Source organism: Cynocephalus volans, chromosome 2, assembly GCF_027409185.1.
Source record: "Cynocephalus volans isolate mCynVol1 chromosome 2, mCynVol1.pri, whole genome shotgun sequence".
NCBI lineage: Eukaryota > Metazoa > Chordata > Mammalia > Dermoptera > Cynocephalidae > Cynocephalus > Cynocephalus volans.
In genome coordinates this window covers 187,824,154-187,968,332 of record NC_084461.1, presented here as the reverse complement: position 1 = coordinate 187,968,332, position 144,179 = coordinate 187,824,154, and the positions used below count along the sequence as shown (strand labels likewise).

Here is a 144,179-nt window from a genome sequence, read left to right as displayed (position 1 = left end):
GGTACATACATATGCACAAATATATGAGTGCTTTTCAAAACCACTTAAAGGAGATACTCCCCAAATACTACCAATAGTTAAGTTGTAGATTATGGATGATTTTTTTCTCCTTTATACTTTAGTGTATTTTCAAACATTTCTACAATAAGCACTTTATAGTTTTCAAAAAGTAAAAATTTTCAGATGATCCCAAATCTCATGTGGGGAGAACACAGAAGGGGAACTGTGACCTCCAGCTGTGAGTGGCCCCTCTGTTGGTGTCATGCTCCACAGAAAGCCATCACCTCTTTGGGGCCAGAGTGTCCTGTGAAATATATAGAACAGGGTCAGACCAGCTCACGAGGCCCAATGGCCTCGGCAGAACTTTCCAGGGAGTGGGCACTCTGCCACCCTGGTGTGTATCTTAATGAGATAATGTATGTGAAAGCACTTTGCCAAAGAGAAAACGCTATCCAGATAGGTGATTCCAGGGCTTATTCAAGGGAAAGGTGGCTCTCAGAGCACATTCCATTAAGGAATTTCACACTCTTCCTCCTCTTCCTCCAAACTCTTCTTTTCTCCCTCCCCTAAACAGAAATATATTTAGTAACCCTATCTAAATCCTCTTCTTTCCCTTAATTTGATTAAGGAGCTAGGGGAACAAGAGATGAAGTGGGGAGTGAGGAGAGGGGGTGGTTGAGTTGTAGACGAAGATTAGAGGAGCTGGACATATATCTCAGGCTGAGTGGTGACTGAGTGTGGACAGGACAAGGGCCTCCTGGTACTTAGTACAGAGGCACAGAGGACAGTGGGAGGGAACACAGTTTATCATGAAACATGCTTCTGTAGGAGAATGAGAAACAAATCAGTGAGGGTCAAGCTTCAAGGCTTAAGTAAGAGAATGGAGAACATTTCCTAAGGTAGGCACTGGCTTCTTTTCGAGTGTCTTCTGCCTTCCAGGAGCTTTACGGTCTTCAGAGCCTTAAGAAGTTCCAAGAGGCTACATGTGTTGAACTCTTCCTATGTGTTAGGTACTTTCGTATACATCAACTAACTTCTTATGAAGAAAATTATCATTACTTACAAAGTTGATGCTCAGAGAGATTACTTTGCCCAAAAGTATACAGTTGTTAGTGCGAGGGGAACATGGGATTCACAATCCAGTTCTGCCTGATTCCACCATTCTCCCTGGCAAATATTATCCTCAGGAGGAAATAATAGCTAATACTGATTTAGCCTTATGTGCCAGGCACTGTCATGTGCCTTACAAATACATTATTTCCTTTAATCCTTGTGATGTCCCTATGAGACAGATACTATTAGTAACCCCATTTTACAGATGAGGAACCTGAGGCTTAGAGTAGACAATTAATATAAAGTCACAGAGTTGGTAAAAGGTAAGAGGGTATCGACTTGGAGAGCCTGGATGAGTAAAGAGACACTGGGTACGAGACATTCAGAATGAATGGGGTCTGCAGTTTTATGTGTCTCTTCTGATAGTCTGATTGCTCCTCAAGGACAGTGACCTCACCTTGTTTATCCTGTATCGTCAGCCCCGAACACAATGCCTGGGACAAAGGGAATGTTTGCTGCAAGAACTAGTGGTACCTGATAAATTTGGCTAAGCAAGCGTCTCTGCTGGGGGCCAAAGTGGTGAGGATTAAGTGAGACATACTTGTCTAGGGATTTCCAAGCCCAAAATGTCACACTGCCGGGCTTTGTTGGCAAAGGGGATCCCTGCAGGAGGCTTCAAAGGTGACCAGGACCTTGGCAATGGGCAGGCCCAGGGAGAGGGCTCCAGCTCCCCTTGTGGGGTTGGATTCAAACCAAAGTGACCAAGGGAGGAAGGTGTGTGGCACACAATCCCCACTGTTTCCTTCCTTGGGTTGTCTCAAGGACATCTCCAAATCCTGGGGGATAATCATAGTATGGGAGATAGCAGGTAGATGGGTGGGTAGGAAGAGTGCCACCTGGGCAGCTCATAAAGACAGGAGGAGAGGGAAGCGGGAGAGAATGCTTGAATTAACAGGGAGATAGGTTTGAAATAGATTTGAAAGAATAAAGGGCAGAAATTTGGTCTCTTTTAGAAAAGAAGACAAGCACTCCTCCAGGAAGGGACCTCAGCCTTCAGCAAGAGTCTCATTGATTAATAAGTACCTCACTGCCTTATGGTCTATTACAGCTTTAGATTGATTATTCAAGCTTCTCTTACTTTTATAACCCATGAGGAAGGCTACCAAAGGGCAGAGAATAGAAGCAGCCACTGAATTCCTGGGCCAAGTCCAGGGCTTCCTGGCCTGTATTCAGAGAGCTGCAGCCTTTCTGTACCTCTTGCAACAGTTCTTGGTGTCTTTATGTGAGTTGCTTATTAACCAGAGGATATCAGGACACTGGGAGAGAAAGCTGGTGCTGGTTGCCAGTGAGTATAACTGAGAAATGCAAAGTGGGCCAAAGCTGATGTATGCAGCCCATGTGACAGAGGTAGCCTGGCAGGATGAAACCAGACTCTCGGCATCATGCTGGAGCATTAGACTAGAGGGTCCTGTGGCCTGCAGGGGCAGCCAGGAGAGCCAGAGCTCCACTACCAACATGGCAAGCCCAAAGAAGGGTTCCACCCCCATGGCTTGGGCAAAAGGAATGGCTCTGAAGGCAGCTGGAGGCATCCTCTGTGGGTTGGGACAAGGCATTTATTGACACTCCTCTCTCAGAGCAACAAATGGAGCTCTTTCCATTCTGTAGAAACCCCTGTACCATCCTTCTTCTCCAGAAGAGTCCCTGAAGACAATACTCAAATCCCGGTCATCTTCTCTCTTCCAGTAAGCTGCTGCTGACAGTCCCAGTCTATAGAATAAGTGTTGATGTGCTTCACCAGCCAGCTGACCCCTTGGGGTCAAACCAAGGAAGCAGATCACCCCTGGGCCTGAGATGGTTCTTGACACCAGGCATGGAGTGGCTTCCTGCCGTGTCTAAAGAAATATGGCTTAGCCAGGCTTCAGCTGGACTGCAGTGTTACGTGTCTTAGGTTTCAAGTTGGTACCAGCTGCACTGAAGGGAAATGGTTGGGGAAATTCTCCCATTTGGCTTCTTTCCACGTGGAAGATGGCTAAAGGAAGAGAGAGCTTAGAGCTGCTTTGCTGGTACTGGTGCCTCAGAAATAATGATATAAACACAGCCGCAGAAGAAGGGCTGTAGAGTCCCTGATAGGGACCAGAGAAGAAACGTTGTCCTGACTTACCCTTCAACCCACAAACAGAAGTGACCCAGCCCTCATCTATCACCTCAGAAGCTAAACAACTTCCTCAGATAGTCCCACGGAATATAAATCAAGAGGGCTCTAGCTTCTAAGAAACCTGTACACAACTCCAGCCCTCAGAAATACTTGTCCTCACATTCTTTCTTCCTCTCCTTTCAGAATAGGGTGCTAGCAAGTCATAATTGAAGTTGACTGTAGCAGATCACTGCAAGTATGTTACTCAACTTCTCTGAGCCTTGGTCCTCACCTATAAATGGGGATAGTGGTCTATCTACCTCATGGGTTTGAGATGGAAATTAAATAATTCATGCCAAGTGCTGAGTGTAGTGCCTCCGTTAATGTTAGCTGCTATATTGTCTTCATTTCAGTGGCTGAAGGCCATTCTCAGGTACAAAGAAAGAAAAACAACAATGCTGCTGATACTAATCCCTAGCAAGAAGGCTGTGGCCCAGAGCCTCATTGATTCACAATGTCCAAGCCTGCTTTCTCCTGTTCTCTCTCATGCCAGCACTGTGCCAGACCCAGTTACACTTGGCAACCTCAGCCGCCTCCAACTTGTTTGAATTCCCACGGAGAATCCCAATGGTACTTAGGCCTGCTGGAGCAGAGACAAATTCAAACATACTGGGGTGGCAGTGAAATGTAGTATAAGAAATAATCACAAAGAAAGTTTGTTCAAATTCTAAGAGCTGTGGTTTACACAGAGAGCCCCACTTCTTCAGAAAGGCAGAGGAGTGAGCTTAAAAATTCTTTCCTCTCATACATACTTCCACGATAGCATAATAACATGCATAACAAACATGTTTGGCTCCGGACTGAACAGGTAAAGACAAGACAGCTTTTCTGTTTAAAGCTAATGAATGCCAGAGCCTTCGCTGCTGCTCCAGTGTCCTAACCTTCCCTGCCTGGGAATTGGATCTGGGGTAATGGGTGACCCAGCAAAAATTACTGAATAGACAGATTCCTGCCTAATGTAGCAATGCTGGGACAACCCAGTGCATCTGGCATGGCAGGCGGGTGGGCAGGTAGGAGAGGCATTATAAGAACACTGACCTTTGTCCCTATTTGCTCTTAGAGAGGGCAGGTCCTGCCAATGCTGTCTCCTCTCGCGGTGCCTCTGCCTGAGGCTCCCGGCTAGTCAAATGTTCTCAGGGACCTGATGCAACCTGACTCTGGTGGGTGGCAAGCAGAGACCTCTTCAGGCAGTCAGAGGCCCTCTGGAACCTCTGGCATGACATAGCAGGTGTGAGGCTTGGAGGCATGTGTGTGCTCCTGCACCCAAACAAAATTTCTTCCCTCTGGCTCTTCTCCAACTGAATGCTTATCATTAACTAGCCCTCTAGAAAACTATTACCTACCCTGGCACTCCTTCATTCAGCACTAAGGGATCCAAGGGCAAATATAAAAGGAGGGTATCCCCGAATTTGAGCTGAGCAAGGTTGCTTTCTTTCCTCTTTCCAGCCTTTGTCCTCTGGGGCAGGGAAGCACTCCTTTTTTAGCTTTGCTCACTGCCAAATAAGAGGTTGTCTTGAGGAACCTGTGTGTTCTCTCTTCTGGCAAGGTTGCCCGGTTCTCTGGTTCCCCAGGTTGGGCACAAATCAGGTGATAGAGACAAGCGTCTGATGGGGAGGTGGGGCACTCTCTGGCTCTTTCATGGTAAATCCTCCTGCTTTCTTTCTTTCTAAATTTCCCTGAATGACGCTGTTGGGGCTTGAAGCAGGTTGAGCCAGAAAAGTAACTTTTCTTGAGAGAAGTCCGAGGGTTTCCTCTTTTCCGTAGAGCTAGGTCCTGGTTCCCTGTCCCCTTCACCTTATGGAGGGCACCACCTCTGCCAATTCCCTCCCAGTTGGTAGGAGAGCTTGCAAAGGTCAGAGAGAAGCATCCTTCCCTTTCACAAATAAACAAATCCACTCCATGTGCTGGAGGACTTAGGGTATATTAATAGCCAGATATTTTGTTTTCCTATTCTGGTGCTTATCCCCTTCCACTAGTATGAAAGATAAGAGAACACAAAATGTTCTCCATGGGCCACGCTTCTCCCCTCCCCCCACCCCAGGGAGAAGCAAGTCGGGGGTGGGAGCCATTCTGTTTAAAGCCATCACTATCTGTTTAAAGCCATCACTATCTGTTTAAAGCCATCACTGATGTACAAACTCTGAGAAAATAGACTTAAAAGTTTATATTCACTCTCTCTTGGCTACTGTTGCTGCTCAGCAAAGAAACTCTATATTGTTTAAACCCTCCAGGCAAAAGGGTTGCAAGGCAACCTTCAAACAATAGAAAATACCCCAAACTAAAAATAAAGGCATTAAGGGATGGAAAGAGTAGTGGTGCTTTGGTGAAGTGATTCCAAAATCAAAGGAGAGTGCTGTCGACTAGGCTGCTCTTATGTCTCATCAGTCTGTTGGTCTGCTTTCACCCTTATCAGTAGAGTTTCTTATAATCCAGACATACTGGGACCCTCTTCTTTTTATTCCTGGACTCTTAATTTTTTCAGTAGTCTTCAACCCCTTTGGTGCCCAAAAGACTTGTAATGTTGGGTTGCCTCCTGTCCTAAGGAAAGTTCCAAAGACTAATTAATATACTTACCACACTGGCTCCCAGCTCTGACAATGACTGGAACTCTTAGAAACCCAAGAAAAGCAGGATTGGGGCCCAAATTAATCATAACGTCCTTACACGAGGAAGGCAGGACGGTCAGAGACAGGAAGGAGATGTGACGATGGAAACAGGCTGGAGTGATGGGCTTTGAAGATGGAGGAAGGGGCCAGCAGCCAAGGAGGGCAGGTACCTCTAGCAGCTGCAAAAGGCAAGGAGATGAATTCTCCCCTACAGCCTCCAGAAGGAACATGGCTAGGCCAACACCTTGGTTTTAGCCTTGTAAAATCCAGTTTGGACTTCTGACCGCCAGAAATGTAAGATAGTACCTTTGTGTTGTTTTAAGCCACTGAGTTTGTAGTAATTTGTTACAAGAGCAACAGGAGACTAATACAGCAATAAAAAAAACCTGAGTAACTTTCATAAGGACAAGAAACCTATACTTAGTTCTCAGGCACCTAATACTCTAGTACTACAGGCAGATGACTGGGAAGCCAAGGTGTGGCCTTCCCCACTCCTGAAGTACTTTACCACAGATGAGAGGACCAGCAGGGGGCACTGACTCAGCCCTGCTGACTCACTGCCACATATCACAGCTTCCTTTAAACAATCAAACACAATCAATAAAAAGGCTGTTCTGACAGGGCAGCCTGATCAATGTACTATCCAAAAGGCAGACTTGAGCAGCTGGGATGTTTTCTCCCATAACCTGTGACCCATCCAATCCAGTGTCACTCAGAGATCAGACTGGAAAGGGAAACTATCAGAAAGAAAAACAGATCACCTCCACCCCCTACTCCAGGTTGCTGGCCAGAAATTACTGAATATTCTCTTGGACCTCTCTGAAAGGAAACATGTAAGAGACCTCAAGGCTCTCTTCTTTTACGATCAGGCTTGTTTTCTCAGTCCAGTCTCTGATTAAATGTCTTCTAAGGACTTGCAGAAGAGAACGTAGGAAACCCCAAACTATATTAATCAAAAAAGAGAAAACGAAGTATTTCCCTAGTTCCTTGCCTCCTGGAAGCACAAGCACTTGGAGACCATAAGCACTTGAAGACCACTACTCTGTTTTTATGACATTTTTAGGAGACAAGAACCATCAGTCCCATATTATAATTTGGGATCCTGAATTACAGAGAAGGCAAGCAACATGGCATAATCGCACAGCAAGTCAGAGTGATTCCCCCAAAGCAGACCAAAGCTCTCCCAACTCCTGGATTGGCATTACTCTTGGTGTTCCCATGCTTAGTCTCAGCCCTCGCTAGGCAGGTCAGTAGGGCGCGGCTTCTGGGTAGGAGGTCTCAGTGGAATGCAGAGATATAAAACCACTAAACCTATCGTCACACGGCAAGCTACTGACGCCCCAGTGGAAACACTTTCTGGACCGGAGCTTTGAATTTCTGGTGTGTGTGTATATGTGTGTGTGTGCGCGTCCACGTGCGTGTGAGAGAGAGAGAATTTGGAACGTAGTCAGGGGAAGAGGGAAGGTGCTGAACAGCCAGGTGAAGGTTATTTACACTCTGCATAAACCAACCCACAAAGAGCTTTCATTTTTTCTAGCACCAATACAAATCTTTTTCTTCTTTGTCGCTCACTCATCTCCCCTGCTCCCTCTCTCCCCTTATCATTCTTCTGCGAGCTTGGAATGTAACTTAATGAGCAAAGCTAAAAGATTTTCACCACCCCAATTCACTACCGGGGGTCAAGCTGGCTTATACTAGATAGCTATTGAGCCTTCAGGACGAGAACTAAGCACCCACATGTCTGCACAAGTGCCCAGCAGCTCTGTATGCTGTCTGCCCTCTCCACTGCCCTTTCACACAGAGCTGTGGCTCTACAGAGCCACCCTCATTTCTTACCACCCAAATTTTGTGACTCTCAAAGACTATGAAAAGATGGATCTGTTTTATTTAAGGTATAAAGAGAGTGAAATGAAGTGAGTTGATTTCAAATGATGTTGTGGGATCTTAAGAACTTTAAGGGGGCTGACCAGATAGCTCAGTTGATTAGAACATGGACTTGTAATACCTAGGTCAAGGGTTCGGATTCCCGGACTGGCCAGCTACTAAAAAAATACAACAGAAAAAAGAACTTAAAAGTGTAACAGATTCCTAAAGGGGTTGTTGTGTAAAAAAGGATATAGAAATTAAACTGATATTGTTAGGTGCCTCCCTTAAGGGCCCAGAGTGAGCAGGGCTGCACTGTGGACCCTGGGTCTTACCAGGCAGAGGGCAGAAAACAGCAGCTGATAAAGGCAGTCAATGGCCCTCAAAATCTGATGGAGGAAGGTGATAGAAACAGCACTACGGAGATCCGAAGATACCAAGGCAAGGCGAAAAGGACTGATGGGACATGGCACTTGGAAAGACTTGTAAGTGCTTTTTAAAATATGAGCTACCAGTGGACTTAGGTTTGGTTGACTATTGTTAAACCTTATACTAGTCCTAAACGAAAAATAATCTATGCCCTGGAATCCCCTTCCCTTATGTCATATATATGTACACATGGGCAAGATGGATAAGATAGATAAAAGGGTTGTTATTGGTGAGGAGAGGTAGGAAAGGAAGACTGGGAATGAGGGCAAAGGATCAGATGAGAGCGAGCCCCCAGAACCTCTTTATAAGGTTAAATTCTGAGAAAAAAATAACAGAAATAACAAGGCCTGCCACCTAAAGGCAGACACATCATAAAGATGTGTAGCTGAAGGTACTTGAGCTTCTGGTTACTGGGCTACCCTTCTACTCATCCTTTAGGTCTTTTTATACATGATAATTGGTACTCCTGCATTCCCATAGATGGTAAAGTCCCCTCTCCTCCCTCTATCCCCTGTGGGTAACCCAAGAAAACTGCACAGTACTCAACTATCTTCTAATTAGACTAAAGAATGTGTATCAACAAATGGAGTTAATGTCTGTAAGATACTGACAAAAGGAGATCCCCACCCCCCCAGACAAACACAAAGACACAGTCTCCTGGTCAGTTTTCCAGCCATGACAGAACCGTACTTACATGTTTAGAAGTAAAAATATCTTAAGAGTCTGCAGCTACTTTCTAGGTTCCCCATAAGGGCTTCTGATTACCAAACAGGTGTCTTAGATCCTTTGATAACAGAAAAAGAGGTAGCTTGGGGGCCAGACAGAAATATTCCGATCCTGGGTTCCAGTTTCTAGGTCTGTAAATTTTTTTTTTTAATTGTGGTAAAGTATACATAATATACAATTACAATTGTAACCACTTTTAAGCATAAGTTCAGTGACATTAACAATACATTCACACTGTTGTGTAACCATCGCCACCACCTAGACATGCAAAACTTTTAATCAGACTTTGTAATGTGATGATCACAGCAAGGTGATCTTCCTGGCAAGGCCCTGCCTGAACTTCCTTCATGACATCTCTCTTAAATTATAATATCCATAAAAAAAAAAAAGGCACCAAAAATACTTTTGAGCTCAGAGAGTAGTAACAAACCCTGTTGTGTGCCATACCAACTCACCTCCCACTTTCTTTACAGACTCCATCATCCCTACCACTTAGCAATGATTTCCGGGCCAATCCAATTCTGAACCAGCTTCATAAACACCTCTAAGTTTCCAAAGTTCCCCCTGCCCCAAACCTACTTATCCCTTTTAGTTTCCCTGTGTAACTGACCATTGTAATATATAAGTGAAAAGAAACAACTGAAAGGTTGAGGGGTAAAAGTTTTCAACTTTGGCGTGGGCAGGGTCCATAGTGGAGAGGCTTCCAGAGAATGACAATGTAGAGAACTCCCCAGTGTGGATGAAATATGAAGCTGTTAAGGAATAACTTGAGAAAGCCTGTTGGAGGGAAGCCAAGAAAGCAGAGAGGGATGGAGGGGTGGACGGAAAAGGTTGATAAGACCTATCTATATGTCATAAATATGACCTCTCCCTGGAATGCCAGACTCCCAAGTGTAGTTCCTACCTGACAATTTCTCTTGGATGTCCAATAGGTACTTCACACTTAACAGGGACAAAGCAGAGCTCTTCATTTGACCCACTCTACTTAAATCTGCTGTTCCCTTAATCTTTTCTAATTCGGTGCATGACAAAATCTGGAAGTTATCCTTGATATACCTTTCCCTGACCCCCTTACCTGCAGAAAGTCTTATTGACTCTACTTCCAAAACACTTCCTGAATCTGCCCACTTCTCAATTTCCATTGCCATTGTCCTTGTCTAAGCCATCATCGCCTCTCATCTCTCTACATGGCTTCCTCAACTGACATCACTATTTCCATTCTACAACCACTAAACAATCCATTTTCTACCTAATAGTTAGTGATCTTCTAAAATTCAAATCTGGGCTGGCTAGTTAGCTCAGCTGGGTAGAGCGAGGTGCTGATAACACCAAAGTCCAGGGTTCGATCCCTGTGACCAGCCGACCACCAAAAATAAATAAATAAAAATAAAATAAAATTCAAATCTGATCATATCATCTTCCTTGCTTAATAGCTTTCAAGGTCTTCTGAGTACTTTAAGAATAAAAATAATTTCTTTACCCTAGCTTCAAAGCCCCTCATAATCTGGACTCTGCACATTTCTATCTCATTTTATATCACTCTTCTCCGACTCTGCCCTAGCCACACTGGCCATCTTGCTGGTCTTCAAACACAAAGAGCTTCTTCCTACCTTGTAGCCTCTGCACTAGTTGTATATTTTGTCTGAAATGCTCATCCTACATATTTGTCCATAGCTAGCTCCTTCTTATCATTTATATCTCAAGTTAAATGACAGATCTTCAGAGAAAATTTCCTTGTGTATCTCATCTAAAGTGGGCATGAGGTTAATTTAGTACTATGTGATATTCTTCTTGCTTATTTAATTTTTTAGTGTCTCACCCCACTAGAATATAAGCTCTATAAGAGCAGGGGAGTTTGCATTTTCTGTAGGTATTTCTTTGTATTTTCTAAAGTACAAGACCAATAAACAACAACCATTTTTTTTATTTATTAGCAATGAACAATCAGAAAATGAAATTAAGAGAACAATTCTATTTATAATAGCATCAAAAGGAATAAAATACTTAGAAATAAATTTAACAAAAGAAGTATAAGACTTGAACACTGAAAACTACAAAAATTGTTGAAAGAAATGAAAGACCTAAATAAATGGAAAGACATCCCTTGTTAATGGGTTGGAAGACTTAATATTGTTAAGATGGCAACATTCCCCGAACTGATCTTCAGATTCAATGCAGTCCCTATCATATTGGGGAAATTGACAAGCTTATCTTAAAATTCATATGGAAATATACAAGACCTAGAATAGCCAAAAAAAATCTTGAAAAGAAAGTTGGAAGACTCAAACTTCCTGATTTCAAAACTTATTCCAAATCTAAGGTAATTAAGACAGTGTGGTACTGGCATAGGATAGATGTATATACATCAATGAAATAGAACTGAAAGTCCAGAAATATACCTTCACATCTATGGTGAATTGATTTTTGATAAAGGTGCCAAGACAATTCAGTGGGAGAAAGAATAGTCTTTCAGCAAATGGTTCTGAGACAGTGGATATCCAGATGTAAAAAAATAAAGTTGGATCTTTTCCCCATATCATATACAAAAATGAACTCGAAATGGATCATAGACCTAAAATTAAGAGTTAAAACTACTAAAAACTCTTAGAAGAAAACAGGAGTAAATCTTTGTGCCCTTGGGGCAAAGCCTTCTTTGATACAACACCAAAAGCTCAAGTGACAAAAATATACACATGAATAATTTGAACTTCATCAAAATTAAAAACCTTTGTGCTTCAAAGGACACCATCAGGAAAGTGAAAATGCATCTCACAGAAAGTATCTGTAAATTATGTTTGATAAGGAGCTTATATACAGAATATATAAAGAACTCTTACAAAGCAACAATAAAAAGACAACACAATTAAAAAATGGACTCAGGATCTGAACAGACATTTCTCCAAAGATATGTAAATGACCAATAAGCACATGAAAATTAGCTATCAGGAAAATGCAAATAAAACACAATGAGATACTACTTCACACCTACTAGGTTTGCAATAATAAAAAAGAGGAACAATAGCAAGTGTTGGTGATGATGGAGAGAAACTGGAACCTTCATATTTTGCTGATGGGAATATAAAATGGTACAACTGCTTTGAAAAAGTATCTAAAAAAGTTAAACATGGAGTTACCATATGAACCAGTGTAGTGGATTGAATTATGTCCCCCCGAAACTCACTGAAGCTTGAATTATGTCCCCCAAGTTTTATGTATTAGAAACTTAGCCCCCACTGTGACTGGTAAGAGAGTGGGAAATCCTATTATGGTAATTGAAAGGTGGAGCCTTAAAGAGATGATTGGATTGTAGGACCATGCCATAGTGAATGGATTAAAAATGGTGGCAGAGGGTATGGTTCTGAGGGCTTTAAAAGAAGAGAAGAGTCTGTCTTTCATTCTCTCTGCTCTCTCTGCTTCCACCATCTTGCAATGTGAGACCCCTGGGTCACTGTCGCCACCACCAGACGGACTTTGAACTTTCCAGCCTCAGAAACTGTAAGCAATAAATTTCATTTTCTTTATAAATCACCCAGTTTCAGGTATTTTGTTATATGCAACATAAACGGACTAATACACCCAGTAATTCCACCCCTAGGTATATACCAAAGAGAACTGAAAACTTGTACATGAACATTCATAGCAACATTATTCATAAGAGTCAAAAAATGGAAACACCCCAAATGTCTGTCAACTGGTGAATAAACAAAATGTGGTATGTCTATACAATAGAATATTATTCAGTTATAAAAATGAAATAGGAAGGAAATTATGACATATCCTACAACATAGATGACGTGGGTGACAAGGTTCCTGAGGACATTACACTAAGTGAAATAAGCCAGTCACAGAAAGACAAATACAGCATGATTCCACTTATATGAGGTACCTAGTGCAGTCAAATTCATAGAGACAGAAAGTAGAACGATGGTTGTCAGAGGTTGGAGGGAGGGGGGAAATGAGGAATTGTCATTTAATGGACAGAGTTTCAGTTTAGCAAGATAAAAAGAGTTCTGGAGATTGGTTGCACAACGGTATGAATGTACTTAACACTACTGAAATATACACTTATAAATGGTTAAGATGGTAAATTTTATGTTATGTGTATTTTATCTCATTTTTTTAAAAAAGGAATGAAGTAATGATACATGTTATAACATGGATAACCTTGACAACAGTATGCTTAGTGAAAGAAGCCAGACACAAAAGGCTACATAGTATATAGTTCCATTTATATGAAATTTCAGAATAGGCAAATCTAGAGACAGAAAGTAGGTTAGTGGTTGCTTTAGACAAGGAACCTAAAGGAAATGGGTAGTGACTGATAGTAGGTATGGGGTTTCTTTTGGGGAGAGTGAAATGTCCTAAAAGTGAATGTGGTGATGCTTGCACAACGTGAAGAATATAATAAAAACCACTGAATTGTACACTTCTAATGGCTGAATTGTATGTTATGTGAATTATCTCAATAAAGCTGTTAAAAATCAAGGTAGGAAGACTGAAAATAAATGAACTCTGCTTCTTATTTAAAATTACTATTGTTAGGTCCTGTGCCCTAAGCATATTTAAAGGTGGCACTTGCATTCTCTTATGAAAGGTAGAACATGAGTCTGTTGCTATGATAGAATAGCGGAGCAGTGTTATTCACAAATGGGAGTACAACTAACTCAACCTGAAGAGGTTAGAAAGACTGCAGGTTTGAAGAAAAAAACAAAACAAAATAAAACAAAACAAAAAACCCACAGCAGAGATATCTTATAAGATACTTCAAAAGAAGTTGTAATAAGTCAAACATTTCTAGAAAAATAACTAAAAACCTTTAATACAAAGGGTTTGCAAAACACCTTTAAACCTGATTGCTAATTTAGCATCACACAGGTGTTTTTTTGTTTGTTTGTTTTTTCATCTCACGCTGAGGAAATCCTACACTGTTTAATCATTTTATAAACCTCTTTTCTTTTTGGCAGCTGGCTGGTAAGGGGATCAGAACCCTTGACCTTCGTGTTATAACACCACATTCTAACCAACTGAGCTAACTAGCCAGCCCTCTTGATTTCTTGACAAGAGAATTTGGAAAATGAAATGTGCATTTCAACTTGTTTCTCATCATTCTGTATTTCATCATGCTCTGGGACATTAAAATAGACAATATCTTGAAAGATCTTTAAGAGCAGAATAGATTGTACCATAAAAATATTAAAAAGGACAGTGTTCAGCCTAAAAAAGGAAGGAAATCCTATAACATGCTACAATGTGGATGAACCTTGAGGATATAATGCTAAGTGAAATAACCCAGTCACAAAAAAGACAAATACTATATGATTCCACTTATACGAGGTACCTAGAATAGTCAGAATCAGAGACAGAAAGTAGAAAGGTGATTGCCAGGGGTTACAGGGGGAAAGGGAATGGGGCGCTGTTATTTAATGGATATACAGTTTCAGTTTTACCAGATGAAAATGTTCTGGAGATCTATTTTACAACAATGCGCATACAGTTAAAACTACTATACATTTAAAAATGGTTAAGATGTTAAATTTAGTGTTTTACCTCAATTTAAAATTCTAAAAAAAATTTTAAAAAGGACAGCATTCAGTTAAAAGCTTTTAATAAAAATTTCAACTTCATTCTCTTATTAAGGTATGACTGATATGAAAAGGATCCTCAAATTTGGTAAAGAAACTTGCTGGCCGTGTTTAGTTTTTACTCCTACTGGAGTAATGAAAACAGACTACTTAGTTTAATTTTGCAATTATTTTTACTTCCTGGTTCCTGCCTGATTGTGCAATTCTTTAGGTTACAAATAGAAAAAGGGAAAGTTTACATGCCACTCTATTATTTTTATGGTATTATATTAAAGCGAACTAACAAATGTTTCTACTTGTATCAAGTTTTTATAAATATTTATTTTTAAATAAATTTCAATTTTGGGGCCTGGGCAACTAGGTAGGATATCTTCTTTAAGGTCTATGAGCTGGTGATATTTTATATTTCAAATGTATTCTTATTTGAACGGGTTTTACAATATACTAGCTTCCTCTTTCAACAAACTGAAAAGGTCAGAATCTATCTTGAGTGATACACAAAATCTTGCATAGATTTTGAAAATTTCATTGCATTAACTTTATAATTTAACCATTGCTTCAAACTGCCTCTGACAATTTGATACAAGATATTCTAAAAAGGACAGATGTTCATTACAATCATGTGCAAAACATCAAATGTGAGAATAGCTACTATTTCGTACATGTACCATGTGATTTCCTGAGTTATCTTCTCTGCTTTTAAGTAATAATCATACAGATGCATTTTTAAGTGTCTTAAAGACACGATAACATCCATTTTCTACAAACTTTATCCTAAGCCTGGTGGGTACGGTAGTATTAGATTTATGTACTCTTGAATAATGAGAAGGAGGCAGTGACTAAGATGTCAAAGTCCCCAGGACATACTAACAATATCAACTTTTCTCACTACAATCAGGATCCCTTAAATTGTTCTTTAGTAAATTTTGTGACAATATCAATGGCTGCCTCTTTCTGTGTAAGAAGAGAAAAATGTGTTTCCATGTAGAATACACTATAGAGACTGGGGATGATTATTTGTAATTAAAAAGCTACATTATATTTATTTTCTACATGTTTAGCCAAGAAGATGATATACAATAGGACCTCCTTGACCAGGACCTGAATGGGAACTGTATTTTGCTCTGTAAAAATGATGAGACAATCTGCTTGGAGAGGGCTCCCCATCTTGCCCATCACCTTCAAACATTACCTGACTTAATCCTTTCAATAATTCTTTGAAATTGTCAGAGAAATAAACTGAAATCCAAAGTAATTAAGTGATTTACTCAAGGTCACATTCTTTCACTTTCATGCATTCATTCCTCATTTAACTAGTATTTATCGATCAAAGTTGCCTATCTGCCTAAGTAGGCACAGGGAATACAACAGTGAACAGAAACAAATCATGTGTTCCATGCTCTTAAGTCCAAAGGAGAATCAGATAAGGAAACACATGATTACCATACAGGACCGTGTCTTTGAATGACTGACCCTATGTGCTAATCATTTTACTGCTCCCTAGATGTTCACCACACCTTCTACAGGTTTCTGTGTCCTGGCTCACTAATCTCTTCTGTTTTACATATGTATATATGTACATAATTATTATATATATTCATATATGTATACACACACATATATATGTAAATACACACATATATACATAGGGAAATGTGTGTGTTCCTTTTTTAATGTAGAGGATCCCTCTATCTACCATACCATTAGGGGATCATAGAACTCCATCTCCTCCGCTAAGAGACCTACTGGCTCCTAGGAAATCTCATCCAGTTTGAGATCTGGTAGTGACAGGACAGTGCCAAGAAAGGAATGTTAATGATTTTTCCACTAGCTGATCCCAAAAGCTCGGCAGAGGGGAGCTCAGTCCACTGAATATTTATAGAGCACCTTTGTTAAAAGAGCTAAGGCAGAATAAGTAACTTCAATTTATAAACTGAATATTTTAAATTAAAAAAAACAAGCTCCTTTATCAACCTTCAATATGCATTAAAAATAATCACAAGATAAATTTCATATAAAGATGACTAGAAGTGAGTAAAATTGTAAACAGTGATAATCTCTGGGTGAGACTATAGGTGATTTTAATTATCTTTTGTATCATTCAACATTTCTATAACTGTTATGAACTTTATCAGTTAAAGAAAAATGTTACATAAGAAATTAAAAATGGGCCATAAAAGACTCAATCTCACTCAATTTAAAAAAAGTAAGTTGAAATCATTCTTTATTTATTTATTTATTATTTATTTATTTTTTTTAAAAGATGACCATTAAGGGGATCTTAACCCTTGACTTGGTGTTGTCAGCACCACACTCTCCCAAGTGAGCTAATCGGCCATCCCTATACAGGGATCCGAACCTGTGGTCTTGGTGTTATCAGCACCACACTCTCCCAAGTGAGCCACGGGCTGGCCCTTAAAATCATTCTTTAAATCTATCATATTGGCAAGGATATCATAAAGCAAGTATAGGTAAGGGGACAGCAAACTAGGCACTGTCATACCCAACTGGGAGGAGTACAAATTGGCACCAGATTTCTGAAGGGGAATTTGGCAATATCTATTAAAATTTTATTTTAATTTATCTTTTTCTTTATTTTTATGGCAGTTTTAGTTTTATGGAGAAAGTGAGCAGAAAGCACAGATAGTTCCATACCCTCTCCCCATCCATATATAGTTTCTTTTATTACTGACATGTTACACTAGTGTGGTCCATTAGTTATGATGATGAATCAATATTGATATATTATTAACTTAATTTTTTCAATAGGGTTCCCTCTTTGTATTGCACATTTCTATGGGTTTTGCCAAATGCATAATGTCATGTTCATGTGTTCACCATTACAGTATCATACAGAATAGTTTTGCTGTCCTAAAAATCCTCTGTGTAGCACAGAGCTCCACCTATTCATCCCTCCTTCCCTCCCTCATCCTCTGAAACCCTGCCAACCACTGATTTTCTATTAAAATTTTAATTGCACATATTTCTGAACCCAACAATTCTACTTTTAAGGTTTTTTCTTATAGATATACTTGTATAAGAGTACAAAGATATATGTAGAAGAATGTTCAATAAGGAACTTAATTAAATTGTGCTATATCCATATAGTAGAATATGCTGCAACTATTAAGATAATTCTATACGTACACATGATTACAATTTCACTATTTAATTCAAAAAGCAAGTAGCAACAGTGAATATAACCCCTTTTATATAAAATCTAAAAAGGATGTAAATGTATTTATGTGCTTATATATACAATTACAGCATCTGGAAGAATATTCCAAAATCCAACTGTGGAAATACCTCTCAAAAGAGAGAAGACTGGGGTAGGTGAGGGCTTTTTATTTTTTAATCTAATATTCCTTGGTATTATTCAAATTTTGTTGGACTGAGCAAGTATTATTATTTTTAAGTTTTACTGGAACATAATTTACATACCATACATTCCACCCATTTAAAGTGGTTTTTACTGTATTCACACATTCAGCGGGTTTTAGTATATTCAGAGTTGTGCAATCATCACGATAGCATGTATTTTCTTGAATGAAAAAATATTTTTGAAAGATGGTCCAAAAATGAACTTCCTACTGGCAAGAGAATGTGAGAGAGAGGATCAAAAAAAGTTTACATAGTAAGGGTATGACATACATAAACAGGGAGGAAAAAATATATAAGAACAAAAAAAGATGAAGAGGGTCAGAGACACAAAAAAGGAAAGATTTTAAAATAAGTTTTAACTAGGAACATATTAGACCTTTCATTAAATAAACACATCTGGATTTTGTAACAAAAAGATCAAGGTAAGGTATTTGGGTATGATAAAAAAAATAACCTTTGATTTGATATGACTGCAAAATTTGGATATACCAGATTCTACATAAATCTGCAGACAGCTGGATATGAATTCCATCTATGGAAAACACATATAAAAAGAGTTCAGAGAGTGTGTTGCTACAAATCTCTCCTGTTTTAGGAAGGTTGACAGAGAGGTACTTATTCTCAAGCAATGAATACTTACTGAACATCAATAATGCTGATCTGGTTAAGAGTATCTGAAAATATAAGAAGAGCTGGATAGAGAGAACAAGGTTCCTGAAACATACTGACAAACTTAATAAGCACAAAACTATGCAGGAATACCCTGACTCCTCAGCTCAACATTTTGTATATGTTTTCATAAGAGGAATGAGAAAACATTTTGGAAACACATGTTTTATGAAAATATTCAGCAAAACTCATATTTAATCTTCCTAATACTTAAAGTAAAACTATCTTTTCTCTGAGACTTTTTCCTCATTAAACTCTTCCTTGAGCATTATAGATCTTAGGAACATTTTGTAGAACATCACCCTATTTTCCTTTCTCATATCTTTATAAGGCACAGTTCAAAAGTTGTAAAGTTGGAGGAGTCTCTGGCACCAGGAAAAGCAAACTTTACTGCTTATCCTGTAAAATCAACTAGCTTGGGTACTACGAGCTCTTATTTACTTAATTAGGGCAGTGTGGTGACTTTAGCAATTGCTCTAGTTCAACATCAATAAAATAATGGAAATGTACATAGGATAGCCACGCCCATGCAAAAACCTGTTTTTATAAAGGAGTAATTGTCAGATTAAAAATACAAGTTACCAGTTTTTAAGTTAAGAAATCACAGAGTAATACTGGTGCAATAATTTATAACAAAGTTTAAGATCAGTCTGTTATCTGATGGGACAGGTCACATTTAAAACCATCGTTAAGTGGTAACAGTTTTAAAACATGTTGATTATTTGTTCAAAATCACTCACCTTATGGCTAACAACTGATGTAATACTTGATTCCAAATCAAGCAACAAGGAATTCTCGAGAACAAGCTATCCTTTAAAGTATTATGATATGGTGTGTTTATTTCCACACGTGCATGCATGCGTGTGCACATGTGTAACCCAGCATTTTATTGGGAATTAATATATTGTGCATGCTGGAGGCTGTTGCTAACAACACAATAATCTCTATAAATGCTGTGATTGCCTATAACATCTTAGGAAACCATATGAAAATAGAAAATGTCACTATCCTGGTAATATGCCATGTAGGACAATGATCAGACTTTAATTCTTGTTAATTTGCTTAAAAGTAAAACTGCCTCATCAAAAAGGTTACCTAAGTCTTGTCCTGTGACTGTGACAACAAATTAAAAATGGAACTGCTTAAACCTCTAAAATATGCAAAATGGTAACTGAAAGGATGTCACTTTAATGACAGTTGAAACCATCCATCTCCATGGGCTAAATGTAGATACAATTGGAAGCTAACCTTGGCATTCGAATAGGCTTGAGGTTAGACTAGCAGGACTTCTATTGTCATCTAGACAGGTGGCAATAACCTTAGAAGGGGATGACAGGGACTCCAAAGTCTTCTTTTAGATGTTACATCAAGCTACAATGAACGCTGGCTTCAAACCAAATTTTGAATGCCAGTAAGCAAAGGCGAAGGGTTAACTGCTGGTTGTTTTTTATTTCTTAGATACTAAAATATTTTAAAAAGCAAGAACAGCTCAATTTAGAATACAAAAAGGCACTCTGATGAAAAGCCAATGTGCTCCTAAATGCATTTTGAAGTAGATGGTTAAAAAACTAATATAGAGTTTGTGGGATAAATATATCTTTTTTTTAGAGGCAGAACATATTGCTGGGAGAAAAAAGTCCTCTATCATAGGACTTATGGCAAATAGTAACTAAAATGTTTCTCCATCAGCTGAATTTTCAATGTTGGGGAATATTATTATTCAGTAGACCCAGAGAGAAGTCCTAAATTGGAAAAGCAGCTGAGTCCAAGGTCATCTCTCTTGTTTCCAAATATATCTCGAAACAAATGCAAGAAGGGCACTTTGCTTAGTGTTATCTGGACATATATAGTTTCAATCAAATTCTTCAAGAAGTGTCAGAATAAAAGTTGAACATTTGTTTGACACTGCCAACTCACTAGCAAGTGGGTCTCTTCAAGAGCTGAGGCTCTCCTTGTTGACTTGGCAATTATTACAATGAAAAGTTCTTTTCCCTATTCTCAAGAAAAAGAAGTCAAATACAGTGAAACACCAGCTTTGAATTTTTTCTCGCGTTTTTTAAAATAAAGAAATCCTATAAAGTTATAAAAATGTCTCCCAACAAAAATATAACTTTTAAATACTCTGTTTCGGGCCGGCCCCTTGGCTCACTCGGGAGAGTGTGGCACTGATAGTGCCGAGGCCGCGGGTTCCGATCCTATATAGGGATGGCCGGTGAGCTCACTGGCTGAGCGTGGTGCGAACCACACTGTGCGAAGGGTTGCGATCCCCTTACTGGTCACAAAAGGAAAACAAAAACAAAAACAAAAACCTCTGTTTCTCAGCTAAATTCCTTGGAATTATCAAATCTTTTTCACAGACCTGAAAATGTTACATGTAACAAAGAAGTGATGGTATAAATGATATAGAGTTATAAACTAAATAAAATGTAAAAGGAATAAAATGCTGATTCCTTGAATTAGTGTAAAAATAATCCCCCAAAATAAAATGAAACAAATTACTGGCTTACTGCCTATGCTGCTCTTCTCTGTCACAAAAAATGAACCAAATTTAGTTCATGATATCCATCTTCCATGGAGGTGATCATTTGTCATTCTCTACAATGTAGTGAACTTCTCATTTCATCAGTGGTCCAAAAGGAAGGAAAAATACTAAGAACAACTCCGGTTATTATATACCAACAGACAATAATTCACAATTGAACCAACTCGAAACCTTCAGCAGTTTGGTTTCCAACTCCCTTTCCAGCTTCATCTCCCGTATTCTCTCTAGCCTTGTCTGGCTTGTTTTCCCCTCTTGGGCCTTCCTCTTCTCCGTGGAGCTCTTGCTCCTTCTCTGAGCCAAATTCTACTCTGATTCCAGAAGAGTTTTAATTTGTACGTCTCCTCCTTCAGCCTACTCAGATTGCTCCAGCCTAACGTCCTTTGAATTCCATTGGGACTATTAACTCTACCACACATTTGGCCTTTATCTCACCCAAGAAAGCTGAATTGCAATTTTTAGAGACCCCAAACCTCAAAAAGATTATAGAACCTCCACACTACATGCAATGAAAGGACACAAAAACTAAACCATAAAATGAGTGTAAGGAAGTCTAACAGAGTTCTGCTTTTTCTAACAAAAGCTTCTTTGATTTCTGAAATATCAAATACTTTCAGAAAATCTGGGGTGCATCTACTTTGCCTACTTCTGGCTAATCCAGTACTGTATACTGATTCAATCTTGGTTACATTTCTAATCTTGATAACTAGACTTTAAACTCTTTAAATGTGGCAGCCATACCTTTTCCTGCTGGATATGCTTGATGCAGAGCTGGATACAGGACAGTTGGCCAATAAGTACATGCTGGTTTAATCCTGCTGTTCTCTCATGCTCTGCCATTCACCATCCACATCTTTCGCATCCTTCCAGACCCAGATCAATTCCTACCTCTTTGATGAAGGCTCCTTGACTCTTCCTTGACCTTCTGGTCTCCCCCAAGTTTCTGTTTTGATTAAACTTCCGTAGCACCACAAAATTTAGCATTTGGTTATGAGGTTTTGATATGTTTACTGTTGTTTAATGTATTGTTAGTTTTCTTAATGACAGGGACCATATCTTATACTTTCACTGTAGCTTTTCATACAGTCTAGCTGAGTGCCAGCACATTAAATTACACAGTACAAGAGCTTGGCACATAATAGGAACTCCTTCTCTTCCCCCATGCAACTGTGTAACTTACTGAGCCATTCTAGACTTCTTGTCATTTCCTGAAAATGCTATACCCTTACATGCCTTTATGTCTTCCACCTTTTCCATGCCTATCAAAATCTTATCTCATCCTTACAAATCCACCTCTTCCATTAATCTTTCTTCAATCCCACATGTCAGAATTAATTGCTTTTTCCTTTGTGCTCCCTGTTCTCTGTATACATAGAACATATTCATTTTTGCTGCATAATATAGTTTTCTAGATTGTGGGGTCTTTGAGAGCAAAAACCAGGTCATGTTCATTTTATTTCAGTATTTCAGCAGATAGCAAAGTGTTAGGCACAAACGAGATAATAAATATTTGTATATAAATAAGTGGACTTTTAATTTCATTCTCCAATTAATCAGGTAATATCTTACTAATTTCTTAGGTTTAGAAAGAAATTGCTTCTTGACATTTTCATCGAGAAAAGCAAGAATTGTCTATAAAACTGACAGATTCTGGATTTAACAAAATTAAATAAATTTTGTGGTTTTGCTTAATATTTTATTACATTTTAATCTTTAAGATTCATTGCTGTATTGATCATAAAGTGAAAAACAGGACTCAGTCCAGCAATAGGAGACATGCATGATATTAACACTTTCACAGAAAGAGATTTAAATTATAACCTATAAAGCTTCAGTTTGCTCTGTATCTAAAACCATTACTCATTTCTTCCATGCATTTACTTGACATTCATTTTTAGCATAATTCCCTCATCTGGTTGGTAGAGCTTACTTTTAATCACGCAGTAAAGTTTGTTCTTCAGGTACAATAAGTAAACACATTTTTTAAAAAGGTACTATAAGTTTATAATAAGCACTAAAAATAATTGCATGCCATATTATAGTTCATATAGTTCATATATACACAACCAGTATATACATGGATTATACTGCAATATGGTGCTGTGGTTAAGAGCACCGGTTTTGGATCCTGGCTCCACCACAATCATTAGGTGTGTCATATTGTGGAAGTCTTTTTGTGTTTCAGTTTCCTCACCTATTAAGTGGGGATAACAGTACCTACCTCATTGGGTTATTGTGAGAGTTACATTAGTTCATACATATAAAGCACTGAGGACAGTGCCTGGTACACACTGAGTGCTCAGTAATGGGCCAGTTGCTTGAATCATCATCATCATCATCATCATCATCAACATGATTATAGAGCTTCAGGGAATAAAATTTGTTAAATCTTGCTTTGCATAAATGATACTTTAAAAAAAGTCCTTACTCTGTAAGTTTGCTTCATTTTCATAACCAAACATTAATCAGGCTGTGCTCTTTAACATTGAATGGAACAGGCTCCCTCATGAGGAGTGAGCCATTTTGTAGTTACTCTACTGAGACTGGAAAGCAATTTGCTACTAGCGCTACAGATCTGATTTCTGCACTGGAGAGAGGTTGAAACAGATCCCTCAGAGGTCCCAATCTAACAAATGATTACATGAATCATTCTAAGGTTCCTTTCAAACTCCAAAATTCTATGACTATTTGACAGGTTATCATGTGCAGCCTTAAGAAGTAGCTTTGCCAGGAACCTGCTGTTGCACTCTGAACTGAGGTGGAAATTCTTACTTTCATTGAAAAACAGAAAACTTTAATTTCTTCCTGTGCTCTGAATAGTAAATTTCCATAGCAGTAAATTGAATTTGATGACTCAAGTCTCTCAGCAATTCTAGAAAGGAAATTGTGAAATTATTGGTGTTTGCCGAGAAAGTACTTCCAGTTTGCCAAAAGAGGGAGCATGGGAGCAGAAAGCATAGGTTTGACTGAGTCTCTAAAAAAATACTTATTAGGATTCTGTTTTACTTTTTGTTTTTTTTTTGCAAAGATTGGGTAGTACTAAGCAATAGTTGCAGTCAACTTTCTCTTTTTAAGATTGTCTTAAGACAGGAGGGTCAAAGATAAAAAATACACAGATAACTTTTAATGATCCCTCTCTGTCCTCCCCAGACAAAATGCTCACCTCGTGCCTGGCTGCCACACTCCAAACAGCTCCAATTAAATCTCACTAAAAGGTAAGGGAGGAGGTGCTAAGCTGGTATGAATAGAGAAATAAGTACATATTTAATAAAGGTACAACTTTATTTCTCTCCTGGCTGCCATGAATTGTCTAAAAAAGATGGATAATCCAGATTTCACCTCACTACAACAATGGAGAAGTTATTGATATAACCAAGTTTAAGGAAAGTTAATCATCAGGGTGCTATCTTACCCACTCCCTAGGGCTAACCACTCCTTAATGCCAAGCAAGAGGAATGATGTTAAGTACCTAGAACCCTTTGTAGAAACAAGTCTTTTACTCATACTTATTAGTCACTAACGTCAGGTGAATGCCTGTGTAGAACAAGGTTTCTATAAGACACACACCTCCATATAAAGTCATTTTTGAATACAAACTTTGACTTTATCTTTGTAAAGGCAGCTTTGGCAAATTACCCATTTGTGCATGTTCTCAAATTCAATTCAGAAGAATTCTGCAAATTTATATATTTTTAGTTTGAGCAACATATTTAGCCTCTTATTTTACTGAAATTGCCAAAAAGCGCTCTGTATCTTCTTAGCTTAAAAACTTAAGAGACATACTTTGGAAAATGCAGAGAGCTTAAAAATTTCCAAAAAATTTATAAATGTTATATATACTGATAATTAGGCAGACTAATACATTTGTATTTATTTGGTAGTTTAATGAAATTGCTTTTTTTTATTATTGTGGCCTGCTGAATTAAAGCAAAATGATAGAAAGTATTAACTTAAAGAAAAAGGTAGATATTCTGCAATTTCTGGTTTGATTTCCATATGCCTTTGAACAATGTTCTAACATCCTTCTGGTACACTCTCCAGACCTGGAAGATATATGGTCTTGGATTTAGTTTTTAATAGATTTATAACAGAAAACACATTATCCTATATAAGATTCTTCTTAAAGAACAACCTTTAAAGTTGGATTGTTTCCTGAACTAATAAAGCAAGATAGGCAGTTGGCCTTTTGACATTTACAGTTTATACAGTAAGTCCCATGCAACAGTTGGCAACACCAAGTCCTAAGAGAAGGAAATCTGTGAACGCAGAGTCAGATTTCGTAGGCTACATTTTTCTCTTTTATTTGGGCCATCACATGAAAGACAAATTAGTTTCCAACATGATTAAGTACTCTCATCAATTAGCCAGTATCAATCCTGAAGGAAAAATGTAATAAAGCTCTTCTTCCATAAGTGCCTGATGTCAAAAACTGTCAAGCTTTTTAATGTTCCAATCAAATCATGACAAATGAGTGGAAAGCCACTGCACAAAACCTATTAAGCTGCATTACTAAATGTCCAATGTTACATAAAAACTATAAATAACTTTGTACTTTTAGGGATTTTTTTCAATTTTCTTTTCTTAAAGTAATTAATGATGCTCTGCTTCAGTTAATAAAGAGCTGCCTTTGTGTTTAATCCACATACATTTTCTGTGTGGAATAAAGATGGCAAGCAATAAGCAAGTCAGTAGAATTATAAGCATTCTGTGGAATATCTGTTACTAATAATTTTAAAAATTAAGAGGAGCACCAAAGACAGTGGAGGGCTAAAAAAAGTAAATCACTAGGCTTACCAATCTTGTGAGTGACTCTCCTTTGGGGGAATAAAATGCTATTTCTATAAAGGGCATCTAGTCTTTTTCAAATACTTGCAAAGGAATTCATATTCTGGTTAAAGGAGCATAACTTACTACTGGCTTAAAAATGACAAGCTAGTAGTTACCACTGCACAAATATATCTACCTCAATGTCCAAAAAATGATTATTAAATTAAGAAGGGTTTGTTTCTGCACAATGAAACACAGCCTTTCTTCTTTTAGTGTATGGTTGATCTAAAGATACAAATGAGAATGCTGGTAGCTGATATTTGCCCAAAGAAGAGGATAAAATAAGCAGACAACCAGATTCAAATAACTTACAAATGCTGAAATTCTTCTTTTTTTCTTAAAAAAAACTTCAAAGAAGTTTCTTTCTACACTTTTATAGTAATTCCAGTTCTTCCTTGGTCTGATAGGTTCCATCTCTTCTTACTATGGCTCCTAGAATTACCAATAATCTTTACACTGTGAGGTTCGCTGATTACCAATAAAGAAGCTTTCTTTTTTTTTTTTTTTTTTTGTCTTTTTCATGACTGACACTCAGCCAGTGAGTGCACCGGCCATTCCTATATAGGATCCGAACCCACAGCGAGAGCGTCACCGCGCTCCCAGCGCTGCACTCTCCCGAGTGTGCCACGGGCTCGGCCCTAAAGAAGCTTTCTGACAAAAATTAAGAGTAAAACATACTTGGGAGCAAAGAGATCCAATTTTATACTTTTTGCACAGGGTGGAAAAAACTTTCTTCATTAAAAAAATTTTTTACGATAGCTAAAAAGAATTAGCCTAAGATGGACATGCTAACAATTTGAAATTTGAGTTTTCAAATCGAAAGGCATGATATCTTGAAAAATATACTGAAACTTAAATGAAGTGAAGCACGGCATATAAATTTATCTTCCTTTAGGGAAAACCAAAGAAACTTTCAAGTACCTTATCCAGATGAAGCAGAGACTGGAATCTCTTTTAAGTCTTAAATTTCAGCTGGAATCTTGTAAAAACTTTTAAGCACATGATAGCATTTATACTCTATGACAATTTTTTATATTTAAAAAAATAGTCCCTAATACTATCAGATTATGTTATTAAATCTATAATAGATTTTTGGTAAAAATGAGTAATAATCCCTCAACTTAATACACCAGAATGTGAATACTTACTTAAAAAGAATAAATATGACACAAGATAACAATGCAATTTTTAAATAAATAGCCACGATATATGCACTAAGTTTTATTTGTCTTTAAATTATACAAATAGAACAAACATGTTATTCAAAATATTAAATATTCTTGCACTTTACAGAAGAAAAAGAAACTGAAGTGAAACTGTAGGATTTGCTGAACTTCAGATAAATGTTTCTTCAAAACAAGAGATATTAGTTCCTAAAAGATCCCTCTAAAGTTAAAAAAAGATTAAGAAAAACATTAAGCCATCAGGTTATTATATTTTTTTAAAACTATGTTTTTTAATGACATATGTTTACATTTTTTTGATCGTAAACTTAGTCTCCTGTCTCATAAAACTCAGAAGACACCACTGATGTTTAAACTAAGCAAAATGATAAAAGCATCTTTTTCTTATTAAAAAACTTTAAAACTTAAATGTACCTTAACATTATTTTCCAAGAAAACTTAATAAAGAATAGCTAATCTGAAAGTAGAATGTTGCACAAATCACTTTAAAGAAAAGAAATACATAAAGGGATTATACTTACAGCTAGTAGTACCAATTAAAACCCCAAACAATGATACATAAATTCAGAGAATCAGCCGGTCCTCTCCTCCCTCCTGAATTACCTGACCAATGGAAGTTTGGCTTTGTTGTTTCAGAAAGCACTGTTTCTTACATTCCATCAGTTGTTCAAAATCGTGCCACATTTTTGCTTGTTTCATATTTGGACCATGACTTTCTCGTACAGCTTTTTGTTTTTCCCGGAGTTTCTGTCATAAAAAAAAATCAAGAATAATTAAATCTCAGTTACAGGGATTTACTTCTATTTCTATGGTCTGAGGAATATGGTACATTTTGTACATCTGATGAGTAACAGTTAACTAAACCAGGTTCTATTATGATATATCAAAACTCCAGATCATAAAAGTTAATTAAATTTACTGTAGATGTAGGACAACCTGATGTTAAAAAGAACAGAAAAATATGAAAGGAAGGAAGGGAAATACATAAAGGGAATCAGGAAAGTGGAACAGTATCACAATGTAGAAAAAAGAATGAATATTTTGGAAGTCAGAAGACGAGTTTCAATCTTGGCTAGTCACTAGCTGTAAGCAAGGCACCTAATTTCTCTGGACCTTAGTTTTCTCAATTGTCAATGAAGGTTAATAATAGGAGACAATAAAAGTAACCGCTCTATAAGATTATTTTTTTTCACATGGCAGAACAGATACATAAATAGTTGATAAACTATCATGTGCTCTGTATATTATTATTATTAAATACCGTATTCTATACTGAAACAGTGTATGCTCTATATATGTCCAAACGGATCAAATCATATGCTTATATTCCTCAGGGAGAAGGCCCAATGATTTAAAAAATGTACACTGTTAAATAGCCCCAAATCCTTATCAGAACTGTTTTTGTTATTAACAGTTTAGATGGTTCCTTCTGCCAAAACTGTTTTAGCCTTAGACACTAAAATTATAAACATGAATAAAAACATTGTCAATAAACTGAAAAAATATACTTGGTCCTATATCATGACAAATTTAGGAAGGGCAGGCACAAAGTCAGAGACAATGAGAAACACAATAGAAAGAAAGAGAGAAAGAGAGAGAGAGAAAGAAAGGAAGGATGGATGGAAGGAAGGAAGAAAAGGGATACAGAGAGAAGATGAGAGTACACATATAAGTGTGACAGAAATACCCACGCTGACACTGAGCATGAGAAAATCACCAGGAGGGACAGAAAAACAAGCAAAGACACAGAAGCAGATTACATAGGAACATCCTCATTTCCTCTATTAGTATATGGCTGACCTACTATTTGATCTAAGGACACAAGTAAGAATGGTGGTAGTTGGTACTCGCCTAAATAAAAGGATAAACTAAGCTGAGGACCAGATTCAAATCACTTATTAAATACTGCCCACCCCACCTATGGATAATAAAAGCAAAGTTAATAGCAACATCAACAGAAAACAAAACAGCATTTAAAAAATATAACAAATATAATGAGCAAATTTTGATACATATCTAGCATATAAATACATCTATTTAAGTTTATGTTACAAATAACATGCCTTACCACAAACATTTTTATCCTCATAAACTAAAACAAAAGTATTTAGAAAGGCTAAGAAGGCAGACCAAGAATTTTAATAGGTCTAAGCATGATTTTAAATTAAGGCACTACTTAAACTGTAACTTTTCTTATATTATTGGAATAATTTCCTTGTCAACAATCCTAACAATATATAAATGTTAAAGAATCAAAGACAGGATGTGGGCAATGTCTATGTCAAAAATACTAAGCTTAATTTGCTTCATAACCAAATGTGTTTTTTTGTCTGTTTGAAACCTTTAACTATATGAATACAAACTGACTTTAGTACATAATTTATTTTAAACTTCATTGAAATTCAATACAGACTTATTTTGTTTATAGTTGTAATGTACAAAAAATATTCATACTTATCACAGATTTCATTGTTCTTTAAAGCAGAAGGTGATATAGTAAGGGAAAAACTCAGTTGGCCTGAGGAGGTCTGTGGATGTCTAGTCTATGTTGGTTTGGAGGGGTTAGACTATCATTCCTTTGAAAGGCAAGGTTTGTTCTGTGTTTGCCTTGAAAATTTAGATCTACCATAGAAGTAAGAGGATCAAAGAGCTTTGTTTCTGAAATTATACAGCCCAACAATTGCAGAATGAGTTAGTCACTGGCTCTTTTGCCCAAATGTGCTTGATGTCAGACTGCTGCTATAGCCTTTCCCAAAGATCCTGCAGTAAAACATTACATTGGAAAGAGGAAAGAATAATTTTTAATCAAAATTAGCAATTAAGTCTTTGAAAGGATTCAAGGTTTGATAAATATTTCTGTACTCACAGCATCCATCTAGATACTTTAGAAAACAAAACAAACAGAGGAAAGTTTTCATGTAAGAAAGCACATTACTTAAACATGAAATTTTGGGATGAAAGTCAATTATTGACAATCATACTAAATCCTATAAACCCAAAAATCTCTAGTTAAAATACTGTACAAATGAATGTTTTCAACTTGATTCAAATACACGTTTTCAAACATGAAAATTATTTATTTTTTCCTTTTGAGCATGATATGCCATCACATAAATAGAACAAGGCACACAGAATTCACAACTTCTCTGATAAATGGAGGAATCAGCTTTGAGAAGGTTTCCTTTTACTTTTTAAACTTATTTTCATTAACATAATGGCCAGTTATTCACAAATCACAAAGAAAGAACAGATAAACAAATTTTAAGAGAAATGGCTGGTTCCAGGTTTGGGACAGGTAAGGTAGCTGGAACATTTTGTCACACCAAAGAATAAAGAAGCCATCAAAGTCTAGTAGGGTTGTTTCAAAAGGATTTAGGAGCTGACTTCAAAAGGTTTCCACTGACCAAAGATGGAACAATCTGAGCACTGATAGGAATAATAATTGCAATAAATAGAAACATATCAAGTATGTTCAATCCAGGACTCATAAAGACACTTTTGAAGAATGATAAGGAACCAACACATCATTTTAAAAAACAGTAAATCAAGTAGTTATTCTGCCTTTCTTAAATGAACTGTGTACCTCAGGGTAACTAAATAGCTGATAATGAGAAACTGCTCTTTATAGAATTATTCCAACCAATAAATGAAGAAAGAACAACATAATTAGAATGTCACCAATTTGCAACCTCTACTGAATTACGGATCTAGGAAATGATTATCATTGGCTGCCTACATTGCAAAAAAGAAAGCCTCCTGACAGAGGCACATACCACCATCTATAAAGTATTCTTGCCAAATATCAAAATATATTTAATCAAGGCCCTACCAATTCACAGGATATACTGGGGACAGAACAACATTCTAATTTACACTACAGGGATGCCATTAGCACAGTTCAGAATGCTGGAAACCCATCAGGTTTTTTTTCTTTCAACAAATGAATTGTAAGGAAAAAAGATGGAGGAGTAATCTAGAGAAAAAGAGACTTAAGAGATCTGTCAACTAACAGCAATGTATAAACTCTTATGAGGATCCTGATTTAAACAAATAAACCATTAAAAATTATGAGACAATTGGTGAAGTTTGAACATTGACTAGGTATTGGATATTATGCAATTATTTTAAAATTATTTTAGGTATGACAATAGTATTGTGGTTATGTTCAAAAAGAGCCTTTTTGATACATACTAAAATATAACCAGATGAAGTAATAAGATGTCTGAGATATTCTTAAAAAAATTATTTTGGTAAGGGTGGGACTATAGATAAAACAAGATTGGCCACAAGATTTCACTGAAGTTGGATGATGGATAACTTTGAAATTTTCCATGATAAAGTTTTTTTCTTTTCTTTTTTTTTTTTAAGTGGAGAAATATCTATTCTATTTAGCAATTACTCCATTGTTTTCTACACCATTTGTTTTTCTGAAGTTCAACATCAGAACATTACTTATAGGTTTCTAGGAGCTAATTCAGCTTTTTTGTAAAAGCATAGATACATGTATGCATTTAATGATGATTCAAACCAGAAAATGTAAATAGGAATGAATAGTTTTGCTATCATCAATTTACTGAGTCAGACCAATAGCTAAATTGTATAAATTCATTAAGACAGAAACAAAGCCATATTTTTTCTCTTGTACTTTAAGGATGGACAAGCTTAAATGTATATATAAAATCACTTCCATGTTGCAGAATATTTGAACAGTGAAATGAGCCATTCATAGATACTCAATATTTTAAAAGAAAAATTGCAGCTAAACTATCCCTACCTATGTTGCTACAAACTTGACATTCCCATTAGAAAACCTGATAATAAAACTCAATTTTCAATGGTGAAACTAAATAAACAGAAAAGATGGTGTGTAGTGAAGCATAGTTAGCCTTCACTTCTCAACATAGGCTTAAAATCACTGAAGATGATCTTAGAACTCATCTAGATAATTTAATTTTTACATTTCTTATCTACCTATTTCAGTTTAAATACAAGGAAATGAACTCTAAAGTAGTTAAAGGGCTTGTCCAGAACCACAAGCCTAGGACTGCAGCTAGGCTACTTGATGACTGGGCATCTTTCCTCAGAACTATTGATAAATATAGGTCTTTATTTCCCCTAAAAATGACAGAGCTGGTGACTTTAAAATGACTATCAAAATGTGTTGCTTTATGAAGTCAATTAGTATAACCCGATTGGTTGGTCATTTAAGTCCTGACCTTAAAAGCCCTTATTATCTACCACGTCTTGTACTAGGTGTGGCTCAGAGAACTGAGAAAGTAAGACTCTTCTATTGCAGTAGTCCCTATAACTCTGGCAGGGAGCTGAATATCTCAAGTAAGGATTTTCCATTATTTGTATTAAATGAAGCAATGTTGTAAAGGGCTTAGAGCAGTACCTGGATCATAGTAGGAGCTTTGTGTTTATTAAATACAACAAATGAATAAATTTATGCACATCTCATACCTGAGAAAAATCTGAAAACTGTACTTCAGAAAAGTATCATGAACTCTTTGTTATTTAAAGCTAGATGATTTTTTTTCTTTCAAAAATCCACTACGACTTCACTTCTATAAAACTAAATTCCCAAGGATGGGCCTTCATCTTTGAAAAGAACTAATAATTTCCCCTCACAAACTATACTATAGCCTTTTAAAAAGAATGACAATGTCATAACCAGGTACTGAAAACCTGCATTAGTTAGACACATTAAAAAAAATAAATAATAATTCTTACCTTTCCAAGATTTTCTTGTTCAGCAATATTTTTAGTATACTGTTCCCTAGGGAGTCAACATAATGATTTAGTTCCAATTTATTTCAACTGATTTGATAATACAACTAAATTATAAATTAACATATCTATCTAAAAATATTAGGCAATATAATTTAGGGTAGTGGAGTCAGAATGAAACCCATTATCAAATACTTTGTCTTTTCCAATCTTTAGTCAGTTCTTCTAATAAATAGTAATTTAAGAAAAAAAAAAAGGTGACAAAACATTATATAGGAAATTATGCTAAGAGAATTAAAATGTTAAATACTATTTGTGGTTAATCTACCTTTAAAACAATGGCAACACATTTGCTTAAATTATACTGTTTTGAAGAGGTTTGCAGAAAGGAGAAAAGATACACATATTAAATAAACATTAAAGAGCATCTTACCCTGCAATTCCAGTTCTAGGAACTAATCCTATAGAAAAACTTCTGTAACTTAGTAAACATAAAAGCAAATACACCAATGCTTATTATAGTGAAAATGTGCAAACAAACTAAATGTCTATAGATAGGAAAATATTTAAGTAAATTATAGTATATCCATTCAAAGGAATAATATAGAGTTGTAAAAAAGAATGAGGTAGATCTATGAGTACAGAATTCTGTGGAAATAATTCTAGATAAATTATTAAGAGAAAAACTGTACATATAGTTTAATCTTATTTTTGTACACACATTCACATATAAAAATTTCCCATGCATTTAATAACACACACACACACATACTGTACAAGTACATATACAGACATATTAGCAAATGCATGGGAAAAGAATACGGTGTAATGTACACCAAAGTATTAAAAGTAGACATTTCTGAGGCATAGCAATGTGAACAGCATTCATTTTCTGTGCACACTACTTCATAATGATTATTTTATGTTTTTACAAGTATTTCTTTTGAAAGCTAAAAAACACAAAAAAATTTAATGTAAAAATAAAAACACAAATAACATTGTATTTTAGTTTTAAACAAAAGTATAATTTTACAGGCATACCTCAGAGATATTGTGAATACAGTTCCATACTACCACAATTAAATGAATATCACATTAAAGCAAGTCACACAAATTTTTTGCTTTCGCAGTGCATATAAAAGTTATATCTACACTATACTAGAGTCTATTAAGTTGTACAACAGCGTTATGTCTAAAAAAATTGTACATTCCTTAATTTAAAAATACTTTATTGCTAAAAAATGCTAATGATCATCTGAGCTTTCAAAGAATTGTGATTTTTTTTTTTTTTTTTTTGGTCTTTTTTGTGACCGGCACTCAGCCAGTGAGTGCACCGGCCAGTCCTATACCGCGGAGCGTCGCTGCGCTCCCAGCGCCACACTCTCCTGAGTGCGCCACGGGCTCGGCCCAAGAATTGTGATATTTTTGATAGCTGCTGATTGATCAGGTTGGTGGTTCCTGAAGGTTGTCATAACTGTGGCAATTTCTTAAAACAAGACAACAATGAAGTTTGCCGCATCCATCGATGCTTCCTTTCATGAAATACTTCTCTGGAGCATGCAATGCTGATTGATAGCATTTTACTCACCAGAGAACTTCTTTCAAAATTGGAGTCCATCCTCTCAAACCCTGAAGTTGCTTTATCAACTAAGTTTATGTAATATTCTGAATCCTTTGGTGTATTTCAATAATATTCACAGCTTCTTCACCAGGAGTAGATTCCATCTCAAGAAACCACTTTCTTTGCTCACCCATAATAAGCAACTCCTCATCTGTTAGATCATAGCAATTCAGTCACATCTTTGGGCTCCACTTCTAATACTAGTTCTCTTGCTGTTTCCACCACATCTGCTCTTACTTCCTCCACTGAAGTCTTGAACTCCTCAATGTCATTCATGAGGGTTGGAATCAATTTCTTTCAAACTCCTGTTAATGTTGACATTTTGACTTCCTCCCATGAATCACAAATGTTCTCAATGGCATCTAGAATGGTGAATCCATTCCTGAAGGTTTTCAATTTACTTTACCCAGATCCATCAGAGGCGTCACTATTTATCGCAGCTATAGCCTCACAAAATGTATTCCCCAAATAATAAGACTTGAAAGTAGAAATTATTCCTTGATCCATGGGCTGCAGAATGGATGTTGTGTTAGCAGGCAAGAAAACAACATTAATCTCCTTGTACATCTCCATCAGAGCTCTTGGGTGACCAGATGCATTGTCAATGAGCAGTATTATTTTGAAAGGAATCTTTTTTTGTGAGCCCCAGGTCTCAACAATGGGCTTAAAATATTCCGTAAACCATGATGTAAACAAATGTGCCGTCATCCAGGCTTCAATGATCCATTTATAGAGCACAGGCAGAATAGATCTAGCAAAATTCTTAAGGGCCCTAGGATTTTCAAAATGGTAAAGAATGACTGGCTTCAATTTACAGTCACCAGCTGCATTAGCCCCCACAAGACAGTCAGCTTGTCCTTTGAAGCTTTGAAGCTAGGTATTGACTTCTCTCTAGCTATGAAAATCCTAGATGGCAGCATCTTCTTCCAGTAGATGGCTGTTTTGTCTACACTGAAAATCTGTTGTTTAGTGTAGCCACCTTCATCAATTATCTTAGCTAGATCTTCTGGATAACTTGTTGCAGCTTCTATCTGAGCAGTTGCTGCTTTATCTTGCACTTTTATGTTATGGAGACTACTTTTGTCCTTAAGCCTCATGAACCAACTTCTGCTAGCTTCAAACTTTTCTTCTGCAGCTTCTTCACCTCTCTCAGCCTTCATAGAATTGAAGAGGGTTAGGGCCTTGCTCTGGATTAAGCTTTGGTTTAAGAGAATGTTGTGACTGGTTTGATCTTCTATCCAGACCACTAAACTTTCGCCATATCAGCAATAAGGCTGTTTCGCTTTCTTATCATCCACGTGCACTAAAAAGTACTTTTAATTTCCTTCAAGAACTTTTACTTTGCATTGACAACTTGGCTAACTATGTGGTGCAAGTGGCCTAGCTTTTTGTCTATGTTGGCTTTCAACATGCCTTCCTGCCTAAGCTTAAACATTACTAGCTTTTGATTTAAAGTGACAGACGTGAAGCTCTTCCTTTCACTTGAACACTAAGAGGTCATTGTAGGATTATTAATTGGCCTAATTTCAATATTGTGACTCAGGGAATAAGGAGGCCTGAGGAGAGGGAGAGAGATGGAGGAATGGTAAGCCAGTGGAGCAGTAACAACACATAAAACAATTATCGATTAAGTTTGCCATCTTATATGGGTACAGTTTGTGGCATCCCAAAACACCTGAAATATACTGATCACAGATCACTACAACAGATATAACAATAATGAAAAAGTGTGAAATATTGTGAGAATGACCAAAATGTGACAGAGAAACACGAAGTCAGCACATGCTGTTGGAAAAATGGCACCAATAAACTTGCTAGATGCAGGGTTGTCACAAACCTTCAATTTTTAAAAAAACATTTCCATGAAGCACATAAAGTAAAGTGCAATAAAACAAGATATGCCTATATTTTAATACCAAACAAGACAAAAAGTGAGATTTAATGTGGCTGACATGTTAAAGGCAAAGACTGAAGGATGAGTATGAAGGAACGAACAACAAAGAAGATGAGAGATTTTAGATCTTATATTTAAATGGAAATAGATTGTGTTTTTGTTTTTCTGCATAAAGTTACATTGTAGTATTTAATAAATTAATAATACAAAACTGGGAATCCTACAAATCATAAACCACAAAAAGAGAAAATCTTCCTTTACTTCTGAAGTGAAGGAAGATTATGCATTTATTCAAAAAGGGGGGTAAAAGTGATTAGAGTAGAGAGAAGGGCAATCCAAAGTACTGGAATTCCTTATAGAGCTGAAGTAAAGGTTGAATCTGTGCACAGGAATGAGAGTGAAGGAAAATAAATACAATCCTGATGAACCTTCATTTTGTCTTTAAAATTAATGAGACTAAGTCAAACTGCATGCCTCTCTAATTCTCCAACGAAAAACATCTAGGAGGATGTAAATGATTTTTACTCAAGAAGAATGTATGGTTATAGGTCAGATATCTTTAAACAACTCATTTATTACCCTAGGCCTGAGAGGTGTTCAAATTTTTAGAATTTCCATTTATATAAAAATTTCTCAAGAAACCAATAGGCTCAGTATATTATATATGCTAAAAGCCAATTTTTATTTATTCAACGGATTTATTCAATAAATAATTATGCAGCACCTATTATGTGCCAAGTATGGCCTGGGGTTTCAAGGGGAAAACAGGACAGAAAGGGCCTTTGCCTTCCAGAAACTCATGTTATATAATTTACAAAGCACTGCTGCATATTGTGTGTATATGTGTATTTTTTTTTTTTTTGCTGGCTGGTACAGGCATCAGACTTTGGTGTTATCAGACCAAGCTCTAACCAACTGAGCCAGCTTTTCATACATTACATTTAACGTAATTCTCTCTATATATGTTCTCCTTATTTTACAGATGAGGAAATAACCTGACAAAGGTCATACAACTAGGAACTAGAAAAAACAGGTTAGAACAAAGTTTTACGAGTCCTTCTCCAGCCAGTACTCTGAACTAAAACATGGCGTCTCTTTACATAAAATTAAAATTTTCTTTTTCTTTTTTTTTTTTTGTCTTTTTCGTGACTGGCACTCAGCCAGTGAGTGCACCGGCCATTCCTATATAGGATCTGAACCCGCGGCGGGAGCGTCGCAGCGCTCCTAGCGCCGCACTCTACCAAGTGCGCCACGGGCTCGGCCCAAAATTAAAATTTTCAGACAATCTTTCAAAACCAAGGTAATCTCTTTTTTTTTTTGGCAGCTGGCTAATATGGTGTTATCAGCACCATGCTCTCCCAAGGAAGCTAACCAGCCAGCCCAAGCTAATCTCTTATACCTTTGGGCTTACTAGAAAGTACAGTAAAAGTTGGAAAGGGATTAATGATAAAAATATTATGTCCATAATAATATTTTTGGGCTGGCCAGTTTCCTCAGTTGGTTAGAGAGCAGTGTTGTAACACCAAGGTCAACGATTCAGATCCCCTTACTGGCCAGTCTCCGAAGAAAAAATAAAAAAAATAATATTTTAAACACGTATTAGTGAGTTTAGAATGTAATCAACTCCATTTTATTCATAATATTCTTATCACGTACTCCTATAGTCATGGCACAATATTTTTCTACAGGAAAACTATGGAATGATAGAGGTTTATAATGATTTTTAAAATAATGAAGAACAAGTGGCTAGAAAACTGATCAAAAATCAATAGTTAGTTCAGGAGTAATTATTTCCTTCTTTATTATTTATATTGATAACTCTGAGTTTTTTTGTTTGCTTGTTTTTGGTAGCTGGCAGATATGAGGATCTGAACTGTGACCTTGATACTGTAAGGCTGTACTCTAACCAACAGAGCTAACAAGCCAGCCCTTATTTTGATAACTTTGAAAGAAATGGAACTTAATTTCTTTCTTCCTTTTTTTTTTTAAAGAAAATGTAATTGTATTTTTATTTTTTACATTCTAGGATGCTGTTGCGCAGCAGTAGGGAGGGAGGGTGAGAAGGGAAAGGGGAAGGAAAGGGGATGGAAGAAGAAGAAAGGAGGAGTGGCAGGATTGAGGCCTTTGGCACCCCTCTCATTCCAACAGGGGAGACCAGGGGGCTTCCAGCAGTGGCTTGGTCATTGCCGGGCTGGGTGCAGATGTCAGGAGGGTGTGGCAAAAGCCCTCGCCCTCCACCATCCCAGCTTGGGAACCAGGGGCCCTTCTTGTTGAGGCTTGGTGGTTGTCACTGGGATGGCTGCACGTGTCAGGAGGGTGTGACGAAGGCCTGAGGTCCCCCACCATCCCAGTTAGGGAGAGCCCGGGGTGCATCCTGCAGCGGTTCAGTGGTTGGTGGTTGTCACTGGGCTGGCTACATGTGTCAGGCGGGTGTGGCCGAGGCCCGACGCCCCCTACCACCCTGGCTAGGAAGAGCCCAGGGCACTTCCTGTGGCATCTCAGTGGTTGTCACCGGGCTGGCTATGTGTGTTACGGGACTGTGGCCAAGGCCCTCGTCCTGCACTCTTGGGACTGGTTGCAGGTGTCAGGAGGCATGGCTGAGGTCCCCAGCCCTCCACCCTCCTGGCTTGGTAGCCCAGGGGACTTCTGGTTCTTCTAGGTGTTATAGGTGTTCTTTGGTGAAATGAGAGCTTTTCTAGCTACTATCAAACTTTGTCTCTGGCTGCTGGTACTTTTTTTCTTTCAGTTCTGTGTTGGGTTATTTGTTGTTCCCACCATTTAAACTCCTAGTTGGAACTAATTTGTTGTCCTTTGCTTACTTCTAAAATGGGGGGACTTCCTGTGGGGACCAGTACTTGAGCTCTGTGGTTGACGTAAATTGCTGCTTTGCTGCTGATTCCCTAGGGAAGGCTTTTTGTGCAGCTCAAGTTTTAATGGTTGACTTTATAGGTACTTTCAGCTCTTGAGAGATCTGGTGAACCTAGGTTGTGTAGAAACTCTGTTCTGGGCCTGAGTCTTTTCATCAAACTGCACCCCGTTTAATTCTATATTCCTGAACAGTCTCCTCTGAGCGGTCCTTTGTGGACTGCGGTGCAGATCAGCTGTCCTTGCTGTGTCCCAGTGTTCTCCCCCACTGCCAGAGCTGCAAAAACTTCCCACGGGATGGGATGTGCACTGATCCCTTGAGATGACTCACTGGCTTCTAAGTGGCTCCTTTTTTTCAGTTGTTGTGGATCCTCACTCCTATGTGGGTCCACGGGAACCCTATTAGTGGTCTTGCTGGCCTATGGGCTACCAGACCTTCTTCTTCCCTGATGCCTCCAAGCGACTTCATCAGAAGGGCACAGCTGAGGCTTTTGCCAGCTCCTGCTCTGTGCACTCAGCATCTCTAGCTTGGACATGGCTAGGGCTTGAAACAGTCAGAGCAGTTTTTTCTTTCTCTCATCATGGCTTCTCCTGCTTTCATACACTCCATAGGTCTCTCCTCCTCTTCCCCTGAGATCTACTAGCCTAGGCTTGGCTTTCGTTGCTTTTTTATAGTTGTAAATTGGTTGATTTGTGGGAGATAGTGACACTGGCGACCGTCTATTCCACCATCTTGACCAGAAGCTCTCAGAACTTCATTTCTAAAACTTTTTATTTTTCAAGAACAAAATTAACTTTACTCATTTCTTAGCATTGACCATATACATTTCTATAAGCAAAGTTTACATTCAATGAAAGATCTAAATAAGTGCATTTTTAGTTTAATATGTTAGAGTATTAGAAAAAATATTGTCCTACTTATAGGGTATTTTCAGTCTGACTTACATTCCTACATTATATAAAAAAATTCAGACTCTGCAAGACTCTATTTCTTAGATTCCTTTTTGTAACATTAATGTACGTGCCACTCAAAACCTCAACTGCAATAAATGTAAATCTTATTCTTTTTGAGTTCTTACTAATGGTAAAAGCAAAACATTTAAATTTTGAGGAGCTATGAAAATCTGTCTTGTTCAATTTCTGCATTTTATCACAGCTAGCAATTCAACTATAAGTATATTTTTTAAGGCAGGATTTGATTTATTACAGTATGCCACAAGCTAGGATTATAAAAAAAAAAATCACCATATAAGGACTGAGCAGTATTTACACACCCTTTTTGTTTTGAAGGCTGGCACACTGCAATCACATAGTTTCTAGCTAAAATATAGCCATCACATGACACAATTAGCAGGCAGATGACTAGAGTCCAGGACTTGTGGGACTTTAAAAAGAGACCAACCTTAGTGTTTATAAAAAAGCAACTATAAAATTATATGTATTTCGGGGTGGGGAATTATTGTTTAATGGTTACAACAGTTTCTGTTTGGAGTGATAAAAAAGTTTTGGAAACACTTGTATATAGTGGTTATGGTTATGCGACACTGTGAATGTAATCATGCCATTGAATTGTGCACTTAAAACTGGTTAAATGGGCAAATTTTATGTTATATATATCTTACCACAATAAAAATGTAAGCAGGCAAGAAATAAAATTATATGTATTCCTACTTAATTAGCAGGGCTGAAATATACAGAAGAAGTTAAGATTTATTCCTAAAGAGTATCTTAGTATCTGCTTAAATACTCTAAATTTGTTTATTCTATTTTATTTATAAAAATTCTATAGGTGAAAACATTAAGTAACTTAATATAAAAACAAAAGACTTCTGATTAAGATGGTGGAATAAACCCAGCATCACCCTCTCCCACAATCAACCAATTTACAACTATAAAAAAGCAATGACTCCCAAGTTGGGGCCACTAGAGCTCAGGGGAAGAGGAGAAAAGACCTTCGGAGTTCATGAAGGCAGGAGAAGCCACAATGACAGAAAGAAAAGGCCGTTCTGACCATTTCAAGCCCTGACCACTTCAAGGCTGGCCCCTAGTAAGCGCACAGAGCAAGAGCTGGCAAAAGCCGCTGCTGTGTCCTTTGTATGAAGTTGCTTGGATACTGTAGGGAAGAAGAGGGTCTTAGTGGCCCTCAAGGCAGCAAAACCACTAACAGCGTTCCTGCGGAACCACATAGAAAGGAGAGGCCAAAGACAACTGGAAGAAGGAGCCACTCAGACGCCAGTGAGTCATCACAAGAGACCGGTACATGGCCCACCCCATGGGATGTGTTTTGAGTGTGTGCGGTAGGGGAGACAGGCCCACCAGGGGAACATTGGGGCATAGCATGGACATCTGATCTGCCCTCCAATAAGCACAGGACCACTCAATGGAGACTGGTCAGGAATATAGAACTGTAGAGGTTAAGTTTGCTGAAAAGACTCAGGCCCAGACCAGAGTTTCCATACAATCCAAGTGTATTGGACCTCACAAGACCCAGAAGTGCTTATAAGGTCAACAATTAAAACCTGAGCTGCACAAAAAGCCTTCCCCAGGGAGGAAGCAACAATTTAGCTCAACCACAGGGCTCAAGTGCTGGTTCCCACAGGAAGTTCTTCCATTTTAGAAGTAACCAAAGGAAAACAAATTAGTTCCAGTGCAGAGTTTAAGTGGTGGGAATAGCGAATAATCCAACAAAGAACTGTAAGAAAAAACAAAGAACCCACAGATCACAGACAAAGTTCTGATATTAACCAGTAAAGATCTAAAACCACCAAAGAACACCTATAAAACCTAAAAAAACCAGAAGTCCCCCAGGTTCCCAAGCTGGAGTTGGGGTAAGGCCAGCCCAGCAGTGACAACCAGGTGGCTTCTGTAAGTGCCCTGGGCCCCGAGCCTGAGCGTTGGGGAACTGATGGCCTCAGCCATGCCCCCTCAAAGTCTACATCCAGCCCAGCTGACAACCACCAGGCCACTGCTGTAAGTGCCCTGGGCCCCTGAGCCCAGATGGTGAGGGGCCAAGGGCCTCAGCCACGCCTCACCCCCCATATCTGCATCCTGCTCAGCCATGACCATCAGGCTGCTGGCGGAAGTGCCCCAGGCTCCCGAGCCAGGGCAGGGGGGATGCCGAGGGCCTCAGCCAAACCCCTCCAACATCAGCATCCAGCCCAGCAATGACCACTAGGCCACTGCCAGAAGCATCCTGGGCTCCCAAGCCAGGGCCGGGGAGGGGGGCCCTCCCCGAGGGCCTCAGCCATGCCCCTCCAATGTTCACATCCAGCCCAGTGACGACCACCAGGCCACTGCCAGAAGCCCTCTGGGCTCCCCTGCCCACAAGAGGGGTTCCGTGTGCCTCTCCATGCCCCACCCTACCTCTTTTCTCCTCCTCCCACCCTATCTCCACCCCTTTTCCCCTGTCCACCTCCCCCACAACTGCTCTGCAACAATATCTTAGAACGTAAAATAATAATTATAAATAAATAAATTAAAAAGAAAAAAAACCCAATATTACTTGCCTAATTGCCTTTCTTTTTTCTTGCTGATCAGAAGAGACGTATGCCTTCATCTCATCAGTAGCACGACGAAGCTGAACTTCTAGGTTCTAAATGGAAAGATTTAAGTTTTAGGGAAGTCTTTGATCCAGAAAAATCACAGAAAAGTTTTTGACCCACTTTATGTTTGTCTTACCTTAATCATACAGTTTGTATAACGGTATCTACTTTCTTCTTGAAGACATTCTTCACGGAGTCCTCTAACTTCCTACAACATATAGTTTTAAAGTGGCAACATTATTGAAAGAATAAGACAGATGCAGAGAGGATGACTTTAACGTACAACAAAAGAGCTACCATCAGAGTCATTTACTCTTCAGCAATTTAAACCTTGTCTATTCTCTAACAGAAAAGATTGCAACCTTTTCTAGAGACTACCCATATCACTCTAAATCCTGCAGGTTGTTATTCATTTATTAAGTGCCTACTACGTATCCAGCAGTATCCTAAGTGCTGGAGACACAGCAGTGAACAAGACAGACTGGTCCTTTCTCTCATTTGAGGAGAGGAAACGGGCATAAACAAGGAAACACATAAGGAAGGTTGTTTCAGATGGGGATAAGTGCTATGAAGAAAATATATCAGTAGAATGTGATAGAAAGAGTGGGTAGGCCAGGTTGGGGAGGAGAGTTAGAAACATAAGGTAGGGTAATCACAGAAGACCTCTAGGAGGCTGTAACATTTAGGCTGAGACTTGAAGGAGAAGGAGAGAGCTAGTCAAAGAGTTAAGGCACAGTGTCCCAGGCAGAGGAAAGAGTATATGCAAAAGCCCAGAGGTGAAAACAAGTTGGCTTGTTTGAAATTCAGGAAGAAGGCTGGAGGTGTAGCTGGAGCTCCATGGATGAGAAGTAGAGCACACTGATATGAAGTTACTGAGGCAGCTGGAGCCTTGTAGACCATAGTTTGGAGGTTAGATTTTATTTTAAGTGCAACAAGAAGCCAGTGGAGGGTGACCTACATTTTAAACAGGTTTCCTTGGTTTCTCTATGGAGAATAAACTTTAGGAGGGCAAGGGTGGAAGCGGGAGAGCAGGCAGAAGTTTACTTTGGGAGTCTAGGCAAGAGATGATGGGCACTGGATGTTGGTGGTAGTGATACAGATGGAAAATTCAGTGTGTACACATTAATCTTAAAGAAATAAAGATCTTTGGTGCTTAGGAGACAGGTTCAGGAGATAATGTTAAAGATTTGGGAATCTTTTGACATCAGTGTAGTGAAAATGTGCGTATTCAGGCATTTTGTGCTAAATTGTTAAAAATAAAAACTCTCTTCTTACCTGTTCTAATTTGGACCGATTGCTTTCAAGGCCTGCTGCACAGCTATCATACTGGGATTTCTTTTCATCACATTCCTGGGTTAGTTCCTAGTATGAAAAGGGCAAATGATTGAATAAGTGAAAAACAAAGGCCTAAAACGCGGCTCTGAAACAATGCATGTCCTTGTCAGTCTTGTAACTTAACTCTAAGCTTCTTGGCATACTTAAGAGTTATTTATAAAATAATCAGACATTTGAGAATTATGACAGATGAAGGTGCTGATAATAACAATAGCTACCATGCATTCAGCTGTGTGCCAGGCTCTTTTGTTAGAAGCTGGGGATACCATAGTGAACAGCCAAAAATTCTTCTCCTCAAGTAACATTCAGACAAGTAAACAGACTGCTAAGAGCTATGATGGGCAAATGCAAGGTGTTATAAGAGCCCACAGGACTCTTACAGATCTAACCCAGGCTTGGGGATCAGTGGGGACAACTTCCTGGAGAAACTGGTATCTAAGCTGAACATGAAGGATTAGTAAAAACAGGGGGAAGGTGAACAAAGGCAAGAGAGTGTTTTCAAAAAGGAACACTATGTATAAAGGATTGGAAGCAAGAGAGAACAAGAAAACTTAAGGAACATACTTATAAGTAGTTTATTAGGCTGGAGTGTGTCTGAGAAGTGGTGGGAGAGAAGGCTGAAGACCTAGGCAGGGGTCTGATCAGAAGACATTCACAAACCATGCTAGGGCATTTGAACTGTACCCTGGACAATAACTAAATCTCACAACAACTCTTTGAAGGAGGTATTAATTCCCTCATATAAGGATTGGAGGAAGTTTAGGGAGGCAAAGCACCTTGCCAAAGATTATACTGCTATTAAGAGGTGGTGTCAGAATTTAAGTTTAGGCCATGTAAATAGTTTCAAACTTTCTTCTGACATCTTTTGAATGAGATAATCTGAAAATCTTCTGCTACAAACACCTAGAAATGCTATAAGTATCTACAAATGCTTGATAAGTTAGAGAAAATGTCTTTTTTTTCATTTGATTAATATTACTATTTTACATTCTATGATGTTGTTGCAGAGCAGTAGTGGGGGGGGAGGGGAAAGGGGAAGGGAATGGGATGGAAGAAGAAGGAAGGAGGATGGGTGAGACTGAGGCCTGTGGCACCCCCCTCATTCATACAGGGGTGACTGGGGGGCTTCCAATGGTGGCTTGGTCATTGCCGGACTGGGTGCGGATGTCAGGGGTGTGTGGCCTAGGCCCAGGGCCCCAGTGCCCCAGCTCAGGAGAGCCCAGGGTGCTTCCTGCAGCTGCTTGGTGGACATCACTGGGCTGGCTGCGCATGTTAAGGAGGCCTGAGGTCCCCCACTGCCCCCGCTCAAGAGAGCCCAGGGCCCTTCCCGTGGCAGCTCAGTGGTTATTGTTGGGCTGGTTGTGGGTGTCGGGGGCATGTGGCCAGGGCCCAAGGCCCCCCACTGCCCTGGCTTGGGAGAGCCCAGAGTGCTTCCTGCAGCGGCTCGGTGTTCATCACTGTGGTGGTTGCTTGTGTCAGAAGGGTGTGGCTGAGGCACTTGGCTCCCACTCTCATGACTGGTTGCAGTTGTTGGGGGACATGGCTGAGGCCCCAGGCACTCTCCCCTTTCTGTCTTGGTAGCCCAGGGGACTTCCGGTTCTTCTAGGTGTTATAGGTGTTCTTTGGTGAAATGAGACCTCTACTAGTTACTATCAAACTTTGTCTCTGGTTGTGGGTACTTCATTTTTTCTTCCAGTTCTGTGTTGGATCATTTGCTGTTCCCACCACTTAAACTCTGCACTGGAACTAATTTGTTGTCCTTTGGGGATCTTCTAAAATGGGGGAACTTCTTGTGGGGACCAGTACTTGAGCTCTGTGATTGACGTAAATTGCTACTTTGCTGCCCATTCCCTAGTGAAGGCTTTTCATGCAGCTCAGGTTTTAATGGTTGACTTTATAGGTACTTCTGGGTCTAGTGAAATCAGTGCACTTGGGTGGGTGGTGTAGAAATTCTGGTCTGGGCCTGAGTCTTTTCATCAGTCTGCACCCCATGCAATTCTATATTCCTGACCAGTCTCCTCTGAGTGGTGTTATGCTGATTGGGGGGCACATCAGCTGTCCCTGCTGTGCCCCAGTTTTCCCCCAGCCACTGCCCATGCTCCAAACACTTCCCATGAGATGGGCCATGCTCTGGTCCCTTGAGATGACTCACTGGCCTCTGAGTGGCTCCTTTTTTTCAGTTGTTGTGGCTCTTCACTCCTATGTGGGTCCACAGGTACCCTATTAGTGGTCTTGCTAGCCTGGGAGCCACCAAGGCCCTCTTCTCCCCTGCCGTCTTCAAGCAACTTCATCAAAGGGCACAACTAAAACTTTTGCCGGTTCCTGCTCAGTGCGCTCAGTAGCTCCAGCCTGGAAGCGGCTGGGATTTGAAACATTTGGAGTGGTTTTTTCTTTCTCTTATCATGGCTTCTCCTGCCTTCAAGCACTCTGTAGGTCTCTCCTCCTCTTCCCCTGAGCTCTAGTGGCCCCAGCTTGGCTGTTGTTGCTTTTTTATAGTTGTAAATTGGTTGATTTGTGGGAGAGAGTGACACTGTGGAACATCTATTCCACCATCTTGACCGGAATTCTCTTGAGAAAACGTTTTTTTGAAATCCAGAGCTGAACTGAACTCTCAAGTAAGTAAGTAAGAGGAATTACCAGGACCAGAAACAAAGGATGACACTGTGGCTACTCTTGGTGAAAGGAGTTGGGGGCAGTCAGTCTTGATATCATAGTGATTTAAACATCCAGGCAGGGCAAAAGAAATGCTTTAAGCCTCTGCTGAGTGGGAAATTAGAACTAAGGACCCTAGAGTAAATCCAAGCTGTTTTCAACCTGGGAACTTGCAAGTAAAGGGTAAACACCAGCCTGAGAATGACCCTGGTTTCACACAGCACAGTTTCTTTGGATACAGGAGAGTTAACATAGGTGAGTAATGTTGTGTGTGTTGTCTTTGCTGTTGGGGCTGCATCTGGGTTGGGGTGACTAGTATAGCATAAAAAATTGCTGGGAAAAAGGGGCTGTGGCTTTTATGTATCAAAGCGACCTACAGACATCCAAGGCTCTCAAGGATGAGAGTCATACACACCCTAAATGGGAGAAGGAGCAGCAGAGGTGTGTACTTAGGCAGCTGCTGGGCCTCTCAATGAAATGAAGATGCTATAGCTGATGAAAACCTTTTTTTATTTTTTGGCAGCTGGCCAGTACAGGGATCCAAACCCTTGACCTTGGTGTTATCAGCACCACGTCTCCCAAGTGAGCTAACGAGTTAGCCCAGTTGATGAAAGCCTTTTTTGGTCTTTGAGTCTGATGGACAGATCAATCAGTATGTAGCTGGGCTGCTGCAGAGGCAATAGAAAAAAAAAGAGTCCGGTCCTCTGGCAAGTTTGGGGTTTGAATTTACCCCACCTACATGGTCTAGAAACTCCCAAACTAAGACATTAAATAAAAATCAGCTCCAAGCTTGTGATAATTTATAAAACACCTGGCAGAACAACTGCAAAACCACTCTGGAGGGATACAACCTCCATCCTGACTGCCAGGATTTAAGAAACAAAACCCTGTTAAAGGTAAGCGCACAGTCCCAAGTAAGCACGCAGTCCCAAGGTATAAAACATATAAGGAAACAATCAATTTATAAGAAGAAAGAATCAGAAGATATAAACAACAGCAGAAGTATACCTCAAGGAACTTCGGTTACTAGAAATAAGCCTACTAAATAAGTATGCTTAAAATAATCGAAACTATAAAGGAGAAACTAAAAACAAAGGATTAGAAAAAGATGCAGTGGGAAAAATAAAAAAAAGGTAATCATTGAAATTAAAAGTTAAGTGGATGGAATAAACATAAGATACTTTTGAGATACAAGAATGAAGTAGAAAACAGAGCTGAAGAAAATACCCAAAATTCAACACAGAGAGAAAAGAAGATGAAAACATGACAATGAGGTTAAGCAACAGGAAATTGAATAAATAAGTCTAACATATGTCTAATAGGAGTGGCTGGAAAACGGACTAGAAAAAACGGGGGAGAGAGTATTTGAAGGTATTATGTAGAATTTTTCCAGAATTAATGGAAGACACAAAACACAAATTCCACCAGAGTAAGTAAAACTAAATCTAGATCATAGTAGTGAAACTTGGAAAACACTAAAGAAAAAGATAAAATGAAAATGATAATTAAACTGATAGGAGACACTCAACATAATAAGAGAAAGCCGTGAAAATATATATATTTTTCTGATCAAGCCGTTGTTTAAGAAGAAAAAAAAAATGGTTTACTTACTGTAATAATTATTTACTGAGAAAACTACTTAAAAAAAAAAAAAAAGGAAATTGAATTTTAGGAAGAAGATAACAACAATCCAGAAGGAAAGAGTAAAATATAAGCAGCAGTGGTGAGAACTGCTAAATATGTGGGTAAATCCAAACAGGAAATGATTATATGAAGAAGTAATTATAACAGTAACAATTACCATGCCAACTACTTTTAGAGATATAAAAATAAGAAGGAAAGAAAATACTGTAGGATAACAACACACATGCAAGGTAGCAGCAGGTGTTAAATTATTCTAAGGTCCTTGTATTGTTGGGGAGATGCTACTTAAGTTTAGACTTTGTTAAGTCAAGAACATGGGTTAAAAACTTAAGAGTAAATCATATCATAATAAAAGTAGAAGATAGAAAAGAAAATAAAGGGAAGAAAGAAGAGAAAAGAAACAGGATTGGTACAATGAAGGGCAGGGAAGAAGAAAATAAGCAAAAACAGAGAAACAAACAAAACCCCAATAAACAGTATGTACAAAATAGAAAAGAATCCAAATGTATCAATAATCAGAGTAAATGTAAATGGGACTAAATTCACCAATTAAAGGATGGATTCTCAAACTGGACATAAGAAACCACGCTGACACAAAATCCACCTATACACTCCTTATGAGACATGTATAGAACAAAAATAAGGACACAGAAAGCTGAAAGCAAACAGAAATAAAAGATATACCAAGCAGTACTAGTCATAAGAAAGCTGACATGCCTGCTTTAAGAATAGACAAAATAATACTCCTAGGCAAAAAGCATTACCAGGAATAAAGAGAAGTAAAAAATAAAGATAAGACATACAATTGACCAAGAAGGTTTTTTTGTTTGTTTGTTTTTAAATCAGCATGGGTTTATTTATTTATTTATTTTGGTGTGGAAATATACACATAACATAAAATTTACTACCTTAACCATTTTTAGGTATACAATTCAGTGACATTAAGTACAATCACAATGTTGGGCAACCATCACCACCACCCATCTCCAGAATTCTTTTCATCTGAAAAAATTCCACTAAAACTTTTTGCCCATTAAATAACTCCCTATAAGCTTTGAACAACACATCTAAGAAGGCTGATCCGATGAACACATGTAGAACCCTGTACTCAACAAGTGAAAAATGCACATTCTTTTCAAGATCAATTCACAGAAAAAATTAAGTTGGCCTCATATCTCTCCACAGCCACGTTTAACCCTAGAAGACTGTGCAGCTACTCGTAAAAAATCCCAAGGAAAGAAAGCCTAATCTAACAGCCAAGCTGTTGAAATACTTAGGCAACAAACTCTACAACATATAAGAACTTATCTAGGAGTACTGTTCTTATGAGCCTTTTTAAGTACAACTTACAGACAGTCAAAACAGAAGCGAGACAAAGAACTTTTGATGAGCGCTGGATCTAATGATTATAGCTCAAACGCTAAAAACAAAAGTGGGAACTAAAGCAACAGAACAGAACGTAAATGTCAACATGCCCTGACAAGGTAGAAATGATACAAGAAAGCCTGCAGGGAGGAGAAGGGGAAAAGAAGGTGGAAGGTTGAATAAGTAAACTGGTTTCCCCATTTTATTAATTGCTAGGCGTGGGTGGAGGAATGTCAAAGGATATCATTTCAAGCTAACAAATCAAGTCACAGTATAAGCATATTCGAAGTATGTAAAGGCAAACACTAAGACAATACAATCAACTAATATCAGGTGCTAGAGGAGAGGGAAAGGAGAGAGGAGGAACTATACTAATTTCATCACTTCTTACGATGGGGATTAATAGATACTATCTAAAGAAATGGACAATTAATGGTAGAGTTATAACTATAACGGCTTGAACAAAACCACAAGCCAGAACACATACACAAATAGGGGGCTGGAGGAGGGTGGGTTTACAGAATTTAAAATCGAAAGTCAAACATAAAATGATACCACTGAGAACAAATAGCATATCAATAAAAATAAATGAGCTATGCTTAACTATTAAAATAAACCTAGTTCAAGATCTATTCAAGAGACATGCCTAAAACAAAATATTTTTTAAAAGGTGGAAAGTTGAGTTAAAAAAAAAGTATAGTAGGCAAATATAAACAAAAGGAAGCAGATATTTTGATCTTAATAACAGTCAGGGTTGTTTTCAGCCCCCACCCCCACTCCCCTAAACGCCTTTGTTATTTGGAAAGTAGAGCAAAGGTATACAGAACAAATTTAAGGTAGTCACTAAATAATTATCCATTCATTAATTTCCATAAAATTTCTGGAAAACACATAAGAAACTGTTAACAGTTATTATTTCTAGGGAGTACACTGGGGGTGCAGAAAGAATTTCTATTCTTTCTCTTAAACAATTCTATACAGTTTGAATTCTTGCTAAGAGCATGGTTTTACTTTTGTAAGAGAAAATAATAAATACAAAATATATCACTGAAACTAACAATTATCAGTGTTACTAAACTATGTGTAAACTAAAATATGAATATTTTTGTTTTTTCCCATATTTTAGTAATTATATGTAATTATTCCACTTAATTACATATAATTTATAGGACTGCTCCTAAGAAAATAAACATGAAACTTTTCAAGATGCTATTTTAATTCTAGATGATTATAAAATATTTAGATACATATAATTATAATTTTGAGTTGTGATGTTCTATTTTTCAAACAGTTGTTAATATTCAAATTTAGAACAACATGCCAAGTACAACAGAAAGGAAATATACAAACACTTCACTATAAAGTTTCCTAAATATTTGAGGGTTTGCCATTGAAGTAAGAAGTGTAAAGTATTTTTAAATACTCCTGCTTTTTAAAAATGTGATAGTGCATTTTTGTAGTTTCAAGTATTAAATACAGTTAAACAAGTTAAAAAATAGTATTAAACATAAGAATTAAGAATTTAAGAATTTAATTTTACCAGCTTAAAGTCAATAAAGCAGTTACTTTTTTAGTATTCTTTTAATTACAAAAGGGTTCTAGGAAAAAATAGAACTATATATGCATGGATGTAAGAGATTGGCATATGGAGATAAGCAAAATAACCATCAGGCACTCACCAACTGCACTGAACTAAAATGCTTTAAAAAAAATACCAATTAATGTAAATGTACACAAGTCCTACTCTTTTTTTTATTGTGGTAAAATATACATAAAATAAAAGTTACAATTCTACCATTTTAAGCGTATAGTTCAGTGGCATTTAAATACATTCATATTGTTATGCAACGATCTTCTCCATCCATTTCCAGAATTTTTGTCATTTTCCAAAACTGAAACTTGGTACTCACTAAAAAATAACTCTCCATTCTCCCCTCCCCCCAGCCTCTGGTAACCCCCATTCTACTTTCTGTTTCTATGAATTTGGCTACTCTAGGTACTTCATATAAGTGGATTCATACAGTATTTGTCCTTGGCAGTTGACATTTCAACATGGCAGAAGACAGATGAAAATGCTCAGGTGGCTCAGGCTCCCCTCTGACTTGATAAATATGGAAAAATTGGAGAGTTGTCTTGTTAGGGATGATGGTGAGATAGCTACATTTCCTTGCAATGGGAGAGGTAGGCAATGCTTCACACACGGAAAAATCTAGTTACATCGTATGAAAAGAAACTTCAGGTTTTGGTTAAATTATTAAAATAGATGACTTTGTAAAATTTAAAATCTGTTATATGGTTTTACTTAGAAAACAATATGGTTAAAAGCAATAATATTCCTTCTTTCAAAACTATTTAAAATAACTATAATGATAAATACCTTTTTTAAAAAGTCCTATATAAAAAATATAAAAGTATATTTAAATGTCTAAAAACATAAAATACATAAAAATTCTGTTCTACTGCAAAGTATATTATATGTTTTAAATCATTTGGTCTTTACAACCATCCTATTAAGAAAGGACTAGTGGGCTAGCTGGTTTAGCTTAGTTGGTTAGAAAACAGCCTTGTAACACCAAGGTCATGGGTTTGGATCCCTGTACTGGTTATCTTGAGTCTGCTTGAGCATGGCTCATGTTTTTAATAGTTCTATGCAGATTGTCCCTACAATTAGTTAGTGCAATTGGTACCCTGAGTAGATTCTGCCTTTTGCCTGATGAAGTGTTTCCTAATCATGATATGCTGTAAAGGTTACTGTAAATCTATACTACATATTTCTGTTTTGGCCCTGTATTGACAGGTGATACTGCTTGGTCACAAACACTAAATCGTTCTTCTATTGAACTAATAAATTAGCAATACGTTGCTAATGTTAATATTGAAAAATAAACATGTGTAGAGCAGAATGGCTTAGTGGAAAGAAAAAGGGCTTCAGACTCCAGTTTGAATCCCTATTCTATCACTTACATCATTTCAACCAAGTTATTTGACTTCTCTAAGCCCTAATTTCCTCATCTGCAGAAAACCAGGAAATATCTATTTCATGGTTGTGAATATTAAATGTACGAATGAGAAGGTGCTAACATACATTGCAAAAGTTCAACAATTATTTAATTTTGTAGAGGTCTGCTTTTAGCTCTAGAAGACTCTTGCCACATGTTTACTTGATTTGATTTTTAAAATACTTTTTATAAGTGTTACATTAATTAATTAAAAAAACACTTACTGAGCACCTACATTGTTCCATTGTTCTAAACATGTTTCTATATAAACCAGACACTTCCAACTCTGGTTGAGATTATGGAATGATCTTAAAAGGGATATGGAAATTTTTTAAAATCCAAAATAAATTCTAATTAAATACAGAAAGAAATTTAATTCACATTATATAGTCTTGAACCAAAACTAAGGTGAAATCAATATTTCCTAAGCATGGTCCTTCCTGAAGTCTTCTCAGACTTCATCTAGTCTCACTCCATGCTCTTTTTTGGTGATTGTGTCTTCTCCTGGGCTGTGATCAAACATCACATCTAGGCAAATTACAAACTAACTTGAGCCCCAATGTCTTCTCCTGAACTGTTGGATATTAACTTCAATGTGTCTATAACAAATTCATCATTTCCCCCTTCTCTGCCCACCCACCCCACCACCAAACTAGCTCTTTCTCATGCCTTACCATGCCTTACTTGTTAGTGGCTTCAAACCTCAAAATTATATTTACTATCTTTTGTTCCCTTATCCAAGATTAGTGTTCCTCCATATATTATTCAAATCTGTTCTCTTTTATTTCTTCTGCTAACACATTAGTTCTGGCCTTCATTACCTCTAACTTGGACTACCATAAAACATTTGATGCTACTTTTATTTATTGAAAAGTATAATTATAAAGACTCTGGCAAATGAGAAAAATGAGATATAAGTGAATAGAACCCCAAAGTAACTAAATGCAATATATACAATTCCAACCATGTAAAAAGTATATATATGAGAGATAAGGATAAAATGCAAAGATGAGCACTGTGCAGCTGTTAGTAATAGGATAGTGGATGGCATACTAAATATGTTGATTAAAGCACCATGCATACCCATAGTCTCTCTAGGGGAAAAGTTCCCTGCCTAGGGTAACTCTACAGCCATATTTGGTACCTATCACCTTCCTTTCTCTCCCAGTCACCCTTACCCCCAAACATAGATGGTTGGACTAGGGATGGACACCTGACCTGACCTGAGGTGGTCAACTGCCTATGAGGAAGTCTGGCATGAAAAACTACCCCAAAAGAGAGGAGCTGCAACAGAGTACTGCTCTCAGTAATTTGAATTAGAAAACGCAGGGAAAATAGGGCAGTTAGTAGTGAAAACTTGTAGAGAAAAATGCCATAGTGTGAGGTATGAACAATGGGGAGCTATAAGCAAGCTGAGGTTACAAGCATGCCAATCCAAAGAGTAAAGAGAAATAATAAGAAACAGAGGCAGAAAACCTGACTGGTGGCAGAAACAGAGTAAGAGGCCAAACAAAGAGATTCACTGAGCCATATTATTGGTGTAGTGTTAGTGTGAAGAACTTGGCCCTGCTGTTTACCATCTGTGTGACCTTGGGCAAGTCCTTTACCTCTCTGTGCCTTTATTTGCTTATTTGTGTAAAGGGCAAAAGGGCAGTCCCTAACTTACTGTGTTGTTGTGAGGCCTTCATGAGTAATATAATAGTGTCTGGCACACAGCAAGCACTTAATAAATGTTATTACTATCATATTCATCATCATTATTCACAAATTCCCAATGCTGAGCTTCCTTGGACCGAAATACTCTCTGGTTTGAGCACCTCTCTACCCGTTCCAGATATACTATGGTTATGATCCTTGGATTTCCATGACAGTACATTTCCTTTACTGTCCTAAGTATCCTTTCAATAAATTCCTCGTTTAAAATGTAAATAGATTTAATAAAAAAACTATTTACAAACAGATTTATTAGCTTACTAATAGGGAGACATTTTATCATTACTAGAAATACATATAACTGGCCCTTTTTGTCTCTAGCTTGCTTATTCAAGAAAATCATTAAAATCAATTAATTAGAATGCATCCATGAAAACAATTCTTGTTGTCCTTAATCTGAAAACCTTGCTCAAAAATCTCCTTCTTTCTGAAGATTTTCCTTCCTGACAATCACTTCTTCTGCTGCTTCTTTCCTTATCAGTTAGGAAATTAATATATTAATTCAAATATAATCAGACTAATAACTAATATATTAAATATAATCTGCTATATTTTTTCTATACTTGTTCTTTTTTTTTTTTAAAGATGACCGGTAAGGGGATCTTAACCCTTGGCTTGGTGTTGTCAGGACCATGCTCAGCCAGTGAGCTAACCGGCCATCCCTTTATAGGGATCCAAACCCATGGCCTTGGTATTATCAGCACCGCATTCTCCTGAATGAGGCACAGGCCGGCCCTATACTTGTTCTTAAATTGGGTTATCTTTTGTTTTTCCTGAATTTCTGTATGTATTTGCCCCTTCTCACCTATGACAGTACAAACTCCAGAAAGCAGGGACATGTCTCTTCCACTTCCTTTGCGATGGCAATAGTGTGTAATGGAAAAAGCAGGAGATTTGAAATAAGATGATATAGATTCTACAGTCAAGCATCTATTACTCTCTCACTTCCTACTTGTCTATTTGGATAAGTCACTAAACCTGTCTCAGACGCCATACATTTTCTGTAAAAAGGAAATCATGTCTAACTAATTTCAAAGTCTACATGTTTTTTCACTCTGCTTCTCTGACTCTGATGATGGCATTCATGAAGAATCAGGCACATGCAGTACAGCTCAGATTGAAACCTAAAATTACTACACGAAGAGCGATAAAATAATAACTGCTAACGTCAAATGGTGGAGGCCACCTGATCAGGATTTGTGGAGGGCATTTACCTTCTGACAGTTTATCTTTAAATCAGCAGTTAGAATTAGCTTCCAAGTAACGGTATTTCATCACTTCTTATAAGCTATCATATTTTGCCCCCACCATGCCTCCCAGCAAAGTAAGTTCAATTATATAAAGTTAACTTGTCACCATTTGTTAGCAGATTCTGAGGTTTTACCTGGTCACAGAAGAATGTGACTTCATATTTACAGCTCTGACATGCATACCATTTAAAGGAAAAAATCTCATCTTGCTGCACTTACGGATTTCGGCTTAAACTTCTTCTTTTCCTTCTTCCCACCCCCCAACAATTTGTGACAAAATAAGTAGGATAAATCAAACAAAAACCTTTGTAGGTTTTGTATTACTCTTTCTTACAGAATCAAATCAATATGATAATAATAATTTGTTTCCTATAATTACACAAGTAAAACATTCAAGATTCTAACTAGTACATCTGGGCAAGATAGAATACTAAAGTATCACAAAATCAAATTAACTTACTTGACATTTCTGGCGCAATTGCCGTAGTTCTTTTATAACTGGGGCTAGAGCTGACTTTTTTTCAGATACCAGTGAATTCAGTTTTTTTATCTGTTGTTTAAACAAAAAACATGACACCTAAAAAAATAATTCAAAAGAAGAAAAATACTACATGCATAATGATATTTACTGTAGTGTTAAGTACGAGAGTAAAAAAACTATAAATTAATTCAGTGCCAAACAAGGGGGTGTGATTTGGTAAACCTTGATTCCTCAGCAACACGGAATACAATGTAATAATTCAAAATGTCAGTTATCAAGACTGTAACTCATTATGGGAAAATATTTATAATCTAACATAAAATGAATAAAATAAATTACAAAGTTCACTATATACAACTACAAACATGTTGTATTATCTAAAAATATATATAATTATATAGGTTTTATAAAATATACAAAAATATAGAGGGACATTCAAATATTTAATAATCTGTATGGCATAAGTGATGACCAAACAGAATGGACACCAGCCACAGAGATGAACAGGGTCCTGGAGGCTTCTTCTGTGCTAAATGCTAACCTTTTTAGGAGTTTAATCATGGTTAAATCCAGAGGATTCTGGGGGGATGGTCATTATGGATAAGGCAGGTGGAAGGGGATACTCTGAAAGTTTGGGGCAGCAGCTATTTACCAACAAGTAAGGAAAGATTTCAACATTTTAATTGTGGAGTATACTTACATTTATAAAGCAAATATATTTCACAGAGTCTAGCTCCCTGTAGTCTCAGGTTTAGCCTAACTTCTTAAAAGTACATATAAAATATTCACCTTGCAAAAGACCGGAAACTTTCCCCAGTCTAAAAGTCTCTGCTGTAAGATAAAGAATTGTAACACAGCAAGGTTGCTGGCTCAAGGACAGACAAGTTACTGATTGATATGTAAAGATACTGGGAAATTACTGTAGGGAAAAACAGTGTTTGCTAAGATCAAGCTAAGTTTGGATCACTTAACCTTTTGCAAATTGCATTATGGAATGTCACTTTGCTTTTTACCAGCCTCTATTGTTAAACTATTACCCCACCTATGTTCTTTTTCTGTAACTTCTTGGTCTGGAAAATAAATGTGGGGCGAGAACTCCAATTCATGGTTAATTTCCCAAGGAAGGAATGCCTCGCTCTTGAGGGTTCTGGGAGATTAACCCCTTCGGGGTCTCTCACTGTTCAGAAGAGATGGGCTTTGAGTAATCCTTTTGCAGCTCCATCACGCAGGGGAAGAGAGGTGACAAATCCATGTGAGACAAAGCAACATTTAATGCTTGGCAAAAATGTATCAGTACATTCTGGCTAATAGAAAACCTGAATATGGAAAGATACTAAGGACATATGTAAAAATGAAATAATTTTATTAGGGTGGTATGATCTGGGAAAACTTATTTTTTTATATTAAATATTTTTTAAATGTTATATAACTTTTACACATCTAAAAAGCCACAAAATGCTTAAACTATTAGAAGCTGAACAACCTTACTAGAATGGAAAAATTCAAAAGAGGATGATAAAGACAGATGAAAGAATATAAAGTAAACAGTGTGAAGAAATGAAAATTTGAATGTTTTATTGAAAAACAAATAAACACAAAAACATCTGCTGTCTAGCTATATAACAAAACAAAGGAAAAACAAATGTATAATCACCATTTCAGACATGTCATCTAGTGTACGTCCTTTCATTTCATCAACTTCACTCTTCAGTGCAGATACTCTTTCTAGCTCTTCTTGGGTATAACTATATCCAGATATACCTTTTTTTTCCTCAATAGTTTGCTATAAATAAAGAATAAAAAGACCATAAAATGAATGTCATAATATTTCTGGTTCCTGTAAGAAGTATATGGATTTCATTCCTAACAAAAAGTTGTAAATAAATTAGTTCAGAATCCTAAAGGACAATCTTTATTGACTTCAATTATTATTTCATTCAATTACATGCCTTTATATGTCATAAGCCTACTAGTATGGTATCTTCAGATGCATAAAAAGCATGTCTAACTTTAGACTTTAAAATAGTGCGATGTGCTTAGCACAAAATCTAAAACATAGATGCACTCAACAAATATTTGGTGAATGAATGAATTCTCAAGTTATCAGTTGTACTTTCATTTGCTCATGTGCCCAAAATTTATTATATATCTAAATATGCCAAGCATAGTTCTAGGCACCTGGTATACAGCAGCAAACAAAATAGGAAAAAAAATCCCTTCCCTCACAGAACTTACTTCCAGTGGGAATAAATAAGCAATATATAAATAAATTAATTTAAAAAATACATTTAGTGTGAGGTGAGAATGAGATGGAATCTTAAATCACAAAGTGGTTAGAGTAGGTGATCCTGAGGTGACATCTGAGCAAAACCCAGAAGGAGGTGAGGGAGTGAACCATGCAGAATCCCAAGGGATCAGCAAGTACAAAAGCTCCAAGGCAGGAGCAAAACCTGGCCTGTTCACAAAACAGCAAGGAGGCCGGTGATGCTGAAAATGCAATGAGAATGAGGTAAGGATGAAGAAGGAATCATACAGGGCTCATCTGGTTTGCTGGTACAGTCTCAGTTTGCACCTATCATCCCTTGTACTCTCAAAAGTGTCCCAGTTTAGATGATAAATTATATAGTAATCTTATTTTCAGGCCAATAAAAGAGCTTTGACTTATTTAAAATCACTTTAACATCTGTGCTAAGATCAGATTATAGAAGGGCAAGGATAGGAGCAGGGAAGCCAATTGGAAGACCATGCCAATAAATCAAGTTAGAGATGATGGTAGTGTGAATCAGGGTGGTGGTGAAAGAGGTAATGAGAAGTGGTTCCATATATATTTTGAAGGTAGATCCAACAAGATATTATGACAGATGTGGGGGTGTGAGGAAAAGTGAGGGGTAAAGATTTAGTCCAAATTTTCTGGCTTGAGGGACTGAGCAAATGATATTGTCATTTGTTGAGATGAGGAAGACTTGGGAACACCAGGTTTGAGAAGGTGGTGAAGATCAGAAGTTTAGTTTTGAACATGTTAAAAATTTTAAATGTCTATTTGATATCTAGGTGGAAAGGTCGAAATGTTATGTGTACATGACTGAAATTGGAGGAGAAATCTAAGCTGGAGATATAAATTTGTGAGTTATCAAATATAGAAGGTCTTTAAAGCCATGAGACATGATAAGATCACCAAGAGAGTAAGGGTAGAGCAGAGATCCAAGGGCTAAGCGTGGGGAACGACAACATTTAGACCTCAAAGAAATGAGAAGAAATCAGCAATGGAGCTGAAACAGCAATGTTAGTTTGGGAGAAAAACCAGGAGAGTGTAGTGTCCTAGAAGACTGGTGAAAAAAATTTTACAGGAAGAGGGAGTGATAAACTAAAAGACTAGTGAAAAAAAGTTTTACAGGAAGAGGGAGTGATCAACTATGCAGCTAACAGGTTGAGTAAGAAAAGACTAAGAACTAATCATTGGATTTAGCAATGTGAAGGTATTAGTAACCTGACAAGAGAAATTTGAGTGTGATGATAAATATGAAAACCCTATTAGAGAGGATTCAAAACAGAATGGAAGAACCAAAAGAAAAGAAAGAAAAAAGAATAAAAGAAGAGTTGGAATTTTGGGTTGCCAACAGGACTAAGACCTGAAGGGGTAGAGGGAACTATGGAGAATTAGCCCAAAATTCTGTTGCAATTTCCTCTTCAGGCAATACCAAATCCTAAGCTGTGCACAAGCAAAGTAAGACTCCCAGACACCAAATGGAAATCTGCAGATGGGTTGCTAAAGAGCTGAGCAAAGATTTTAGCAGTCTCACAGTGCTAGGGAGATACAGGTAGGGATTCAAGACTTGACAAGGTGTAGGGGCCTTAGTAAATGCCCTAGGGTATCAGCTAAAACCCCAGAAAGGCTATTCCTTAGAAGTAAGGGCTACAACCTAGGAATAAGAGCTAGGCCCTGGGAGTAAGAACCACTTCCTAGGAGTTAAGTCTCTGCCACAGGTATAAGGGTTATATCTTGAGTAAGAGAAAACTGGAGAAATACTAGCTCTAACAAAACCCACCCTCAACTGGATCAAGTTGATCTGCCAGAAAAAAATTAAATCCTCTTTAAAGAAAGACAAATACAGCCAGAGCCTCTAAAACTTAATCACATTTGATGCCCAACATTCAATAAAAAATTAGTAGGTAAGCAAAGTAACAGGAACAAATGTCTGAAAATCAAGAGAAAAAATACAGACAACAGAAGCAGCTCCTCAAGTGAATTATCAGACAGGAACTTAAAAATAACTGGAATTAATGTATCCAAGAAAGTAAGTGAAAAGTTGGAGAATGTTACAAATAACTGGAATCTATAAAATAGAATCTAATGGAAATTCTAGAACTGAGAAATATAATAACCAATATTAAGAATTCAATAAATCAGTCCAGCTGGTTAGCTCAGTTGGAGCACAGTGTTATAACACCAAAGTCAAGGGTTCAGATCCCCACACCAGCCAGCCACCAAAAAAAAAAAAAAAAAAAAGGATAAATAAACTGGAAGATAGCGCAGCAGGAAAAAAAAAAAAAATCCAGACTGAATCATAGAAAGAAAACATAATGGAAAATGAAAAAAAAAAAAGAAAAACACAAAACCCACGAGAAACATATGAAACATGGTAGAAAAGTCTAACATACATGTAAATGAAGTACATGTAAGAGAGAATAGATTGAGATAGTAATAACTGAAGAAATACTGGCTGTGAACTTTTAAAAAACTGACAGACTCAAGCCACAGTATCAAGAAGCTTTATAGACCCTAAGTCAATTAAATAAAAAAAAAATAAGCCATACTCAGGGAAATCATAAGAAAACTGCTGAAAACCAAATACAGAGAGAAAAAATTTTATATGTAAATTTATTGTACAACAGAGAGAAAATCTTAAAAGCAACCAAAGAACAGCACACTACCTTAAAAAACAAGACATACAGCCAACTTTACAAAATAAATAATAGAAGCCAGAAGACAATGAAATTAGGTCTTAAAATGCTGAAAGAAAATAGCTGCCAACCAAAAATTCTATATTCAGTGAAAATGTACTTCAAAATGAAAGTGGAATAAAGATGTTTTAAGAAAAACAAAAAAGACCATTAATCACCAGCAGACCTGCACTAAATGAAACACTGAAAAGAGCTTATAAGACAGATCCCATAGAATAATGTTGATGCAGAAAGGAAATAAGAGCCATGAAAAGAGTAAACACATTGATAAATCTGGAAAAATATTGAATATAATATGTAGAATTTAAATTATATTTAGAATTTAAAAATATGTAAACAATAGAACTAAATATGGGAGAGAGATAAACAGTTAAAATGTTGTAAGGTTCTTAGGATCTGGTAAGAGTAAAAATTTAGGGAAGACTGTTAGTCAAGGGTGCATGTTGTAATCTCTGTCATAAGCACTAAACAAATAGCAGATAATGAAAAGAAGATATAACTAATAAGCTGAAAGAGGGGAAATATGAAAGATAAAAATATTTTACTAATACAAAAGAAGGTAAGAAAGGAGAAAAAAGGAATGAAGAATAGATGGGACAAACAGAAAACCCCCCAAATCAGTAATTATATTAAATATAAATAGATTAAATACTTCAATTAAAAGGTTGCCACACTGTATGGAAAATAAAACCTAACTATATGTTTCTCATAAGATATACACCATGAATAAAAGGACAGAGAAAGGTCAAAATGGTGCAAAAGATATATGTCATTTAAACATTAACTAAAAGAAAGTTTGTATGGCAGTGTTAATAAAAGGTAAGTAGATTTGAAGGCAAGAGATATTATTAGGAATAAAAAAGGTATGTTTCATAATTATAAAAGAGTCAATTTAACAGGAAGATAATGATCCTAAATTTGTATTGGCCTAATAACATAATCTCAGAATATCTGCAGTAAATATTATGAGTTCCCTGCCCTTATCTGTTTACTGGGCCAGTGTATCCATGCCCCAACTGTTGTGAGAATTGACTGTTAATGGCTTATAGCTGCCCCTTTTTCAAAGAGTACCCATGCCTGAACAGGAATTGCATTAGACCACCTCCCAAATGGTGGTGAAGGAGTCCATAGCAAATAACTAACACAGGGGACTGGCCCTGTGGCTCACTTGGGAGAGTGCAGTGCTGGTAGTGCCAAGGCCGCGGGTTCAGATCCCATATAGTGATGGCTGGTGCGCTCACTGGCTGAGCATGGTGCGGACAATGCCGTGCCAAGGGTTGCGATCCCCTTACCGGTCAGAAAAAAAGAAAGAAAAAAACTAACACAGGGATACAGACAGCTAGCCCTCTTGCCTAATGACGGGATCAACTCTGATGCAGTTTGTGCTCTAGAGCTCCTTGTGGTATTCAGACTGAAACTGTACTCCATTTGAATCCACTTTTTTCCCCTCCTTTGTCCCACTTCCTTTACATCCTTATTCTGAAGAGTACTCCCTGAATTAATCATGTGAGGAGGAATAGGAATTCCTGTTTCAGGTTCTGCTTCTAGAGAACTTGACCAAACTATAAGGACCGGCTTCTGGAGTGGGATCACTCATAGACTGAATGGAACTGAGAACTCCATTACTGGGTGGCATGTAGAGTTCTGACAGTCCCAGGCTGTTGCAGTAGTCCAATTGTTAACACTTTCATTTGTGGTGAACTCAGGCAGAAAACAGGTGGAAGGGGACTGTGGTGGCCATGAAAACGTACTGCACAGATTGCTTTCAAGAGAGCCTGCTAAGCTAGGCATCTTTAATTAAGAATAATTTATTGTATGTTCTCAAATGGCTAAAGGAGAGGAGTTCAAATGTTCTCATTGCAAAGAAATAATAAATTTCTGTGATGACGAATATGCTAATTACCCTGATTTGATCATCACATATTGTACACATTCACTGAAATATAACTCTGTATCCCATAGATTTGTACAATCAATACATGTCAATTAAAATACAAATAAATGTAAAAAAAAAAAAAAAATCTCCCGCTGAGAGGAACAGAGTTGACTGAAAGCCATAGCTGCCACCCCTCTGGATCCATCATCATGTTCACACCAAGGCCATGCTTTCCCTGAGTTGTTCCCAGCCAATGACTGTACACAGCAGTAGTACTAGTGTTGGCCCATTCCTGCCTGACAGGGGACTCCTCTTACAGGTGACTGGCTCAAGAATTCCCCATCAGCCTGACTAAAACTTTTTCAGAGGTGTGTTTGCAGTATGAGGCTATTCCTACCCAATCCTCTTTTCTCCTCCCTGTCCCTCCACAGGTGTCAGACCTGCATCAGAGCCCAAAGGCTTTCCCTGCCTCCTCCTGCTCCCATCCCTTTATTCTTCACAAGTGTTTCCTCCAACAGATCTCTTGTACATTTAATCCCGTCTTGGTGTATGCTTCTTAGGGGGTCTGAACTGATACAAGGATGCACTAGCTGGTGCAATGTCACTGGCACTTGAGGAGAAATAGTATAAGGACTACATAATTGGAGCGGATGTCACTAAGCTATATTGATGGTTGAAGAGATAAAATGACAGGCTCAAATCAATTAATCAGTCATTTATAGAAAAGTGATAAAGTCAGAGAACCTCCATAGGAACTTTAAATAAACCTTCATTTCCCATGGCTAAAAGGCAGAGGGACCTGAAAACCAGTCCCAGGACTTAATTTAGGATTGGCAAAACTTCAGAGAAGGCTGAATTCTTAGTCTAGGCAAATATTCTATGCCAAAGTCTGGGCCCTGATAGGGAAGAGAAAGAGTGCTGAGTCTAGGATGGAGATATCCAGATACACCCTCTTAAGAACCCTGAATGCCCAGATTATCCTGTATCCTCTGGGCAGTGGCAAATGGCTTAGCTTGTTGGTCAGGTACCTAAAAGAAGCAAGGTAGCACAATTGAAAGTTTGAGAACAAGGAGGTCTAGGGAAGAGGCATATGGATGGACTTATGGGAGTAAGTACTAAGTGTGAAAATCTTCATCACATGGTCACCAGAGAACATCCACTGCAGAAGAGGCACTGAACAACCAAGTGGAAAGGGTGATTCAGCCAGCAGATGTCAATCAGCCTCTGTCATTGGCCACCTACTGCTTGGACAATGGGCTCAAGAACAGAATGGCTATGCTGGCAGAGATGGAAGTTATGTATGGGCAGGTCCTGGGGCATGCCACTGGCAGGGCCACTAGTCCAATCACAGTGATGCTACAGTGGCCTTGGTCCAAGGTTAGCACAAATAGGGTGGCCCTGGAACCCAGCTCGGGTGCCACTGCTTTGGCATGTGCGTAGTCTGCAGAGTTTTTGAAAAAATCCATGTATAAGCGGACCTGTGCAGTTCAAACACATATTGTTCAACTGTCAATTGTATTTGGCACTCAGATGATCCATTAGGGCATATCTTTGTACTCCATGACCAATTTTAATTGTAAATGGCCAAGTATAGCAAACACAGCCTGATAAAGGCATGGTTACTATAGTCCCATTGCTCATAAGGATGGCAGACTGGGTCATCCCACCAAATAAGTTATCCAGACCAGAGGAAGGTGAGGAAAATCTAGAATGGATAGTAGAAGAAGGAGATGTCAAGTATCAGTTATGTCCTTAGGACCAAATGCAGCAATGAGTTTCAATTTGGACTACTAATCTTCCTCCTATAAATTTTCCTAATCCTGGATGGAGTAAATGTAAGGTGAGAAACAAGCAGATTTTGGCAGTGCAAGGGGTGGACTGTAGTGGATGTTGGTACCCCACTCGGATCTCATCTGCAAGATGTTATAACTGTTGACTGCTAATGGCTCATCGTTGCCCCATTCTCCAGAGAATGACTTCAAGCTGAATGGGAGTCACCTCACCTAAGAGGTTACACCCACTATAACCAATGACTGACTGACTGGCTGACATGGGAGTACAAAAAGTCAGTCCCTTGCCTCAAAGTGGAATCAACTCTTTGGTACAATTTGTTACAAAGTTCCTAATGGGATCAGGATGAAGCTGACTCCAGTTAAGAGCACATTCTCGCTTGGTTTTTTTCTGCTGCCCCATCTGTTTCCCTCACTACTCTCCTTCTGAAGATACTCCCTCAATAAATCATGTGCACAAATAATTCCTTAAATCACTTGTACAAATAATTCCTTTTTCAGGTTCTGCTTCTAGGAAACCCAACTTAAGAAAAAAATACAAAGCAAAAACTGATAGAACTAAAACAAGAAACAGACAAAGCAATAATCATCGTTAGAGATTTTATCACACTTCTCTCAATAACTGATGGAACAGACAGACAAAAATCAATAGGGATATGGAAGATTTGAATATCATGATTAACAAACTTGACTAAATTGAAATGTACAGAAAATTATTCCCCCAAACTGTGGAATATACATTCTTTTCAACTGCATATGGAGCAATTACCAAAACAGATCATATACCGGGCTGTAATTCAAGACAATAAAGTTCAAAAGGCTGAAATCACAGAGTATGTTCTCTGGTTGCAGGAAATAAGATAGAAGTCCATAACAAAAAGGTAACTAGAAAATCCTCAAATGTTTGATTTTAAGCAATAACCAATATTGTTAAAGAAATCACAATTGAAATTAGAAAATATTTTAATGTGAACAATAATACAGTTACTATCAATTTTAGAATCCATGTTTAATTCACAGTAAATTTTCAATCTTAAGTTTCCTAGAAGCAAACAATTTTCATTAGCATGAAATAGAAAAGTTCATTTTGCCAGCTAAAAGGAACTACAACTGGTTGAAATTTCATTCATCTCCTCCAGATTACTAACTGGCAAACCAGCATCCTGATGAGATAGTTTCTCCATAGGTAGAAGAAGAAAAAAAAAAGCCAAACCAAAGAAACTCAGAGGAACTGGCATCCACCATGAGAACAGCTTTGCTGTTGTTCTACTGTGGGTTTAACTCTTTTCTGACAACCAAGGTACAAACACATAAGGAACAAATCTGCAGGCAAATTTCCACATATCACCTTCCCTGGATATTTCTTTCCAAAGCTTCTTGGGAGAAGTACTGCTTAGAAATTTCTGCCCAGCAGGCCTTGATAAATAAGTATTTTATACTCATTCTCTTAGTATGATAATTTTACTCATATTAACTAGTTAATCAAAAGAAAAACCTATTTGGAATTCAAATTCTATTAATAACCCCAAAGTCAGCACACATAAAAAAGTCAGTACGTACTGCTACATTAAAAATAAATGAATCCATTTATATATCTCTGTAATTAATCAGAGAAAATTAATAATTTTATGCTTTTCCAGTAAACAAAGACCTCAGTATAAAGCTGTAACCCAGAAACCTCCTGGCATTTGTATTTAGAGCAGCCCAAGGTAATATCATATTACCAGTTGATGTTGAATATTTTCTTGACGTTGCTTAAGAAGTTCTTCGGTCCTCTGCAAGAGACCAAATTCAGCTTTAAATTCAGCTATTATCTGATGCTTCTTTTTGAAAACTGTACTCTTGCTTCGAAGTTTACTGACATATCGTTTGAACTGTTAGAAAACACAATACATAAAATCTGATGAGCAGAAAAGTCGTAGCTAAATATCATATATAACCTCAATGTATAAGAAAATTTTTCATCTCTACTGCCCAGCACATGTATCACAAATATATAATAATAACTTAGTTTTATTAGAAAATGTGGAAAGACTACTCAATTAAAATGATTTGTGAATGTTTTTATTTTTTGGATCTGTCTAAATATTCTGAATCCTTATGTAAAAGCTATTCATTTTGGACTTTACAAATAAGGATTAGGAAAACAGAAATTCAACCTTATAAAAGTAAAAAGGTTTTAAGAAAGAAGAAAAAGAAAAAGTATGAGATAATGACCACAATTCTGGCTGTGGTCTTATCATGGTATAGCTTATGTACTGTACTATTTTAGTAGCAATGCTTTGGATTTACTGTGATTAATATAGCCAACCAGAATCATCAACATTTGTAGATACTATTTATCACTTGAGAAATGTACTGTGACCATGTATCCCAAGAAGCATCTGAGGGATAGTACCCGTTCTAAATGTTAAAGATCTAAGAATATTCCAAGTTAATGTGAACTCATAGTTGCTTAATTCATCTATTTATCTACTCATAATATCAAAGTTATAAGTACTCTGCTTTAATGAGAAGATCCCGTTATTAAGTAATACCATCTAGAGTTTGGAAAAGCAAATGAAATAAAGTGAGCATAATATTTAAAGACATTCATTTGATAAGCACTATTTACTGTTTATTATGTATCAGGCACTGTGCCAGACAAGATGTTCACAGGTCCTACCCTCATCAAGCTTGAAAAACAGTGGGAAAAACAAACACTGAACTGAAGTTTACAATGAAGGTGACCATTATAACGAATTGAAGGGGCCCTGAGAATAAATAAAAGGAGTTTAACTTGGGTTGGGATGAAGATAGGAAGGTGGGAGTTGAGATTTAGGGGAGGTGGGTTTTGGTAAGCTGTTTGGAATGAGTTACATTTAAGCCAAGGAGTGCTAAAGGAGTACTACTACTTTTAAAGTAGTACTTTTAGTAGTACTCCTTTAGTACTACTACTAAAGGAGTAGGAGTGTGTTAGAGAAAGGAGGAAGAGGCAGTGAAGAGCATTCCAAGAAGAGGGAATAGCATGTGTAAAGGTCACAAGGCACTGTTTCAACAAAAGTTACTCAATGTGAGAAGAAAATACCAGAAAGAAATGTAAGAAATTTCTGGTATTTCTGAAACAGAATATCATACCTTTTTTTAAAAAAAATCACTTTCTCTTATGTATCATTAGTACCAATAATTTCCAGATTTTTTTACTATATAAAACAATTTTTCAGGCCTATTCTTTTATTTACTATGTACATTATAAAGAAAATTTCTGAAGAAAGAACCCAGCCTACCATATTTAAACACATCACTTCAAAACAAAAGCAAGCTTCCATATTACCTAGTATAAGATAATTTTTTGAGAATCTTAGTCTTTTTAATGCCCAGTGCTTCTTAAAGCTAATTTGTTGGGGGGGGGGTCTTAATAAATAATTTTATAAATAATAAAATTAATAAACACTTCAGTAAAATTTTGGAAAACAGGAAAAAGGAAAAATTCACTCAAAGCCACTATCCCAGCCACTATCTATTACCATGTTGGTATTTTTCCTTTCAATTTTTAAGGCTAATTTTAAGATCAGTAATCCTAAATTATGAGATAGTAAAATAGGGAGTACAGCATTTCTAAAATTTAATTTTTTTCTTAAAGACTTGATTGATTCCTGAGTATACAAAGAAATTCCTTAAAAGTAGGAAGATTAAAAATTCTTCACATAGGCTGGTTAGCTCAGTTAGTTAGAACTTGTTGTTATAACTGCAACATCAAGGTTTGGATCCCCATACTGGTCAGCCCCCCAAAATACCTCAAAAAACCAACAAAAAAAACTTTCAGATAAAAATAATCCTCCAATTCCTAGTTTAGACATCTTTTAACTTGACAAACTTTGAAAGTATTGAAGAACACATTGTGTTTTAGAGGAAGGAAGTTCAAAATATTTTTCTACCCATGATTAAGTTAGTTTTAATACTAAGGAATCCAGCCCTGACAAATTTTCATTTCAAATTTTATTTTAAATGCTTTAAAAATTTAAGTCATACCAATGTACCTAGAACCTAATAACTTGCAAATTTTCCTTTTAAAGAATAAATGTGTAAGCCTAACATAACCACAGACTCAGAATCCCTAGAGTAACTATATGTGCTATTTAAAGTGTCCTGGGCAAAGTGCCCAAAATGAAATCAACCCTGTTCATCTGCTATCGTCTGTAATATCTAGGCCAATTTTCCCCTTCTCCATCTTGCTGTGCTCCAGAACTATTTTTAAAAGCTAAAAGCTATAAATGTTTTTGGTGAAAGAACAAACCCACAAATTACTCAATGTGCTCTATGCTGATTGTTTATTATTTGACATTCATTGTACATATACCTAAGGGAAGGATAGTCAGGGTTCGATTAATCACAGTTCCATATAATTAAGCATTAGGAGGACATCAAAACACTCTTAGTACCCCAGAACTAATTAGAAGAAAGAAAATACATTATCAATGTTTTTTCCAGTAGAAGTTTCTTCTAATTATCATTTGGATTTTAGATTATTTCTGAATTTTTTTTTTTTTTAAAGATGACCAGTAAGGGGATTTTAACCCTTGACTTGGTGTTGTCAGCACCACGCTCACCCAGTGAGCAACCGGCCATCCCTATATGGGATCCGAACCCATGGCCTTGGTGTTATCAGCACCACACTCTCCCGAGTGAGCCACGGGCTGGCCCTGAATTTTCAATATTATACCAAAAAAACCCCCAAAAAACAAAAAACCCAAAAAACCCCAACCATGATGAACGCATTGGAGCTAAATCTTCAGACACATTCTTAATAATTTCTTTAGGTCATATTTTCAGAAATGGTCAAAAAGAACAGAGGCTTCTGATACATTCTGCCAAACTGTCCTTCAGAATGGTATTTATAATACTTTTATAATCGTCAATTTAATTAGTAAGAAAAATAGTATCTTGCTTTTTATTTGCATTTCTTTATTAGGAAACTTCACTTTTTCATCATGTTTATTGAGCATCTATAGGTATTTAAAAAATATGATTTGCCTGTCTTTGGCCTGCTTTTTTTATTGAGGTGTTTGTCTTTTTCCTGTGCATCTATAACAGTGATTCTCAAACTTTTTGATCTTAGGAACCCCTGAGGCTCAAAGAGATTTTGTTTATGTAGATTATATCTATTGATATTTATCATATTCCAAATTAAAACTGAGGAAATTTTAAAATACAAGAAAACACAAGTACACATTCCATTAGCTGCCAGCAGGATGACATGACCACTAATGAAGCATCTGGTAACTTCTGTTGTACACTCATGCAAGAATGAGAGTAAAAATTGTCATCTTCTTTCCTTCCATTCCGGGTTCAGAGGAGTCAAAATGGTGGCTGGAGAGGTGGGCAGAGAGGAGGACTGGAGCAGCATGGAGGTGCAAATAAGGTTGGTGAGCTGCATAGACACATGGGCCAGAGGGTCCAGAGGTTGAGGATACAGGGAAATGAGAGGGCTTGGGATGCAGAGGTGTGGACCAGTGGGCTGGTGACTGGGGACACAGGGTAGCAGGGGTGGTTATGGAGGTGCAAATCAGCACGCTGAATGGCCAAGGATGTGGAATGATGGGGCTGGGGAACCACATGGAGGCACAGGCTATCAGGCCTGGCAGCTGAGGATGATACAAAGGGTAAGGAGGGAGTAGGGAGACACGAGCAATACAGGCACAGAGGGTGAAGATGTGGGTTGACAGAGTGGAGACACAGAGCTGGTATAAAGAGGAAAAAACTAGAGAAATTGGTAGATTGGTTAAATCGAGCAAGTAAGTTAATTGAGCAAATAAGCAAACATAATACTAAAAAAGGAAGCCAAATTTCTCAATGTCAGAGAGGATATTTTAAAACAAGCAAAGGAGGAAAGCTAGAAAGAATCCTGCAGGGTAGGCTGTTGGTTAGAAACAGTTTTATAATATATGAACACAGATAGATACAGAAATAACTACAGAACCATGTGTGGATGCAAATATATATATAGTTGGCTCTCCATATCCATGGGTTCTGCACCCATGGATTCAACCAACCATGGATCAAAAATATTCAAAAAAATTAAAAAATAAAAATACAACAATAAAAAATAATACAGATAAAAAACAATATAACAAAACAACTATTTATATAGCATTTACATTGTATTAGGTATTATAAATAATCTAGAGATGATTTAAAGTTTATGAGAGGATGTATGTAGGTTACATGCAAATACTAAGCTATTTTATATAAGGAACATGAGCATCCTCAGATTTTGGTATCCAGGAACCAATCCCCCATGGATAATGAGGGATGACTATACATACATACTCACTTACATATGTCTATTCATTTTCATATTGAAGAAACTAATCAATGTACTAAGGGAAGAAAAATGAATAAAAAATGTAAGAATTAGAAAGAAAGAAGTAAAATTCTCATTATTCACATATCATATCCTTATCTTTATGGAAAAATTAAAAGGAATTTAAAGATAAGAGAATTTAGAGAGCAGGCCTGGGGTCCTAGGCAGGAGCCAAGGGTCTGCCCCCTGTGCCAGAAGCGGGCAAGAAACAGAGCACACCCAGGGTCCTAGGTAGGAGCCAAGGGCCAGTCCCCTCTGCCCAGAAGCAGGCAAGAAGCACAGCAAGCCCAGGGTCCTAGGCAGGAGACAATGGTCAGCCCCTCTTCTCAGAATCAGGCAAGAAACAGCATGCCAAAAACACCACTTCTGCATGGGTGGCCTACCACAGCCACTGCCACAGCCATGGCTGCCACAAAAGCAGCTTGATGCCACAGCAGTAGCCACAGCCACTGTGTGGGTGGCTTGCCAGACACTCGACTGCACTGACACAAGCAGAGTCATCAGCAGAGATCAGAAAAAGAAGAGGATGTCTCTCTCCTCAAAGCCCACTCGAGAGTAACAGAAGAAGCAACTGCTCCACCAGATGACCAGACTTCAACATAGGGATACCAGAAATACAAAAACCCAAGAAAATATGACACCACCAAAAGAAAACAGTAATTCTCAAATACCAGACACTATAGAGCAAGAAACCCTTGAAATGAGTAGAAAGGAATTCTGAGCAACAATCTTAAGGAAACTTACTAAGACACAAGAAGACTCAGACAACATAAGGAAATGAGGGGAAAAAGTCCAGGATATGAAAGAGGAAATTTACAAAGAGATTAATATCTTTAAAAAGAATGTAGCAGAACTCATGGAACTGAAAGATTCACTCAATGAAATAAAAAACACACCTGATAGTTTAAGCAGCAAGCTAGAGCAAGCAGAATAAAGAATTTCTGAGCTTGAGATAGCCTTTTAGAAATAACCCAGGGAGACAAAAAAACAAAAGGAAAAAAATATTTTACAAAAGAAGAAAATTTAAGAGAGCTAGCAGACAACCTTAAGCACACAATTATTCGAATCATGAGTGCTCCAGAGGGGGAGGAGAAAGGAAAAGGCATGGAAAACCTATTCAACAAAATAATAATGGAAAACTTCCCAGGTATAGGGAGAGAAAAAGACCTTCAGATCCAGGAGGCTGAAAGATTCCCAAACAGATTCAACCCAAAAACATCCTCTCCAGGACACATTATAATCTTGGCAAAGCTCAAAGACAAAGAGGGAATCTTAAAAGAAGCAAGAGAAGAGCATCGAGTCACCTATAAGGGAGACCCTATAAAACTAACAGCAGATTTCTCAACAGAAACTCTACAGGCCAGAAGAAAATGAGATGATATACTCAAAATACTAAAAGAAAATACCTGTCAGCCAAGAATACTATACCCAGCAAGGCTATCTTTCAGAAACGAGGGAAAAATAGCGTATTTTCCAAACAAACAAAAACTGCAGGAGTTCACCACCACACAACCAGCCCTACAAAAAATACTCAAGGAAATCCTGCACCTGGAATCCAAAAAATGATAATCACTATCACGAATACACAAGAAAGAACAAAACCCACTGGTAGAACAAAACTGCAAATGAAAAAGAGAAAGAAATTAAATTTTACCACTACAAAAAATCATAATGACAATGTAATAATGCCCCTGCTTTATTTCTGATTTTAGTAATTACAGTCTTCTCTCTCTCTTTTTTTTTTTCTTGGTCAGTCTAGACAAAGGTTTGCAAATTTTGCTGATCTTTTTTAAAGAATTAGCTTTTGGTTTTGTTGATTTTCTTTAACGTTTTTTAATTCCCTGTTTCACATATTTCTGTTGTAATCTTTGTTATTTCCTACGTATATTTACTTTTAGTTTAGTTTGCCCTTCTTTTTCTATTTTCTTAAGCTAGAAGTTTACATTACTGATTTGAGATCTTTCTTATCTTTAATATAAGTGTTTACAAGTAAAAAGTTTCCTCTAAGCACTGCATGAGCCCTGCATCCTATAAATTTTGATATGTTGTACTTTGATTTGTATTTCAAAGTACTCTCTAATTTCCCTGTGATTTTTCTTTTTACCCCTTGTTTATTTAGGAGAGTGTTGTTTAATTTCCACATATTTGTGAATTTTCTAAATTTCCTTCTTGTGGTCAGAGAAAATACTTTCTATAATCTTAATCTTTTCAAATGTATTAAGACTTGTTTTATGACCAAAGGGGAAAAATAATAATAATAAAAACTTTTTTTTTTTAAAAGTGAATTTAGCAATTTTTTTGCTGTATACAAAGACAGTGGTAAAAGTCAAATGCATTTCAAGATGCAAAAAAAGAAGGGTTAAAAATATAATTTTATAATTCCATAAAAAATGTTAGCCTGAGAATAAATTTAACAAAAGATGCATAAAACAAATAGAGAAAATTATAAAACTTTCCCGAAAGACCATCTAAGAAGACTTAATAAATACAGTTATCATGTTCATGGATTGGAAGACTCAATATCATATAGATGCCAATCCTCCTCAAATTGATCACATATTCAATGTAATTCTGATAAAAATTTTAACAGGTTTTTTAGTAGAACTTGTAAACTGATTCCAAAATTTATAATGCAAGAGTAAAAAGTCAAGAAAAGCCAAGGTACTCTCTAAAGAAGAACAAGGTAGGGACAGGGTGGGTGGCACTTAGAAGATATCACAATTTATTGTAAAGCTATAGATATTACGAGAGTATGGTATATTGTCACACAGACAAATTGACCAATTGAACAAAATGCCAAGCATGAGCCACACATCCAGAAAATTTGATTTTTGTTAGAATTGGCAGTGCAAATTTAAGGGAAAAGAATGGATTTTTCAATTAATGAACCCCTTACTTCATAACACATTAAAATCAATCCCAAGTGGATTATAGATTTAAATGTGAAAGATAAAACTAAAAAATTTGTAGAATATGGGAAAGTATCATTATGATTTCGGGACAAAAACGGATTTCTTAAACAAGACACAAGAAAAGCATAAACTGAAAAACAGATGATTGATAAATTGGACTAAAAAACTTTTGTTCATCAAAATATGTATTAAAAGATGATGAATATAAGTCACAAGTTGGGAGGATATATTTGCAACACATTAAACAGAAAGCAATTTGTATCCAAAATATATAAAGTAAACTTACAAACCAATGAGAGAAAGGTAAACAATCCAATAGAAAAATGTATAAAATACCTGAATAGGCACTTCATAGAAGAGAAGACCCCAAATGACTAACAAACATATTAAAAGATTTTGATCTCATTAGTAATCAAATTAGTTATACAAACTAAAACCACAATAAGATACCAATTTCATACCCACCCAATTGGCAAAAATAAAAAGTCCTTCAATACCAAGTGTTGGTGAAAATGTGGAGGAAGTGGAACACCTATATACCACTGAGAGAGGAAAAAATATAATTTAGAGCAACAGTTTGGAAAATAATTTGGCATATCTACCAAAGTTGATAGACATGGGACATACTCTGTGTCCCATACAAATACTCTATGTCCCACTCCTACAAATAGCAGGGCTTCAAACTATCTGTCAAGAAGGACTGGATCAGTTTTTTAAAATTTCTAATAATTTGTAGACTGGAGACTTTCATAAAGTAATGAAAATAATGAGGCAGTATCAAGTGACTATAAAGGTTTCTAAATGTTCCTCTCAATTTATATGGTCACAAATTAATAACTAATTGTTTGTGGACTGGGATTAGTCTTCAGACCACACTTTGAGTAGCACTGCTCCAAAGCAGATTTTCCTAAATAGGGTATGTTCCAGTACACTCATGTACCATAAATATTATGGGTGTGCCAACATATTAATCCACTTGGCCTTTTCAGTAGCTGAGCGAGATATTACAAAGAACTCCCTGCCAGTCATCCTCAGCTATAAGCAGCCTTATCCCTTTACCTCACTATGCTAAACAACCTATTACTTTCTGTAAGTGTCATATAGTAAAAAATGTTAGGAAACACTACCCTGGAAAAACTCTTACTCACAGTCACTGGGAGACATGTGTCCATTAATAGTAGAAAAGAAAAACAGATTGTTATATACTCATACAATATATACATAGTGAAAATAACAATTATACATTCAAGAAATAATGTAAAGCAAAAAAGCAACAAGAGAACACACAGAGTATGCTTCCTATTGCTTAGGAAACTAAACAATAAACTGTTTAGGGATACAAATGTGTGGCTGAACAATAAATAGAAGTCAAGAATGACAAATACAAAGCTCAGGATGGTGGTTATCTCTGAGTGTGGAAATAGAATGAGATGGGGAGGAGCACATGGGCAACTTCAAAGGTTCTTTTTCTTAAGCTGGGTGATAATCTATACATGTTCATGACATCTTTATTCTTTACTTCCCGCATATAATACACATACACGTACACATACATACAAGGGTACTTCAAAAAGTTTGTGGAAAATAGAATTAAAAGATAATACAAATCTTTCCACAAACTTTTTGAAGTACCCTTGTATATATAAAAACACATTTTCACCTACTATTCATACAATTTTAAAAATTAAGCACTTAAAAGTAAATAGATATTAAGGAATCAATCTAGTAGGTCCCAAATATAACCAATAAGAGATTCAGAAGAAAACAGAAAAACACAAACAAGTAGAAATAATACAAGAAAATTTCCCAGAACTGAAGGGCATAACATAAGGTTCTAAGTTAAAAGGACCAATGGAATGCCTAGCTCAATGAACAAAAAAAAGGGTTACACTTAAAACCATAATCTTACAAATTGAGAAAGTCAGAGATAAAGAGAGGATCACAAAACTTTCAAGAGGTAAAGTAACAACAATAACAGTAAAAGGTCATACCCAAAGGTCTGAGAATCACAACAGCCTCACACAGCAATAATGAATACTAGAAGAAAACAGAACAATGCCTTCAAAATTCCCAAAGAAAATAATTTTCAGCCACAATTTATTACCCGGTCAAACTATTAATCATGTGTTAGGGTGGAATAAAGACAATTTCAAATAGACAAGATTCTCAGAAATTTATCTTCCAAGTCCTCCTTTTCAGGAACATTCTCTATGATAACAAGAAAATAAATCAATAATTTTTTTTATATAAGGAAAAAAATAATTAAAAAATAATAAAATGTTTTAAATAATTTTAAAATATTTAAGAAATAAATTCCAAAGGAGTTGACAATAATTTTTAAGAGAACTTTAAAATAATTTTTAAAGGAAAATAATTTTTAAGTAAATATTTAAAGGAATAATTTTAAAACAAATAATTTTAAAGGAATTATTTAAAGATAATTAAATACTTATTTTAAAGGAAAAAATTATTTTTACAGGCATAGGAGATAAGCAACAAATCCTTGGAACATTAAGGAAAAAGCTTCCCATAGTGTATTATAACAGGTCAATCAAACAAATTTGTTATTAAAGTGAACTACAAAGCTTGCCACTGGGAAGGAAAGCCCATTATAGCAGTTATTACTGATCATTTGTAGCAATATACATTTGTAATCTAAATTTGTCATTTATGAAAGAGCAGTCATTATTCTAAAGGCTTAGCTCAAAAAGATTAATGCTTTATGGTATAAAGAATATCCAATTGTGTGAAGCTCTAATCTTTAGCTCTGTGTGCACTTGGTTTTGGTAATGGAATAATGCTTTATAGTGTTTGCTTCTGGCTTCAGGACCAATTTTACAGACTCAGCTCCTTTGTGATCAAAATGGAATTTGACAGATATTCTTTTCCTTTTTATCCACTTAATGTTTTAGAACCTTTAACAGTAATGATCAAAATCTGGGCTAGCTTTTTAAATAAATGGCGCAGCTTACTTCCCTAAACATGCAACCATTTACAAACGCTTTTCAAATATATCTAGAACTCAAAAGAATGACTGGATTACAGAGATCATTCTAGACATTTCGATAAAAACAAGAATCTCTGCTTCTGCTGAAAATTTTGACCGCCATATCTGGCATGAAAATTATTTTCAGAGTAATCAGCTGTGAGACTTTTACAAGACAACTATATAATAAAAACTTTACATTGTTCAAGAACCACAAAGAGCTATTTTTTAAAAAAAGTTCTAGGAAATCTATAAAGAAGTTAATACGACTCACCAAAGTTCAGCAGGTTAGAAAAGCTGGACTAGAATGAGTACTTTTGGCCTTAAATCCTTTTAGTCCAACATATATGCTATTTTCCACTTCTTAATTAAGTCACGTCTTTGTCAGTTATTTCATCAAATGATGATTTATAAGCATAGAAAACTACAGGATTAGGCCCAAGGGAATTAGGCATGAGATGAAATACCACCACCTGTTTAAGAGTAGCATGAATATGCCCAAAGGTCACATTTTTATTTATTTATTTATTATTATTATTATTATTTTTTTTTTTTTGCCTATTTGTCAGTGTCTTATGTTGTATATGAATTCAGATTTGCAGAAACCTGAAAAGGCCATCTTTTCATGTCACACTTCAAAAAATCATTTGGATTCCCTGAAGTCTGGTCTCAGAGCTGCTATTTGTCTTAAGGCAAGAAAAATGTTTCAAAGCAATCTTTGTTTTCTGCTAAAAGCAGTCTTTTCAAATCACCCATCATAACTAGTGCCATATAAATACACACACAAATACTATTTTAACCTTTTCCAACCTGTTAGAATTACGTTTTTAACTCTAAATTAGAAAATCTCAACAAGCCAAGTATAAACAACGTAATTACCTACATATGGTAGTGGCTAGTTAACTGCTCATTCTTTTGAGAGAATCTATAATAAGCAATATGATATATGCTGGTAGAAGTATGTCTTAAATGAAACCCGTAGCACAGGAACATCCATCTGTGAAACAGTTAATCACACCAGCCAAGGTCTCTGTGCTTCTATTATAAATCAAATCACCACCACACAGCTGTTACCATCTCTAATGGGTGTTTCAACTGCTGCCCAAGCAGTTAACTCTATAGGAAAAAAAAAAAAAAACAACTATGAAAAGTTTTAAAATTTTGGATTAAAATTGTGGCATTTCTTAGATTGCATGCATAATACACTACTTCTATAACAGTGAATTGAGCCAAATTTGATTCTGTTTTGCTTCATCTCTTGGGAAATTTTAGGGGCCTTGGGTCCTGCTATGAACTCTAAAGAGTACAATGTGATTTGAAAGATTCTAAAAATACCATGGGTTTGCCTGGGCTTACTTAGAAGGGTGGATGATTCAATTACAAGTGTCAAAATTTGATTCCTAATTTTTCAGGACCTGACAGCTGCAGCAAATCTTGCCAGGATTCCCTTATCTTCATTGTGCTTCTCTTTGAAGTATTTAAAGATGATTTCATAATCTTTGCAACGTAGCTCTAGGATTTCTGACAGTAGCTGTAGAATAAATTGGTTGGTCCTTTCTAAACCTGCTTATAAATATTATTTGACCAAGCACATTTTAAAAGTAGCTATAACTGCAAAACAGCTGGGCTTCTTGTTAATGGTCAGGGGAGAAAACACAACAGACTATATGTCCAAATACCATAAGCCAGGGATGACTTTTCAATGCATGAAGTGCCAATGGAATCTTAACCAGAGGTTCATTTCTTGCTATAAAAAGTGCAGACCCAAAAGGCATGAATTCATTTGAATGACAGCTCTGGGAAGGGTACTAGCACTGCATCATTAGGGCTGATTTTTAGTTTGCTTTTTCAAATTATTAAATCAGAGATTCAGAGATATCAATGTGACTAAGACAGTAAAGATTAGCACCCATATGGCACTACTACTAAAGGCACAGGCTCTATTCTTTGCTCTTCCATTAAGTGAGACAGTCTTCAAGCTTAGATTGCTGCCTGTGAAATGGCAAAGATCATACCAGAAGAAATGACTGGAGGCTACCACCAGATTAAATGGAAAATTTAAGTTTGTGATCAAGTATTTAAAACTAACTTTATCTATACAATGAAATAAACAGCTATGGTTAGGATGAAGAGTACATACTATGGTACTTCAAAAAGTTTGTGGAAAAATGAACTTTTTGAAGTACCTTGTATAATTAACTTCTCTTATCAACTGAAGCCTACTAAGAAGTGCCAAGACATTTTTAATATTATCATTTTTCTAATGAAAAACCTATACCTAAATTAGATTACACGCTTTCATTCGGGTTTTCTACACTTTTACCAAGTGCCTGGTATTAAGTAAATGGTGGTGACCAGGAACTATACCGCTGTCATCATGGAGCTTACTGGTTTCTTAGGGGAGGCAGAAACTGAACAAGTGATCCTAATGTGCTGTATATTACAACACACAAGAAAAGAGTGCCATGAGAGTGTATTTCGGGAGGACTAGGGTCATGGGGTGTGGGCTTGATATGCTTCCTGGAAGAGACGCCTCTTAAGCTAAGTTCTTTCTGTTATCTTTAAAAAAGCATACTGATCACATGAACCTTTTACTGGAAACCTGGAGACATAGTTATAACCATTACCTATTATAGTGTGCTATAATACTATGTTTTTCTATCTCCTCCCACACTGAATTATGTATAAAGTAAGATATTTCTAACACATTTTTAAGACACTTCAAAATATGGAAAAATAAGGTCATTTAATATTAAAATCCTGTCTCAATATTTGAAGTTATTGTTACTTAAAATAAAAGCAATAATTTGCACTTATAAAGCCCTAAGAGTCAACCACATGATGATTCTAACCAGAATCCAACAAAGCAAATTAAAAATTAAAATTTGGTTTCTCTTATAGGTGATAAAATAAAGAAAAATTATACGCACAGATTCACATTTTAAGGCAGTAATTTACAATAAATACTCAGAAATGAATTCTTAGTGTTGGAAGGGACTCTAGATTGATCATTTAGTTCAGTGACTTTCAAACCTTTTTTTAACAATGAAACTTTATTTTCCAACAAATTCTTATGTGGAACCCCAATATACAAGTATATATATATATATACATACAGATATATTTTTATATACACACAAATATACTTCAGATAAAAATGGAACTGATGTGGTTGAAGTCAAAAGAGGGGTCTAGAACACTTCTCAGCTGTCCACTGATTCACTTCTTCAGACCCCAGGTGCTCCTTGAAAAAGTATAACAAGAGTTTTGAGCTCGATGGAAGACTTAACACAGATACCAGAATCCCTCTTCCATTCAAAAATCCTCAGAAGTAATAAGAAAAAAAGGTATATGCAACCCCAAATCAAGAAACATTTGATAGCCAACACCATGAAGAAATTTTAAACTCAAAGAAAAGTTATTAGTTATAAAGTTAAAAGTTATTAGCTAAAAGTTATTAGTTATAACCAATAACTTTTCATTATTACAGCAAACAGAACTACATTTAGAATATGTTAAAATACACTTAACTATTATTTTTAAAAAGAAGAGCATAGTATATCCAGAAACTATTACAGCTACACTTGGAAATTAAAATTTTTATCATGAAAATAAAATTATTGATGATGACAAGATAACAGCTAAAAAAGCAAATGAGGATGTTGGAAGCTTACGCCAAAAAATTTATCCTTAATATAATGCAAAAAGACAATGAGATGGAAATGTTGAAAAATTAAAATTAACATGGAGACTACTCAACAACAAAAGGCAAACAAACCAATTAAAAAATTGGCAAAAGACTTAAATAGACATTTCCCCAGAGAAGATATACAAATGGCCAACAAACACATGAAAAGATGCTCAGCATCATTAGTCATTAGGGAAATGCAAATCAAAACCACAGTAATACCACTTCACACTCACTAGGGTGACTAAAATTTTAAAAAAAGGAAAATTAGTGTTGGCGAGGATGTAGAGAAATTAAACCCTTGAGTATTGGGTTTACATTGAGTGAGAATGTAAAATGGTACAGCCACTGGGTAAAAAGTTAAACACAGGATAACCATATGATCCAACAATTCTTCTCCAAGGTACATATGTCCAGAATAACTGAAAACAAGGATTCAGACAGATACTTTTATGTTGGAGTTCACGGCAGCATTACTGACAATAGCCAAAAAGTGGAAATAACCCAAGTGTTCATCAACAGATAAATGGATAAACAAAATGAGATATAGGCATACAATGGAATATTTTTCAGCCATGAAAAGAAATGAATTCTGATATATGCAATAATATGGATGTAGCACGGACACAAAATGTAGGGCAGATGCAAAAGGACAAATATTGTGTAATGCCACTTCATGAGTTATCCAGAATGGACAAATTTATACAGACAAAGTAAAATAGAGCCTAATGGAAAGGGCAAATGGAGACATATCGGTTCAACGGGTACAGATTTTCTTTTTAAGTTTTGCAAGTAGTGGTGATGGCTATACAACAATTGTGAATTTACTTAATAATGCTGAGTTGTACGCTTATAAATGGCTTTAATGATAAACTCTATGTTACGTATATTTTACCACACTCAAAAAAAAAATTAAACATACACCTACCCTATGATCTAGCCTTTCCACTACTAAACATTTGCTCAAGAGAAAAGAAAATATATGTCCACACAAAGATTTGCACATAAATGTTTATGGGAACTTATTTATAATAGACAAAAACTGGAAACAGCTCAAATGTTCACCAACAGGTGAATGAATAAACTAACTGGTATATCCATATGATGCAATATTAGTCTGTAACAAAAAATAATGAACTATTGATGTACACAACAACACAAATGAATCTCAAAATAATTATGCTGAATAAAAGAAGCCACACAAAAAAAGAGTATACAGAATGAGGGTACTTCAAAAAGTTCCTGGAAAAATAAAATTAAAAGACAATACAAATCGTTCCATGACCTTTTTGAAGTACCCTCATTTATTATATGATTCTATTTGTGTAATACTCTAGAAAATGCAGATCAGTAGTTGGTTTGGTGGGGGGCAGGGAGAAGTGGGAGAAAGGAATTACAAAAGGGCACGAAAAAACTTCTGGGGTTGATAGATATGCTCACTATCTTGATTGTGGTGATAATTTCATGACTATATTACCAAGTTGTATATTTTAACTATATCCAGTTTAGTGTATGTTAATTATATCTTAATGAAGCTATTTTAAAAAAGGGGAAAAAAATCTCTGTGTGACAAAATATATCATATACAAACCTGAGACAAGTGAAAAACTAGAAGAAAACAACTGCCCAGATTAATATCCAGAATATATGTAAAAATATGATAAATTGATCAGAAAAACATTCAATCCATCAGGAAAAAAAATGAAAAAAGAAAATCAACAGGTAAATGATGGAAGAAATATAAGTGACCCAAGCATATATGCATATGTGGATAGAGGCTCAATCTCACCAATAATCAAGAAAAATGAAAATTAAAACAAAATATTGACAGAATGGCAAAATTTAAATTTAAAATAGTAAACTTTATTCTACTTTATCTCTATAAATTTGCCCATTCTAGATAACTCATGTAAGTGATATCATATAATATTTTTCCTTTTGTATCTGGCTTATTTCATTTAGCATAATGTGTTCAAGGTACATCTATATTGTAACATATATCAGTATTCATTTCTTTTTATGGCTGAAAAATAGTCCATTGTATGCATATGCCCCATTTTGTTTATCAAAGCTAGTGAAGAGTTTTAAGTAATAAAGGAAACAGATACCCCTGAATTCTTGGTTGTGATAAATTTGGTACATTCGTTCTATGGAATATAATGCAGCCATTAAGTGAAAAAAAGTGCATAATAATTACTATTATAACTGTAGGTAATATTTATTGTTTCCTATAAGCCAGGTACTTTTGTATATTGTCTACTTGTATTAGCTCTACTTAGCCCTCATAACCACCCTATGTGGTAAGTACTATTATTATCCCCCTCTACAGAAAAGGAAACTGAGGTACAGAGGAGGCACATAACATGTTAAGGTTGAATGGCTACTAGGTAGCACAGCAGGGATCTGCACATAGGTGTTCTGGTTCAAGAGCTGATGCTCTTAACCTCTACAGAATAGCCTCTTCGTTTACTGACACAGAAAAATCTCCAAGACATGTTGCACAATACAGTATAATCCATTCATATTTTTTTAAACCCACAAAACAGTATTATCTATATCTGTATTATCTCCAGAAAAAAGACCGAAAGGACATACAAAACTCGCAGCAGTAGTTTCTCTCTGGAAAAGAGACTGAGGGACTGGGATTGGGGGTAGGAAGCAGTCAAGGGGGACTTTGCTTTATGTGCACTATTTGATTTTTATACCATGAAAATGTATTCAGGTATTACTTGTATAATCAGATTTTTTAAGATTAAAAAACCCATCTACTCAATGCACACATTACTTCTAAAATATCCCTCATACAGCTTGTTAGAATATGGTAGAGCACTCTACTTCACCAAAGCAGCCTGCTCCATTACTGAAGAAAGTGGTAGAAATGTTTCCTTATAGTCATTCAAATATTCTTTCTAATCATAATCCATTCATCCTAATTCTGCCTTCCTGCAAACAAACAAGAAAAATACTGATCTATCTATGCTGGGAGTCCCCAAGCTCAACCCCAGGTTTCATGATTCATTAGGAGGACTCAGCATATAGTCATAGTCTCGGCTATGATTTATTACACTGAAAGAATACTAAGCAGAATCATCAAAGAGGAAAGGCAGATAGGGTGAAGTCTTGAGGAAACCAGGCTCAAGCTTCCAAGAGTCCTCTCCCAGTGTGGTCATGACACAGGACATATCTAATTCCTCCAGCAATGAGTTGTAACAAAACATGTGAAATGATGCCAATCAGGACAGCTCATTAGAAACCTAGTGTCCAGGTTTTTCAGAGGGAGCTGATCATGTAAGCACATTGCCAAGCCCATACCAAAATACCAGACTCCCAGAAGCAAAGCAGGTGCTCAACATAAACCACACTCTTCATACACTTTAGGCACAGTGAGCCATTTTTATGAGAGAATGGTGGGAATCCTTCCAAAATCCAAGTTCCCAGGTGCCAGCCAAAGGCCAACCTTGCAAGCAGGCCTTTCTAGGGACAGCAGTTTCAGGCCTACTGTGTTAACTCTTTTTTGCACACTATCCTTTCCATAAGCCATTAAATATTTATTATGCCTTTCTTCAGTCTTTGGTTCTCAGTTAATCAATTCTTTCTATGAAAGTTTCCAGACTTTTCATCTGTTTTAGTCACCCTCATCTGGGACTCCAGCATGATTATGTTCCTCTTAAAACATGACACCAAAAATGTAAAATAATGTTCCAAGCATAATTTGACCATAAATAAAATACTACATTTTTATTAATGTAGTATTCTATTTATTTTTTAAAGCAGCATCACTAATGAACTGGCAGACAATATTCAAATTCTACCATATTATATTTATAATCCCATTAATGGTATTTGTTTGTTTAAGCATAGTGCTCCTACCTAACAGGTGATTTTGAACTGTAACTCTAGCATCTGTCTCAGGTTGACTATTTCCTCTAGCTTCTGTCATATACAAAATTATTGAGGTCTCTAGAACTGATTGTCTCAATTCAAATCCTGGTACTACTGCTTACTAGCAATGTGATCTCAGACAAGTTAGCTTAAACTCTCTGTGTGCCTCAGTTTGTATGTAAAAACCAGGAATAATAATTGTATCTATCTCAGAATTGTACAATGATATAAATGAGGTAATGTACAGAAGAAACCTAGTATGATGTTTGGCACACTGCAATTTCATAATAAACTTAAATTATAAGTATTAATCTAAATTATTGATGAAAATAACAAACAGGTCAGGATCAAGGGCAAAGCTCCATGGCACTTTTTTGGTGACTTCTCCTTTCAGAGATAACAGCAATCAAAATTTTTGAGACTGTCAATTCCACCAGATTTATGATTAATTAGGATATACTTAAAATCCAATAAAAACTTTCAAGATGCAGAAAACAGTTAAATATTCATTATTATCATTTTTTAGTTACATTAAGAGAGCGTAGTCTCTAAACCTAAACTTTTTATCACCTACAAATACTAGTGTGAAGAGAAAGAAATCAAGATAGGCTAGACAGTCAAGAAAATATATCTTTATCACAGAGAAGACAATTTCAAGGGTTCAAGAAATTCCTATCTATGTCAGAACTCTGGCGGAATAAGAGATAAACACATTCCTGTGCTTATTCCTATGTATTACACTAAGCAAGGCAATACAACAAAAATAAAATGTTAAAATGATAACCAAAGTATAGAAGGAATAAAAACACTTTAGACACTCTACCTTTTATTAATCAGGAAAATCAAGAAAATACTAATGAAAAACTCTAATGAAGAACAAATGCCCATAGCACTTGTCATCTGCAATCAGAAGAGCTAAAATTCTTATACAAAATGTAACATCTGGAATATTAACTTTAATGGCAGTAGGAAGCATCATTACCAAACTTAAACTGCTAACAGACCTCTAAAAAGAAAATGACAAAGGAATATAAATCACTATGTATGTCTCGGACTTTTTACATTTATCCTTCTTAACAGTCATTTCCTAAATTTTTCCAAGAAAAGACTGATCAAACAACGACATATGTATGATCAGGAAATGAAGTTTTACATCCAAACCAATGGCTGTCATACAGTTTTGAGCAAACTAAAATTTCCAATTAATTACTGTACACAGTGTAGCCCTGTTTTGAGTCAAATATGAATCCTAAAATTTACCTTGGAGATGTCAAAATAGCACAGTATTCTCTTAGGAACACAGCTGCAGAGGCATTCAGATCTGGGTTCAAATCCTTACTCTGCAACACACTGTGTGACTTTGGGCACGTTACTTAAATTTCTCTAAGTCTACTTCCTCGGTTATAAAATACTTACCTCTAGGTTTTTTGAGAGGATGAATTAGGATATATCGGGTAATACATAACATAAAATTTACCATTTTAATCATTTTTAAGTGTACAGTTTTGTGGCATTAAGTACGTTCACATTGTTCTACCATCACCAAGAGTATACATTTTTAAAGTACTCAAGACCGAGAACACAGTAACTGCTCAGTGAATGGCAGCTAAAAAAAACTCTCATCAGTGCCACTTTATCCCATCTTGAATCTGTGTATTTACCCCTAAACAAAAACTATTTCATACTTACAAGTATTCCTACTAAATTGCTCCCAGGCTGAGATATACTAGTTTCAATTTTTAAGCTGTAAACTATACTTCAAGCTTTCAAACTCTTCACACAAATGACAAAAATATAGAAATATTAAGAGCTAACACAATGAGCACTTAATATGTGCCTAGTGCCATTCTAAGCAGTCTATAGGTACCAATTCAATTATTTAATCCTTAAAATAATTCTAAAAGATAAATACAGCACTAGTAACGTCGACGTTTTTATAGTACAAAGATACTAAGGAACTTGCCCAAGGTCACGGAGCTGGTAGATGGCAAATCCAGTATTTGTACTCAAACAACTGAGTTCTAGAGCCTGTGCTCTTAACCACTCCACCATATTGCCCTCGTACACGTGGTAACCACACCACCCACTTTCAGGTTTACTTTCAGGTATTTCAGTATTTACTTTCAGGTATTTCAGGATTACTTTCAGGTGCCAGATGTTCAAACAGCCTTTGAAGCTCAGAAGCTTAACACCCATTATTTCACGTGCTTTTGCTAAAGAAAATGAAGAGCAATCAGCCCCATTATACAGATGGAGAAACTTCAGAAAAATTAAGTAATTTGTTCAAGGCTAATAGAAACATGTGGGAGAGACCTGGATCCCAGCTTGGCCACTTAATAGCTGTGTGAATCTATAATCTCCCTAAGCATCACTCAACTGTAAAATGGAAATGATAACACCTCTCGCAAGAAGTAAAGACATATGTATGTTTGTAAAGCATCTGGCATAGAGCTTTGCATAAGAAGGGCTCAATAAATGTTAGCCCCTCTTTTTCTCATTCTGCATGGGATTCCTAGCATAGTATTCTTCTCAAACACCATGCCTCTACTTCTCAATACCCTTCTCATTGGCTGTTTTAACAGATGGGTGACAAAGGACATGATTTTTTTGGTGATTACCATGTGATACCAAATCAGGAAACTCAATGAAGTCCAGCTCTATTACATAATTTTTCAGTATAGCAAACTGCCTTCCTTCTGTCCATATGGACTAACACTTTATCAAAGTAGAAAATAAAATTGATCTACCAAGATTTGTTCTTTATAAAATTATGCATAATGTTCCCCAATACCTTCTGTTCTTATAAGTAACTGCCAAACAATTTACTTGATTTGTCCTAGTCTCTGACCAGACATTGTTCAAAAATTAAGTTGACCGTACCATTTCCAAAGTTATCTTCTGCTCCTAAAAAAAGATATGCTTTTTCTGTTTTCAGATACTTCTCCATTCACCATTATTTCTCAAAAATAAAGGCCAATAACTTGGCACTAGTTCTTTTCTCCCACATTTGCATAGAGGGAACATCTAATAACTAAATTATAAGCACTATTCATGCCAAATGTGGCCAGAGCAATTAGTATTTCCTGTCAATTGGGCAGAAATTTCTTAAGAAAAGATACAAATGGTAGGAGGTAGCATGTACTCTTGTAAAGCAAAATTGCTGCATAATTAATCTTTTTTATTTTCCTGGATAGCAAGGATATCATGAAGCACATCCTGTTGGCTTCCAAGTATCATTTAAAACACTCCCATGTCTTAAAGCAATCTGGAAGTGGATGTTAAAAGCCAAAGGAATTTTTCAATTAAGTGTTGATACCCTAAATCTACTACTTCCCCAACAAGTTAAAAGGTGTATTGTGAGACTACAATCAGAAACATCACAGAGAAAAATGGTACTATGGGAAAAATTCATTTGTGTTTGGCACAGTAAAGGTTCACTGCCAATTTGTAACAGTACGGATTCAATAATTTTTCAAAGCCGAAAATGAGGTTTGGACATGAGCAGCTTTTCAAACTAGCTTTTGCTGAGGTTTAGTAGCTGATATAAAATTTAAAAACCTGTAAGAGTTGGTAAAGGACAGGCAACGTTTAGGAATTGAAATATGACTTATCACTTGATTTGCTAAAAAAGCACTGAGCTAAGACAAGATATTTGGTTGCATTCATTCACTCTTTCTTGAGCTAACTTTATGAAAAGGGGATGGGGAATTATGTTTTTGGCTTGAGTTTAGCCATCCATAAACAACAATATTATTTGTCCTACTAATCTTATGAGTCTGACAGAAGGATAAATGAAACAACAGCTGTTAAATTATTGTTCAAAATTTAAAGTATATAGCAATGCAAGATAGAATTGTATCTTTTTAACTTGTAAGCATCTATGATGAGGTCATAGATTATACCAGTCCATTGGCCAAATACACGTTATTGACAAAGTAACTTTGTGATGATATTTTCTTAGCCCTTTATGAAAATACATTTTATCAACAAATAAGAATTTTTGTATTCACTGTTAGTTCCTAACTGTTTCACCTTTATAATTTAATACTTATAATAAATAAATCTAATATAACTTCACTAATTAAAAACTGAAAATTTGGAACATTATCTCATAAAATCACTAAGATCTCTGTCATTTTATACCAAGAATATGGCAATATTATTGTAAAAAGACTTTTCAGTTTCAAATAAACAAGTTTTATAAAATAAGATTAACTTCTCTTTATTAACATCCAAACTAAGAAAGTCAAATTAACAGCTTCAAACAAAAACAATTCTCCATATGCTTGTCCCATGAGATTCCTCAACTTACCTCATCTCCCTTCAAAACTTCAGTACCATCAAATTCACGGGTCTGATTTGTCTTTACCGATACTTCTCTCTCTAGGCTAGCTAACTTCTCCTTGGCTTCTTGAAGTTCCTCTGCTTTGGCTTCTTTTTTACGAGAAATGATGGATGCCTAATTGAGCATTAAATACGAATGTAAAATATGACATACTATCAACTTTCTATTATCTTGTGAAATTATGTATTTTTTATATTTTACAGAACTAAATTTTTAATATCAGCTTTGCTTCTCCCGACCAATACCCCTTATCCTACTATCCATTATCACCAATCATATATTTAGTTATTAGCATACAATGTACATCAAATATCAATCTGAGAATATTTTAAAAAATAAAAGCTTTGAAAATATAGGACATATCAGCAGAGAAACAAAAATGCACTAACAATAAAAATATTAAAGTCTTCTCAAGTAACAAATGCTAATGAAAATACATTCTAGGTAAGAAAACAGAAGCTAACACTAAGTCTATTGTTTTTCTTCATGGTGGATTTCCTTTCACAGGAAGAAAACAAGAACACTTTATTCTCAAAACTACAACACAGGTCATCTTACTAAATTCAATATAATTTTAAAATAAAATATTAAAACATCTATTATATTTGGGGCATTCTAATAAATATAATGTAGGCTCAAAATCAAAGATCTGACTCACCAGAATTATACAGATGTTTACACAATCCAAATGGCTGCTCTTAGCCATGAATGCAGCATTTCATATTGGCTAGCAACTCATGGGAGATTTCCTTTAATGAACCCTAACTGTACTAGTGTAAGAAAAACATTAGCCAAACTGTCGCCTTAACTGAAATAGTACAAATATTTTCTTCAGATTTGACAGGAGAGGGGAAATCTCTAGTGCAAACTCTTTAAAAAATTCTGTTGTCATTCCTGTTTTTTTTTAAAAATGAAAAGACAGGTGATGAAGGAATGTTTCACTCTATAGAAGTATTCCAGCTTTAAAAATAAAGGAATGATAGACTACCAGAATTGTATAGAAATTGATAGTATACTTCCTTAACATGATAAAATAAATAAATATAAACCTCAGCCCCAAACCAGGATTTTATTTAATAGAGGAACATGAGGATATTTCCTGCTAAAGTCAGAAACAAGATTAAAAACGCCCACTACCTACATTAGTATTTAATATTGTGTTGAAAGTATTAGCTAATACCATTAGACACATGAAAGCAATTAGAAGCATAAGAATTTGAAAGGAAAAATTGGAATTTACATGTTATATGATTTTGTATCTAAAAAACTAAGAGTCAACGGAAAACCTACAGCAAACAAATCAATAGCTTTCATAGACAAAATCAGTCAGAAGACATAAGGAAGGAAAAGCCCTCATTTATAAAAGCAAAAAAGAAAATAAAATATGTTTGTATAAATTTAATAAGAAAAATTCTAAAACTTTATGAGAAGGTAAGATTTTAGGAAGATGGAGTAGGAAGCACCAGGAATCTAGTCAACAATAGCACTGCCAGAATCTGTCTGATGCAACAATTTTAGAACTGTGGAGTCTATGGAAGGCTTGCAACTTCCACTAGAAGCATGAACAAAAAAGCGAGGTTAATTTCAGTCAATTTTAGTCCTTATCACAATAGCAGCTACCCATCCCTCTCCCCCAAGCTGGTGCATGTGTTCCTGGAGCAGTTTGTACACAGCTTGCTGGAGCAAGAGTGGACAAGAAGATCTTGTCCTTCAAATATTGGGGATCTGTGTCCTGATTCCACAGAAATGTAGACAAAGAGAAGAGAGGCCATTGTTGTTGCACCTCCCATCATTGCTGCAAGCCCCTACCCCTCTGAAGTGACTTCTGGGGGATTTAAAGGGCCAGTGCCCATTTTTCCCTCCCTTAATTTTCCTCATTTTCCCCTTTTGGAAGACAGATACTGAAAACTAGGACATTAAAAAAAAAAAAAAAAAAAAAACCCTGCATATATGGGAAAATTAGAAAGTGATCACACATGCCCAGGGAAAGGCCCAAGCTCAGAAAAGACCTGAGAAGATCTTAAGTTTACATTTCAGACTGATCCTTGGCACAGCCTACAACAATTGAAAAAACAAAAACAATAACAAAAAACAACAAACTCTGGGAGAGAGAATCTGATTTCTAGACCTCATTATTTCCAGACTCAACTGTCCAGTTTTCAACAAAAACCACAAGGCATACAAAGAAATAGAAAAGTATGGCACATTCAAAGGAAAAAAATAAATCAACCAAAACTGTCCCTGAAAAAGACCTGTGGCAGATCTAATATACAAGGACTTGAAAACAACTGTCTTAAAGATGATGAAAGAACTAGAAGAAGATGTGGAGAAAGTCATAAAATGATGTATGGACAAATTGGAAATACCAGTAAGGAGACAGAAAACCTAAAAAAGAAAGCAAAAAGAAATTCTGGAGCTGAAAAGTACAATAAATTAAAAATTCACTAGAGGGATTCAAAGGCAGATTTCAGCAGGTAGAAGAAAAAAATCAGTAAACCTGAAGACACGACAATGGAAATTACTGAGTCTGAGGAATGGAAAGAAAAAAATATTGAAGAAAAGTGAACAGAGCCTAATGGACATGTGAGACACCATCAAGCAGACTAACATGTATTTTGGGAGTCCCAGAAGGAGAACAGAAAGAGAAAGGGACAGAGAGAATATTTGAAAAAAATAAAGGCTGAACAGTTCCCAAATTTGATGAAAGACATAAACACCCAAAAAGTTCAATAAACTCCAAGTAAGATGAACTAAAAGAGATCCATACTGAGACATATTATAATCAAACTGCTGAAGCCAAAGGCAAAGAGAGAATCTTGAAAGCAGCAAGAGAGAAGCAACTGGTCCCATACAAGGGATTCTTAATAAGATCATCAGTAGATTTCTCATCATAAACTTTGGAGGCCAGAAGGCAGTGGGCCAAAACAGTCAAGGTGCTAAAAGAAAAACTGTCAACCAAGAATACTATATCTGGCAAAACTGACCTTCAAAAGAGAGGGAGAAATTAAGACATTCTCAGACAAACAAAAGCTGAGGGAGTTCATTACCACTAGACTTGCCCTACAAGGGATGCTCAAGTGAGTCTACAAGGTGAAACAAAAGGACACTAGACAGTAACTCAAAGCTGTATGAAGAAATAAAGATCTCAATAAAGTTCAATACATGGGCAATAATAAAAGCTAGTATTATTGTAATTTTTGTAAGTCCACATTTTGTTTTCTATACTAAAAACCACTGAACTGTACACATTAAATGAGGTAAATTGTGTGGCATGTGAACCTCAATAAAGTTATTTTTTAAAAAGGAATAAAGATTATTTATTCTGCTATGGAGTGATCACCAGCATATATCATTAAGAAGAAAAAAGCAAGGAGAAGGAAAGTGTGTATAATATGTTCTTCTTTCTTGAAAAAGTGAGATACATGAATATATATATATATATGATCTTATTTTTAATACAATAATAAACTATGAAGTTAAAAAAAAATTACCTATGGGGGAAAGAAAGAATAGAGCAGATAGTACAGAGATTGATGCTAGAAACTTCTTTGAATACATTTGACCTTGGAATTATGTAACTATTTAAAATAATTTTAAAATAAATTAATCCCTAAAAAGGAATCTCTAAAAATTGAAATGAACATGTATGTATTCAGTCTAATTTGGGGTATAATCACAGAGAAGAACCATTGTGAAAGACTTTAAAACAGCAATTTGATTATATATCCTTAGTGGGATATATGTCAAGGACAAAACGAACTAAAAACCAATTTTCAGTAGTAATCATATTCTTGATGGCTTTATTGGTACTTTTACTCTGAGAATGTACTGTATAAAGTATGGATTAAAACAAATGATGAGTTATGTTGGTGCCACTGGAATAAAGCAAATGATTAATTAAATTATGTTGGTGTTACCGAGAACCAGGATTTTCACGTGGGATAAGGAAAAAGATGTGAGATTGATGAGATTAAGTAAAACCCAGTAGTTCTGAATCTGAATTGGAAGGATTAGTATGAACTAATGGTGTACTTTATGACAGAGAAAAGAAAAAAAAGCTTCCTATCTCTGTCCCTTGAAAAGATTTAAAAACAATGGCTAACCGAGTAGCACTGAGAACTACTAACACCCAGACTGTGGTCTCTACATCTGATTTCCCACTAAAACAAATCAGGCTCATGGAAGAAAGTCTAATTCCCGCTCTAGGGTAGGAAATATAAAAGATGAGCTCGGAAATGTCTCAAATCATCCAGAAAGCAAGGAAATTATCAAAGACCCCTACAATCTGAAAAGGACTCAGAAGTTAACTTGAAAAACCTCCCACTAGCCCAAAATGGGACAATTTGAGCATTATTAAGCATAATGTTTGAAACTTATCAAATACGATTATATCTATGATTCATAATGATATTAAATAAATAAGAAACAAACAAACAAAAAGCAACCCTAACTGATCACTTTTAGTGTTGGAGGATGCAAATGAATTGATGGAAACCAACTCATTTTGAAAACTGATAAGTAATGATAAGAATCAAGCATGTACCCTGACTTTCCTATATGAAATATAACTCAGGATAACTAAATAGTTGATGAAGGGAGGTTTCTCTTTATAGGAGTAGTCCAGCTAATAAAGAAGGAATCAGAATATCAACATTTTATAATCTGTAATGAAATTAACGGAGAGGCAATGATAATCAACAGCTGCTCCCATCACAAAAAGAGACAAAACATTATTACCTCCAAATGAAAATACATAGGAAGTATTCTTGTCAAAACAATATCAAACCAAAATCTGTCAAAGCTTCTAGTTCTAATTTAGAGGAAATACAGGAAACAAAGCAACATGTTAAAATGACACCACAGGGTTGCAATCAGTAAAATGGGAAATTCTACAGGATAAATGAACCATTTTTTTCAATAAATAAATTGCCAAAAATATTAAATAAAGAGATAAATAAGTGGGAAGAAGAACCTACGGATTAAAAGAGACATACATAAAAAAAAATTTAAAGAGACAACCAAATGCAGTGCATGCATCCTGTATCTTAACTGAAACAAAGCAACTGAAAAAGAAAAGAAAAGAAAAAGACGATCAAGAAAACTTGAACACTGACTGGATATTTAACGATATTAAGAAATTATTATTAAAATTTTCAGATGTCATTGTTAAGTTTTTAAAACACTTTCATCTTTTAGGAATATATTCTGAAATACTTATAGATGAAATGATATGAAGTCTAAGATTTGCTTCAAAATAATCCAGTTGCAGTTGGTGATATAAATGAAACAAGAATGGCCATAATTGCTGTAGCTCAGGGACCCATGAGAAAACAATTTGCTCTACGTTTGTATATAGTTGAAATTTTCCATTATAAAAAGGTTTTTAAAAATTCTAGTGAATAATGTTTTCTTATGTAGCTCAGTATTCTTCCGAGGTAATAGAACGATCTTCACTCTAAACTCCTGTCTGGGTTCTTTTCAGATAAGCCATGGCTTTCATTTGAATCTTTTGTCGGGAAATAACGTAACAAGATACATACCCTCCCCATCCGATAAATGTGGATAAAATGATAAATACTTTAGCACTAAAATTTAATTTATTCTATACTTGCAACTAATATTAAACCTCAAAAAGTCTATTGTTTTTAACTTATTAAAGATTATAAATATTTTGATTTATAACAAGTAAGGTAAACTTTCATTTAAAAAATGAAATTCCACACTCAATGGATATAAACACAACAGCTCTATCACCACAGTTGGCAACACTAAGGGAACTAAACATTATCAGGTGTATTGCATTTCAAACTTGAACATGCGTCTTTTATGGCTTTTCCAGTAATTCTTTGTTATAATCTAGAGATTAGCAATAACAGAAGAACATTTATTCCTTAATTCCTTCTCACTTTAAGACTACAGATAACACAGCCAGTGGTTTTTATGAAGATGTTCACCAATAAGCTTACAGATCTAAATATGTGGGCCACAAGAGTGATCTTACCTGTTGCCTATATAATGAAAGTTTGCCTTCAATTGGCTCATTTCTCATCATTTTCTTTTCAATTAGCTGATTGATTTGTGTGTTTATTTCATTGATCTAAAACAGTACGAAAGTAAGAACTGTTAAAACTGTCCCTATGATTACACAAACTAAGCGACATCTGGCCAAATTCAGCTTTGAATGTACAGTTCTTACCATCAGTATTTGATGGGAGGAACAGTTCTGTTAATGTTATAAGTGGATTATGATTGCTTTTAGAAACAATTTCATGATATATATTTACAAAATTTGATAACTTATATGGATTTAACCATCCATATCTAAATTATCCTATAATATTTTACATGAAATATTTATACATTACCAAAAAGATGCTTTCTAAAAATCTGAAGTTATTCCCTCAGCTAGGTCATGACTTTTAAGTCACTGCAAGTGATAAAGCCAATCTGGACAAACATTCCCCAGGGATTTAGCACAAGGAATTCATGAACCCAGGTGAAAATTGACATGGATGACATCTAAAAACCTTTCCTGTGCTAACAATCCGTGATTCTTTGATAGACATCATTTATCCTAGTCATTAATCTAAACCTTTCCAAAATGTAATAAAGCTGAATAAATCCAATAGAAGCATACTGTCCCTCAGCAAATAAGAACAAAACAAAACATAGCTTTCAGTATACGAGGGTACGTCAAAAAGTTTGCAGAAAATAGAATTAAAAGAGAATACAAATCTTTCCATGAACTTTTTGAAGATCCCTTGTACCCAGCATTCTCCTGGTAATTCTATGACATTAAATCTGAGCCAAATCTGACTTGGACATCTAATTTCTCTAAGTAAATTAAAAAATAAAATGGTAGGAATTATGTATTTAATTATAGTGGCTATTAAGCACATATTAAGCACATTAAAGAGTTAGCAAGTCAAAACTTTTCAATTTTCATGATACTTGTTTTTTTTTTTTTTTTTTTTTCTTTTTCATGACCGGCACTCAGCTAGTGAGCACACCGGCCATTCCTATATAGGATCCGAACCCACGGCGGGAGCGTCGCAGCGCTCCCAGCGCTCCCAGCGCTGCACTCTCCCGAGTGCGCCACGGGTCGGCCCATGATACTTGTTTTTTTAAAAAATATACATCTGATTAATGTTTTATTTCTAGAGAACAGAAATGTTATGATAGCAGATTTCAATGAGCATTACAACAAAGTTTACTAATTCCAAAGCTGGCATAAAAGGCTAATGAAAAATATTAGCTTTAAATATAAAAATGCTATAATATAATGCTTGGAAGTAAAAATCAATTATATTTAAAATATCTTAAAATTTGCCATCTAAATGATTATATTATGAAGACATAAACCTATGAGTCAATTCATATATATTAATTTATACACTCAAGTTACATAGTTTCCTAATCAGTCAATTGTAGATTAAGTAATAGTGTAACATTCTATAATTCCTCATAAAAGACAACTCATAGAGTTGTCAACTCAGCACAGGTTAAGAGTCAAGACTGGGACACTACAGAAAGCAGTTCACATAATTTTCACAGGACTGGGAATGAGATAAAATTCAGAGCTATGAAAAAATGACTGTCACTTACTTTAGATTCAAGTTCAAGAAGATCAGAATGGCCCATAGCTGGTTCTGAAACCACTTTTTGTAAAAAATGCAATTCTTTTTTCTTGTTCTCTAATTCTTTAGGAAATTTTTCAGTCACCATATATGAATTAAATTTTATCTCCTCCTCTAGCCTCTTCATTAAACCTTTAAAAATAAAATAAATGAATATTCAGCCCAAAAGAATGGGTATAGTGATATTCTGTATACCATTTTAAATATAAGACCTGGATAATATGGAATATCTGTCAAAAGCATTCTGTATAATATCTAGGAAGTACAATAAAAGACTGGCCATTGAAATCTTTTTATGTTAATTAGAATGACAATAAGAACAATATGCATGGAAGAGTATTTAAATAATTATAGAAAAAATGATCTTTACAAATTATAACCTAATTCTTTTATATTCCACAATATGCAAAAATTAACATTTGCAGAGCCAGATACATTGTTGGGTTATATTTTGCCTTCTACGTATTTAAGAAATCCATGAACCAAATGACAATACTTAAATAAAATCTAACCCAGGTGCTCTCTTACACAAATGGTCATTTATTCTTTTTCTTTTGCAATACTTCTGACAGAATTTATATTTCTATTCTAATACTTCGTAAGTGGTAATTCATTACTACTTGTCAGCTTCAAACCAATTAAGACATCACTAAAGGTACGAGTTAAAATCTGAAAAAAGAGAAACAAATTATCTACATTCATAAATTATGTTAGGTATCCCATGTTTTGGCATTTTTTATTTTGTAAAGTATTAGTTTACGGTTAAGTGGCAACTTTAATTATATTTTTAAGATTAATGGTTTTCTTATTTTGGCAGATGCACAACTATACACACAATTTTCTGTGAATAATGGCTGTGTTATAAATTCTCAGTCTTGAGAGTTTTAAAAAGTTTATTTCACATCTTTCCATTACACATTTACAAATTCTGGCTTGACTTTTTAAAACGCTGGGTTTCCGGTTTAAGTAATCTATGTACGTAGGCTGCATAATAAATCTGGCCCAAAGCCTTAAAATTATTTTTAGTTCCACTGTGCTAACCATATATTTAACATATAAAAATTGATTAACGGCAAATTCACAAGTTTTCCAGTCATTCCTTCACTCTTCCTCCTTTTTTCAGGACTGGAGAAAGGGAGAGAAGGGAAAGTGTTAATGAATCACACTGCAATTAGGTAGTCCCTCCCTATGTCGTTTCTGATTAAATCTATACCCTGGGTTCTTTGGCTATTAGATGACTAGCTTTTCCATCTTTAGGTTCTTAAACATATCCCATGTAACCACAGATGCATGAACTCAAAGACTAAAATGTTTTTAAAACATTTAAAATTAAAAGACTTAAAATTCTTAAATCATATTTTCTCAATTTAAAGTTTCTAATTATAGAAAATCCAAACTATAATGACAGAAAGCAGATCAGTGACTGTCTGGGGCTGGGTAGAAGGGCAGAGAGGGGCAGGAATCGGACATTAAAAAGAGGCACAAGGAAATGTTTAGGGGTGATGCATATGTTCATTATCTTGATTAAAGGTTGATGGTTTCACCAGTATATACATATGACAAAACTAATCAAGCATTACTTAAAATATGTGCAGTTTACTGTATGTCAATTTTACCTCAATAAAGCTGTTAAAAAACATAAAAAGAGTTCAATGAAATTTTAAATTCTTCTCTTAACAACATTTAACTTAGAGCTTAAAAACTAGTCATACGTTTCTATGCAAAATTTTAAAAACATATCTTTCAAAATACTGAGAAATTAAATATAAGATCACTAAGATCTCAGCCAACTTTTTAATTAAAAACTCTGAAAACATCTCATTGATCCTACTATAAATGAATGAGTGGCTTCTTTTATGCAATAAATTGCATGAATGTATAGAGTATAAAGATGAATTAACTTCAGTGAAGGTTTTATAATATGGAAAAAACTCTTCAAAAACACAAATTACATTGTCCTATTAAAAGATTTTTTTGTGTTATTTAAGTTAACGAAGTTTTCATAAGCCTTTTTGTTACTACAAATTTTAGATAGACATTACTAAACTAAAAACCTAGAGCAATCAAACACGTTTAATTTACTCTTTTTTTAGGTTGCTGAAGACAACCTTATGACTTTCCACTTCCCAGAAAGATGTCAACAAAGCAGGAACTCCTGCTCCCTGCTGCCTGTCCACCCACAAAATACATATATCACACACAAAGTACCTTATTTTAACTATATTTTCAGCCATTTTTTTCTTACTTGCTTCCCCTACCACCTGTGGAAAAAATAGTTTTCTTCCTATCCAGAGTTAAGCTCTCTACTCCCACCTCCCAACCACTTAATAGAATATTTTTTTTCTGGTTTGTTTTGGAGGCTGGCCAGTACAGGGATCAAACCCTGGACCTTGGTATTATCAGCACCACATCCTAATAAACTGAGCTAACCAGCCAGCCCTACTTAACATATTTACTGAATGCTTGCTATGCGGAATTTAGTGTGTTAGTATCTGGAAATACAAAGATCAATTATAACTTGGTGACTAGCCTGGAGTTTAGTTGAGTGGAGTGAGATACGTTAACAATTAACACATTATAATAACTGCTGTAGAACATTCAATGCAATGCATGGAGAACAATGGGAGCACAGAGAAAGAGTTATGAATTCTACTTTTTCCTCCTGGATCTTCAAATCTCCATTCGTCTCACCACTCTTTCCTCCAGCATATAAACACCATTACACTGGCACCCTTCCTCAATCTAGGCACAGTACTGTCTTTCTCACTCGTACCCACGCTCCCTCTCTTGCTTTCCTTTCAAAACAAGCAGTCAAAAGATACCTACCCTTTTAGCTCTATGTCTTCACCTACCATTTGCCCAGCCCACAATAATCATGTTCTTTCAGGTCACTGTATGCCTTGGCACGGAATGCCTCCCACTCCTTCACCTCTCTAACTTTAACTCAACTGAGTTGCCACTGTGCCCAGAAAGCCATTTGATTCTGTTACAGTTTTGTGCTTTACCTCTTTGTTCTCATAGAACCCTGTGCAGAGCTCTATCGGCATATTCATCCTGCTGAACTGTAATTGTCCACTGCTTGTCATTGCCCCATTTAACTGTGAGCACTTTAATAGAAATATCATTGTTTTCGATTCCTAGCTCTTAGCACTTAGTCCCTGACTTGTAGTAGATGCTCAGTAAATATTGAAGTAATGGACTATTGGTTTGGGGCTAATTATTTCTAATACTATCTAACAATGCAATTGATTTTATTGTTTAGCAGCACCTACCAATATATTACTCAGATTAATATTTTAAACCAATATCCCAAGAGATGCTAAAAATAGAACTTTAGTTGTTCATTTCATTCCTAGATAAATAATTATATATTTCCTGGCCCAAATAATTTCTACTTAGGATATAAAGCCAAAGCAAAATAATGTCTATCAACTCAAATAAAACATGAAATATTACTAATATTATAAATATATTTGGGTATTCTGTGTAGTTACCAGAATTAAAACATAATAGCAAGAATATTTAACCTAAAAAAATTGAGGCTAACAGATATTGCAGAAACACATGTTCAGGCTAACACTTTAAAATTGTATCAAAACTGCTGATCAATATATTATTTTTCTGCATACTAAAATCTTTCAATTCTTGAATCCATTACCTTTATTTCTAAAAATTCATTATTAATGGTACCTTCTAATAATTTCTTAGCATAAGAATAGACTTACACTAACAAATTACTTATTGATGTTAATTTTTAAATGACTGTAATTTAAGGGATTTCTTTTGAAGATTCATCTTATTTATAGTAAAGATGTGAAGGAACCCTACATCTAATTCAAAGAACATATACTAAAAAGAGAAAAAAAGTCTGGAAGAAATTTTCATAGAAGAAAATTATTTTGTGTTGAAAAATAATATTCTCCTAAAAAGTAAAAACTTAGTGAATAAAGAATCAAGTGATACCAACAACTAAATGTATACCAACTTCCAAATATTGCTTGAACCAAAATTTATGACTGAGGGAGTAAGAGATTATGTGAAAAGCCACTAGTTAACATGTTAACCACTCATCTTGTAGGGAGCACTATACTGGTCTCCTAAATATTAATTAAATGTACCATATTTCTGTGACTTTTAAGAAACCATCAATTATAAGATACCATCAACTAAATTACAAATACCATGTTAAATGTAAGATACACCCCAATTGCAAAAACAATTAAAATGAGGAAAAAATTGGTGTCTAGAATGAAGAAAATACTATACTATCTCTTTAACAGCTTTGAGATATAATTTACAGGCCATAAAATTCACCCATTTAAAGTGTATAATTCAGTGATTTTTAATATATTCAGAGTTGTGCAACTATTGGAACAATCAATTTTAGACCACTTTTATCAGCCCCAAAAGAAACTGCCATGCTCATTAGTGGTTACTTCTGTTCTGCACTCCCTGACATCTTAAACCCCACAGTTGTCTTCCCCTACAACTCTCCAGCCCTAAGCAACCACTAATTTAATTTCTATCTCTATGGAGTCACTTATTCTGAACATTTCGTATAAATGGAATCATATAATATGAGGTCTTCAGTGACTAGTTTCTTCCACTTAGCATGATTTTGAGATTCATCCACATCATAGCATGTATCAGTACTTTTTGTGGCAGAATAATATTCTACTATATGGATATACCACATTTTGTTAATCTGTTCATTGTTTAGGAACATATGGATCATTTCCATTTTTTGGTTATTATGAATAATGCTGCTACGAACATTTGTGTTCAAGTCTTTATGTGGACATTTGAGGGTACTTCAAAAAGTTCATGCAGGGCCGACCCCGTGGCGCACTCGGGAGAGTGCTGTGCTGGGAGCGCAGCAACGCTCCCGCCGCAGGTTCGGATCCTATATAGGAATGGCCAGTGCACTCACTAGCTGAGTGCAGGTCACGAAAAAGACAAAAAAAAAAAAAAAAAAAAAAAATATATATATATATATAAAAGTTCATGCAAAGATTGTATTAACTTTTAATTCAATTTTTCCACCAACTTTTTATTGTTTGTTTTTGGGGTTTTTTTGGTGGCTGGCTGGTACAGGGATTGAACCCTGGACCTTGATGTTATGAGCACCATGCTCCAACCATCCAATAACTTTTGGAAGTACCCTCATATGTTTTCAATTCTTTTGGGTATATACCTAGGAATGAAAATGCTGGTTCATATTTTACAGGAACTCTATGTTTAACATTTTGAGGAACTGCCAAACTGTTTTCCAAAGTGACTACATCATTTTACATTCCCACAAATAATGTATGAGGATTCTAATTTCTCAACATTCTTGTCAACACTTGTAATTGTCTGTCTTTTTTTTTTTATTATATCACTCTCTATATTAAATCTTTTTTGGGGGGTGGGGGTGGTTGGGCCAGTACAGGGATCTGAACTCGTGACATTGGTTTTATAAGGTTACTCTCTATTATATCTTACTGTATTTTCATAGATTACTACAGAAAGATGAGTTAACCCTCTATCAGCTGGATATTTTTCTTTAATACAAACAAGAGCTTTGCACTGCTCTTCCAGTTTGTGTAGTCTCCCTTCTGATGAGCAAAAACACTTTTAAAGTGCCTATTATGCTTTTGGTGGTATAATCTAGGATATTAGAACAGTTTATCCTTTGTATAAAGCTAACGTAAGAACAGAGCTTAGGGATATCCACATCATTAGTCCTGTTATTCTACAAACCAAAATATGAAAAACTCTCAGTTCTAAGGATGCATTTTACTTTTTCTTTATAGCTTTGGCTCTAAAACAATGATTCATATTTTTTTCTATACTTCCTTTTCATAACATCCATCCTAAATGCTTGATACACGCACACACCAAAAGAACCTCCCTTCACAGTTGTTATCATTCATTACCTTCACCCTCTGACTGAAAAACTGGATAGTAATTAAAAAAAACCAGGTGAAAACCCAAGGATGTCTTCATCAGAGCTCTCATTCACTGCTAGGAAATGATGCTCCAAAATGCTGAGATATCACTTTACAATAATTAATTTCCATTAATTGATTGCTTTTAGGAAGATCCTCATTTAAATTAGTATTTTCTGATCATATCATAGTATTTTCTGATTATATATCATAATTTCCACTTACTTTCAGGCTTTGCATCTGCTGCAGCATGGCGCATACTTTTCAGCTGGTTTTGTACTCTTTGTAATCTCTGCACCGCATGAAATAGCTTTAAAATAAAATTAGATCTATTACTTGCTTAATCTATTGAAACTTACCACTCATGTAGGCAAGCAATAGAAAATACAACTTCCATATAACTTTTATGATATAAAAGGAACAAATAATAAATAAGAAAATTTCTATATTAAACCCAAAATGTAACTGGTTCTCTCAATACCTTTTCATGTAAATTTTTTTTAAAAGCTTCCAGAAATTTTTTCTTTAGTTATTTGTTTAATGTAGTGATTAAGGAAAAATACTTGGTAAAGACTACATGCATCAGGCTTTTCTCATTATAACATGGTTTTCTTAATTCTAAGGAATGTTAACATTCTCACAATGTCTCAGAATCAGAAACTGATGCTAAGTAATCATTCAGAGCTTAGGCAATGCAGCTTACTGTTACAGTAAAACTACAATGGTGCCAAGTCAAGCTTCCATAGAGCCAAACATTTAAACTGTCAATTTGGTAGGAAATAAAGCTGATTTGAAATATATTTTTGATGTATAAGTCTACCCAGATTTTAAGATAGATTTTTAATAAATACAAGTAATACTCTCTGGTCAAATTATTTTTTCTTCAAGGTGAAGTTTAAAAACATGGAATGTGGGTGATTTTAAGCCTTTTCATGATTTACTTATTTGCCATTGGAGTAAAGTGTAAAGGGTACCATGATCAGTGGAATAAAAAGGATGTTCTCATGGCCCTAGAATCTAAAGAACATCCTTTAGAAATTCTAGTTTTATTAGTGGTTAATCTTACTGCTTAACATTACACTGACTCTTCTGCAATGTTGGGACAACATGAGCTAAGCACAGGCCAAAAGACAGCACACAGATAAATACAGAGTATAAAACCCAAAAGGTAATATTGTTGCCACAAAATACTCTTAATTAAAAGAGTATTCCATCACGTTAACAAAGGGAAATGCAAACTTTCTACAATTCTATAATTCTTCTTTCTTCATATTTGAATTATCAAAAGGAACTATTTTGTTCATCCCGAGAATATAAACTTTTATGTGGAAACCTGATTCTTTTGTTCCTGTTTCTGCTGTGCAAGAAATTCTTCTCTTTCTTTTTCAACTCGAAGTTGCCTGGCTATTTTAAGCATCCTCTGATGATTCTGAACTGTCTCCACCTACAGTAAGGGAATAAGCAGTACATGTTACTTTCAGGTTTGAGAAAGAAATCCACATGTCATGTGATTCAGACATCCACTTATCATTTCCTTTAGGTAAACAGTACTCCCTAGGGATGACACTAAAGCTCTAGACTCCAGGGCCTTAAAACTTTTGGGCTACTGCCTAGGGAGATTCCATCTGTGTCAATGTTATTTAGTGTACACCCATGCCTGGCTTAATTTTTATTTGCATTCCTAAATCTTTTCCAGTCCTTGTGACTTGAGGCCAAAGTCTTACGGTGCTAATTCTTTCCTTACCCTTTTTTTCAAACGTTCAACTCTCTTAATGAGCTGATCCTTTTCTTCCTCCATTGTACTGATATCCTAAAAAGTAGTAAAGAAGACATTATAAAAAAGTATTCTTAGTCTGTAGGATTCAGATAAGGTTTTTATACGATTATACATCTACCATTTCATCATTTATAACCAGAACATTAGGGAACAAAGATTCCGTTTTGGATGAAGGTCATTTTTATTTTCCCCCAGGGTTCTTCACACAGGGTAATTTTTTTGGCAGCTTGGTATTCATCCAGAAAAGCAACTAAAACAGGTTATAACACAGCAAGGTAAAACTGCCAAACAGTACATTTGTGCTCTGATTCCAAATATGGGCACATGATTTTTAAAAAATCTTGTATAATGGAAAGTGTGCAGGTTTAAATACATGAACAACAGCTGCTGACATCCCATCTGCTCTGTTAAATACCAAACCATATATTCTGCCAATTTTTCATCAAAGTTATTTTTAAAGGCTATGGTGTTTTCAAGACATAAATTTGTGTCTGGTTTTGCCAATTAACCAATTCCCTCCCTGAAAATAAAGCCTTTAACCAACTCCATAATATTTTTAATAAAACAAGAAAAAAATTAAAAAATCCTTCCTAAACCTAAAAAACTAATCTAAAAAACTCTATCACAGTAATACTAAAGGTAAAATGTACATGGTAGTCAGTATTGACAGAATTTGGGAAAATGGGCACTTTTATTCACTACTGCTAGCACTGTATTGAAGAACAATAACAAAAATCTTAAAAATAAATGTGCAAGCCTTCTGGCTCAGTAATTCCACATTTGGGAATTTGTCCTAATTAAATATTCATGAAAATTCACAGATGTCTCTACAAGGATTCTCATTGATGCTAATTATATATAAAATTTGGGAATGACCTAAATGTATGAGAATTGTTAAATATAGCACAATACAATAGTCATTAAAAATTATGCAGAAGAATGCTTAATGACATGAGAAAAATTCATGATATGACATTACTTGAAAGAAGCAGATCATAACATTATATACAGTACAAGAAAAAGACTTACATATGTTTACAAAAATGTCGACAATAGTTACCTCTAGAGCATGGGATTATGAGTGAATTATTTTCTATTTCTTCTTTTTTTTTTTTTAAAGATGACCAGTAAGGGGATCTTAACCCTTGCCTTGGTGTTGTCAGCACCACGCTCAGCCAATGAGCGAACCAGCCATCCCTATATAGGATCTGAACCCGTGACCTTGGTGTTATCAGCACTGCACTCTCCCGAGTGAGCCACAGGCCAGCCCTTATTTTCTATTTCTTAATCACTTTTCTAAATTTTCTACAAAAGCAAATGTTCAAGAATACTTTGGTAATGATGAATGAAATTAAAATACAGCCTCTAGGTTCTTTTATCACTTTGTTTTACTCACAGGACATAATGGAGGAATGGTAGATGGACATTTATCACTCTTCTTCCATACTATAAGTATCTGAGTTCACCTTTCATTCCTAACATTCAACAAACTCTTGCTGAGAACCTATCACGTGCTGGGCACTGAGACAGGCACTGGGAATACAGTGGTGAACAAGATACGAGGGTACTTCAAAAAGCTCATGGAAGGATTTGTATTATCTTTCAGTTCTATTTTTCCAAGGAATTTTTGAAGTACCCTCAAATATAAGCATAGTCTTTGCCTTCTTGGGGATTAAAGGTAGTTGGGAAGACAGATGTTAAAGTACTTATAAGTGTAATGAGTGTTATAAAACAAAAAGAATTGGGGGATCTAATTTATCCAGGGAATTAGGGAAAGTTTCCCTGAGGAAGCAATTTCTAACGTTCCTGACTGAATGAGAATATAAGGATGACATTGATAACTCAGGAAATCTAAAAATACAAAATCTATGCAAGTCAGTATCAGCAAGTGTTTGGGGAAAGAACTGAAATGCCTGGTGAGAATATTAAAATATTTTCTAGAGAACATTAAGTAACATGCATCAAAAGTCCTAAAAATTTTCATATGATTTAATAAGCAACTCCATTTCTCGAAATTTATTCTAAAGAAACTATCACAGATATAAAAAAAAAAAAATGTAGAAGATAACCATAGCATTATCTATAATCGAAAAAAGTGAAAACAAAAAACCAAAAATGGTTAAACTATCCATTCTATGGAATATTACTTGGTCATTTAAAATCATATCGTAGAAAGATAGCAACGGGAATATATTCACAATGTAATGATTAAAAAAGCAAGATACAAATAATTATCTATAGTGTGATCTCAAATACACACAACAAAATGTTAACAAGTAGATGATTTTTCTTCTTTGTTCTTTCTATATCTGATATATACATTATATTTTTACCACATATATGTATCAAGTATATATATGTGATAAAGATTTAAAATGCTAGTGGTCTACATATAGTACCTAATAACTCACTGTAAATTTACCCTGGCCTTATTAATTTCTTCAGTAAAGAACTACCTAAAGTCTTAGGGAAAAAAAATTTGCCATTTGCTATCACTAGTCTCAATACAGTCGTAAGACTCATACTAAATTAACTAAAAACAAAAATGCTAAATCGAACATTACTCAAATCCAAAAAAACATTACTATTATGTTTTCTTTTCTTTACCCTTCTTATTTCAGCTGTAGAAAATCCAGATATCTTGAGCTGCTCACATTCTTTATGCAAAGTTTTAAAGGCTTCCATCAACTCTTCATACTAAAAGAATAAGTAAATAAGTTATCAACTAACGACTAGATCCAGTAGGGTTTTCTTAATCAGGTTGTCTATTAACTTATAGTGATTACTTAAATCACTGTAAGAACAGCATTAAAAATACACCCTTAAACATTTATATAGGATACAAAAAAGTAGATCTATACAATCTGAACACTAAATAATTCTCCAGCTTCAACTCTGGTTATTTCCCTACCTTGCACTCTATACTCTAGCTATGTTGATCTTCTTTCAGTCCCTGGAACATTCCATGCTCTCACCTTCAGCTTACACATCCTACTCCCTCTGAGATTACTCTATGACCCCCTTACCTCTAACCTGGGTAACTCCTATTCATCCTTCACACCTCAGCACAGATACCACTATTCTCAGAGAATCCTTCTCTGGCACTGTATCTATCCTATCCAAGAAGATATCATGTAAAATTATAATTGCTGAGTTACTTGTCTGTCTCCTTCCATTAGACAGTGAAAATCAGGAAGACAAGAATCATATTCATGTGTATACCTTTGTATCCCTGAGGCATAGCACAGTGCATAACTTGTATAGGTGTTCAATAAAAAGTAGCTGAATGAATGAAAAAAATCACAACTGTTCCCTAAAATTTGTTAAAAACAGTATTTTTGGTGGGCAGTGACAAGAAATAGTATTTTTCTTGACTGATCATATCCTACAAATCTACAAATTATTCATTGTAAAACTCAGAAAGACAATGTGTATTTTTTATTAGTCTCTGCTAAATGACTAGTTAAATGTGTAAGTCATTTCATATATATATATACATATATATATATACACATACACACACACACCCCCCTCAGAACAAGCATTTCTTTATTAACATTCTTTCATTAATTACCTGAGCATATTCAGTAAAAACTATTAATAAACTATTAATAAACTCTTGAGTAATTAGTTTTTATAGAATTTATTGAAGGATGAGGATAGGGAGGAGAGAGTATTTCACATTTATACTTTTCTATTTCCTACATTATATAAAACCTTCAAAAGTAGGAACAAGGTGGTCTCACTCTGCTGTGCTTTTCCCAAGGCATTTACTGATACATCTGACATAATTATTTGCATAAATATTGTCTTAAGAGATCAATATTGACTCTATTTTGAGTAACTGTCATGTCCACCCAAAATAACAAAATATATAGAAGAAAAATAAAAACATTAGTTGATTATTTGATTCAATCCAAATATTGGAAAAAAAAAATATTGAGCAACTAACTTATAGAACTGACTATACAAAATCCTGGAAGAAAACAAAGATGGGTAAGACATGCACCTATCTCCATGGACATCACAATCTATTGTGAAAGTCAGATTGGCAAGTTATTCTCAACAAACTGGCACCAATCAGTCTATGTAAGTGCTATGGAAAGTGCAAAACACAGAACAGAGCCAATTTTTTTTTTTTTTTTTTTTTTAAATCAAAGTTCCTTTGAAATCTAAGCCTGGTTTCTCTCTTTCTATAGGCCCTGACCAGCAATGTGATTTGAGATCCCAGGACCAGGAGCCAGACCAGCCAGAATCCTAAGTGGTCAAGAGCTTTAAGACCTTAGGCCAGAAGCCTGATTGGGAAGTCCTTTGAGAGCAAGCCTAGCTTCTTTGCCTACTTCCTTGCGAGGGCTCACATGTCCCAACTTGCCTGGGATAATGTTGATTTATACCATTTGTCTTGGCATAATTATGACAATAGCCTGTTTCTAACTTGGATGACAAATTGTATAGTCACTTTACTGATCAGCAAAGTGTTCTGCAGTCTTAAGCCCGGAATCCTGTTCTACCCACAACTGCTAGGTAGTAATTATTCTAAAGTCTTAATTTCAGGTTTTTTCTATCCACAAACTCCTATCACTAAAACGGTATTTGTGTGCAATAGTCATTATTTTAAGATGTGACTACAATTGAACATTAGCTGATACAGTTTTACCTTCTGGTGCTACCTAGAACTAAAGAGATAGCAAATAAAGAGAGATTAACATGCGTTTGAATATGTGCACCTTGAAATCCATTACAGATAGTTTCAAAATACCACTTATATCTTGTGCACCTGTTTATTGGTATCAGCCACGGTTTCATCCTGAAGAAATTCACTTGGTACCTCAAGTTTTATTAAAAAACGAGCTAAATATGCTCTTTTCTTCAGTTCATTAGTTCTCTGAAGAAGCCAGTGGAGCACTGGATAAATTACAGGTTTACTTCCAATCACCAGACCCTGACGAAAGGTACTCCTGAAAAAGGAAAACACACACACACAGTATGTTTCATGAAAAGAGACAGCATTTGCTCAAAATCTGATTTACAAGCTCCTGATCACTTTCTATAATAATTAAAAAAGATAAACCCAAGTCTATTCTAAACTCAGTCTATATATTAATTAGAAAATTAGGCAAGTCTGGCTAGTTAGCTCAGTTGGTTAGAGAGTGGTGCTGATGACACCAAGGTCTAGGGTTTGACCCCTATACAGGCCAGCTGCCCCCCTCCAAAAAAAAAAAAAAAATTAGGCCTTCAATATATCATTGGAGTACCCAGAAAAGTTATGTTGGAACCATTAACTGTTATAGTCAAACTTAATAGTTCACTTCATTGACTGGGCAGTGTTTAAGTTGTTTTATCTAAGATGGCAGATAAATGATAAAATGGTATAGTAGATTTGCCTGACTTTTTGATTAGGGGAAAGAACTGACCCACTTAAGACTTCTGCATGAGAAAATAATATTAGAAAGTTTAAGGTTATTTTGAAATTCAGTGATGTTCAGAGGCCATTAAGTTAGGGAGACGAGGTATTGCCTAAAAAGACTGATTGTAGCATACAAAGGTTTTGACATTAAAGCACAGTTTTTAAAAAGCAGTATGTGATCAGATTCTTACATGTCCGTGGCATTTCCTGGAGGTTTGTATTTAAGGATACCAAGAAGGCTCAACATCCTTTTGGCTGTCTGCTCTGGCATCTCTTCTCTGATATCAACAACTTGCTAACAAATAAAGAAATTTTAAAAATATGTTATTGGTGCATTATCTAACAAAGAACAGTATTTAAATTCACTGACAAAATTGTTCTGCTAAAGCACAACAGGCACAATAGTCTCTTCATAAAACAGATTAACTATGGAGGCCCCCAGATTCCAAGTAAGGGTGCACACAAGTCAGATCAGGATTCATATTAAGAATGTTAGGCTTTTAAAAAAAAGTCTCCAGTGGAAAAGACATGTATGAGAGACATGAGCTAACCTGCAAAACAATAAAACCTTTCGTAAAAGTATTTTCATTCTAGTACCAAATCTATTTATGTCTGGAAGGAGAGAAATAATTTCTAAATAAGGTACAAGTAGATAATGTAATTTTTGAGCTAGTAGAGAAACCTTGAAGATCATTCACTATTACTTTACAGGCATGGAAAATAAGGCCCAGAGAGGTTAAGTAATTTGCTCAAGACTCACAGCTATTTAGAGGCAGAGACTGGTTTTCCTGCCACCCTTTTCATTACAGAGAAAGAGAAAATTCTTACCTTTGGGTCAATCTCAGCCAGTACATCATTGAGAACTTGTAATAGTTGCATTGGCTCCAGGGAATCAAATGTGATTAAATTATAGTTCTTCCTAAAAGGCTCCTTATTGAGATTGTCCACAATGAATTTGATTTGATCACTCATAATTGGGTCTTATAATTTAAACTAAAAAGTAAAAATACAGAAAAAAAAATCCTCAATATTGGTAACAAAAGTTCTGGGGAAAAATATCAGAATTAAGTTCATAGGAGTAGGCAAGAAAAGCATAATTCTACATGGCATACAAAATGCTGTGAAAAGGGCTATTTTGCTGAAAGATATCAGAGAATGAAGACTTTATTACAAAAGCTGCAGTATATACTGTTAATACTTAACATCAAATGTTTTTGTATATGCATCTGCTGTAACAGCAGTCATCTGAATTAACATGGACAAATGAATAAATCCTACCTACATAAGCATCTCTCCCATACAGCTGCACAATTTCTACCCAGGGATTAAATACCTATTAGCCTGCAGACATGCTTCTAATTTTTTTAAAAATTAATATTCTACATTTAAAACATTGATAGATTTTTACATTAAAATCCAGACTTCCAGTTTCTGTTTAAAATCAGATTTGGCAACCATAGGCCTACATTCCTGCTTGGTCACAACCAACAGAAGCTGAGAGAGGCTACACACTTTAGCTGGGCAAGTGCTCTTCAGTTTTGTTTCGGTCTCCTCCACCAAGCATTCTTTACCCATTTCTGTTATTGGCTTGGCATCAATTCTGCCACCCTTGACTAATAATGGTCTTCATTTCCTTTTGTCCTTAGGCATCAATTCTGCCACTCTTGACTAATTAAAGCCTTCATTTCCTTTTGCCTTGAATGGCAACAGTCTCCTGCCTTCTGGTCTCCACCTCTCCCCATTCCAAATCATTTGTAGGTGTCTCATACTGTACAAAATAAAGTCCAAACTTCATGGATTTCGAGACTTTATATGCTCTAGCTCAACTTAGTCTTTCCCAACTTTATTTCCAAATTGTCACCTTTCACCCTTTCAAACTTCAGCCAATTGAAACAGTCACTTCTCCTTAAAATAGATTTTCCACCTCTGCCTTTAGTTAATGCTGTTTTCTCTGCCTAGAATGACTGCTCTGCCTTCCCCCATCTCCAAAGGTGCAAATTCCAACTGACTTTCAAGCCCTGCCCACCAAATGCAAATTCCTCCAGGAAATCTTTCTCAAGCTACCCAACAGGTTCTGCAGCAGAGTCACAGCACCTGCCCTCCAAGTTGACCAGACTTTATCCTCACTTCTCTCTAGCGCTACTTTTTTTTACCTTGTACTAATTCCTTATGTGCACATTGTCTCTTCTCTGCTAAACTATAAATTCCTGAGGACAGTATCTGTGCCCAATTCCATTTTTGAACACCCAGTGCGTCTAAAAGTGACTTTTTCTACTAAACTGAACGAATTTGTTCACAGGTCCGAGACCAGAAGAAAATCTAAACCTAAGGCTAAATAAAAACAGGTTGGTGAAGAGAAAGATCATAACTTTAAAAAATATTGAATATCTGATTTCTTAATTGCTGAAACCGCTTTACCAAGATAAACTGCTTTAACTTTAGCAATTTAAAAAAATGAATTGCTAAAAAAAAAAAAAAAAAAGAACTAAAGAAAAAATTACTTCAGTGCTCCCTAATAGTAAAAACTGAAACAAGTCGTGGCGGCAAGCATTTTGCTCTGAAATGGGCTTTTTACATTGGATGGGTGGAGCTGGATATTTAGAAAACATCAAATGTAAAGATACTATCATTCTCCAGAATGATGATAAAATTATGAGTATTGCTAAAAAATAAGTCGAAAGAGGACAGAAAGGGTAACCAGTCTGGCTTATAAATCTGAGGTTTCCTTCAAGCTGTAAAAAGGAAAACCTTTACAGACGTAAAAAAAAATCCACATCGGAGGTGTAACTGTTAAAAAGTATTTTAAGTAAAAGTCCACGTCGTAACTTTCACACACACATATATATTTAATTTTAAATGATTCAGAAATATCTATAGGTCTATCCTTTTATCCCTTTCAAAAAAATAAAACCAAACCAAAAATCTAGATAAACTAATAAAACATCACCAGGAAGGGAAAGAAACTCCCGTAGTTGGGTTTATTCCCCCCACACCCAGTAGCCCACCAGCTTTCAAATGGTCACTCGCTAAGGACAAATATACTGAACAGGTAGGTTGTCTGTGCCCAGTGGACTTTGCGCTCTAAAATTAGCAAAAGCAATTATTCTCTCTCTTCCAGCGCAAATCTCCACGCTAATTCACAAGCACTCACCCACATAAGAACCCGAGGGGGTGGGGACGGAATTAAAACCAGGACGTGCGTTTTATCTGGCACAACTAGGGACAGGAACTTTGCTGCCTTGGTCCCAGGCTGGCACGAGCGCTGACTCGCAGCCTCCTAGGAGAACCCAAAATAGTGTCCCTTGCCCCCGCCCCCAGCTCGGGACAGGGGACAGCGGACCCCCACACCCGACCAGGCTCTTCGCGGGGGCTGCAGTGGGCTCCCCGATGGTTCATTATAGTTCATCTCGCGAAGGAGCGGCCTGGATCCCGGTGAGGCCCGCCAGGGGCCTCACCCCCGATTTGGGGGCTTAACCGCAGCGACCCCTTCACTTGCGAGATGCTGCAATGGAACCTTGAGGGGGCGGGAGTTCTCTCCTATTTCGAGGTTCGGGGGAGTTCCCGACCGCGAGTCGGCGAAGTTACCTCAAATTCTCCTCACGACACCAATTCCCCACCCCCTAGGAGGCGCACAGGCTCAAGTGGGATCTAGAGACTAGCTCCTTCGCAACGGTTGCTAGGCCGTGGCGTTACATCACTTCCGGCAGGGCCTGGCGCGTTTCCGCGGGGCTTCCGGGAGCGCGCGCTGGGGGCGGGGTCCTGGGCGGGGAAAGGCGAACAGGAATCGGGCTCACAGAAAAGTTGGTTCGCTGGTCCTGAGCCATCGCGGAGAGGCAGGAGCGATTGGGGCTATTATCCTAACAGGCTCGTGACAATAACCTTCCCGAATGTCCTACAACTTGCAGTTTACAAAGTACTCTGGTTGATTAACTTAGGCTAAATACGTGTGCTATTTCATTCATTCATCCATCCATTCATTCATTCACCAAACAAGGAAGAGGACTTCATCCCCTGAGGCAGGGCCGGTGGGGCTTGGGTGAGGAAGCATTTGGCCTGGGCTTCAAATTCAGGTTTTTGACATAAGTATCTCCAAATTAGGTTATACATAGGAACAATCGTAGAGAGTTTCTGACAGGATTAAAAGAAGGCACATTCATCATAGAGATTTCAGCTTCTGTGTCACATTATTGGATCACATTGCCTGTACTGGGGATTAATTTTTTTTCAAATTTTTATTTACTTATTTATTTATATTAGCATATTCATTGTTACAAATCATACTTATTCTTTATGCCCTTTATCCAATCCCCTTTCCCCTTCCTTCTTCCCTTCCCCTCTCTCTTCCCTTTCCCCCCCTCCTCCCCCTCTAATAACCATAGATTTGTTCTCTCCCTCTGATAGATTAAGTGTTCCTCTGTTGGTTTGTTGCCTAGATGATCTGTCCAGTACTGAGACAGTTGTGATCAAGTCCTCCCCTATTATTGTGAAGCAGATGCTTCTCCTATTACTCTGGAGTGTCCTTTGTGGAGAGAGAGGACCTCTTTTTTCTTTTTTTTTTTTTTTTTTTTTTTGGTCTTCACTGGTGCCTCTCCTTGTGTCAATGCAGTAGTTGAGAGTCTGGTATGCCATCTGCATAGTGGCTGTGACTGCTGCTATAGAGACTAGCCACTTTTGCGGCAGCCGTGGCAATTGCAGTGGCTGTGGTGAGCTACCTGCGTTGAAATGGTGTTTTTGGTGTGCTCTTTACCTGGTTTCAACTGGGTTTGGCTTCATGCCTCAAGACCCGGTGGGGCCCAGGGGGCAGTGGTGGCATAAATTTTTTAAAATTCAGTAATTTTTAATATGCTGAGAGCCTGAAATGAAAAGGAAAAAAAATAAATGCCCTAAGCCTCCTTTTGGCTTTTGAGAGGCTCTCTTTAGGCAAAGTTCTCCTTGTGGTGCTCGTGGAGTTCACAATTCATGCCATAGGCAGGGAGATCTTTGAGCCCAGATCACTGATGAGGTTTAGAAGTCTACTGGAACAGAGACCCCAGAATTGCACTAGCTGGCTTGGAAGAGAACTTAGCAAATGGTATTTTGAACCCATCCCTACTAGTCTGGAGACCACTGTATTTTGTGATATCAGTTAGCAATGAAAAAAAGAGAAGAAAAAAAATCAAATTCCTCATACCATGAAAACTTAGTTGCCTGCTCAAACTTCTTAGGAGAAACCAACTACAGATTTATCATCAGACTTACAATGACAAAAAAAATAACAAATTACATACAGTATTAGGCATTTCCTATGTACCCTGCATTGTGCTGGCCCTGGGAATACAGTGGAGGGCAGGACTTACCTGGTTCCTGTTCTCATGGAGCTGACAGTCTAGTGCAAGAAGAGAGATGATTAAACAGGCAACACCAATAGAACTGAGAACAATGCAATAAGAAAAGGACCTAATGATGACAGAGCCCAGATGAAAGGCTCCAAGTTTATCTGGGGAGGGTGTTGCTGAGAGGCCATACTAACAGGAAAGGTTCTGTCAGACAGAGTGATGTTTAAGGATCAGTAAAAATTAACCAAACAGGAAAGAGGAGAGTTTTTTGGGTAGAGGAAACAACATTCCAAGACCAGTCTCATAGCTGGCTCCTTTCTGACTGTTAAGGAACTATCAAGCAAAGGTAGCCTGCAGGGCTCGTGGAGAGAAACTAAAATTTGTCCCAGCCCACAGATGCTCACAATTAGTTGGAGAAGGCAACATTCGAAACCTTGAAAAATTAAATAACTTAAATTATCCTGGGAGAAACAATACAAGATTGGTGCAATGGATTATATAATTAATTGATCCTGTTGGGTAAGTAAGGAGAAGCTCTGGCTGCCTGGGTTTGAATCCTGGGTCTGCTATTGTGTGGCCTTAGGAGATTTCCTCACCTCTCTGAGCTTTCCTGATCTGTAACATGTGGCTATAATAATACCTTCCTCAGTAGGTTAGATGTGAGGATTGAGTTGATACAGTTAAAGCGATTAGAACAATGCCCAACGTTGGGAAGCACTGAAGACATTTTACCTTTTTTCCCTTCTTTTTAAAAATTGAGGTGGTTGGATTTGCTCCTTCTAAAAGGTCTACAGATATGGGCTATAGAAAAATAAGAGTGGCTTATCTAGTCATTTTTAGTTCCTCCTCACCTGTTGCTACTGTTATGTAAACACTATACTTTTCAGTTATAAGAATGCAATCCTGTGTAAATTTAAGTAAGCAATGAATTTGCTCTTTGCACTCAAACTTGGATGAATTTTATGTTTAATATGGTTGCTCTGGAACACAGGGAAGAATTTGAGGACAGTCAGCACCCTTCCTGGGGTCCATATACGAGTACTGAGAAGCTTATATCCCAACTTGAAGCAAAAACAGAGAGACTATATTAGATCTCTGCCCATCTACAGCACCCAAACATAAGCTAAAGGAAGATTTGCTACCATGCTCTGATTCATTTAAGATAAAACCTTAAGTGGATTCACTGAGGGATCTAGGGAACTTCTCTGCAACAATTTCACAACAGCAGAGGCATTGCTGATTACGTCCCGATCAAGCCACCCGTGAAGCCTTTTTTTTTTTTTTTTTTGTAGGCACTATGTTGAGTCTTCTGTGTAACTCCCCAAAGACATCTTATGACTGAACCATATTTTCCATTTTTAATAGATGAAGGAAAGTTCCAGCCATATTCAACAGCCTTTCTTGAAAGATTCCCACTCCTACCCCAATTCTCTCTCTCTCTTTTTAACAGCTTTATTGAGATATAATTCATATACATACAAATCACCCATTTGAAGTGTACAATTCAGTGGCTTTTAGCACATTCACAAAGTTGTGCAACAACTGTCTGATCCTAGAGCATTTTTATTACCCCCAAAGAAACCCTGAGCCCTACGTCCATCACCCTCCAATTTGCAATGAAAAGCTCCCCACTCCCAGCGCTAGGAAACCACTAATGCTTTCCATCTCTATGGATAAGCCTCTTCTGGACATTTTATATTAAGAGAATCATATAATATGTGGCCTTCTGTTCCTGGCTTCTTTCACTTAGTATGATATTTTCAAGACTCATCCATGTTGTAACATGTATCAGTACTTCATTCCTTTTCATAGGCAAATAATATCCCATTTTACGGATATACTACATTTTGTTTGTCCATTTATCTGTTAATGAACATTTGAGTTGTTTCCACTTTTTGGCTGTTATGAATAATGCTGCAGTGAACATTTGTGTACATACCTTCACGTTCTTGTGGATAAAAATTCTGTTGGCTATGTCAGGTGATTAGGGGGTATTGGGGAAAGGGGCTTTCATTCTTAGAGTTTCTCTTCCATTCAATTCTTGTTAATTTTTGGCCTCTTGGGTGTCCATGGTTGTCAACCCAAGATATGGATTCTTTAGAAGTTTTTGGTTGTAAGAACAGACCTGCTATTGAAACCTGCTTGTCCCTTGCTATCAAAGCACCAAAATTCTCATTCTGTTTCTTATCAGAAGCTCTTTGATAATAAGATGCTGCTTACATGGAATGGACTTCAAATGTTCACCATATTCCAGTGGAGGAGAGGGTGAAGAGAGCTGTGGAGAAGGTGAGAGAGAGACTGGAAGCTGCCCCGGCCAACCTCCTTATTTAACTGTATAGTTACTACAAGGACTATCCACAGTTGTGAACCTCTCTCTGCTGCAGTTATTCAGAGTGGAAAAAAAAATCACTCCTGGTAAAGAGTGTTTTTCAAGACTCAGTTTAGTATAAGATAAAAAATAAGGAGAGGAATTATTATTTCATGTAATTGTGAAGTCCAAGGATATTACTACCTTCAGGCATGGCTTGATCTAGGAGCATGGTGATGTCATCTTGATATTCTTTCTCCATCCATCTCTCTCTCTTTCATCCCTATTTTCCTATGAATTGGGCTTCTAGTAGCAGCAGGTTTACATTCTGTCAGCCTAGCAACCTCTGTAAAAGTAGGGCCTTTTCTCCAGTAGTTTTAACAAGTTCCCAGGGCCAATTCTCATCAGTCTGTAGTGTCTCAGACCATTCTTGAATCAATTGTTATGATTCTGTTGGCCATAGAAATAGACTGGGTGAGGGTGACTCCAAAAAAAGGAAGATCTGGATTTTTGTTACCAGAAGTAGAGATGTTGTGCAAACAAAAGAACACATGTCTCACACAGGTGGTCAGAGAAAACTATAAAATCATGAAGTCTGTGTAAGAAAAATTAGAAGAAGCAGAAATGAACCTATGCTTATTATAGAAAGTATCTCTCTCAGTGAGAACCTTCTCCCCAATTTCCTTCCAACAAATTATCTTTCTTCAATGCTGGCTTCCATTGGGGGCCAAATGAGGTCTTGGGATAAGAGCAGACCTTCCAGATCCCCACGAAAATCTGAGGATGTCGTGAACATAATGTCTCCAGCCCCTTCTCATTTCAGAACTTCCAAACAAGAACTTTTCCTGTGCAGAGTACAGAGAAGCCAAGCCAATTTTCTGTTTTTGGTATTAAATTTAGACCTTTCATCCTGACCATGAGATATTTCTGGATTGTGCACGAGTATTCAGCAAATGCCAGAATTCAAGATGTTATCCCATCTGGGGCTACTCAGCACACTGCCCACTTTATATCATTCTTTTAAAACTGGGAAAAATGACCCAGACACAGGAATAAATTCGGAAGTGGGTTATTCTTTTATCCATTAATCATCATTTAATGCTTTTGCCATCTAGGTTACTTGGAGGTGAAAGAAATTAAATTTATGCAGAAACCCGAATTAAGTTTTGCAGATATCCTAAATTGTCTCTGCTCTGGCAATTTAATCTTGTGGGTACATTTAGCAGCAGAATGTGCTTTCTTAAAAGGTAAAAGGCTAAATAGTATGTGAAACATTAAACTAAATGGATGAGATTCCAGGGTTCTCATTAAATGTGTGCCTGCAACTCCATCTTTGTCAAATAGTTTTATTTTTTATGGGTTTTGTATTTGCAAATGCGCTGTGGTTTGCAAAGACTGGAAATCACTGATGAGGTTAATGAGCAATGTAGAGCAGCCAAAATAATATGCAATTCATATTAACTCCTTGGTTATCAGTTTCGATCAAAATACAGGATGCATCTAGCATTATTACTGGGTTCAAATAATAATCATGTCATCACCTATTAAGGGCTTACTGAATGTCAGGAACTTTGTTAAATACTTCACATATGGGTCAGAATTTATACACGTATTCATTGTATGTGTACTCCTTCTATTCCCCCTCCTCTTGAAACAATTTCCATTGTATTGATTTTTGCAGGTTGGAAATCAGAAGCTGTACTTCCCATAGTACTTCTGTACTTCCTATGGAAGCTGTAGGTCTGTAAAGGATCATGGGTTGATAAGTAACTAGGTGGCAAAGGCATTCAATGACAATTAATGGATAACAGAATAACCCACTTCTGAATTTGTTCCTGCATCTGGGTCATTTTTCCTAGTTTTAAAAAAATGAAAGAAAGTAGGCAGCATACAGAGTAGCCCCAGATAGGGTAACATCTTGCATATTGATATCTTTGGGGGAGATTGCATTGGTTATCCTCAAGGGGAGTAGAGAGAGCTATACCATCAAGAATGGGAAGAGAGAAGAGAGGTGCTAAGGAGAGTGGGAAAAGGGTCACAGGTTGATAAGTCTGGGGCAGCTCCTGAGAAGAAGGAAATACCCCAGGAGGCCACAGTATGAATCCAGTGGCTTCCAGTCCAGGAAAAGCATTCCTTGTCCCAGGCCTGACATGGAAGCACCAATGCCATTGGACCTGCAGCCAGCATGATGGGTGACCTAGCAGTCACTAGGGTGCGCTATTGACAGAAGACTGCAGATGGTGCCCAAAGCTTCGTTCCTTCAAAACAGCCAAGGGCTTGGCATCCCCCAGGACGTGTGTGAGGGGTGGATGATCAGTAATGAGATTACGTTTCTCGGCAATCTAGCAGAATGGGAGCTCAGAGTTGGATTTTGGTAGACAGTAAAATAATGTCCTTCTTCTTGCAAATCTGAGTCATGGACTAAAATTGGTAACCTCTGTACCAGTCAGCATCCTGGCAGGATAAAGATTGCACAGTCTGGGCAGTTGAAGAAAGCTTAATAAAGGACTATATTATAAAGGTGTGGGCAGGGTTTAGGGAAACCAACAAGGGACCAGCAACAAAGGCATCCATTGCCGCCCCTAAGTCTGAAGCAGGAAAATAATGGTACAGGCACCAAAAGCCTTATGGAGGAGCCATATGGAGCCTTTGGATGCAGCCAGTCCTGACCCTGCTCTCTTCCCACCCTGTGCCTGGCCTCCCATTGGCCAAACCCAACAAGGAGCCAGAGGGGAAGGGAGCTCCCTTGAGGTTATCTATGCAGGTCCACATCCCTGGACAAGCAGCAGGGCAGAAGATGGTGGAGTGGGGATCTGGAGAGGCAAACTGATTCTTTATAGATTGCAGTATACTATCAAAATGATGGGTAATAAGACCTTGTGAAGTCAACTGATCAACACCCACCTCTTCCAAGTTGCCCTCACTCTTTCGTAGCTGGAGTTCCAGGTATTGCATGGAGTCAGGCCTAATTTCATTTCAGCACACTGCCTGCACCTACATCATCTCATTTAGTGTTCACAAGAAGTCTGAAAGGGCAGTATTTTTTTTTTTTCCATTTTATGATTAAGGAAATTGAGGCCTGGAGAGCTAATAGAGGGCCTAAGTTCTCACAGCTAGTAGCTGGCTGAGCCAAGATTTAAACACAGGTCTACCTGATTCCAAAGTAATTTTCACCAACCTGCTAAACTGGCTGAAACCCAGCTCAGCAGATTCTGAAAGAAGGACTATAAACCAGGCTGCTGAGGCAGGAGACAAAGGGATTTTTGCACATGGGAGGGCCAGTATTAACCTGCTGTCTGGCTTTCTCTGCCTACACAGGCTTCACCAAGGAACCCTTTCTCTTACCCAGGTAGGGTTAATGGTTCAAAATCCAAGTACTTACCCTAGAATCAAAGAAGGAGAAGATGGAGAGAAAACATTTGACCGGTGATGGAAAAAAGTGTATTTTCATTTCAGATGCCTTTCAAGTTCTTTTTTTCCCAGCTGAATGTTTGGTGTATTTATAGAATTCAGGGGGAGTATTTAAGGGTAACCGGCAGTAGAGCTGCATTTTGGGCCATCAGGAAGCTCAGAATCATGCAGGAAAAGGTTGATGGGAGGGGACAAGAAAAGGCCAAGAGCAGCAGGGCACAAACTGTTGCCAAGACCTTCTCATCCTCATGGGCAGGTGACATTAGATCAAGATCTATAATAGTGCCATAGACGGAATTATAGAATCAAAATGATGGGCAAGTGGATGAATGGATAACTAATTGTGGTATATACATACAGAATATTATTCAGCCATAACAAGAAAGGAATTACTGATACGTGCGACAACATGGTTGAACCCTGAAAACAATATGTGGAGTGAAAGGAGCCAGACACAAAGGGCCACATAGTGCATGATTCCATTTAGAAGAAGTATCTAGAATAGGACAATCCATTGAGACAGAATGCAGATGGGTGGTTGCCAGGGGCCAAGCAGAGGGGTGAATGCAGAGCAAGTGCTTAGTGGGTACAGGATTTCCTTTTGGGGTGATGAAAATAGATAGAGGTGATGATTGCACAATATTGTTTCTGTACCGAACACCACTGAATTGTTCCCTCTAAAATGGTCGATTTTATGTCATGTGAATCTCACCTCAACTAAAAAAAAAGATGAGCAGTCAGGCACCAGTCTACCCCAAGTCTTCCAAGTTGTCTTCGCTCTCTACAGCTGAAGCCCCAGGGGCTGCACAGCATAGGCCTAATTTTGCCCCAGTCTTCCCTTCTCTCTTGGCTACCCTGACCACTGGCTTCCTTTTTGCCACACCTGTCCTAGCCTCAGGACCTTTGCATTGCTGTTTCTTCCACCTGGCCACTATTCCCCCGTCTCTCCACAAGCCTGGCTCCTCTCCTCATTCAAATGTCCCCGCTCGAATGTTTCTTTGTCAGCGAGGCCTTTTCTGACTCTCCTACTGAAAGTAACCAATCTACCAGTCAATCTCCATCACCATGTTTTCCAGACTGTTGGTCATGGCCTATCAGAGGGTATTGAAATCAGTTTAGTGGGTCTTGATTAACATTTTAAAAAAATGAAATGAAATAGAACTGAAAATATCATACAAGAATAAGGGTAAATATAACTATTACTGTGTAAGAAATATTCTTTGCTTCTTAACAAACTGCTCCAGATGTATAGACTTAAAACAATTTTTCCCCCCATAAGTCTGTGGGTTAGCTGGGCTCAGCTGGGCAGGTCTTCTGCTCCTGTGGTATCACCTGGGGTCCTTCATATGGCTGAATTTGGCTGGGAGCTCATCTAGAACATCCAAGAAGACTCCCCTCTTTCTGGGGCCCCAGTGCTGGCTGCCATTTCTCCTTCATGGGACACTCCCCTTCCCCTTGATGTCTCCCATCATTCAGTCATCTGACCTGAGCTTCTGTTCTGTTCACTGTCCTGGTGTCTGTCCTGTTCACTGCTGTAGCCCCAGCACCTAGTATGGTCTGGTACTTAACAGATGCTTAATAAATATCGGTTGCCGTTGAGTAGATTATTGTTGAATCAGCTATTATTTCTTGGGTACTGAGCAATTAAAAGCATTATCTCATTCAATTCTCTAAACACATATTTGAGCACCTACTGTGCGCCAGGCACCATTCGAGGGGCTGGTGAAGCAACAGGGAACAAAATAGGCAACAATCCCTTCCCTCACAAAGTTTATTTTCACTATGATACTAGAATAGTATCAAAAGATTTATGATTTTGACAGAGAAGGAAACATAGAGGGATCAGGCAACTTGCCCAAGGTCACACAGCTAATAATTTCACCCTGACACCTGGCTCTTCTCCACTCTGCCGTAGATGTTAGGTTTTGCAAAGAGATGAGCCTAGGTGGTTACAGATCTCAGTTCCTGCAATTGCTTCTCTGAAGTATCAAACTTGTCTCTCTGGGAACCAGACACAGTCCAGTGGGAATAGGCAAGTCCCATGACCTCAGAGTCCCTGACTCTCCCACACCCGCCCCCCCTCAACTCCGTGACGATGGCTCACACCTGGGGTGTTGTGGATTTGAGACACAGATTTCAGTCACCCTACTGTCTTATCAGCATGTGACATCCCCAAGTGGCTGGGGCCTGCAGGCTAGGCAAAGAATGCGGCAGGAACAAAAATAAACCTGCCACATTCCTTGGCAGCCCCCTGCCCCTTCCCGCTCTCCAACCATCCGTCCTCACAGCAGAGTCCGCCAGGGAAGGCAGAGAGAGGGAGAACAGAGTGCAGGAAACACAGAGAGGGGAAAGAGAGGAAGAGAGAGAGATCACCTTATATGGAAACGTACGCAGACAATATGTGGCAATGGCTTAGAGGGCAGAAGAGGTCAGATACCAGACAGATGGAAGAAATTAAACACGGGACAGAGCGTGTTCCTGGGCCCTGCAAACAGCTCTTGTTTCACAGAGAGTTTGTAAAAAACCTGGCTCGTTTTCCTTTTTGCCTCAGCTAAGCAAGATGTGCATCCTAATCTCTCCATGACTTAAGAGTCAGGCCCCCCACTTCATGGCTTGGCAGAGGGGTCAATTCTTTAAAGTAGTGTCTCAAAATTCCTTGTTGAAAATACAGAGGAAAAGACCACACCTATTTCTCAAGAGCTTCCAATCTCTCTCCAAAGCATGTAAATCAGCCGTTTAATCCTTTACGTCTCATTTATTCATTCGACAAATATTGAGGACCAATTACCAATTATGCCTCAGGCATTGAGCCAGGGGCTGGAAAGATGGTGCAGCTGCTGCTGCTGCTGCTGCTGCTGATGATGATGATACAATAATAATCATAGCTACAATTTATTTATTTATTTATTTTTGGTGGCTGGCCAGTAAGGGTGTCTGAACCCTTGACTTGATCCATTTGTTGTCATATAAGTACCGCGCGCTAACCGATTGCGCCACTGGAGCTTCTTGATCCATTTGTTGATTTGCACTTATTTCCTAAATATTTCAACAATTAATAATAATTTACTTAGCACTTTCCATGTTTTAGTTGATGATACAGAACACTGATCTAGAATCATCTGGTCCTGGCACTTGTGGCATTTACAAGGAGGGTGGGGAAAGGTAGAAATGACAGATATTGAACAAAAGTTTCCACTGGATGCTCACAACAGCTCTTCAACTTAGCTATCATCATCACCTCCATTTAACACAAGATTTTCAACCTCAGCAGTATGGCCATTTTGGGCCAGAAAATTCTTTATCGTGGAGGGGCTGCTCTGTGCATTGTAGGATATTTAGCAGTGACCCTGGCCTCTACCTTCTAGGTTCCAGTAGCAACCACCTCCTTTCACCCCAGTTGAGACAAGCAAAAAAATGTCTCCAGACATTGCAAGATGTCTCCTGGGGGACAAAGTCACTCCCGGTGGGGAGTCACTGATTCAACAGATGAGAAAATAGAGGCTCAGTGTGGGGTGAAGAAACTTTATGCCACTGGCAAGCAGGACTCACACCCTGGTTTATATGATTCTAAAACCTGTGGTCCTTACCATTGCAATGTAAAACCCTATTTCCTTGACAATTGATGAGTTTGGATGGTTGTAGACTTCATTATCTCATTCCACAAAATGGAAGTCATCTGTGCAAAGGTGCCAAAAATATGCACTGGAGAAAGGACAGCCTCTTCAATAAATGATGCTGGGAAAACTGGATACCCACATGCAGAAGATTGATACTAGACCCCTATTGCTGTACAAAAAATCAACTCAAAATGGATTAAAGACCTAAATTTAAGATCTGAAAACTATGAAACTACCAGAAGAAAACATAGGGAAAATGCTGCACAAAGTGGGAGTTGGCAGTGCTTTTTTGAACAGTACTACAAAGGCACAGACAACTAAAGAAAAAATAGGCAAATGGGACTACATGAAACTAAAAAGCTTCTGCACAGCAAGGGATACAATTAACATAGTGAAGAGACAACCTACAGAATGGGAGAAAGTGTGTGCAAGCTACATATCAGACAAGGGGCTAAAATCCAGAATATATAAAGAGCTCAAACAACTCAACAGCAAAAAACAAATAACCCAAATTAAAAAATAGACAAAGGACCTGAACAGACATTTCTCAAAAGAAAACATACAAATGGCCAACTGGCATATGAAAAAATGCTCAACATCACTAATTATCAGAGAAATGCAAGTTAAAACCTAAATGAGATATCACTTCACTCAGATAGAATGGCTATTATCAACAAGACAGGAAATAACAAATGCTGGCAAGGATGTGGAGAAAAGGGAACCCTCCTACATTGTTGGTGGGAGTGTAAATTGGTACAGCTGTTGAGGAAAACAGTATGGAGTTTCCTCAGAGAATTAAAAATAGAACTACCTTATGACCCAGCTATCCTACTACTGGGTATACACTCAAAGGAAGTAAAATCAATATATCGAAGAGACACCTGCACTCCCCTGTTCATTGCAACACTGTTCACAAAAGCAAAGAGAAGGAGTCAACCTAAATGCCCATCAACGAATGAAGGGATAAAAACTGTGGTCTATGTACACAATGGAATACTATTCAGCTATAAAAAGGAATGAAATCCTGTCATTTGCAGCAACATGGATGAAACTGGAGACCATCATGTTAAGTGAAGTAAGCCAGACACAGAAAGACAAATGCAGCATGATCTCATTTATATGTAGATTCTAAAAAAAAAAAAGGTTCTCATAGAAGTAGGGAGTAGAATAAAGGTTAAAGGTTACAGAGGCCAGGAAGGGAGAAGGTGCGGGGGAGGAGAAATGGTGGACTAACAGGTACAAAACTATGCTGTCTACCTAAATGAATCGTTGTGCAGTATACACATGTATTGAATCAAAACACTGTACCCGACAAATATGTACAAGTAAATGTTAAAATAAATAAATAAAAACAGCAAAAAAAAAAAAATTCAAGTCAGCTCTAATAATTCAAATCCTCTGAGAAGTAGATGCTAAGATGGGCTTAGCCTTGCAAGAGATTTATTGAGGGAATGGCTGTGAAAGATAAAGGGCAGGAGAGTCTTCAGACAGTGATGTCATGATGCCAGGCTGACACCTGGGAAAGGAGAGAGGGAAGGAGGAGTGGGCAGGAGGGGCCTTGGACCACAGTGCAGTTCTAAGAACGTTCTGACCTGGCTGATGGGGGGCTCCTGAGCCAAAGTCACCTACAAGAGAAATCCCAGGTCAGGCAGTAGTAGGACTACACCAGTACTCCTGCTGTGCTCAGCCACTGGCTGGGAGCAGGCAGGGGAAGTATGGACTTGACATGAACTTGGTGGATCCAGAGAGGTGGGAACAAGGGCTATCAGTCAACTGTGCTCTCTGTGGCAGACTCTCCAGAGGGAGGTGTGAGCAGTTCCCTCTGTGACTGCCACATCATCAAGCGTTGTCTCTTAGATGCATTCACTTTAAGGCAAGGAGATGAAAACGTCACCAGCGACACAGTGGGTAACAAAGCCATGTTGGCATCCTTTAAGCAAAAGAGTTCACTTTCCTTGCACTGTCTTGAGCTTCTTAGTGATCTTCAGAGTTAGCCCCAACTTGAGCACCACCAGTGAGGAGGTAAAGAGTGCAGCCTGGAGGCGTTACGTTTTAGCTTGTGAATGTGGGTACTCTTGAACCTTTGCTTCCCCAACTGTATGATGAAGTTAACCTGCCCTAACTCATAGGGTTGATGTCAGGATTGAACGAATGTGTATGAAAGTTTGTGGAATTGCTGAACATCTCTCTTTTCGGAAGAGGATGGATGAACTCTCTGCCTGTCCCTTCGTTTTGTAAGGACGTTCCCTCACCAGCCACCCTCTCATCTTTCCAACTAAGCTTCTTCACTGCACCTATGCAAGGGACCACAAACTAGCATCCCCACGGGCTAAATTTGACAGATAAGTTGTACTTGGCTCACAATGTGTTAAAAAAAAAAAAGAGAGAGAGAGACAACATTTTAAAATTGAGATAATTCACATAAAAATCCGGATTTCTGGGCTGCCTTGAAAAATTAGAAAATCTGGCCATACTGTGTGGTATAGATTGGCTGGAGCTGAGAAGAGGCTGCCTGCTTTCCATGGAGCATACACTGCCCAGTTTGCCACAAGCCTCACTACTTCCTATTGTCTCTGATCCTAAAACCAGTGTCAGTCAATGGTTATCATCACATTTGTGCTCCTATTTTTCTTATAGTAAAATTCCTTTGTCTCACAAACTAATCATAGAGGAATGGAAAGTGTTGAGCAGAGGGGCCCATGATCTTCCTTATATTTGCCCTACTTCTCTCACTTTGACCACCAGCTAGTTTCTCCAGCATCTGAGTTTACCTTTTAGCTCACCATCCTTTTACACTCTCTTGGAATCTTGCCATTTCATGAGTCCCTTACGTGTTTATTTCCTTTCATGTTCACAAAGCACTGTCACTTACAGAAGGTCATTCATTTCTCCCAACCACCTAAGAGGTACATTTTATTTCCTCCATTTTAGAGGGTTGAATCTGGAGAGGTGAAGTGACTTATCCAATGACAGCTGGTTAGTGGCACAGCAAAGTCCTTCTGACTCTAAGTCCAATACTTTTTCCAATATTTCAGGCAACAAGTTGTATTAGAACTTTTAAATGCAAAAGGCGGAAGGTTGACTGAAGTTGGTTTAAGTAAAAAAAAAAAAAAAAAAAGGGCAATGATTAGTTCACATAACTGGAAAACCAAAGGAGCCATGGACTTTAAGCACAACAGGATGAGGAGCTCCAAGGTTGTCCTCAGGGATCTGAGGACCACTCTTTCTCCATATCTCAGTTCTACTCTTTACATGTTGCTTTATTTTCAAGCAGCCTCTCTATCCATGATGGCACGACAGCTGTTAGCAACTATGGGCTCCATCTTATTAGCTTCAAACACAGTAGAAGTAGAGCTTCTCCATCCAGACAGTTCCAACAAATGGAATTGAGTCTCGTTGGTCTTGATTGGCCTGATCTAGTTATGTGCCCACCTGTGAGCCAATCATTGGCCAGAGGGATTGAGCAGGCTCAGGTCATGTGACCACCTGGATCCAGAGGGTGTGGTTAGCTCCACCCAAACAGGGGCTGAGGGTTAACAGTGGCAGAGGAGTGACTCCTCCAAAGAAAAGTTGGATGCTGTTATCAGAAGAGGGGATGAATGTTGTAGAAGCCAAAAAACCAGATATCTATTACACCTAGAATCTTCCTGGAGCATGCCCTTCCTCTCACTGGATGACCATCCTTTTACCCTCTTTCTCCATTCAAATCAACTTCTAGGCCCAGGTCAAGCATCCTGAATTCAATTGCTCTAGGCTACAATGAGATTGTTCTTCTGGGAACTCCTAGTGCAGTGAGAATCTGAACCATACACACCAGTACTCAGCTCTATAGCTGTGGATTGGATGAATGCATGAGGAGATAACTAGTGTGGATTGTGACAATAAGAAAACAGTGCCAAGATTGGAAGGAAATAAAAACTGTTAGTATTAGCCGTTAGGTTCGGCGAGATGGAGAAAAGGGAGAGAGAGACCTGAGCCAGGCACCATTTCAACCAAGAGCCTTTATTCCACCAACGTGGAGGGGAGACTGAGTCAGATCAGTTCCCCCAAACAAAGGAAAGCAGGAGGTTTATAAGGCTTTGAGGGTTCTGGCAGAGTAATGGGCAATTTTGAAATCAGTGGTGTGCAAGGTGACACAGCCCTAGTGATCGGATAACATCTTGTTGGTTAGGGCATAGGCTTCTGAAGCATTCCTTCCAGCCCAGCTCAGTTACCTTAAGCTGGCCATGAGGCCTAATAGTAGCTATCTCTGAGTGGTAGAGTTATGGGTGATTCTGGCTTTGCTTCTTTATTCCTTTTAGTATTTTCTGCAATGAGGAAAAATACAAATGACAATAGCAAAAAGGAAGTAATGCAAGTCTGGTTTAAACAGCTAGACTATAAGCAATGGAAAGGCCAGAACCAAGGGCTGATTCTGTTATATCCCCCTAGCTTCCAGCAGTGGGGCACACACTGCCACAGAGCTAGTTAGAGCTCGCTAGCAGCTAAATTAACAGCATCAGGGCTTAAAACAAAGGCTGTTGGTTCCTTTTCCAAAACCCGTTTCCCTTTCCTCTTTCAAACTCTCCAAACTCCAATTTTGTATGGTGCCTTCTCTCCTGTTCTTCATGGTCATGTGCTTCATGGAGGCAGACCCGAACCCAACTCCTGCACTAGAGAGTGAATCCCAATCAGTCTAAACCAGGGGTTCTCAACCTCAGCACTACTAACATTTGGGGTCGGATAATTCTTTGTTGTGGGGGCTGTCCTGTGTGTTGTAGGATGTTTAGCAGCTTCCCTGGTCTCCACCCACTAGGTGCCAGTAGCACCCACTGTGACAACCCCTTCCCCCCAGTTTTGACAACCAAAATGTGTCCAGACATTACCAAAGGTCCCCTGGGGGACAAATTCACCTTGGTTGAGAACCACAGCTGTAAGCCTTCATGGCAATCTCATTCTCCTGGCTTGTGATTGGTGTAGGAAGGGCCATGTGACCGACTTCTGGCCAATAAGATGTGGATGCAAATCAGCTAGGGAGGGTTCCTCTTCCTCAGGATGTTGCCTTACCTGAATGTGATGTCTGGAAATGCAGTTACCATCTTGCAACCCAGAGGCGAGAGCATCGTGATGAAGGTGAAACAATGAAGAGAATCTGCTGATGTTATTGCATTGCTGCATTAGCCACTTTGCAGTTTACTTGTTATGTGAAGTAAAATTTTCTTTAGTGTTTATGTGTTTAAGCTCATTTGAACTGTGCTTTTCTGTTACATCTTATCCAACCCAGGAGTCTGTTGAAGTCATTGTACACATAAACAGATGAAATGACCATGAAAAACAGTGATTGTCTGGGAGGCTGGGGTGTGGGTATCAGAAACTGGAGTTGGGGACACGTGTATCGTTTGATAGTCCCTTTCAAGAACCACTGTTGATCTCAAGCTATTCCAGTTCCACATGGAATTGCTAATAATTTGGTGCAGATGCTGAGACAGAGAAAGGGGCTTAATTCCTTTTGCAAAACAAGGAGCAATATTTGGACTGGTACCCACTACACTTCAGCACATCAAAACTACTGCAACACACCAAGTTCTGTCGTTTTTAAGCTAATATTTCTGGAAGTCCACCAAACAGCCTCTAAGATAGAGCTGATTAAGAAAATGCTAAGCCAAACAACATAACCTCTAGCAGCCTGTTTGTTCATCTGTAAACAGGGCAGAATAAGATGAGAATTCCCTGAGGATTGAAAGTGCTCCGTGAACCATAAATCAGGTAATGGACTATCGATGCTACACAGCCCAGACGAACAGCAATGTGTTCATACCATTCAAATAGTCTGAATTTAGAATGTGGTGTGACCAAAATTACCAGATGATTACTTATATGTGGTCGTGTTATGTTTCTTATGCTCTGAGGTTCTGCTTCCTCATCTATACTGTGGTGAGACCTTGTTATGACTATGCACTGAGGATAAAATAAGGCTGTTTTTAAAAGAATGATATATACCACTATTATTATTTCACCACAGTTTTCTTGTCCGGAGTAGGACAAGAAAATTCCATAGTAAATGTTTGTGCATTGCTGTCCTCTGCCGGTCAGTAGTGGTACCACAGATTGTTTCCGAGAGAAAGCGGTCCTTGGAGAGGGACCCCTGGGAAACTGAGGCGCAGAGAGGGGAAGGGACTTGCCCAAGGGCATGGAGCTAGCCGGGAAAAGAGCAGAACTGGGTCTCAAACTGGGGGCTCCTGACACTTAGCTCTTTCTAGAGGGGGAAACATTAGGGCTGGAAACTCACGCATTATGATTTCACTCTTGCTAGGCTCTTAGGGGTTTTTACATAGTCTAGGATTTTTCTCTCCTGTTTTTCCGTTGACACCTAAACTTCTAGGGTTTCCTGTCCTTTTCTTCATACTAGAGTAACACGTGAGGCCCTGAGGCCCAAAGTCCTGTTGGGTGCTGGGTGCTTTACAAAAATTATTTTGGATTCTTACAATTACTTTGTAGGGTAGCTCAAAGAGGTTAAGACACTTGCCCAAGGTCCAAATAGCCATTAAGTGCAAGAGCTGGGATCTGAACTCTCACTTGAGACCCCAAAGCCCACATTCTACCTGTCACCAAAAAACCATCACGGCAACTTGTGTTGAAGATATGATTTAAAGTAATCATGTCTTTTCGAATGCCCAAAATGGTATTTGCTGGGCAGACACATGATGAAGCAATAGAGGAAGGAAGATTTATTTTTGAGCATCTACCATGTGCTGGCAACATTCACATACATGATATCTGTTAATTTTCCTATGGACACATATATGATCTTGAATTCTGTCCACAATATTGGGGCACAATGAGGAACCTGAGTTCAAAGAGGTTAAGAAATTTGCCCAAAGTCACTAGGTGAAAGCTGGGATTCCGACTCTAATCCCCCTGCTTGGTGTTAGTATCTAAATAAATTATACTTTTGAAAACAGAAATAGGAGAAAATAGCCTGGCTAGGCCAGACCACAGGCCTCTCACCATAAAACCCCTCAGACTCTCCCATACAAAGGAGGGAAAATCCTCATTTTCTTCCTCAAGTCTCAGGGTTGGAAGTCCTCCTGATCTGAGTTCAAACCACACATTTCTGAGCACTACTGTGTGCCAGGCCCTGGCTAGGTATACGAGGTATCCTCAAAAAGTTCATGGAAAGATTTACATTATCTTTTACTTCTATTTTTCCACAAACTTTTAAAAGTACCCTCATATGATTTTTTTTAAAATTCTTGTGATGACACTATGAGGTGGATACGATTATTATACCCATTTTGCAGATGAACAAATTGAATCTCTGAGAAGTATCTTGCTCAAATGCCATGGGCAAGCCCAGGTGTTCATAATTTGTTAACATTCTACGTGGCACAGTCTTCATGGTCTTATTCTTCCACATTTTCAGGCAGGAAAACAGAGTTACAGACAAATGAAAGTGACTTGCCTCAGGGCCTTTGCACTGGCTGTTCTCTCTGCCTGGAATGCTCTTCCCAGATATCCCTGTAGTTTGTTCCCTCATCTTCTTAAGGTCTTCACTTTAAACTCATCTCAGGGAGGCATCTTCAGACCACTCTATTTGAAATTTCAACCCCCACTCTTACAACTCAACAACAAAAAGATAACAACCCACTTCAAAAGTGGGCAAAGGACTTGAATAGACATTTCTCTAAGAAGATATACAAATGGCCACGGAGCACATGTAAACATACCCAAGACCTAATGATTCACACTTGAGAAATGCAAATCCAAACCACACGAGATACCACTTCGTACCATTAGGATGGCTATTTTCTAAAAAACAAAAAAAGGAAAATAACAAGTGTTGGTTAGAATATGGAGAAATTGGAATCTTCATCTCTCCCAGCAAATCCACTCTTAGGTTTTTACCCAAAAGAAATTAAAAGCAGGGCCTCAAGCAAATACTTGTGCCCGAATGTTCATAGCAGCATTATCCACAACAAGCAAAGGTGTAATTAACCCAAGGGTCCATCACCTGATGAATGGTTGTGTAAAATGTGGTTCATCCACTCAATGGAATATTATTCAGCTGTAAAAAGGCATGAAGCACTAATCCATGCTACAACATGGATAATCCTCAAAAACATTATACTAAGTGAAAGAAGCCAGTCACAAAAACCACATAATGTATGATTCCGTTTATGTGAAATGTCCAGAATTGGTAAACAAAGACAGAAAAAAATTGGTGGTTACCAGTGGCTGGAGGGAGGAGGAATAGGGAGTGACTGCTTAACTGACATAGGGCTTCCTTTTGGGGTAATGAAAATGTTTTGGAACTAGTTAGAGGTGGTAGTTACACAACATGAATGAATGATTATATATTTCGTGTGAATGTACTGAACACGACTGAATCGTTCACTTTATTTATTATTATTATTATTATTTTTTGTGACCAGTAAGGGGATCGCAACCCTTGGTGTGGTGTTGCCTGCACCGTGCTCAGCCAGTGAGGGCACTGGCCATCCCCATATAGCATCCGAACCCGCGGCCTTGGAGCTCCCAGCGCTGCTGCGCTCCCAGCACCGCACTCTCCCGAGTGAGCCAGGATCGGCCCTGAATCATTCACTTTAAAATGGTTAATTTCCCCAACATCCACAACCAGCCCAGTGACAACCACTGAGCCGCCACCAGAACTCCCTGGGCTCCTGAGTCAGGGCAGTGGGGGGCCAAGGGCTCCAACCACACCCCCCTGACATCTGCATCCAGTCCAGCAACGACAGAGCCACTGCTGGAAGCCCCCTGGTCTCCCCTGCCAGAATGAGGGGCATGTCATGGGCCTCAACCACACCCCCCATCTTCCTCTTCCTCCCACCCTATTTCCCTTCCCCTTCCCCTTCCTCTCTCCCCCTCCCCCCAACTGCTCTGTAACATCTTAGAATGTAAAAAAATATATATTAATAAATAAAATTTTAAGTGAGAAATTTAAAATAAATAAAATTTAAAAAATAAAATAAAATGGTTAATATCATGTTATATGAATTTCACCTTAATTTTAAAAAATAAAAGTTTAACCCCAAACTCACCTTATCTTCCCTTCCTGCTTGATTTTTCTCCACAGTGCACATGGTCCTCTCACATGCTATATATCTGGCTTGTGAATCTACAGTTCATCCTGCTTCTTTAGAATATAAGCTCCAAGAGGGTAGGAATTTTGGTCTGTTTTGTTAACTCACATATTCCTAAAGAGTCCCTGGCACACAATAAATATTTGTTAATAAATGAATTAGAAAGGATATGATGATGAAGCAGAGTCCCCCCCATCCCCAATCCCATCCCCATCTCTAATTCAAACAGGCCCTGACCCTTGAGCTGTTAACAAGATCCTCAGTTTGGGCTCATTTTTTCCTCCTTTTCCTGAGGAGCTGCTGCATCCACAGGTTCTGGCTCAGCTCATCCCCTTTAAACCCATCTCTGCTGAGAGTATGAGATAAGGAGGGCCATAAGAGAAGACTATGAGTCCCTCACAACATGGAAACACTCTCTGCTCCATCGCTATGTGGCTTCCTACAGCAATTCATCATAACATCAAACCACAGCTGCAAGGCCATCCTGTCCCCCAGCCAGGACCTCATTCCCCAGGTGCTGCACAGGTGGCTCTCCAGAGGGGGATGTTTACAGGAACATGTTGATAACCATTTACTGAACAGCCACTGTGACACGACCCTGTACCAGGCACTTGGCCTACTAACAAATGAAATACATAACCATTCCTTCATTTGACAATTCATTCATGTATTCATTTATTCATTCATCAAACATTTTTTGAGCACCTACTGTGAGCCAGACATTGAGCCTTGCATTGTGACCCTTGATTTCACAGAGTTTACAATTGAATTTACAGCTTAGATCCCAACATAGTATAGACCAGGGTTTCTCAGTATCAGCACTGTTGACATCTTGGACCAGACAACTCCGGAGTTTGTTCTGTGTATTGCAGGATGTTTAACTGCATCCCTGGCTTTTAGATGTTAGCAGCACTCCCTCAGTCATGACAACTAAAAATGTCTCCAGACATTGTCAAATGTCCCCGGGGACACACAATCACCCTCAGTTGAGAACCACTGGTCTAGATGAGTATATTCTTCCCAAGTCCCAATAGAATCACAATTATTAGAGAGAGAAAAATGCATTTAGAATTATTTTTGCTGTTTGATATTTCCTCTCTCTCCAGAGATATATGATAGATCTTTCTCTTGCTAGTTAAATTTGAGGGAGAAATCATAATTACAGCTAATATTTATAAAGGGCACAAGGTGAGTGTTAATTTTAGTTATAATAATAACTATTAGGAGCCAGCACTGTGTTCAGCACTTTAAGTTCCTTACCTCAGTTAGTCTCATAACAACCCTATGAAGAAGTCCGTTAATGCCCATTCTACAGATGAAGAAATCGAGGTTCATAGATGTTAAGCAACTTGTCCAAGGCCACACCAAGAGCAAGGGGTGGAGGTGAGGTTCAAATCCAGATTATATAACTCCAGAGCTTGAGATCTTCACCACCACACTATATATTCCCAGGCCCTGGCTCAGAGCCTCTCACATAGTAGGTGCTCAATAGACATTTGTTTCCTTAATGAATGAACATAAGGATGGGGAAAAGTTTGTGAAAAAGGCCCGGAGAAGCATAGGTTGATATTTCTGGACTTGATATTCAGGAGGGATGTGTCTTATCTTACTTTTTCTTATTCACGCATTCATTGATCCATTAATCCAGCCATCAACCCATCCATATATTCACCAAGCATTACCCAAACACCTGAGTTGTGTCTGGCATCTAGAAGTGATTCTGGTTTCAAGATCTCATAGAGGGCAGGAGGCATGAGATGTGTTTAGGAATAACTGCAACATCAGATACAAAGTGAGAAGCCATGTTATGAAGGGACACACAGGTGCTGGATTAGTTAAGACTCTGGGGCCTGCGAATGGTTCGGGTCAGCTCGATCTGAACCAAATCATCTGAGACTGTAGGAGGCATGGTTCTTCCAAGGAAAAACCAGAAGAGAAAAGAATGCCAGACAGTTAAAAACAACAGAAGTTTACTCCAGGTGCAATGGAGGTTCAGAGGAGTGTGATCTGGCAGATCAGGGAAGGCTTTGTAGGTCTTGTGAAATCAGTGACCTTTGAGGTCGTATAGGGACCCAGCACACCTCACGGGACATAGCCTAGGAGCTGGTCAGGGCAATAATTGACACGTGGAACCCTAACTTTCAGACCCCCCTGTCAGTACCAAGCTAGACAGACCAAATTATATGAAGTTGGTTGGGTCTCTCCCCTCTGAAAAAACAATAACAGGTCATTCTTACACATACATTCCTGGGCAAATAAATCCTTTTCTGAGAGCTCTTCCATGGCTGAGCCATGTTATATGCCTTATAGCTGCCCACGTCCCCTGGGAAGCCACAGATTTCCTTCCACGCGTCAGAGAGACTTCTCATTTATCTCCAGGTCAGAAGACGGTTTCACTGATACTGGCAGCAGGAATTTTTGGTTGTCCTCAATGTCTGGATCGCTGCTGTTTAACAGGGATTATGGTCCAAGAGAATATGGACAACATTTCCCACCTTCTATTACAGCTAAATATGACTATGTGATTAAGTTCTGGCCAATGAGCTGCAAGTGACAGTGACAAGCCATGCCCTTAAAGGGAGGGACATGCCTTTCTGCTTTCCTCTTTCTTTGAAACTTCTGTGTGGAATTAGGTCCTGATGAGGAGTCATTTTGTACCATGCAGATGAGGGCAACACCTTAGAGATGGCAGAGCTGGGTCCCAGGATGAATTAATCGCTCAGAACTGCCACAGCAGCCCTGGACCATCTTTATCCAGACTGTCTGTGAGAAAGAGCAATATCTACCTATTTAGGTCACTGTTATCTGGGGTCTCTACCCTATGCAGTTGAGCTCATAACCTAACCAATACAGTGCCTGTTTCTGGACATTCCCAATGTCCTTAGGGAAGAGAAAGGAAAGAAATAAAGATGCTACACCCTTGATAAATGCTAGTATGAGGCTGCACTACCTCATTTAATCATCAGGGCAACACCACAGGTAGGTATTTCTCTCCCCTTTTAGAGATGGGGAAAGTGAGGCCATGTAAGTTTCTCCATGTCACACAGAAGTGGCAAAGTTGGGATGCGAGCTTAGAACGACTTATTCAAATTAGCTCCAGAAACCAATTTTCATAATAAGGACATAGCTCTCATGGAATCTTCCAGAAAAGTTATAACCACCGGAAGGGCAAGAATCAGAGTGGTTCCAGGGACCACATCAATTAAAGTTAGAGGACCTTCACTCTGGTGCTCTTCTTTGTACTTGAGCCATTGGTGTCTTTGTCTCTCAATTCATATTCTTGATAGAGAGGTCCCAATGGCCACCGGCAGCCAATAGTCATCTCTTCTGGGTAGATGTCCACCCTGGTCCAGTGAGCCATGGCTAGGGACATGAAGGTCTGCTGATCTCAGGTTGAGATATAAGGGGAAGTTGGGCATGGCAGAAAAATCTATTAATCTCCATTATAATAAATATTTGAATACTGGATTGTTGAAACTGGACATAGAATAGCTATTGTCCCTGTCTTCTAACAGCTTCTATTCTATTATTATTGTTAAGTGTTCTTATCAACATATCATTATTAATCAATAGCTGCTGTTCATTGAACACTATTATGTACCAGGCATGGTGCTTATAATTAGTAATCTCATTGAATTTCCTTAATGAAAATTAGGCAGAGACCTTTCTTCATGTGTGGCAACCCTAAGGACATTTAGGATTGAAGAGGTGTACTTTGGGGAAAGAAGTATAATTATTCAACTTTCACTTAATCAGGGAAACCAAGTGGTAGGTGGAGTTGTAAAGGAAGGCAAAGAGCTGAGCAGGCAGATGCTAAGTGGGAGACTGTTCCAAGCATAAGGGAAATGGGGGTGGGTATGAAAAAAAAGCAAGAGAGAGAGAGAGAGAGAGAGAGGGAGAAGGGAAATTTGGTTTGACTCAATAAAATGGACAGTGAGAAGAGGTATTTTTGATGAGAGCAATGAAATGGGCAGGGAGAAGTACAGAGATCTTCAAGTCATGGGTTCCACTGCCCTCCCCTCCCCCTTTTCCAGCAGGTGAGCAGACCAAGGTGCTCTCCCCACCCTTCTTCCTGGGGCCCCCAGAGATCCTGACTCAGCCTCCTCACCTGCCGCTCGGCTCTGGCCCTCACTTCTTTTTTCTGTATTTGCTTTGTCCCATGTCACCGTCTCTACATCCCAGCCTGGTGAGTGGACCCCTGTTCCTACCTACTCCATTGGCTTCTCCATTTGGCTTGGAGCTCTTGAGCTGGATTGAGACCACTCTGATGAACGTCACATCACTGGCTCAACAAAATGTGCCCAAGTGAGTCAATTTCATTGACATGAAGGGGCTGCCAGTTTGGTGGGGTCCAAGGGAATGAGGCTGTGTTTTAGTGAAGGGCTTTTGATTGTAAGGAATAGACAATTACACTATGTCACACTCCGAGGGCTTACTATGCTCATGCTCAAAGAGAAATACAAAAGATGGGATCTCATGGAAAAACAAGAACAAATGTTGAAATTGGGTCAGGCTTCTTGGAGTCCAGAAGTAGAAAGGAATTCTCTACCGAGGACTACTCCAGGGGAACTTGGAGCTGGTAGGACTTCATGCCCCAGCCCACTCTCAGCTCCTGTCTACCTTCTCTCTGTCTCTGTGATTCTGCTTTTTGTCTCATGTCCTATATTTTCATCTACTCTGCCTAACATTCTTTTGCTTTTTCCCTCTATTCTCTGCAGCAGAATGCCTTTTGGAATTAAACTAATAATTTTTATCTCTACTTTAATAAGATAGGTGGTGGCTCACTGATACAAGGAAGCTATTTCTCCTCCTGAGGATGATGTATTCAGCTTTTAGGTTAAAAAGGAGATGCTGTCAGGCACATGTAGATATCCTGGTAGATTAAATAAAAAAGAAAAAGAAATCTTGTTTCCTCAAAAACTTAATTATAGAATTACCATATGATCCAGCAATTCCACTACTGGCTATAGACCCCAAAGAACTGAAAGCAGGGAAATGAACAGAAATTTGTACAACCACGTTCACAGCAGCATTACTCACAATAGCCAAAAAGGTGGAAACAACCTAAATGTCCACTTAGGGATGAATGGATAAACAAAATGTGGTCTATCCCTACAATGGAATATTATTCAGTCTTTAAAAGGAATGAAATTCTGACACATGTTACAACATTGATGAACCTGGAAGACATAACACTAAGTGAAATAAGCCAGATACAAACGGACAAATATTGCACAATTCCAATTATATTGTTTACCTAGAATAGTCACATTCACAGACACAGAAAGTCAAATGGTGGGTGCCAAGATCAGGGGTGGAAGGGGGTGAAGGAGGGTTATTGTGTAATGGGGACAGAGTTTCAGTTTGGAGTGATGAAAAAGTTCTGGAGATGGACGGTAGTGATGGTTGCACAGCAATGTGAAGGTACTTAATGTCACGAACTGTACACTTAAAAATAATTAAAATGGTAAGATATATGTTATGTTTATTTTACCACAATTCCAAAAAAAAAAAAGCTTTCAGCTTTTGGGAAGTTAGAGGTAGTCAACCCATTCATCATGGCAGTGAGATCATCTCTTTCATGTTAGTTGAACTAAAGGAGAAGCTGGAAGAACTCTTATGGGAACTGAGAAAAAGGAAGGGAATGGAGGCTTTGGGTCTTCAAAGTAACAGACACCTGAACCACATTCCAATACCATATTCCAGGGTCCTTCTATGACCAGAAGATGCCAGGGAAGGACACCAAGGGAAAGATGACAGAGGGGGTGACCTGTCATGTGCTGGACATAAGTCCCATCCCAGAACCCAGGCAGGCTGCCTCGCAGCCGTTGGGTCCTTGCCTGTCTCTGCACTGTGGAGATGCTGCCCACCCGTCTTCTGGTCATCACAAAACGCTCTGGCCATGAGTGAAAGAAGGCCCAGTTGAACGGCTTACACAATATTTAGAAAAAAGAAGTCCCAAAGCAGGGTGGCTCCAGTGTTCATCAACTCAGCGCTTCCAACCAAGCTCTTCCCCTCATTCTGCTCTGTCATCCAGAGCATGTCATGTTAGAAAGACCATCTCTTCATATCTCTCTTTCTCAGGAATGGCAACTTTCTTTAGAAATGCGTCTCGCTTCTCTTCATGTTTCAGTGGCCATAATTAGCTTTTATACACATTCCTATACCAGTCACCCACAGGCAGAATGAGATTAGCATGATACTCCTGAAATGAGGATAGAGTCATCTTTCCTGAGAGTCTGAATCCTGCACAAAACTGGGGATTCTGTTATCAAAGAGAAAGAGAAGGAATTTATTTATTTATTTTTGTAGCTGGCCAGTATGGGGATCAGAACCCTTTGTTGGAGTGAGCAGGACAAAAGCCATGTTGGGATCTAAAACCACATGGGCTCTGAAAGATTTTAAAAGGACAGTTTTTTCTTTCAAACAGTTTTTTTTCTTGGCATGTGTTTCTCTGAGTTCCTTCTTTTCCCATGGTTATTTGATAGTTTGAACCTTGGTTATGGGGCAAGATGACATTATTTACACAAATGTAAAGTTGTTTTCCAGCTAGCCTGGAGCTGCAAATTTGCAGACTTGCATGTACTCTCCAGATCCTGGGAAACCAAGGAGACATCAGTAAAGCTATGCTGATTCTACCCCTCCAGCAGGACCCTGAGATAGCACCAAGGATGGGAGCAGAAAACAGATGGAGCCTTGGCAAGTCCTTGCATCTGGCTCCTTGCACGGAGCCCCAGAGGCTTATGTCCCCCTCCCTCCTACTTTTCATTTCCCATGTTCCATTCCCTCAAGCTTCTCTTTAAAAACCCCCTTAGTAAATCTGAGTCTTTGAGATGGCTTTAGTCTGGCTATTCTCCATTCTCCTTCAGGTTTACTGGAGAGATGGGTGAGCCTAATATCTCTCCTCAGGTCATCAGTATTCCTGAATAAAAACTGACTTCCATTTTCACCAACATTTGACTACTGAGTGGCTTATTTTTTTGAAAGGGGGCAGGCAGCTAGACTTGTGCCCGATAACACCTGGACCTTGATGTTACAACACTGCACTCTAACCAACTGAGCTAACCGGCCAGTCGGAGAAGGGATTTTGAATGGGCAAGTAGGAGAGTCTGCTACACCCTTGGATACTGATAGGCTCTGATCAATGGACACTTGAGAAGGGTTGTTTTGTACTTGCTTCTATTGTCAGCTAGTGGGTGACGAATATGGGTTCCACACTCTGGGTCAAAGGTGGCTCACCTCCAGGTTCTCATTCCAGCCTATGAGATGGAGAAAGAGAAGAGCAGAGAGCGTGACATTTTCTCTTTAAGGTCATTACCTCTGCACAGAGTTGCTGCTGCTTCCTGCCCTAAGTAAGAAATGGCTCTTCTCTGATAGTCTTTGAAGCCCTCCCCAGAGAATGCTGCTAGTCCTTCCCCTACTCCCATGGTGTCCTTTATGCTCACCAACTCTACTTCCAGATAAGTAATCCTCCAGCTTGAGAAACTGAGGCTCACGGCATCTGGCTGTACCACCTTCTATGCCTTCTCATGGATGATGTCTATTTATTAATCAATCAACCCTTATTCTCAGGGAACTATGGCATCTAGCACATTCTTCCTCTCCATCCCAGCTCCTACCACCATACTGACGACTTTAATGACCATGAGGCTGACCCAAGACCTGGCCAACCTCCTGACCCCTTGGCTTCTATCCCTTCTCATTCCAATGACCTTCACCTCTACTCTACTTTAGCCACTGCCTCTGTTGACCATGTTCTGGACCTCAGTTTCTCCTGGAACTAATCTTCCTCTAAAGTCATAAATTTCTCAGACCATAGGCTTGTATCCTCTATTCATTAAATTATTCCAGCTTAACAGCTCTTTGAACTCTGAAATCCCTTAACCCCTCTACTTTCACCTTCTCAGAATTCTCCTTCCTTCACTTCCTTCCCTATTCAGTGTAGACTTCATGATCGTCACTGTACCCAGGTAGTGAACATTGTGAATGACTCCCCAACATCCATCTCAACGCAAACGATTGGTCCAAGCTAGTCATGAGAGGAACAGGCATGTGACTCACTTCTAGCACTAGAGGGTAGAGTGAGGTGGGGAGAGGGGGGCTCTGGGAAAGATTTTCCCATGAAAGAGACCAAAGAATTGATGATCATTCTTCTTAAGGATGAGCCCAGCAATGAGGGTGGCAGTGCAGAGCGAGAGAAAGAACCTGGATCGTTGATGATATTGTCAAGCCACTAAATCAACCCCCTCTGAAGTTTATCTTTCCCCTGGATATCCTATTATACAAGACAATTCATTTCATATTTAAGCCAGCCTGAGTCAGGCATTCTGTTACTTTCAGATAAAAGCACCCTAAATAACATCATTTTCAACTTGCAGCAAAAGCCCAGTTCTGGATCAATGTCGGGATTCTATTGTTTTCATACCTGTTATGCTTAGATTGATGGAGAAAACAACAGGTCCTCGATCCTCTAGAAATCTCAGACACCTCTCTACCATCTACCATCAAGAGAGCCTCGCTTTTCCCCACCCATCCCCAGCCTTTGCATTATTGTTGCGAAAGACCTCAGTTATTACTTGAAGTGGCCAGCTGTCTTGACTAGGAAATAGATTTTTTAAAGTTCCTGAGGAGAGCATGTGTATTCAACTTGGGTAGAGAGGAAAGGAGGGGAGATGTTGGAGTTGAAAAAAACCCAGCATTTATAAGCCTCCTTATAAATAGAACCGTTATACCCAGAATAAGCTGAGTGAACCAAGTCGACCGTAATAAACATAGTAAGTATCAATGATTACAAATCCTAAGACTGTTTGAACCACCTAGTGAGTCCTGATGGGTCACTGGGTGTGGAGGTGGGAGGCGAATCCTGTAGGCAGGAAGGCCCCAGTCCCCTATCATAATTTCAGTCAAACAGACTGTTGCAATAACGAATTCATGGTCTCTAATTCTCAACTCCACCCTGGAATTCCTGTTTTCCCTGCTGGCTTTCTTCTCATGTTCACCATAGCAACTATTTTGAATCTTCTTCACTCTCATCCAACCTCCTACCCCCCCTGCCTTCCCTTTCCCTGTCATCAGGCAACTCTACCTACTATTTCACACAGAAAATAGATGTGATCTGACTGGGATCACCCTCACCTTCCTTACTTACCTGTAACTGTAGTCACCTTTTCCTCTATTGCATGGATGTAGTCAGTAGTGCTGTCTGATAGAAACTTCTGCAATGGTAGAAATGTGCTACATCTTCATTGTCCAATATAACAGCTACTAGCTACATGTGACTACTGAAATATCACTAGTGCAACTGAAGAACTAAATTTTTATTTCATTTCATTTTCATTAATTTAAATTTGGATGCCACATGTGGTAAGTGGCCACCCTATTAGACACCACCAGTTTAGTGTAACTCAAAATCATTTTCAAATACCAGGGCACTGGGTTTTTCTCCTAAACCTCTATCATTCCTAAGCAGTACACTCTTAACCAAGTTATAAGAATTCTGAATTAGGTGATAAGAAGCAAGGGAGGGAGGGAAGGAGGGAGGGAGGGAGGGAGGGAGGGAGGAAGGAAGGAAGGAAGGAAGGAAGGAAGGAAGGAAGGAAGGAAGGAAGGAAGGAAGGCACATGCACTGAGAAATTGCCCTGCAGAAATACAGAAGTAAAAAAAATATTGCTCTGACATTTTTTCAGTCATTGCAGTTATCAAGAAAGAAACGACAGTGAACCATGGCTGAAACACTGTACACCCGAGGAAGTAAGAGACTTGTGTCATTGCTACAAGAACACCCTAGTACTGACATGGACACAGATTCTGAGTGGGAGGAAGAACTGAACATCAGCCAGGTAAAGAGGACAGTGTGGTGTCATCATCATCAGTTGAGTTATTTCAAAGGGCGTCCAGTTACCTTCGCATTTTCCACCTTACTGTAAAATGCATGCAACACAACAGAAAGGCAACTCACATGTAGCATCTTGTGTAGCTGATTTTGCTCACTTTGGTAATTTGTCGTACTCCAAACAGCTACACATCTTCTCAAATCTGAAAAGTTAGAGTACCACACCCCTCTCCCTCCATCGGACTCCCCTAAATGGCTAGCCAGTTGTCTCGAGATCCTATCTGGAGTAATTTCTTTCTCACCTGATTTTCTTTTTCTTTTTCTTTTTTATTATGTTTCTGATCATAAAAAAGTTACCTACTCATTGCAGAAAATTGTTCAATACAAAAAACATCTTAAGACAGTAATTCTCACCTGAAATTACTGTTAAATATTTTTGTGAACATTCTTTCAGTAACATATGGGTGCACACCCTCCATACAAACATTTTTACAGGAATGCTTATGTGTTTCTTATAATTTGTTTTCTTTGAAAGTTCATATGTTATGGAGATTGTCGTATATCAATGACTATTCAAAATCATCATCCATTTGACCAGCTAATCTTTCAGCATCAAAGTCTCTCACAGAGCCCCTAGCTGTGGCCACATTCTTGTGCTCCTGGGGTGGGATGGCTTATGAAGAGACGTGAAGTCAGGAAGATAAACTGTCAAAGCAGGGCTGTCATCTTTGCGTGTCCTCAGTCCTCATCTTCCCCAATCCCCTTTGCCTCCTCAGCTATTAGGAGCTGAGGACAGCTGCCTTCCTGTCAAGAGCAGGACTAGGCATTACTCAGCTTCTTGGGGGATATTTATTTGGTCAAGCAAGAAACAAACCCAGTCCTTCACCTCCTAAAAGAACCTCTAGGCTACTACCTTTGGCCCAGAGGAATCAACTTT

At 37.5% G+C, this 144,179-nt stretch overlaps 1 protein-coding gene and 1 long non-coding RNA gene across 3 annotated transcripts; both read right to left on the bottom strand.

Annotated features, from left to right (window-relative positions):
• Positions 1-2,648: 2,648 nt before the first annotated feature.
• Positions 2,649-4,359, bottom strand: LOC134367025 (uncharacterized). The gene is made up of 2 exons (XR_010022380.1): positions 4,286-4,359; positions 2,649-3,082 (listed from the first exon to the last, which is right to left on the bottom strand). It is a non-coding gene; the product is annotated as an uncharacterized LOC134367025 (long non-coding RNA).
• Positions 4,360-27,193: 22,834 nt separating this feature from the next.
• Positions 27,194-113,340, bottom strand: IFT81 (intraflagellar transport 81). Of its 2 annotated transcripts, none has more exons than XM_063086087.1 (19): positions 113,265-113,340; positions 110,508-110,672; positions 109,871-109,974; positions 109,050-109,230; positions 106,880-106,969; positions 104,240-104,305; positions 103,829-103,939; positions 102,721-102,805; positions 96,534-96,697; positions 94,930-95,025; positions 88,896-89,042; positions 66,497-66,646; positions 57,799-57,927; positions 56,124-56,213; positions 43,981-44,067; positions 42,842-42,913; positions 42,670-42,755; positions 32,787-32,832; positions 27,194-27,800 (listed from the first exon to the last, which is right to left on the bottom strand). In XM_063086087.1, the coding sequence occupies exons 2-19, from the start codon at positions 110,649-110,651 to the stop codon at positions 27,618-27,620; spliced, it is 2,031 nt and encodes a 676-aa protein (XP_062942157.1). In that variant the 5' UTR covers positions 110,652-110,672; positions 113,265-113,340; the 3' UTR covers positions 27,194-27,617. The 2 variants fall into 2 exon arrangements, with proteins under 2 accessions (XP_062942157.1, XP_062942156.1); XM_063086086.1 differs by lacking the exon at positions 113,265-113,340 and adding an exon at positions 112,831-113,217.
• Positions 113,341-144,179: the final 30,839 nt, after the last annotated feature.

Bases quoted from the DNA above. Each gene is read 5' to 3' on its own strand.
- IFT81 (XM_063086087.1), bottom strand. From the start codon at position 110,651: ATGAGTGATCAAATCAAATTCATTGTGGACAATCTCAATAAGGAGCCT. The intron at 106,970-109,049 runs GTGCACAAGATA...TTATTCTTTTAG, and splicing joins TGGCTGATACCAATAAACAG to TATGAAGAGTTGATGGAAGC. The intron at 96,698-102,720 runs GTAAGTGGAAAT...TTATTTTTAAAG, and splicing joins AGCAGATGCAAAGCCTGAAA to GTTTAATGAAGAGGCTAGAG.